Below are 144,179 nucleotides of genomic sequence, written 5' to 3'. Positions count from 1 at the left end.
AAGTCATGATCGTGCGCTTGAAGGCAAGCAATGCTATAAAAACAAAGAATGCAAGGCCCTGCTTAAGGACAGTCTTCAGGCTGCTTCTCGATCAACAGCTCATTTGGTTGTTCCACAACCTCATCTCCGCTTGCTTAGAAGTTGTGAAGGTCGGAAGCACACTCCGTCTTTTTCATCCCCTCTGTGTATCTTTTCCCTGACAGCAACTTCTGTCTTGGCTCTTCACATCCAGCCAGAGCAGTTGCTTTGCCTCCGCAACCTGCAGGCTGTCCTCTCGTGTGTACCTGTGCTGGACTGAGGGCAATGCTTGTAACGCACACAGATGCTGTATTCACTAGCACTTTGAGAAAAGAGAGCAAGAAGCTAACCTGCGCAGCAGTTTCTTAGGTTTCTGTCTATCTATCTATCTATCTATCTCTCTGCGCATATATTTCATTACTTATTTACTTATTTAAAGATCCTTTACATATAATATAGTAGATCCTTTAGGAAAGCTTACTTGTCCTTCTCCTTTACTTGTTTTTAACGTTTACTTTTCTAACCAATCCTTAATGTTACAACATTGGATTTATTTAGTTCTCAGTCCTTAGAAGTTCTCAAAGCACATCAGTGATTTCTCTATTTCTCAATCTTTCCATCTGCATTGAGACCTCTTATCTGAATTTAGGTATTAGGTGAAGAAGAACACTGAAACCAGCTGAAGCCGGATCAGCAGAGATGCTTCTGTGCTAGGAAGTAATTCAGAGTGCTTCCACGGTGTACTTTAGACAGATTTCCTCTGGTCCTCTGGACTCAGCATCCCCAAGGGATATTTCAAAGCTCTCGGAAGGACCCGTCATTATCTCTGACACTGCAGTCTCCATTAGGAAGGGGTAAATATTCCTTGCCCTTGTGCAAAGGAACTACTCAGTTAGCTGTTTCTAACCCAAATCTCTTTGTTGTCTTCTATTGACAGACACCACCCGGCTAGCCAAGCTAAACCTGTGAAAATGGAAGGAGTGGGACATCTTCAAAAGCCTGCTGCTGCTTCTAAGCAGAACTGCGATGTAGGTGGGGACACAGCAAGAGGACACGTCCAGGCCACGGTGGAAATGAAAGGCACCTGTCTAAGCCACACAACGAAGTCAGCGATTCCCAGTTGGAGACTGTTGCTCGCCTAGTGACACAGCAGCTGGAGCGCTTCTGGTTGCTGCTGATGGGTTCCCGTGAACCAGCCAGGGATAGCAGCTATGAGGACAACTGAAGCAATCTGAAGTTACCTGAAAGAAAGAAAAGAGGAGGGAAGAAGACAAGAGGGGAGGGAAGGGGAGGGAATAAAAGGAAGGGAGGGGAGGGAAGGGGAGGGAAGGGGAGGGGAGGAAAGGGCGGGAAGGGGAGGAAAGGGGAAGGGAGGGAAGGGGAGGGCAGGGGAGGGTAGGATAGGGTAGTGTAGCATAGCATAGCGTAGGGTAGCGTAGCGTAGCGTAGTGTAGTGTGGTAGAGGGGAGGGGAGCGTAGGAGAGTATAGGGTAGTGTAGGGGAGCGGAGTTTAGGGGAGTGTAGGGTAGGATAGGGGAGGGGAGCGTAGGGGAGCATAGGGGAGGGGAGCATAGGGTAATGTAGGGTAGTGTAGCGAAGGGGATTGTAGGGTAGTATAGGGGAGGGGAGTGTAGGGGTGTGTAGGGTAGGATAGGGGAGGGGAGTGTAGCAGAGTGTAGGGACAGGGAGCATAGGGGAGGGGAGGGCAGGGGAGGGGAGGGCAAGAGAGGGTAAGATAGTGTAGGGGAGGTTAGGGGAGGGTAGGATAGGGTAGTGTAGAATAGCATAGCGTAGGGTAGCATAGCATAGCGTAGCGTAGTGTAGCGTGGTAGAGGGGAGGGGAGCGTAGGAGAGTATAGGGTAGTGTAGGGGAGCGGAGTTCAGGGGAGTGTAGGGTAGGATAGCGGAGGGGAGTGTAGGGGTGTGTAGCGTAGTATAGGGGAGGGGAGTGTAGCAGAGTGTAGGGACAGGGAGCATAGGGGAGGGGAGGGCAGGGGAGGGGAGGGCAAGAGAGGGTAAGATAGTGTAGGGGAGGTTAGGGGAGGGTAGGATAGGGTAGTGTAGCATAGCATAGCGTAGGGTAGCATAGCGTAGCGTAGTGTAGCGTGGTAGAGGGGAGGGAAGTGTGGGAGAGTATAGGGTAGTGTAGGGGAGCGGAGTTTAGGGGAGTGTAGGGTAGGATAGCAGAGGGGACTGTAGGGGTGTGTAGGGTAGTATAGGGGAGGGGAGTGTAGCAGAGTGTAGGGACAGGGAGCATAGGGGAGGGAAGGGCAGGGGAGCATAGGGAAGGGGAGGGGAGGGGAGTATAGGGGAGAACACGGAAGGGGAGGGGAGGGGAGGGCAAGGGAGGGGAGGGGAGGGGAGTGCTACCATAAATAAAATTGCCAAATACATGACATTTTGGATCTGGAGCCAAATATTTGTGTTGCTGAAGGGATGCGAGACACAGACTCCTGATGGCTCTTGAACAGGAGGCCTTTATTGCCCTTTTTCACTACTACATGTCCTCTCCCCGTAGCCCCACGTGCTGTCCACGCGCCCGAATCTATCATACAGTTGGTCAGAGACCCTCAGACACGCGCCTGGAGCCAGCCAGCAATTGCCCACTGCCCAAAGGTCCTCTTTAACACTGTAGCCAATTCTTGATATCAGCCTGGCTCAAGGTTTTGTTCCTACCGCTTGTTTCCTCATTACCTCTAATTCGGGGACCTGCGAAACAGCGCGAAGCCACCTGAAAAGTCCCTCCCCACACGTTGCCATTCATTCCACAACCTGATTTATCGCTGCCATCCGCGCATTGCACAGTGCCATGAAAGGTTTGGCGTGCACAGAGGTGGCTGAGGATTTTCAGAAACAACTTGCCTTAAGAACTGCATCAAGACTTTTGCTGGAAGGCAAAAGATCGGGTGATTGATGAACATAGGGATGGCAGCTGAGCAAGGGAAGCATCTTCCAAACTTCCAAATATTTCCTGGATACAGAACTACAACTCCTCTGCTCTCCGGTTAGGAGTTTCTGTCACCTGCTTAGGAAGCAGAAGCAGTAACATGGGATTTAGAGGATCCCGCTGAAGCGTCAGTGCCAGTTAGAGGAAACCATCAATGTACGGGGTTTGAAGAGAGTTGGACCAGTGTTCCAAGGAACATGTACTAGTGCTGCCTATATATGCATATAAATATCTCTACAGCTGGCTTGTATCAGACCTAGAGTGGCCATCAGGACTAGGGAAGCGGTTGTCCCTCTGTGCGCGGCTCTGGTGAGGCCGCACCTCGAGCACTGTGTTCAGCGAAGACCTCGAGGTGCTGGAGCGTGTGCGGAGAAGGGCTCTGAAGCTTGTGAAGGGTTTAGAGAACAAGTCTGGTGAGGAGCGGCTGAGGGAGCTGGGGTTGTTCAGCCTGGAGAAAAGGAGGCTCAGGGGAGACCTTCCTGTGCTCTACAGGAAGCTGAAAGGAGGCTCCAGAGAGGTGGGGATCGTTCTCTTCTCCCAAGCCCCAAGTGACAAGACAAGAACAAAACCCCTTAGGTTGTACCAGGGGAGGTTTTGGTTGGTTATTGCGAAAAATTTCTTCACCAAAAGACTTGCTCTGGTGGGTTTACGTGGCAAGGTTTTGGTAGCAGGGGGCCATAGGGGTGGCTTCTGTGAGAAGAATCTAGAAGCTGCCCCACGTTAGGTAATGGCTCCACTGCTGGCCAGAGCCAAGCCAAGAAACGATGTCGCTTGTTCCTCTGTGAGAGCATATTGAAGAAAGGAGATCAAAAATAACAAAAAAAAAGCTGCTGCACAGGGAGAAAGAGAGGAGAAGCAGCCCTGCAGCCCCCCAGGTGAGTGCAGCAGGAGGGCAGGAGGTGCTGCAGGCAGGCAGCAGCAGTTCCCCTGCGGGCTGTGCAGGGAGAGGCCCCCGGTGGAGCAGGCTGTCCCCCTGCAGCCCATGGGTCCCCCATGGAGCAGATCTCCACGCTGCAGCCCCCCCGTGGGTGGAGGAGCCCCCGGTGGAGCAGGTGGATGTGGCCTGGAGGAGGCTGCGGCCCACGGAGAGCCCCCGCAGGAGCAAGGCCCAGACCAAGGAGCAAGAAGTGGCAGAGGGGGGCTGTTACAGACTGGCCCCAACCCCGTGACCCATCACCCTGCCCCAGTTTGGGAGGAGAGGATGTAGAGCAGCCAGATTTGAAGAAGATGAGCCTGGGAAAGGGGGTAGGAAATGGCCTGTTTTAAGGTTTTTCTTTTTATTTTCCATTACTAGACAGTTGGCCAGAATTTAAGCTAATTTTCCCCCAAGTTAAGTCTGTTTTGCTTGCAAAGATAACTGGCAAGTGACCTATCTGTCCTGATATCCACTCATGAGCTTTCCATTCCCATTTTTCGTATTTTCACCGCAGCTCCACTATGTGGGGAGGGAGGGAGGAAGCATCTGGGTGGGAGTTTGGCTGCTAGCCAAGGCTTACCCACCACATGCTCCTTTACAGGAGCCTTTAAGAAACCAAGGCTTTCCCTTGAAGAGAAAGAATAATGTCAAGAAAGTAATTGAAATGATAAGGAGTATTAGACAGTTGTAGAACATCCAGAAATCATCATTACTCTTTGGACTTGTCAAACGGTGATAAATCTGGAAGGGATTTCCCATACCTTGAAATGAATCTGATATGATCATCTCTGTCTCATATGAATTTATACTAAATCTGTTTGTGGTTAGATTAAATAGGAACTAGCTTTAAGAGAGAAGTCAATATCATGAAATTGATTCGCAGATTTTCTTCACAGCTTTGAGCTATAAAATCCTGATTTAATATAAATGAAGACACTTTTTGCTATGTTCTTACAAATATGTAGAAAATAATTTAAAGAGTAACTCTTCATGCAGCTTTTTTTTTTCTTTTTTCAAAACTCTTCTGACTCCAAATTTTTCCATTTTTCCTTAGAAATAGTAAACCAAATGGGGGAGGGGGGAGGAGATGTTGTATTGCCTGTAAGTAAAACCTTATGGAAATCAAGGAGTGCTTTGCACTGCTGTGAAGTGAGCCATAACTCAACGACTACATCCCTGATGAGTTTTTCTGGTTTACCAATAGATTCATGCAATGAAGAAGATATTCTCTCTTTTTTTTATTCAGATATATGATAATCTGAAACTAGGGCTTGTGCTTAAAAGGATTTCTTGTTCACATGTGAAATAAAAGATTTTATATATCTATGTAAGAGAAACAAATAATATCTCCTATTCTTAGGTGTCCTCTCAAGAACAAAAAGGAATATGTAGTTTGTGTAGAAGCTTTTGCTTTCTCCAGCAAAAATTCCAACACTGTGAGGGCAATCCAGCTTCCTGGACTAGAAGCATTGAAATCCAGCATACTTCACTGGAAGATGGAGTCTGTCCTAACTGCCTAGTGTTCATATTTAACAAGGTGGTCTCTGCCGCATGTTGTAAGTATAAAGTAGCTTATTGCCTCTTACTGTGATCCATTGCTCATCGGTGTGGAGATCTGGGGAAAGGCTGTATGATTTTATTGAAGGTGAGAGAATAAAGTGATATTTCATTGCAGTTTTATTACAGCTTTTTAGGTTTATGTGAATGCCAGGGAACTCCTGTTAAGCAAAGGAGAAATTCCTGAGTCTCCTTCATATTTAAACCATTATGTTCCTTTCAGCTATAATACTGACAATGTTCCTTCTGCATCACAAAGGAGAATGAAAGGATATTTTAATAAAAAGCTGACCCTCTCAGTAAAAATGTCTATTTTCCCCATGTGCAGCACATAACACCTGCTGTATCCCTATAAAACAAATGATTGATTCTGAATGTCTTCTTATTGGAGAGTTACCTTGGGAACAAAACCATGTACCAGCTGTGTCACAGCTATCACTCAGCAATTAGCTGAACCAGTCCTCAAGCAGAAACAATGTCACTTTATCTCACAGGTCAGAGATTTTAGGTCAAAAGAATACAGTTCTGTTTTTAATTTTGTAATTCTAAGTCAGTCCACAAAATGCTGAAAAGGGATTTATGAAGAGGATATCTTACCCTTTGGCATATGTATTTTATAAAATGAAACTAAGAACAATTAAATGTTGTGCTTGTTCACAGAAAAGTATATTTTACTTTCAATACCAATGAAACAGATCTTCACATACAATGTTAACCAGCTACTAGATGAATCATGTAGTGTAGTAGTCTTATTTTAAAACACAGTAGGATAAAGGCAAGAGGCATGCTTAGCTCTTGAGTATTCTGTATTTTGAAAAATAAATTTCCATTAATTAAAATCCTAATTATAATAAATTGATTTAGGATCTTTTATAAGTGAAACTAGTGTGTTATACCATCTGAGTGGTGATTTTGCAACATAACATCTGTTGTATTGACTTCAAACCTCCAAAAGCACTGTGGTTTTGCTGGTTTGCTCATTAAAAGAGACAGAAAGGTGAGACCCAAGTTCACTAATAAGGACTTCAGTTTTCTGAAGGGCTGCAAGTTTGCAGTAATTCTTTGAGATTATGCCCTCCCATATGAACCTGCTTATAGACCCATTTCACTGGCCTTTCCCACCAAGCAAGCACTGTCAGATAATTCATTCTGCATTTTTTCCTTCTTTAATGTGTTTCATGGAGAGCAGTTGCAAAGTGGGTGCTAAACCCCCTTTTTCTCACAGTAGGGGGTGACACTGCACGGGAGTAGCCACTCCATGGGAAGAGGTAGTGCAGTGATGAAATGGATAGATATATGTCAAGGCCAAAAAAGATAAATACAGATGATGGAGCACAAAGTAGAGAGGGGTATACAAAACACAAGACTGTGGATAAGAAAAGCAGATCAAATAGGTAGCAGGCAAATTTTAATTATTCAACAACACTGATGATAGAAGAGTAGAGCATATGATAACCCCTCCATGGTAGCCATGGCAGGATTTCTTTACCCTCTAGTTTCAGCTTTGCAAGCTCTAGTGGTGGTCTGGTGGTGAGTAATCATTTTGAGAGGCCACTTTTTTCTTTAAAATCAACACTGCTAATTCAGTATAGTGCAGATGAACACACCGTTTGGACAAGATTTCGCATGAAATTGTAGAGTATCTCAAATGAGGAATCTCATATGATTATTTTGGGTTTATGCATCAAAAGAGACTTTTCGACATGGAAAAGTAACAATCATTTGTTGTTCCTTTAGAATACGGGTTTTATGCAGGAGATGATACCTCTTTTTATCAGTGAGCTGCAGAGCAGAATTTGCAGGGATCTTTACCAGATCAAATTGTTAATATTATCCTCAGTCTTTCTAAATGTCTCTAGATTTGGATGTTTGTGATTTATTTTTTTTAAGAAACATGCACACGTAAGATGGTGTTCACAATCTGTTGATTGGTATAAAATACTGCTAAATATTGCATATTATTTATAGCAAAGGAAGCAAATCATCTATTACTAAAGAGAGAATTTATTAGTAAAAAGCTACAACACAGCAAAGGACTAGTCAAGGCTATACAGGCTGGTTTAGGAGAGGCTTATGACTCACGACAGCAAATGTTAGAGTGAAATATTAAGACTATCCTTTTAATGAAGGATTTTTCTGTTTTTCCTGCAAAGAAAAAGACTCCAATTAAGACAATGTGTGTGTTATTCTAACCTGAAAGAGTTAATATGGCTTTAAAAAGCCTGGACATATTGAAATACCTGACAGAGATGAAAGAAGTAACATGTAGAGATAAATTTTTATCTTTGATGACCTGTCATGAAGTGTATTGAGTACCAGCTGCTATGAATTTAATTTCAAAGTTGTTTTTGACAGTGTGTTCCAATTATAACCTTATTGAAAGGCTAGGTTTTTGGTAGATTGACAAGTTTCCTTTTTATTTTTACCTTCTAATGAGCAAAACAATCTGTTACAGTATATTGATCCAGCCTATTTATTTCTGGATATTTAAAATATCGTCTGTTGTCCTTGTCTTGAGATACTTTTGCCACCATGTTTTGCCGTACAGCAATACATTTGCATTTGTAAAAAAAAAAAACGGAGGGGGGGAGAAAAGTTGCTTTTGAGGGATTATCACTTTTTCTGTGAAAGTATTTTCAATAAGAGCTATATACTTGTCTTAGTAAGGAGGGGGACTACTGTGTTACAATATGTTTTGACTGGACACTTTACCTAGCTCCTCCCCAAGGGCCATCAGCATCCTCAGGAAACAACACACCATGTAGTCTATTTAAATGCCATGGACTATGACTAACACTTAGCTACCATCAACAGCTGTTGGCCTAGTTCTGAGCAGTGCATGAGGACCTGATTCAGAATATTACTGCAGAAGAGTCATCCTGCAACAGTGATCATACATGTGTAGAGTGTGGGAGCAACAAGGGAATGCAGTGCATCCATTCAGTGTTAAGAGGCATGTCATCGTGAGAACTCCTCAGTGCTGCAAAAGGACAGGTGACAACAGCTGCAAGGAGTAGCAGGAAAAATTTTGATTAGTTATAAGAAAAGAAATATTTGCTAAAAAAGTTTAAGCAAAGCCCAGAGACATTATGGGATCACCATCCTTGGAGATTTTTGAAACTGTCTTGCACAAAGGCTTGGCCAACCTGACCTAAGTTTGTAGCTAGCTCTGCTTGAAGCAAGTGACTGTACTGTATGAACTTCCAACATAAATCACTCTTTGAAACTGTGTTGTGTTTTTTTTTAAAGGCTATCAATTAAATTAACCATCATTGCAGACAGTATGGTGAGCATCCTGAACATCACACTGGAAGTTCAGAATCCATGCACGCTGGAAGGAACTTCAGAAAGGCCAGGAAGAAGCTAGCATGGCTGAACAGTACTGTAGAGGAGACAAGCAAGAGCAAGGAGCAACTATGATCTTTTACAAATGAGGAAAATAGGAAGGACAATCAATGCTAGCAGATTAAATGCAAAAGCATCCTAAGACTGTCCAAACGGTGTATGAGTATTAATTTTTAAAAGACATCAAAACTAGCAATAACTCCTTTTTGAATGCTTCAGGAGATGGAAGTCAGACAAAGAATCAGCAGACATAGTAAGGGATCAGGATACAGAAAAGACATAGAAAAAAAAATGACTCAACAGTAGAAAAATTACATATTACCATTTATTACTTCTGTATTGTGTTCAACTTGCCATAAGGAATATCAAAAAAATTGTACCATGAACCCAACTGTTCATGTAAAATGTAAATGTAAAACTGCTCTAAAATTTAAGATAGGAACACTGCAAATAAGCTAGCAGGAAAAAAAATGCAGAATAAAAAATCACAAGATTAAAAGAACATAGTTCTGAGATAACAAAATAAAAATATGTCAGACTGTGATTAATGGTTATAATCAATGGAGTACAGCTGATCTGGATAATTCAGCAATGGGAACTGGTTCTCAACTCTGCTGATGTTAATTACATTATGTTTTCATTTAGCTTGCTTTTTGTGTTAATTTAATAGTGGCACAGGATATTAATGCTATTACAGCTAAAGCAATATCCTAATCAGCTGAATTAGATTATGGCCATAATATGAATTTCCACCCATATCAGCGTTTGAATTTCCATTCCGTAAATTTGTTGCTCTCTTAAGCAGACTTCTAATGTATACCTGCGGCAATTCGTATCACACGTGAATATGTGCACATGCACTTGGAACATCATTAATACCACAAGGCTGCATTACTTAACATTCTTGTCAGGACATATTTCTGAAGTAATTGTGTCCTTGCTTGTTTTTATTGTAGTCTGTATGTCAAAAAGGGAATTGCTCAACTTTTTTTTTATTTAAAGCTTGTTAGTATTTAATTTGCATTTTCAAAGAGCAAAAGATGGACAGAATAATGCAATCACTCTGTTAAGGCAGCAGAGACACTTGGGGAGTCAGAAAAAAAAAAAAAAAAAAAAACATTTGAAATAAATAAGAAGCAAATTCTGTATGCATGGTAAAAGCACAGTTTTGTTTATTCCCACAGGATAACAGCAAGTCAAGATAGCATGCACTCTGACTTTAGCAATATATAGCATAGGTTAGAATTGTAGATAATTCTTAAAAGCATTCAGTATTTTCCATCTGCTTATATAATGAGGCAGACCATCAAAAAATGTAAGAATTTACCATATGCTTGGATACTGAGAAATGCTGAATGCATATTAAAGTTTAGGTTAGCTGGTCAGAGGTTAAAAACTTTGGTCTATGGATGAGGAGATAAAAACTTACAAGTTGATGAAAGAATAAAAATAGTATAACTTCATCTAATACAGCATCACCCCGAATGTTAAAAATAAACAAATTATTACCCACACGCCTTGAAAAAAAAAATGATTTGTGTTACTAAGTTCAGGAAGTTTTACTTCCAAAAAAGTAATTATGTTATTTTTGAAGAAACAGAGTATGCACAGAATCCTGTAAATAAATAAATAAATAAATAATAGAAATAAAAAGATGGGATATTGAGTATTATGCAGTCCACTGCTTGAATGGACTACACTAAAAATTAATTTGGTTAATTGAACCTAGTGCTGGAAAGGAGTTAAATCACTCCATACTCCTTCCAACAAAACAAAACAAAACAAAACAAAACAAAACAAAATATCTCTATTTGTATAGTTATTCAAATTCTGTAAGACTTACAGCTAAATATGTTAGCCCATGGGATTCATATTCTCCCTCTCACTACATCTCACTATTAGAAATGGTTTTGGCATTGCAATCTGAATTTCACTTCTTTTATTTTATTTACATCTTCCTCATCCTTGTTATTGCTTCTCTTTATGTCATGCTAATGTGTTTTAACTGCTTGTAGAATAAAGCCATGGCACTTAAATGAGACGTATGGGCTGTTATTTTTTGATTTTGCTATATATCTTTTCAGAAGTTATATAATTTTAACTTCTCCACCTTCAAATCTCTCCAGCATGTCAATACCCAGTAACAAGAATAGCCAGGCTAAATAGCACGTAGAGTATTGTGCTGCATAAGAATCATTTAAAGAGGGACTGTTCTTTTTTTTTTTTTTCTTTTTTTTTTTTGGTATGCAATGTAGTACCTCTTCATGCACCAAATAAAATTCAGCACATCACATTGCACACTTTCCCATTTATTATTCTTCCCTAGTCTCTTTCAGACTTTGCACTGCTGAAAGGAGAAGATAACTGCACAGTCAATTTAACACTCTCTCCTTGCTATTGTATGAAGTTGTGTTGCACAGGGGTTCACAAAGCATTGGATTGGAAGGGATCTCCAAGCAGGGCTGACTTCAAAGCTACATTGGATTGTTCAGCTTGTGCCAGTGAGACTGGAAAATGTCCAGGGATGAAGACAGCAATACCTCTCTGGACAATCTCATCCCAGGCTTGGCTGGACTTCCTGTGAAGAATTTCTTCCCTATGTCCAGCAAAACCTCCTCTGTTGCAATTTGTGATTGATTACCTTTCTGACTGCACTCTGAGAAGAGTCTACCTCCATACTCTGCTCTACACCATCCCCATAGGCAGGGGAAGACTGCACAAAGGCTCCTTCTTTTGGCTCTTCAGGCAAAGAAATTTGCCATCATGAAGGTAATTTTTACTTTTCAGACTCTTAGAAAAGCACCCTGGTAAATGCCAACGCAAGCAAGCGGTAAGAAACAAAATGTAGCAGTATAAAATGTAATTAAATGTATTTTTAAAATTAATTGCTTTTATTTATTTTGAAAATAAAGCATATAAACAGTTGTCATTTGTATTTCTTTAGAATATATTCGCCGTTCGATTCAGCATGTGTATTTTAGGAATCAAGAGACTACTACTTAAGCAGCTTTACTTGTGGTATTGCCTTCCACTGCAAACCACTCTTGCTGCACAGCTATGACAGATTCCTAACCCACTCATTAGTTCTCACCATTTTTTCACTCTCCCAAGCCCTTTCATATCTCATGGAGATTGGGATATATGCCTTAAAGTTTGGTTGGGCTTTATCCCATGAATAAAGTAATAGCCAGTGAAATGCTTTGTGAAAAGACTGTATTTTTTCCACACAAAACTGACATCCGCTCCAGCCCAAAATGCTGTGACCCCAAGAGAGGTACTGGAGTTGGCAATATTTCTGCTTTTCCTTTTGAACTTCACAGCACTCTGTTTACTGAGCTTCTTGAAGCAGGCTTTGTTTATAGCTTGCCAGCATGACCAAGCAAAGATCCTGCTAAAGATCTCATGCAGTACAGGATGTTGTTTGCAGTCCTGACAGTCCACAGCAAATGTTGATGTTGTTATACATCAATATAGAAATGAAAGGTTAGATGGCCAGACTTATTGCTGTGAGAGCATTGTGTGCTGATAAAATTATCCTAAGAATACATCTAAATGTACATAATATACAAAAGTCCAAAAATTACATATAGTGGTAAGACTGATAAGAGCAATTTATAATATACAGTGATTCATGGGGGTGCATTACAGCTGACAGTGTAGCAGATGAGAGGCAGAATACCTAAAGCAATCCCATTTTCTTTTGTATATTTTATGTATTTCACTGAACAGGTGCTTACCTGCTCAGCACCACTTCTGATGGAGCTCATGGAAAAAAAATCTGCAGTGGAAACTTTTTTTTTTTTTTTTTTTTTGTGCCACTCAGCTGGTTAGGTAGCATTCTTTAAAAGATTTTTTTAGTATGAAATTAATTTGTTGCCAGGCTATAACACTATTCTTCAAGCATCTGCTATGTGCCACTGTCCTTACCCTTACTGTCTTCTTCCCTTATTTATAACACCAAGTACCATCCTCCCCCAGCCTCCCAAAAGGGAAAAAGTGCAAAAGAAAAAATAAAATTAAAAAAAGCCTGAAGGGAGAAAGAAGAAATGAAAAAAAAATAATAATAATAAAATAAAATAACAGACTAGCATTAGGAACAGGAGATGAAAGCAGAAGGAGAATAAAGTCAAAAAAAATAAAGCTGGAGAAGGGAGAGAGGAGCAGAAAACATTATTGTCCTGAAAGTCATGCATTCTCTTGAGTTTGCAATATTTTAATATTATTTATTGAGGTTGTAATGGGTATTGATGAGTTCTTCTGCCAATTCATGGGCAACATTACTAAAGATGCTTCTTCCTTGTCCCCACTAAATTGTAACACTAATGGTTCAAAGAGAAATTTTTCACAGATAGAAAGCACATTTGCAGAACATCTGTGTGAATCACATATGTGTTAAACCTAGCAGCCACTAAACAAGGAGCGCTAGTATTTTGCTAGGTAAAGTGAGGAGGGGCAGGGTGCATTGCTCAATAGAAGAGTTGTGCCTGTCCACAGCTCTCCTGGTGGCACCCTGCATGAATGCTCAGTGTGCTCTCTCAGGGCCAACCTCCATTCCTTCTTTTCTTTTCAGTGGTCCTGGTGTCTTGCCCACGGGGCTGTTCATCTAGCTCTCTCAATATCTTTCCAAATTACCCCGTTCTCTTCGATTTTGATTTGTGATGACAACTTCGGGGACTGATGGTGTATTCATCGGTGGAGAGCAGGGAGATTGACCGTTCTGATTCACTGAGCTGCCACAGCAGGAGATAAGTATTTACCCTGTTCTGCTGTGCTACAGATAATAAAACGTTTCGGACAAATTATTTCAGTAATTAAATTGAACTTCTTATCTCTCTGAAAACAATACCCCAAGGGTTTCCCTATGAAAAACCTAATAATGGTTTTACTACTTTCCTTCTGGCAGCAGCTCACTAAGTGTCAGTAATTCCACTCTGACACGATGTATTTTATGCCAGAGGAATTAAACGAACCCATTGGAATAATGCACAGTGGTGTCCCATAGTCATGAAGAGTGGGTCGGTTCTGGGCAGTGCTATTGACAACCACCGGCTGTTCAGCTGAGCACAGACACAGTGACTTTGGGACAACCTGGTACAGAATACATCTGTGGACCTGTCTTATGGAAGAGTTTAATTATTATTTATTTATTTCCTAATCTACCACCAACTAATCTAGCCAACGCCACCTATAATAGACTAAGGTATTCCCCTCCTTGATACTACTAATACTGAATTAATTAAGCTGTATTTAGTGTTCAGTTCTTACCAAAATTTTTACATGACTGTTGATCTGATTGTTTCCTCTAAAGCTTCTATGACAGACAATTGATTTTTTGTCAAGACAAAAATTATTGATGGAAAATACTCAGTAGACAATGTTAACCCTTGTTTGTTTTTTTTTTGTTTGTTTGTTTTGTTTGTTTGTTTTTTGTTTTTTGGGGGGGGGCGAGTTGTTTTATCTTGCAATGAACCATTGAATTTGTAATAGGAATGTCCAAGAAATATTAAAGAGAGAGCTTCATTCATCAATGCAAAGCACTTTATTCATAAAGTTGGGGCTTTTTTGAAATTCACAATTTTTCTGCTTCCCATCTATATCTGTTTTATCCTGGATTTCTAAACTGCTTCAGAGTTCAAAGGAAGGGGATACAAAATAAAGGCCAATTTCAATGGTAATAAAAATAATATCTAATATAGAACAACATATTACAAGTCAAGACATCTGTTCACATTATTATGAGAGTCTCAGTCCAATTACATTCGTTATAAATTATGGAAGAACAATCACAATAAAAATGTGCACATTATTGTTTCTGAGCTTGAGGCTAAATCGAAGATTAGGTTTCTGTGTGTTATGAAATCCAAAAGAGAATTTTCTGAGCTATCACAATCCAGACTTACTGCAATAACTTACAATAAAAAATATATTCAAAAGCAGGTTAAACACAATTTTGCCTATATATTTAAAACTTAGTTGGCCAAAAATAACTGCAAATACATCCAGGGCTTAAACACCATCTTTAAACAGGGAAGTATGCCACATCACACTGTCTTAGAGTGTTACCTCTCCAGAATAATATTTATCCACTTATAATATCTGTACATGATCTACATAGAATTCAGGAGCATTCAATGTGATTTCATTCTTTTATATAGCCATATCGCTGAAGAGTTTAACCTACCACTTAAAAAAAAATGGTTTCTAAAAAGTCTGCCTTCATGTAAGGTGAGGAAGGATTGTATTTTTTTCTGCAGGCATCAGTTAGCAATCTGATCAGTTGGTAGAATTGTATATATTGGAAAGGGGTCCATGAGGATCACCTGGACCAAACTCCTCCTCAAAGCAGGGTCAATTTAGATCACATCATTCAGGGCCTTGACTAGCTGAGTTTCTGTGTTTTGAAATTCAGTGAATTAATTGTAGGGTTTTTGTTTGTTTGTTTGTTTTCTTACAATTAATTAGAATTTCACGTGTTGCAACTTCTGTTCATCAGCTATCATCCTGTCACCTTATACCTCTAGAAGCATCTGGCTCCATTGTTTCTAAACATTACTTCAGTAGTTGAAAAAAGCTACAAGATATTTGTTATACTTCCCCTCTAAAGACTGCACAAAGTAGTTTGCTCAGCTGCTCCTTACATGGCCATCCTGGTCAACCTCTGCTGAAATGGCTCCAGTATACCAAGGTGTTTTCCATAGCAGAATCACAAAACTGAACACTTCTCTAGACGCAATTTCAGCAGAGTTGAATACAGAGGGGAAACCACTTGTCTCCACCTGCTGGCTACACTCTTACTTACTCAGCTTCAATATTCTTTGGTCTTCACCATCGGGGAGCACTGCTGACTAAACATATTGCCCATGAGTCTCCCCAGGCTCATTCTGGCAGCAAATGATATCAGCAAATGTGACCCAGTCAATGCTGGCATTATCCCAAGGACAAGGTTTAATAAACAAGGAGTTTGAGATGGGTCCACTGTTAAACATATTCAAGCAGCTCGGTTTCAGCTTATCAAAACACAGTGCTGTTGATTTATTTGAGTCTTATCACTGCAATAACCTGAATGTGTCACAAGCTATTAATCTCTCAGAGCTTCATTTTACCTCCATAATAAATCTTTTCTGGAAATTAACCATCATTTTCTTCACAATTTTGAAACAGATTGTTCAAATGTTAGAACCTGAAAATTAGGCTGTATGTAAATTCCAAATGAAAGCTATATTTCTTGTCTACCTTCAGAGACTTCCTTCAGCTGACCACTGGAAGCTACTGGGCTGCTTCTGTACCTCAGAAACTACTGTACTTCAGATTGTGAGCAGCCTTCACCTTCCTTTTCATCCATTTATAGATTACTTGCCTGTGTGCTGAAATTAAGCACAGGAAGTCCACAATCAAGAATCTTGCAATCTGCTTTTCGGAACTTCTGGTAGGATTCCATATCTCACATGCTCTTTCTTGACTGACAACAGGAAGCCACAAGCTGGAAAGGAAAGACAAGTGTTTTTCATCCTGATTTGTGTTTGGGTAGTAATGACTGAAGCAAACCTGGAAGACAGTTGAATTCTCAAAGAAACCAACAACAAAACAGGAACAGCAGTGGTTGGACAGCAAGGTCCATCTACATACATGAGAAACAACAGTTGACATTTTGATTAACCCTAAGCCTCCATACAGACAGTACCTGCATTTCAGTGGATTGTAAGGACATTCTTTCTTGTTTCAGCAAACTAAGCCTGAACCTCTTGGCTTCCAAGAACACTGCAAAGATCTCAGATTTTCTGCAAAGAGTGAAAAAGAGTCAGGGATTCTGGACTTCGGTGTATCCGAGCAGGTTAGCTAGTATTGTGATTTTTATTTATTTACTTTTATCTCCAACATTTTATCAGTTTAGAATGATAATTTCTTAATTCAGTGTTGCAGATACAGTTGAAGTTTTCCTTTGTGTACAATAAATGACAACTGAACTGAGAAAACATATCCACCTAGCTGTCGTGATGCTGAACACAATAGTGGTTTGAAATTCTGAGATATAAACATCTGTGGGAAAAAAAAAAAAAAAGAGAGAGAGAGAGAGACATCACTAAAGTCATATTATTCTTCAAATTTAGTATCAGAATCAACTTGGGTACAGCCTTCCAAACAAGTTTTAAATTTTTTCTCCCTCATATCACTTTGTTGGTGAAGAGCTCACACTCAGACAGCAAAATAGGAAGCCGGGACCACTACAATTATCTGGAAATATTTTATAAACTTATCAATGGAATACCATTTACGATCTTCAACTATGGTGTTCCTCTGAACTTTTGTTCTTACATTTTTATCTTGTTACATTTTTCCACTTCATCCTCTTCAAAAATGGAAAAACAATTTTACTCTACCATACTATTGCTTACACATGTTGCTGTAATAAATGTTTGTCTTTCACAGTGTTTTACAGTTTGTTGTATTTTTTTTTTTGGCCTTCCATATTTTGGCTGGCCCTCTCTATGTGTCATTCTCTCCAAAATGTGCTGATACTCTGCCTCTCAGAGAGCACTAGCCTTCTCCTTGGCTGCAAGTCTGGTGTTCTTTACGTGTCCTGGCCTCTAAACTCTTGTTATTTATATATATTTGTCCTGATGATGGGCCATCAACATTGGTTAGAACCTTGGGCTAGATCTCTATGCTTCTTTCCTAAAATAAACCTACCAAAAATATCTAAAGGCCTTCCTATCTTTAAAGCTGGACCTTATAGAACACGAACTGGCATAAAATAATTTTGCTGACAGTGAAAATTCAGCTCTTAAGGTGAGATTATACAGAACCACTGTAATCAGCTTTTGTACAGAACATTCATTCCCCCTGCTGATTGTCCTAGCAAAGTTATGGCAGAAGATACAGCTTGTGCAAACACTTCACTATGACTCCACATCCCTACAAAAACCTGATCTGCAAGACAGTTCCTGTGACCCCGTGGCTCTACACACCGTGGTCTTAGCCCCAGAATATTTTCTACCTCAGTTAAAGGGAGGCGCTAGCAGCCCTTTTCCCAACAGGGCTCCACCTGAAATGGAGCTGTGGCAAGGCAGATAGCCTGTCAGCCCACCTTCCTGCTACCAACCTTCAGCCTTCCCAAGACAACAGAAGTACCCACAAAGCAGGTAGTCAGCCAGAAAGAAGCCATGCTGCCTGCCACGGTCTGCTTTCCCTGACATTAAACACTCCCAAGGGCAAGGGTTGTACTTTTGTGTACACTTGATGAAGGGCCTGCTAGGCATTGTTCAGAGGAGAGGTTTTTACACTCAAATGGGTGCCCTGGGGGAGAGGGCTGGCCTGCTGCTCCAAGGCTGCAGCCTCAGGGGAGAAGTGAAGTGTGGCTGCTAGGTCATGCCAGGGACTGTGATCATGGTTTAGAGGCACGGACGACCACAGGCCAGTGCTTAATTGCACACATGGGCGCTGTTTAATTTGCAGATGTAGACATAGCAATTGCCCTTGCTGGCAATATATAATGGTCTCCTTCATCTGTGGCTCAGCCTGTGCCAGAAAATCAAAAAACAGCAGGGCACAGGCCCAAGTGCTGGTCCCCAGTCACTCATGTTCCTCAACTGGTAGCATGTTGTTTCCCACTGTTGTTTTCCACTGTTTCCCAGCACTTGGTCATGGCTGGGAGGTTGACCTGTCCCATGGGCCCCAGGCTGCACAAACAGCTTGAGTGTGTACATTATTCCCATCCCTGGAGATGCTCAAGGCCAGGCTGGATGGGGCTCTGGGCAACCTGGTCTGGTGGAAGGTGTCCCTGCCCATGGCAGGGGGCTGGAACTGGGTGATATTTAAGGTCCCTTCCAACCCAAACCATTCTGTGGTTCTGTGATTCTGGTCAGTAGGTTAAAAGGCTGCAGCTGCATGGGTGCAAGTCACTGTCTGCCTGCTGATCTCTGAGCCAGCAAACTGATCCTGGCCCATTGATCCAGGAGCAGGACAAACCCCTTACACCAATCCAAGGAGGCATGAGGAATTCCCTTCTGCAGATGTCTTCCAGGATGCCTAGAGCATTATCAGTTCATGTGTGAACATGCTTCTCTGGTTTCACCAACAGTTGCTTCACCAGATAGTTTGGTGAAACCTATTAGTTTGGTTTCACCAAATAGTTTTGGGATAGGGTTTGGGGATATAATGGCAAAAAGTTCTTAAAAATATTTTTGTCACTGAGTTTACTTTCTGTTCTTTACTCATTCATTGTCTTGAAAGGAACTGCAGACATCTCATGAAGATCTCCACTCACCCAAAAAAGATGCTATTTCTTTTTCTGCATGACCATTATCAGTCTCAGGCAAATTTAAGAATCAGTTTTTGATGTTTTTAATAAATTTGAGGAACCCCATGCTTGCCTTTTATGCAAGGCATTGTTTGAGACTTTTTTTCACTTTTGTTGTAAACAGAGCCTGACTTCTCACATGCATTTAAGCATTTACTCTGCTACTCCTCTCTATATGTCAGCCATTGCAAGACCATTTCTAGATATTCTGGAAATGACAATTTTACTGGGATAAATATCATTCCCCTTCAACCATCTCTCTCAGCCTTTTCTCATAGAAGAGATGCTCTAGACCATTTTCATGACCATTTGCTGGACTCTCTCCAGTATGTCCATGTCTCTCTTGTTCTGGGAAGCTCAGACCTGGACTCCGCACTCCAGGTGTGGCCTCACCAGTGCTAAGAAGAGGTGAAGGATCACCTCCCTCCACCTGCTGGTGACATTCCTCCTGATGCAACACAGGTTGTAGTTGACCTCAGCTCCTATACATGGCAACAAATTTGAACTCTCCAAACTGCATGTATTCATCAAGATTTCAAGTTGTTTAATATGCTGAAGACAGAGATTTATCCATTCATAGCAGCAAACTCCTTCTGCAACCTACTTTAATCATTGTAAATTCCTTACATGTTCCAGTTACTAAGATGAACAGTATTTTTCCTAAAAGGGCTGTAAATAGAACATGATAGGAACATTTGCACAGCAAGATGACCCATCTCCCAAGACATATCTATTTACTTCACATTTTAAGCTCTTAACAATGGGAGTTGTAAATCTGCATATTATTAATTGTTCTGGCATACAAAGAAGTCAATATATCAGTTCACCAAAGGCAGTCCCTTATACTTCACTGGTTGTTACTAAGGAAGTCCCTAGCTCATGAACAGTTGTTTTTTGTTGTTTTTTTTTTGTTTGTTTGTTTGTTTTTTTATGATGGTAAGACTAATTTGGACAGCACTCAGTTTTACTGCTGCATTTCTCCTGAGTATTCTTAATGATATAATCAGCTGTGTGCAATTCAGCCACTGAATTTTCTTATATGAAATTTCTTACAATGAGGAGTAACAAATGATGAATTTTTAGATAAATTGTGCTACTGTGCTCAATAAAATAATAATAGAACAAGTGCAAGAAAAAATGGTTTATACAGGGGAATCTTGATCTGAAAAACTTTCTACCCACATTCTATTCTTGATTTACAGAAGCAAACTTAAAAGTGCATTAGCCCACAAGAAACAAAAATGAAATTACTTGAGAATTGTGGAGAATCAAAAGATACCAGGAAATAAAAGACTATTTCCTTTTTTATTCTGCATAGGTGTTGTTTCCTTTTAAGCTACTTAGAGCTTCCTGCACAAATCTGGAAAACAACACACTTAAAAGCAGACTCAAATAGCTTTGTCCTTTTAGGTATGTCTGCAGTACTGCCAAGAAATGCTGATATGGCCACGTTAGCTGCAAACTAATTCAGCTATGAAGTAAAGCCTGATAGCTGGATAAATTGGTACTCTAGAAAAATCTAGAAACTATAGGAGGCACCTTCTGCTGACACTTGATTCAGCAGGTTTACATTTACATTTGGTCTGCGTGCAGATAAGAGCTGGGAGAAGGGGAGTTGTGTTTATACTAGTTTATAAATGTAGCAAGGGCTTGGACAGATTACCAATGGTTCTGCCTCAAAAAGTCGTATTTCTTACTCTTGTCCCAGAATCAAAAATCTGCATTGTGCTCTGTTCAGAGTGCTTGAAATCAGCACCATAATGCAGTCTTCTGGACAGGCAAAACCCCGTGTTTCATGCCTTGCCATGGGGTCCTCTTTTCCTATTTTCATACACTATAGGCCATATCTTCTTTTAAAGCTTTCATGTTCATCCTTTTATTTTTTCAGTTTGTCATAAGTGGTCCATTAAGTTCTTTTTGCCTAGCTAAGGGACAGAATTGCTTTGCTACTTGCTAGTGTTGATATGGTTTTCAGGTTTCATTTTTGCTTAATTTTGCTAATGAGCAAAGACTAAATTAAGTCATCTGATCAGCAACTTTTTTGAAGTAAAAATGGCATTGGTTGCTTATTTGTTAGGGTTTTTAATATAAAGAATCAGAGACTAAGGGATAGTCTGATCTGACCAAAAGGTTGGTCCATGAGAATGGCTGTGGTAGACTGGAACCCTTGCTGCTCTCAAGTTCAATGAAATTTGTTCATACAGAAAGTATCTTTGCAGTTGCTGATATTAGGAAAAAAAAAAAAAAAAAAAAAGTCTCTCTATTTTTGATGTGCTGCACTCCTCTATAAATATGCCTGGGTCCCTTCTGTGAAAATAAACCAAGAAAAAAAAATCCTGGAAATCTATACAGAGACTTCATACAGTCTCAGCTCTAGGTGAATTATTCCAGATATGCTTAAATCCCTGAAATCATTTGGATTATAATGAAGATATTGGCTTATTCCCAGCAATATGGACAGTAGTGCAATACTGTGTCCTTTTCTAATTTTGATCTAGTACACTTATGTACTTTATTTCATGAAGATTGATCTAAATCAGTATCTAGCACACAGAGATTCTTCATTTCACTTTATTGCTCCAGAATACCTCTCTTTAACTGCATCATTATGCAAGATAATACATGGGAAAGAAATAAATGGATTGTGATCTGAATATGGCTTTGAGTGCTAAAACCCATGTCATTCTCTTTGTCTGAAAAAACTCACTGTATATTGGGTTGTTACCTTTTTCTTTCTGCTTTAGTTGGCTGCTTAATTAAGATCCTGTTTTAAAATTCTGAATAATGCATATTGATTAATAGCTTTCACAAAAACTGCAAGAGTAAGATTGGCATCTGGCGGACTTGACAGATGCACGAGCCATTCACAACGCTTTTATGTCAGGCAATTCAGTCCCCAGAAAAGGAGACTGCATGACTAATGAGTTTTGCACCTCCTCTTCATGTGCTCATCTGCTTTCCCATTGATGTAATTTATTAGGCACTTATGTGAGTCATGGTCTGCACACTGAAGTGGGAGTGGTTGGTGGCAGCCATTATAATAACCATAAAGCAAATAAAACAGAAATCAGTAAAGTGGGAAATGATGTCTAAGAAGCAGGGAACACCTGTTTTCCGTTTATGCTTGCACTAAATGTTTGCAAGGAATTAAATAAAGAGACAGTTACAATCAGAGTTTGATAATGTATTTACACTCACAAGTATTTTTGCAAACAAGCATTTTTGTACCATTGCTGGACTTTTGAAAGGGAAGGTTGGCAAATCTCTAATAAAGGAAAACTTTCATAATTGTTCACTATGATGAACTGTGTAGTTAATGTGGCATCTTAACTTCAGTAAAGCTTTTGACACTGACTTGACAATCCGATGAACAAAACAGGACATATTTCTAGGTTGTCATAGGGTGGGTATATAGTTTTTGGAAGAATGACAGTGGTTAACTGTCAAAGTAAGATATTTCAAGGGGACGGGGGGTGTTACAGAAAATTTTCTGAGGCTGTTTCATTCAGCATTGAACTTAACGGTGGTTGGAAAAAGCATAAACTACTGAGTTCTATACATTGCCCATTTATTTTGTGTTATTGGATAAAGAGGCTACACAGACTTCACCTGTTGATGTGGAGTTTGGCCAGAATGATCCTGGCACCTGTTCACTTCTGTGGCTAACACATCTAACCTAATAGCAGATGGGGCTCAAGGTAACTTTAATGTGCTTAAAATATAGTTGAGTCATGAAGAGACACTTCTAACCAAGGACGGAAAGTCTTTGTAGTGATCAGAAAACTGCTGCCGTCTGCAAGGGTCAATAAGGATGCTGTTTAGTTGGTTCTTTGGAAGTGTATCCATACAGGTGCTGTACATCACAATTTTTTCTGTTCAGTCCATTGGTATTTGAGATGAACAGGGACACTGTGTATCACATGAATAAAATCATCTATGGAAAAGTCAGATCTGAGAAGAACACAGATTTGAGCTAGCTCAAGGCAAACTGTAATGATGCAATTGTACATCGGATCTATTCTGACAGAATTTGGAAGTAAGGTTGTCTTGTTTATTTAGGTCCAAGCCAACACGAGTCATGAATTTCTATTAGCATCTCAAATAATTTATTGATAGAGGTCCAGAAAGCTGAAGAATGCTTGTACACATGCCATAAAGAGGGTGTAATAAAGTGAATATGTTCAGCAAGCTGTTAGAAAACTTTTTAAATGAAGATTTTTGCCGACTGTGACAAGTGTGTAGTACTTCAAAACTGACTATTAGGGAGAATAGAGACATTAAGTTCAACAAGGAGAAATGCAAAATACTGAATTGGGATTGGAATGCACCAGTGCAGACTAGAAACTGACTGCATGAACAGCAGTCCTGCTGAAGTGGACCTGGAGATAACAGGGGATGGCAGTTTGAATATGTCAGCTGTGTGTTCTCATTGAGAATAAGGCAAATTACGTGCTGAGCCACATTAGTATCACACCCAGCTCTCTGAGGGAAGTTATAGAATCATAGAATCATAGAATTATAGAATCACTCAGGTTGGAAAAGACCTCCAAGATCATCTATTCCAACTTTTAGCCTTGGCTTCCTGTACTTGATATTACTGATGAATCCCCACCTGTGTGCAGATATTGACCTCTAAGTTCAAGAGGGACATGAAGGAAACAGAGAGGGTCCAGCAGAGATCAACTAAGATGCATAGAGCATGTGTCAGGGGAAGCTGTATTGGCTGGACTTTGGTAGTGTCATGAAGAAGAATTGGAGAGAATCTAATATCAGCCTACAGCTAGCTAAATGATGGTAACAAAGCTGATGAGCCACACTCTTCTTTGCAGCAGCTGACGATAAAACAAGAGTTGATGGATTTGATTTGTAGTGTTGGAAACTCAACTTGGACATTAGGAAAAGAAACGTTCACCATAAGGGTAATGCAGAAAAGAAGCAGGTAATCCAGACAAGAGCTGGAATCTCTTCCTTTGAAAACTTCAAAACTTCATTACACAAAAGCATGGATGACCTAATGTGGCACAGCAATAGTCCTGTTTCAAACAGGAGATTGGAGTAGCGACCTCAAAACGTCCTTTCAAACAACCTTTGTATGGTTTTAGGACAGTTTTCCCATCCAGGCTCCACCATGTGATCTAGTTTTAAGTGTTCTGAAAGCAAATGGGAAGACTCAAGTCATAGCAGGAACACACAGGTTAAAAGGCTGTCCTAGAACTGAAATCCAGGATTTGCAGAGATTGCCTGCAAAAGCATCAAAAGACAGCGTAGAAAATAATTAAAAATAAGACAAGGCAATACATTACCGACAGAGCACCAGCTGAAAAGAAGCATTTGAAAGTAAAAAGATCCTGGACCGCCTTTAGACAAAACAGACCCTGTTGTTTCTCTTACAAGCCATGACTAACTATTTCCACTTGTTGAAGGGAATAAATAGAAGTAGAGAAATGGCATAGAATGTAAAAATTTGCTAAAGGTTAAATTGGTGTTTCAAAGTCAATCGATTCAAAAGCAGTATTGTCTGAAAATGCCTACGTTATGTATGCAGAAACTAATAATTTCTGGAAAGTTAGTGCTTCAATCCTGTACCTAGTGTGACTTAAGGAGTGGAAGAAAGTGAGCCAATCATTGTTGACAGCAGCACAGGCATTTACTTGTATAAGTCAAGCAAGGCACTATGTATAGGGACTGAAGGAAATCTATCTGCAGTTATCCAAGAGAAGACTGGCACGATGCAATTTCTTTGGTTTATTGGTTAAGTCATTTTTTTTGCTGCATTTTATGGTGTTTGATAAACTTATCTTCTGATTACATGTGTTTTAATTTAGACCTGAATACATTGTGCTTACTAATGCATTGCAATTTTAGTAAAATCACAGTAAATTAGCTCAGTGTATGGTCAGTTAAGTAAATAAATACAGACAAGTTGCAATGACTGAGATCTTAAGTAGCCATAGACAAGAAATCTGCAAGTCAGTTGTTTCTTTGCAAGGTCATTTCCTCTCAGCAGCAGTTCAAAAAGAATTAATTCACTGCAGAGCTGGTTCTTTCCAGAAATGCAAATCTTCTCCACTAGAGCTGCATTATTGAACAGAATAAGCAGTTTTATTGGTCACACAGTTGGGGCTGACTTCTTGGAATTTTTTAAGTGTGGAAGTTATAGTAACTTGCAACCACAGCACAGAAAGAGATGCAGGAAAACAAGAACCTGAACCGAATAGGAAGAAGACAGTTTTATACTTTATGATTTCTATCATATGATTTTAGGCGTAATCTTCCCAGCTGCTGCCTCTGTTCCACTTCTGTTATGACAAATTTGAAGTTGTTAATATTCCTTGCATTTACATTTTCTGCTTCCTTCTCCTTACTGAATCATGACATTATCTTGAAGCACAAAGATGAAGATACTGAGTCTCTTAGCTCAGTCTCCTGTCCTGTTGCAGACAATCATACAGCACAATCTTTTGAAAACTTAGTTAACGTCCTTAAAATAATAATAAAAATATTTTTCCTGCCTTGCAATGTAGAAACTCATAAATTCTCAAGACAATGACTTTGCTGAAGAAGAAGGCAACAGTTAGGTATATACCACAAAACAACACAAAGCTGGTTTCAACAAAGAGATTTATAGATTAGTTTTGTTTATCTATTTCAAGACTAGATAGCAGATTTAGTTTATGACTGAATTATATTCTGGTTGGGGAATAGATAGGGGAAGGAGGAGAAGGAGGAGAAATCATTACAGTATCATGATGCAATCTTCTTCAAATTGTTAAACAAGACTTACTCTTATTTTACAAGCTAGAGAGTGATTCCCTGATTTTCTGGTATGCTATTCATTACATTCCTGTAATATATGAGTTCCTCACAGCCTTGAATATTTTCATCCATACCATCTTCCCAAGCAGTGTACAAGTAATCTCAGTCCTCTTTCAGACAGCAAAGGCACAGGTAAATTCTCCAAGGTAGTTGTGCAAGTCTAACACAACTACATGTATTTTGCCTCCAGTTTGGAGCCCAGGAGCATGCTCTGGGCTGTCTGGGCTTCATACAGAAAACATTTGAAAAGTTAAGATACCTCTAAATGGGATTCCAGACAGCCAGCCCAGATAAACGACCTGTTGTGGACATTTGCTGCAAACTAATGTGAATTAATTTCTTGGCTGGTTAGGAATGGAGCCTGAAGTGGTTAGCTCAGATGTAAATATATAAACTGTAAACATCCTCATTTGGTCAAACAGACACAATTTTGGAAGCATGTCGCTGGTTTGAGTGGGGTTGTGGCCTACTTGGAAGACAGCTGGAACAGGGCACGCTGACACACACGTTCACTTGCTTGGATTGCACCATGGATGTGCAGGCCCCTATGACCAACCAAGTCATACTGCCCGTGATGTGTGCAGACCCCGTACGGACACGTGCAAACAACAGGTATCCCCTCACCCAGGAAAAGAGATATGTATGGAGTTTAATGAGAAACCAGGACAGACTGCAGTGGACACAGGGCAAGGCCAGGCATGTATACTGACCGGTGGCCTATTTACACACACACAGCCCCATTGATCCTCCACAAATCATTCTGAGGCTTCTCTTTCCTCAAAACCCTTGGTTTCTCCTCTACGCATCCCATAACAAGTCATATGCAATTTCCAAATGCTCATCTCCTGCATGCTGTAGCATGTCCCATGTCTCTATAGGCAGTGACCCCTCTCAGCCCATAAGGCGATGGTGACAGCCCCTCTTGTTCACTTGTGTGTGGAAGAAAGAAATAGAAAGAAAGAAAGAATCATTACGGAATTAGATATAATAGACTCACCTAACCTGACTTCTGGAACAATAAGGACAGCTCCTTCACCTGCAGGTCTAGAGTTGCAAAATAGGTTCAGTGCCCTGCTACCAGGCCATAGGCAGAATGCCATATCTGGGAAAGCATCAGAGTTGGCCAAGCATGAACCACATATTAGCAAGAGGAGGAAGTGGTATGGGCTAGTAGTGGTACATTTCCATTTGTAGAGGACAGAAGTTCCCATCTGCCCATTTGGCTTGCTATCTCAAAAGATCTATTGCTCATCAGAGGCTTAGATCCAAGATGTTGCAGAGAAACAGCCAAGGCTCTCAGGCTATTACCCCCTGATGCTTATCCACATGGACACCAATGATACTGCCAGGGGAGACCTTAAGTGTATCAAAAGTGACTATAAGGATCTGAGAGAGAGAATCAGGAAGTACAGACTAGTCAGACTGACTTTGACCTCTCCAAAAGTCAAAAAGCAAAGCCCCCTAGAGCAGATTCTTGAGTACATGCAGGAGAAGGATGTGATCAGGAAGAGTCAGCTTGGGTTTACTGAGGGTAAATTTGATTGCCTTCTGTGATAAAATGATTGAATTTGTGGACATGTGGAGAGCAATGGATGACTTTGACTTTGACTTTATCACTTGCCAGTCCCTTTCAAAACATAGGGAGCCCTCACTGCAGCCTTCGAGTACCTAAAGGGGGCTTATAAAAAAGATGGGGAGCAACTTTTCACACAGTCAGATAATGACGGGGGGGGAATTGTTTCAAACTAAGAGAAGGGAGATATACATTAGAAGTTAGGAGGAAATCCTTCACTCAGAAGGTGGTGAGGCATGGGCACAGGTTGCCAGAGAACCTGTGGATGCCCCTTCCCTGGAGGTGCTCAAGGCCAGGCTGGATGGGGCTCTGGACAACCTGGTCTGGTGGGAGGTGTCCCTGCCCATGGCAGGGGGATGGAACTGGGTGGTCTCTAAGGTCCCTTCCAACCCAAACCATTCTGTGATTCTATGATTTGTCACTGATTTCTCTTCTTGTGGACATAACTAACAAATCAGTAGAAAACTCTAAGCTGCTCAGATGTGTTCCAATGTGGAGAAGTACCGACTTCATATTCACACACGGAAGCCAGTATTTTTTTATTTCATTAGAAAGAGGAAATTAAAAGTAATTTCCTTCTGTATTCTGAATTACAGGGTTAGTAGTACTATATTTGTGTTAAATATTAATATATCACCTTTGTCTCTCTTCTTGTTGTATTTTATAAGTGGAATAGGGTCTTTGAATAGCTAGATAACCATCTGAGAAAGTCAAAGCGCAGGGAGAAGTGGCATTGATAATTTATTAATGTGGCAAGATTTACAAGAGTTGTGCTTTTAAATGTCTAACTATCCCTCCTAGTGCCCAGACTGAAATTTTAGATTCTCAGAAATCCTGTTGGCTTGATGCCTAAGCCCCCCCAAAAAAAAATGTGGCTAAAAGTGCCAAAATGTATATGTCAATACATTACAATCTGTAAACACCTATAAAAAATGGTCTCACCTAATATGTAGACAGGGGCTGAAGGAGGAGAACACAGTGAGTAGAGAAGACACTGCCATAATTTCTCTTATATAAGAACCCATAGGATGACATTAGGGATGCTGCTGCAGTGATGATGTTTCTCTACCTGTATCTAAAGCTCTTTTTGAACATTACCAGCATAAAATCACATGGCAGCTTCTCAAGTGGCAGTTAATCTGGACTGCAAGCAACCAGCAAGTATCCTGCTGGTGGCAGCAGACAACTTTCTCTGCACCAAACACTTCAAAGGACATAAGATGGTTTTAGACTTTTTGCAGCATGTTTAGGAGAAATAGAACTGGAGTATCACCCCTCTCTTCCTACTTCATCAGTCCAACACTTTCCACGTGCATATGTCCCCTCCTTTAGTTTGCCAGATCGTACCCTATAAATTGGTGGAAGTCTTGATACAAGGCATTCAGGGTTGGAAAACCCTCAGCATCACAACCTGCTATATTTTGAATGGAATAATGATTGGTTATTAAGTGAGAGAATTAAAGGAACTATAGCTTAATTTTTAGAGCACTTGCCTAGAAGCTGTTGAATACTTAATATGACTGTGATACATTCACAAAATTGGAACCATATCAAATTAAGGCAATGAAAATCAACACAGGCACTATATAGGTAGGGAAGGTGATATTTATTTTAAACAAAAATGGTTCTCCACTCTTACAATCCTTCTTTCCTAGGTTTCACTCATGTAAATTGTGTGTATTAATGTTTGGAGATTGATCACCTGTGTGTAACAGAGAAGATGGAAGATGCCAGTTACTGAGTGCTCCTCACATCCTCTGAATTTCTTTGCTGGTAACAATCAACTGCTTTGGAGCAGTTACATCATTCCCTTCAGGAGCCTGGGATGAAGACAGGCGTAACCCATGTCCGGTAACCATGCTGCCACCCTCCTGCTTTCAGAATGCAAGTCTTCTGCTGAAGAGTCAATTGTGTTGTTGTTTTGGTGCAAACACAACCTTCCTTATTTGCTGCCAGTTTTATTCCTGTCACATATGTCATTGTCTATCGATGTAAGTCATCCTTCCAGCCTGGTCTTTCTTCAGGAACACAGGGCATGGAAGAAACAAGGGCTCTATGGTTTTGTGAAGTCATTCTACCTTGCTATACTTCTGCATGCTATACTTCTCCAAAAGTATATTCTCATTAACCTTTCCAGAGGGGTTAATACAACCGAGAACAGCAGCCTGCACATCCACATATACTCCTCCCAGCTGTGAAACCAGACCAGAGATGCCAGGTGTAAATATGCTCCTTCTGGAAAAGTTCCCTATGGAAAGAAGAAGAAACCAATATCAAATAAAGTATTATTACTTTTTACACTACCTCCCCCTTTTGCTTCCCTGCTTAAGCACTACTGCAGAGGAACAAAATAAAACACAGGAAAAAAAAAAAAAAAAAAAGCATAAAGTAAATAAATTATGATAGCAGCACAAAGGCAAGATTCCTGTTTTCCAAGCTTCATTTCAAAAGCTCAGATATGGAGACACAGCCCCTGGTCTTTTGCTTTTTAAGTTTTGTTTTTTCATTTTTCTTTTCTTTTCTTTTTTTTTTTTTTTTTCTCTCTTGAAAGGCAATACTGTTCACTGATCTGAGGTTCAGAATTCCAAAATTCAATCACTAAGATATTTTATTTTTAAAGCTTTATAATCGTACACAGTGCTGTCGAATGACATGTGCGGGAATAACATTAGTTCCTCTTGGTATCTGTGCTATGCTTATCTCCATGGTAGCTAAGCAATTTAGAAAAGAATAAGCAAACAACTTATTGCTTCATACTTCTCTCCCCCAGCCCTCTTTCTACTTTTCTGTTGCTTGTTGTTAGTGTAGACTGATGTCAGGATCAGAAAATGCCAAGGTTAAGAGTCATGTAATCTAACAGTGCAGAACACTTTGTCTCCAGCCCTTGGAAGTCCTGATCCTGCTAAAGCTAGTTATTCAGTCTGATCCTGTCAAACCTGGAATGAAGATGGACTGAGGAGTGAGTACTGTAACTACCAGGTATCACTAACCCAGCTCCTCCCAGCAGCAGGTTGTCAAGCCTTCCACTTCACACTTGCAGACCATACCCCCAAGCCCTCATCCTGTTTCCCCCACCATGGAGCTAGTAATTCATATTTCTCCTGCAGGACTGGGCTTCCCTCCAAAACCTGGGCCTTCCACATGTGGGATGCAGCCAACCAACACACTGAAGAGATACTGGGGAGATGGGCTCCATCAGAGATGGAAGGTGTGTGTCTCACTTGAACAACTGCCCTGAACACCAGGCTCACTTTCACCTTCACTTGCAGGTATGATACTATTATATGACCCAGAATAGATAGAATCACAGAATGGCTTGGGTTGGAAGAGACCTTAAAGATCACCCGGTTCCAGCCCCCTGCCATGGGCAGGGACACCTCCCACCAGACCAGGTTGCTCAAAGCCCCATCCAGCCTGGCCTTGAGCACCTCCAGGGAAGGGGTATCCACAGCTTCTTTGAGTGACCTGTGCCTGTGCCTCACCACCTTCTGAGTGAAGGATTTCCTTCTAACATCTAATGTAAATCTCCCCTCTTTTAGTTTAAAGCCATGCCTTCTTGTCCTGTCATTGTCTGCTCAAGCAAAAAGTTGCTCTCTCTTTTTCATAAGCCCCCTTTAGGTACTGAAAGGCTGCAATGAGGGCTCCCTGGAGCCTTCTGTTCTCCAGGGTGAACATCCCCAGCTCTCTCAGCCTGTCTTCACAGAAGAGGTGCTCCAGAGCCCTCCGATAAACTTCGTGGCCCTCCTGTGAACCCGCTCTAACAGCTCCACATCTTTTTGGTCCTGGACCCCAGACCTAGACACAGCACTCCAGGAGGAGCCTCACAAGGGCAGAGGACAAGGGGACAATCACCTCACTTGTCCTGCTGGCCACTCCTCTGTTGATTCAGCCCAGGACGCTGTGGCCTTCTGGGCTGCAAGCACACACTGCTGGCTCATGTCGAGCTTTTTGTCCACCAGAATCCCCGAGCCCTTCTCTGCAGGGCTGCTCTCAATGAGACCTTCTCCCAGTCTGTCCTCATGTCAGGGATTGCCCCAACCCAGGTGCAGCATCTTGCACGTGGACTTGTTGAACCTCATTCAGTTCTCATGTGCCCAGTTTTCAAGGGGGACTGCTGGGGGAGGGCCTTCTCAGATAGGGTCTGCTGAGGGAGCTGTGCAATCCCCTCTGCGACCCAGGAGATTCCTCTCCCCAGCCTGCCAAAATCCATCAAGTTTCTCCCATCCCCATCTAATGGATGTGGCAGCTGTTTTTCTCTTTGCAGGTGTGACCAGTAGTGAGACTGACCATGTACTTCAGAGACACAGATACACCACTATGTGCATGGTACTAACATGGCCAGGCACATGGACCGACACACGGACCAAACACTGCCTTAGCTGGCACCTGTATTAATGCAAGAGCACTCACATAAATGTAAATACAAGTAGCTAGGTCATGTTCCTTCTCTCAGTTTATCAGGTTTAGAGTTCACTAATGCGAACACACACACGCCTTCACTCTGCAGACTCACAAGCACAGCACATTCACAAATCCTTTTGATATTACCAGAGGCTCTAAGCCATGCTTATACCCACACTTGCCCATGGGCCTTTACCCATGCATTGGCTCAAACCTTCAGTCTGTCCAGACACAGGTCTTCTACTTGCCAGGTAGTCCATCTTGAAGTGAATTACACACACACGGAAGACTGAAATTAGCTTGGGAAATGTCGGCATACCAGACTCTAGTAGACACTATGGGCCCTCATGAGCTGGGGCCCCTACTGCAGTTACTGACACTTAGGCTTAGGCCACTCCACAATCACACAGGATATAGAGTGAGATTACAATAAAAAAATAGTTAAGAGTAGGGTTTTATAAGAAGACAAGACAGACCATAGTGGGTGCAGGGCTCTGTCAGACTTGTATCAACTAGTAGCTTTCTTTTTCATAATTGTGCTCTTTTATCCCCATATCCCTCCACTTTCCCATGCTTGCAATTCTCTCCACCCATCTTGATCCCAATCTTTTTCCACCTTTGTCTTTTCCCAAATAAACAACCCACTCCAATTACTTTTTCCCTACTGGTCCCAGTTTTAGTAAACAGCATTTGGTACTTCTGATACTGTTACCTATGTCATCAAGGCCTTATATGGTATTATCAACAATGGTAACTTGGGTACTGTTTTCCATTTAGGATTACACTCTCAGAGAAGTCCCTGATATTCCCCTCCAAGTACCTGTAGAGCTTGGCCTTCTTTCATGTAGCTCCCCATAAGAATTTGTGAAATCCAGCCATTTCTCATGATGTTATTTTGCAAAGTTTGTCAGCAGCTCACTCTGCTATTTGCTATGTTCAGCATTTTCTCCTGTCATGTCTGGTATTTTCTCATGGTCTGTACTGTTGCCGAAGCCCACACACAGGGCCTAGTCATGTCCCTGCATACTTTAGTAGGGAATGTAATCCATAATGTGCCCCAGTGCAAGAATGTTTCCCTTGCGTGGCATCAGAAAAAAACTGGTTGGAAAGGATTTCTGGAGGTCATCCAGGTGAGTCTTGAGAATTGCCAAGGAGATAAATTCATCATCTCTTTGAGCAATATCTGTTTCAGTGCTTAGCTATGTCAGGGAGGAGAACTGCTTCCTTACGTGTAAGTGGAATTTCTCTTGTTGCAACTTCTTGCTGGAAAAGTTTACCATTCATATCAACAATATGTCTGACACAGGACAAAGACCAGGTAAATCTTCAATCAAAATTAACCAAATTAATTCATGAAAACAGAATTCAACTGCATTTCCCCCCAGACTGTTGCAAGAGACTATAGGGACATGGAGATATGTCAAATACATTACAGCTTTCAGTTCTATGGAATCGCTTTCCTGGCAGCAAGGCTGTCTCTTGTGCAGAGGAATGGAAGGGGACAGACTTGAGTTTAAAGCATAAAAGGCAGAGAAACTGTTACAGAGATTTAAGCAAATGAAAAGATACTGCCAGAAATTCAGAAAAGGAATGATACAACCTGGCCAAGGATGTTGGCATTGTCTGAGTTGCTAAGCAACTACATGATAGTTATTCATTTCAAGATTAAGTAAATTTTGCAATTTAAGGAATGAATTACAGTCTACTCTGTATTATTTAGAGGAAACCAAAATATACTTTGTAGTGATATAGTACTTCTCCTTCCTTTTTGCTGTACAGCAGTCTGCCACTAACATTTTAACACAATACTTAAGCAATATGAATTCCTTAAATCAAATTTGGATACCCAGACAGAAGCAGCCTTCTTTACTCAGTTTTTTTCCCTTTTCTTGAGATGTCTTAATGTCACCAGTACTGAAACTATGTCTATGACTCCAGTCCTCCTTTCTTTTTTGTTTCTGTATCTCTGTATTTGTCGGTGTATGACAGGAAGATGTATTATAGTAATCAGTGTTCTACTGAAGGCACAGTATCATGTTTGATGCTTATGAGATTTATGAGCTAAAATAAGCCGTGGGTCAGCACAGATGTTAACTAGCTCCAAAAATGCTGTTGGAACCATCCCAGAATACTATTTTTTTTTTAGAAAAATTGTTTACAATTCCCAGTTTGCAGCACTGGAATACATGACAAAGTGTGTTCAGACATTCTGAAGATTTATCTACAACCTCAAGATAAATTAAAGAATTTAGTGACATTAAGAAAGATGCCATGGAGAAAGACATGCAGGATAAGAAAGGAAGGTATTTAAGAGTAGATCTACAGCTGATTACACTTTTAGGTATAAGTACCTATGCCCTTTTGTGATTTTTGTCACAAAATAAAACTGAACCATATACTTTGTAGTAATCAATAGATCATTATATAGAGCTAGATAGTTGATACAATTCTGCTTTTGATTGTACTATCCATACAATGGGCCTAATGATAATTGTCAGCCAGTGAAAGCTGGAGGGGTCATACAGATCTCAATAGGTAGACATACACTGGCCAAGCACCTGATTCATTTCTCTTTGTACGTCAGTCTCCTCATGTGGCACTTCCCAACTGCTCTTTGGGGAAGGAAGGTGATTTAACATTTGCTGTCTACCTGGGGATTTGTTTATTTATTAATAAGGGGAAGTTTATTCTGGGTGTTATTTGAGGGTGAACAATAGCAACAGAACTTACTCAAAGAGCAGTTCTTCAGCACCCAGTTGCAACATGAATATTTATCCAGCTTCACGCACAAGCTCTGAGCATCTTGGCTATGCTTTTCTCCTTCTGCAATATAACCTCCATTGTTGGGAGACTGCTGCCATAGCAACAAAGGGCAGCAGAAGGCGAGAGGGCTGACAGTCATGTATATAAAGCAGGTTGGATTTTCAGGCTAATTAAAAGGTTTTGTGTTCGGGGTCACCTTGTAAATGAGATATGATGCTCAGAAAGCTGCGGCCAACGCTGCTCAGCAGAAAGTGGAACGAATGCACAAAGGCTCTTTTGGTGTTTACCCTTTCTTGAACACAACCTGTAATTTTCATGGTAAGCAATTGCTGTGGCTCTACAAAATTGGTTGCTGGGTCATCTTGCTAAATAGACAGAAGTTGTTTTTTGTGAGCCAGACTGTAAAAACATTCATTCCCGCTCTGGTGAGTGATTTTTATCAGTGGACTTCTACCCTCAGAATCTTTTCAACACACTTGGTAAAGGGCTTTACAATTAATTTTGACAAAGTCAGAATGAAATGGATATGAGCAGCTCCTCAAGCTAATGCTGCTCCCAGATATTTCATCATCTTGATCAGTTCAGAGCTCTTTCAGTTTAAGGCTGGCATATTTGTCAAATATTCATGTGTATAGGTATCCATGTGTGTATGTAGAGCATCTCTAGCCTACCTGAGGAACAGGTATGGAGGCACATGGAGCCTTGTTCTTATTTTTGTTCCACATCTGGCCTATGTTGATGTTCTAATTCACTTGATAAATCTGCAACTATAACCACACTTGCCACAGGGATATTGTGAAAAATAGTGTTTGTCTAAGCACTGGATTTTTTTTTTCATTTTTGTTTTGTTTTGTTTTGTTTTTGTACATCGAAGGTGGAGAGAAGAAAATGTAGGAGTTATTTTCTTTGTTACATGTCACAGTGTGAAATAGATGACTAAATCAAACAAAGCTCTAATGGCATTTGATATGTAAGAATTCTGTAATTTGAACATGTAAGTAGGAAACATTTATTTTAGGGGCAAAACTAAATGCCAGCAAGCTACAAGGGCCAACTGCTCCCTAAGGGGCAGGGAGCTCATAGATGGTGAGACCTCCCAGCAGGGCATGGGGACCCATCCCACAAGGTGAGCAAGGCAGGCCCAGCGATCACGGCCAGCTTCAAACTGGTGTCCAAATCCTCAGGAAAGGTCATGGAGATGAGGCAGGTCCAGCACTATTTGTGTTCCATAGGTAATAATAAAGGTAACAGTAACAGCAAGATTTATATGGTTAGCTTTGTAACTCATCAGTTTGTAAAATTTGGAGTCCAAATATATGGGAGAGAAAAAAAAAAGCATTTTTATTAATTGCTCTCTTTCTTTTGCTTTCACCATAATTTCAGTGAGATGAAGCATGTTATAATAATAGTTTGTTCCTCCTCACTTGATCAAAAAAGAGTGGAAAATTAGATTTTTCTTGTAATCTTGATCTGCAACCATGACTATCAACCTCTAGATGTGACAGAGCTTACAAGTATGCTGAGCAGACTCAGGAAGTTCATTTATATAAGAGCTGAATTTCTGTCCAAGGAAAATGTACATCTATGAAGTTATGCATCTTCTGCAATATGCTGTGTGAGAGAAGAAATTCCCAGGATGAGTAAAAAACTGCCACATAATTGATGTCTACTATACTCTGAAAAAAATTTCACAATTTTAGATACTTTTTTCACATTTCTTGAGAGAAGAGCTCTGAAAGAAGAAATTTGGTTGATTTTTTAACATGCATCTCTTAAATTAGATTTGTTGTATCACTGAATTTTTATTTTTATTTTTTTACAACCAGGTATATAATCAAAGATTCCTTTAAATGTTGTAACTTCATATGTGATGACCAGAAATGATATGAAATAGTCTTCAATCAAGACTTACTTAGTCTTAAGTGATATTAAATAGTCTTAGACCAAGTAACATCTCATATTTGATAAGAGATCTATTCAAAGCCATTTATGTCTGCTGAAACTTCTTGCCTGTTAGGCTTTAACCATATCAGAGAAACTCTTGAGAATGTATTGGTCAAATGTAATAAAATAATAGAGAATAGTCTAACATTTAAAAGGTAATAGTACTTTGAAAGTAATAATAATCCTGAAGAAGGAAATTCTTTTATATTTAAATGGTAATGTCTTACTTTAGCAGTGTGTTTCTAAGGTGCCTATGGGTAAAAACATTTATATCGTTTCCCCTATAAAAATGGCACCTACCAGTGATTTCAGTGACAGACTGTTACGAGCTTCTCTTTTTGTTTACTGATGAGGACTGGAAATTCCCATGATGGTGCAGAAGTGGCTTGGTATGTGTCATTACAGCTATAACATCACAGGAATTTTTAATCATTAGCATCATACGAAGTAAACATTTATGAATCTCAACAATTACCATTAAAAGTAAATGCTATTTTTGCAGCAGAAGTGATAATAAATATGGCCCAGATTCCCACAAAGTAACTTGTTAAATAATGATGTATGACAATAATTTTAAATTGCCTTTTCCCAGATTGTACATAAAGGTAGCTGCTTCTTCCTTTGAGGAATACTTGGAGAAGTTTGATTATAATGACCAAAGGACAAATACCAAGTAAATTAGAATCAAGTTATATCTATAGGAGTGGGAATATAACATGCTTTTTCTTAGTACATAATGGGACTTTTCTTTTAGGAGAGAAGAAGGAATTGTTTTGAAAATTTTTATACTCTACGGAAAGGTATTTCTTTTTTATTGTCTGCATTACATCATGTTGAGACTAAATACATCTAGTTCTGAGAATGAAATATGCCACAATGCAGAAAACAAAGATTCCTGATTTGAATCAACAGAATTGTTACAGAAGTAGCTTGAAATGTGTGCCCTTCAATTATTTTAATTAAGAAAATGAAGAGTTTTAAGCATAAAGAAGTAGTCAAAGTACATGCAGTAAGCACAGTGTTCCCAGAGCAGGGCAGACACTTGTGTCACCTTGACTCTGTGTTATGCAGAGCTGGAAGGACACGTTTACCAGTTGCATCACGTAGCTCCTGTGACAGGTGTATTATTTATTACCTGCTAGAATTCACAGCTTTAGGTTAGGCATCCTATACATGAAGAACTAAACAAAGCAGGGTTTCAAAGATGGGAGAAGGTTGGGGTCCCAAATGCACCTGCAGACAGATGAGGGGGCTGCTAGAAGACACAGGACCTGATGACCAGGTGTAGTGGGTTTACATGGCAAGGTTTTGGTAGCAGGGGGCCATAGGGGTGGTTTCTGTGAGAAGGATCTAGAAGCTGCTCCATGTTTGGTAAGCACCCCACTGCTGACCAGAGCCGAGCCAATAAGCGATGTTGTTTTGCACCTCTGTGAGAGCATATTTAAGACAGGGAAAAAAACGCTGCGCCACACAGAGTTGGGAGAGTGAGAGGAGTGAGGAACAGCCTTGCAGGCGCCAAGGTCGGTGCAGAAGGAGGGGGAGAGGTGCTCCAGGCGCCGGAGCAGAAGTCCCCTGCAGCCTGTGGTGAGGACCATGGTGAAGCAGGATGTCCCCCTGCAGCCCATGGAGTACCACGGTGGAGCAGGGTTCCACGCTGCAGCCCGTGGAGGAGACCACGGTGGAGCAGGTGGCCCTGCACCAATGGAGGCTGCTGCCTGTGGAAGACCCCTGCCGGAGCAGATTCCGGGCCGGACCCATGGAGAGGAGCCCACGCAGGAGCAGGTGACCTGGCAGGAGCTGCTGCCCGTGGGGGAGCCAGGTTGGAGCAGTTTTCTCCTGAGGGATGGACCCCATGGTACAGACCCATATCTGGAGCAGTTCTGGAAGAGCTGCTGCCTGTGGGAAGCCCACGCTGGATCAGTTCGTCAAGGACTGCATCCCGTGGGTGGGACCCCACAGCACAGGGGATGAGAGACCGAGAAGGAGCAGCAGAGAAGCGCTGTAGGCTGACCACAACCCCCATTCCCCCTTTCCCCTGCGCCGCTCAGGGGGAGGAGGTGGAAGAGGGTGGATGGGGGAGAAGGTGCTTTTGGTTTCTTTCCTTTGTTTCTCACTTCTCTAGCTTGTTAGTAATGAGCAATAAATCTTACTATCTCCCTATGTCGAGTCTGGTTTGCCCATTACAATAATTACTGCGTGATCCTCTTGTCCTTATCTCAACCTTTGAGCCCTTTTCATTGTATTTTCTCCCTGTTCCTCTTTGAGGAGGGGGAGTGAGAGAGCAGCTGGGTGGAGCTCAGCTGCCCACTCAAGCGGAACCACCACACCAGGACCTGCTGATGGCCACAGTGCAGGCAGGTGTGGCTGACTGCATCTAGGCCTGCAGCTCCAGTGCTGGCAACTGAAGGTCTCTGCAAGGAGCACAGGGCCTCCTAAAGACTCACCCCACTCCAGACCAGCCCTGGCAATTTGTGGAAATGGATTTCAAAGCAAACCTGCACCCCTCGCATGGGAACACATCTGTCCATGTAATCATGACCTGCCCAGGGTGTTGCCCACATCCCCACAGGCCACCCAGCTCTTCCTAAGACATTTCCCAGTGCCCTGCAAATGCTTCCAGACAGCATCATCAATTACTAGGGGCTCACTTTGATGCCAAACTTCAGAACAAGCTTGTGGGCTGTTCATTTCCCTGAGAGGTTTCTCCTTTTCACTGTGAACATCACTTCTAGTCTCTGAGTCGGGCATGGTGAGAGGAGGACACCTTGACCAATGCTGTCACCAATGGGGAATATCAGCTTAAAGAGTGAATGCCAAGAAAGGTGTCACTCTCCAGCTTTCACACTTCCATGTCCCAGCCACACTATCATCCCACTAAGAATTCTGGCCTTGAGTATTTCTGCTCTGCTGGAGAAAGAAACATATTTTGGACTATGCTCTTAGTCATATGGTCTGAATTTTTGGGTAGACCTGCTTGGCGCCAGGAGTTGGACTCGGTGATCCTTGTGGGTCCCTTCCAACTCAGGATGTTCTGTGATTCTCTGATTCTATATTAAAAAGCAGCTGAGATGAAAAATCTCATAAGCCATGGAGAAGCAGGAAGGCTAAAAGCTGTCAAGATGCACCAGTCAAAAGGGACAAAAATTGCCAAAGAAGTCCACTCATTCATGATATAATGTGGAAAGAAACTAATCTTTATATTATTTTGGCAAAATATTCTCCATTAATGTCCACTAAATAAGGTAATAATTAATTACAAGATGGAGGATAAAAGCAAGACAGAGGGAAATGTACAACCTGAGGAAATGATTACCCTTTATACCATAAAAATATTGTTAAAAACTGTAAATATTTAACAGCATAGAATAATCTTTGTTATTTGGGATAACAATAGGATAAAATTTAAAATAAAAATTCATATTGCATTTTTCTAAAATGGTTGAGGACTCAAGATGCTGTGATTCAATTCTTGTTTTGGAAGTGTTGTTATTTGTTAGAAGCCTGTGCCACTTCACTTCATGCTGCAGAAATCAACTTATTCAGCTACTTTGATAGTGTTGCAGTAACAGCATTAACAGCGTGTACTGGGTCTGGTAAAACCACCACACAGGGAGAAGAGAGAATGCACAAGGCCTTCCTGTATTATGCAGCTGGCACAATCAAATGTGTAAATTGGTGTCAATGTCAGGAGAAAATGTCTGAAATTGAATGCTGTTCGCAAACAAATCAAATGAACAGATTTAGTCCAAGTCAGTACAGCTTTTCAGTCTATGATTTAATGATTCTGTGATTCTATGATTTTATAGAAGGACAGTGAAGTTGTAATGGCAGCACAGTGAATAGCTTTTTCCACAGGGTAGAGGAGACCGCCTAATCCCAAAATACACTGACATTCCTGTAGAGTGACATGCAGGCAGTAGTTGAGGATGAGGAAAGGATGCTTACTGGACAATTAACCAATTTCAAGAGCTCCCAACTTCAAGAGCTTGCCACACTGAGCCCACCAAAGCACAGAAAATTCACAGATCCTATGAGCAGCATTTCTCTTTCACCATCCCCTGCCAAAAAAAAAAAAAATCTCATCTCCCCCTGCCCTGCTGGTGTTCTTAGAAGTGGAAAGTAGCAGAGACATGAAGAAATGGTTCAGCTCCACAGCTGGAGAAGGCAGCTGTGACGCATTGAAATAACACACACAACTCGTTTCTTTGTGTTAAGAACAGGAAATTTTCAGGACACATTTAATATTCAGAATGCTAACTTCTGAATACTCTTTAATGTGTTGATTGTCAAGTAAAAAATCCTGTTTCCAGTGAATCTATAACCCCTTTCCTCCTCACCTCTTCTTTTCCCATCAGCAGAATGTTTAAATCTATACTGTATAAAACTCTAGTATTCCATTAGTAGTTTCTATAGAATAAATAGCATAGATAGAATATAAATAGATAGGAATATAGATATGGAAAGAGCATGTTACAAAAAATACCTACACCATATTAACCTCATTAGCTCTGAGATGATCAACAGAGTGCCAGTCAGCATATAAACTGATAGAGACGCGTCTAATTTTTCAAGCTTCACACATCTAGAATGTAAATTTGTGATAGGACTCTCACATTAATGGATGAACACTGTGTGATACTATTACAAATCAATACACTAGGCCTAAAATTCAAAGTAATCATGTGTGTAGAAACTAATTTGAAAATGAAGACTACATTTTAAAATATATTTTGTCCACTTGCTTTAGAGCTGGCAATCCACACCTCGAGAATTCCTCAGGCCCTTGCAATCCAGAAAAAGCAGGGGTGAGGGAGGGAAGTTGATGTACTTTTTCTTTATTGCTGTTTTCTGCCAAGTTCACGCAGTAACATTGTGGAGTGAAAAGTGCGACTAGTGGTTGGAGGGAGTATAAGGAAAAGGATATCTGCAAGGCAGAGTAGTATCAGGGACTATTTAGATCTCTTTGGACTATCAATAACTAATTCCGAGGAACAGCCAGTTTTCTCAATTTTTTTCCTTTTGTTGTGCCAGTCTGGTCAGGAATAAGTATGCTTGACATTACAGATACTCCAAAGGCTTTACTTCATCAAAGTAGCTAATAATCGTAATAGACATTATGCTACTTCTTTTGTGATAACAAGTTTCTTGAATTACTTGATCTGTGAAACTATGTGAAATTGAATGTTAAGTATCTATGAAACATGAAACACATTTCAGTAGTAAAGGGGAAGAAAATGAAAACTGTCTTCCCCTTCAGCAAGGTCAAGTTTTTATATGCAAATTTGGTTTCTTTCACTGTAAAAGCAGTCTTCCGCACTATTCCCCTGGGTAGCAATCCCATCAAGCTGTTTTCTTTCAGGACTGTCTTGCATATAAACAGTAAGAGATCTCACAAATGAGTTTGAATCTAACCAGGAACACTTCGTGTGAAAATCACTGATCCCCAAAATCTCCTGCTTCAATTAAAGCTTTCCCCACAAAAAGCAAAATGCCAAGATGTAAAAATACCTGTAAATATAACTTGCAACGCCCAAGTTTTGATACCTACTTCATTTCCTTCACTGACACTGATAAATATGTTAATTTACACAGCTTTCCGTTCATTCTCTAAAGAGTAACACACAAGAGAAAGTTTAATTTTTTTCAAATTTTTATTCTCAACTTGCCTAAAGAAAATGAACAAAGGCCTACATTAAATACTACACAAAATATTAACATTGTTGAGGAGCTTATCCCTGAATATGCTCCATTTCTACATCAGTCATCTGCAGTGCAGCTTACAGAACAAAACACGTATCTGAAGGTTTTCTTGGCTGTGATTCACTATGACACATGCAAACTGCAGCCTGACAGGCTCCTGTTCAGCAGAATTTTCCAAGGTGAACACAGTCAACTGTTTGTACAGTGATAAAAAACAGACTACAAATAAAAAATCAGTATAATAAATATATTTCTCAAAAACAAATGAACCCACAACCCTGGAGCATATTTTTCAGAAGACAAAAAAACCATGATTTTCTGCTCCGGAAATGCACTTCGTAATAAATGCTATATAATCACCTGCAGGTTATCCAAACATTTCCAAAACCTTTCAGGAAAGAACCAAGTACCACAAGAAGTTTCAACAGCAATCTTTGAGTGAAAGTCTTCATAAAAATGCAGTAGCTTCAGACCAGAACTATGAGCGATCATCAAGCTGCTTTGTGTCCTTATCAAAGCCATCTGTAGTATAGTTTTTTAACGAAGTCTCGGATACCCCACCTCTTCAGTCAATGTTTTTATAAAGAGTGGTAAGCGTCAATTTATAGAATTGACAATTTTAAGAGTTAAAGGCCAACTTAAGGAGGAGGATCTTCTCCTCGAATAGCTTTGTACTTTGCCATGTCTTCTGGGAACACCTTCGTAAGTTCTTGAATTAACAAACTTTTAAATTTCTGGAAAGAAAAAGAACATTATGTAGAGAGAGACAGAGATAATAAATACACACACTCCCACCTGCACTATTTAGATTTCATCTAGCAGTGTTATCCAATAAATAGAAATGTTTGTACAATGTTTCAGTGACCTAAAACACGAGTATCAAAAAAGACCCCACCTATCCAAAGTAATGTTTACAAGAGTCAAAGAAAACAACAGCATGAAATCTGCTAGAGAAGGATCAAACTAAAATGCTTTTAATTAGCCATAAATCAACTAGCAACTTCACTTAAGAATCATAAAGCAGTGGTATCTCTCCGGTATACTCCGGTGCATCAATAGCTGTCTAGAGTCTGGTCTCCCTGTCTCTAAGCAGTTTCTTCCATGCATTATAACTTAAGGAATAAAAAATTGCATAAAAAATATGCTGGACTCAGAACCTTAACCTTCAAATATTTTTTTTCTCCTTACTTTTACCACCACATTCCTTTCAGATGCTTTCCATTAATTTCTTAGGACAATTTTGAAGCAAGAATCCCTCCCTGCTGCAACTACCTTCTCATCTCCTGGGATGGAAAAGAAAGTACTGGAGTAATCCTATGCATTTTATTTCCCTTTCTAGAAGAAGATGATGATGGAAGGATATGGTAAGTGAGTGGCATTACTGAAATTCAAGGAAAGCATGTAGTCTTTTTCCCCCCGTTACCCATCCAAGATCACCCAAAACTAACAGGAAGTCAGATCAGAATGAAGGCCATTCAACTTGTTTTAAATACAGTCTCCAGAAAGTAACCATAAACACTTCCAAGTTTAAGACATTCTGTTCCAGTCATACACCCTTCACTGTGAAGGTGACTTGTTTAGATGATGTTGTTGATGCAAAACTGATAAAGGACATGCCCACTTGATTTGCTATGTAATCCCCTCCACCTCTAAGATGGAACTCACACATGCTTCAGAAATGCGCAACTGTTCCTACAACTTTTACAAGCAAGGTCCATTCTATCAAAAGGAAAAAATGCTGAAAATATACAAATATGTCTGCATTCTGCAGCATCCTCCACACTAATTTTAAAATCAAGCCTAAGAACATTATGAAACACAAACACCCATTTAAGTCTCACTGAACCTCCTTTTCTAATTTTGCCATTCAGCAGTAGTTAAAACCGTATACCAGAATGCTTAAGTTCTTTCTGGATAAAAGTGCAAGTTCAAAAAACCCTAAACACTGGCATACATTTAAAGTCATTCAATAAAGACTAACTTGTGCTCATATAGACTATTAAAAATGGCAAACATGCTAAGACCCATTCAAGACTGTAAAAATACCCCTTCTGTTTTGCTTATTTCTAAATTTACACACGTCACACTGTTACAGATATATAACAGTGTGAGGTACCCATTAGTATTCAGAACACAAATAACAAAAGATCTGCAACACTATATACTTTTAGTCAAAATGAATTCATAGCAACATCTGCATCTCCAGCTGTGAATTGCAAGCTTCCTGTACTGGCCTCCCTGTTAAGACAGAAGGATTCAGAGCAGTCCCTAATGCAAATCACATTAGGGGATTTAATAACTGCACAAGTGAAATCCCTCCCCCCATATATATCTGGGGAAAGGACTAAACCAAACCCATTAGAAACTTCATTATTTCTGGCTTACCTTCATTGTGTCGATTTTTCCTTTTACTTGCTCATTTTTAGCCAAAGCTCGCTCCAGGCACTCTTTGGTGTAAAGCTGAGGGTTGCGACCTTGATCTATGTATCTGAAAATAGAACAGATACTGCCTAAGGGACTGCATTGGTACTAGAAAGTTCTCCAAGGAACAGAAGTATTCGCTCTGATTTTTTTTATTACTGTTTTCTGACATGTGAATTTTGAAGAACACAGTTTAGATTAGTCACTTTCAAAATATAACTCAAGGAAGAGAGCAAGCAGCTCTCCTGACATGCTGTTTTAAATCTTTGTTTCCAGAGAGCCTGGATCTTCAAAATATCAAAACTATAATACCCAGCTCCTCTCATACAATAGCTACATATGAAAGTAGAAAGGTGAACCCTTCCATGGTAACTGCAAGGGTAATAACTATAAAATAGTTTAGTCAGCACATGGTAAGCAATTAACGCATAAGACACCAAGCAACTCGAGGAACAAGTATATGTACAATATTAAAGAGTAAAAATTGTATCAGCACCTGAACAAGCAAACATAATATAGCAAAATAAAAATATGATTAAGTATTAGACAAAGGGAAACTCCATCTCTGAATGAAGAAAAAGGAATATTTAGGAGTACTATCATAGATAAATAATGAATGAAAGGCCTATGAGAAAGCCCCATACAGATAACAACACACCAGAACATAGCAAACCAATGATATTTTTGTTTTTACAAGATGCTGACAATTTACTAGTCTTCTGCATAAAAGCTGCCTTGTAAAGCTCTTGTTCTACAATCAGAATTTTACTTTTAACAGTTAAATCTCCGACAGGAGGAGGATTGCCACTAGTGAAATTAAAACACCTATGTACTGGCCTAATTTATTTTTGTTTGCAACTCTACTACCCCAATTCTAACCTAGTGTAGAAGTGCATTTCCAAAAGGAAGGATTACTTACTGTATTGCTAGATGGAACAGAAGCTATATTACTGCCTACAACTATAGTGCCATACAACATAAATTAAAAAATATATATGAAAGAGGTGAAATCGGGTGCATAGTTTATCATTTTCTGGTACTCCCTGGGATGTGGTTTTGTGGTTTTGAAGGAGGCAGCCCCCAGAATCCCCCAGCACCCGCCCCAGGAAGGAGGACACTCACTCAAACACCTCTAAGGGCACGCTGATGTCATGAAGCTGCTGCCGGCACTTATCAATATCCTGCAGGCCCGTCACCATGAAATTCCTACGAGGAGAAAATGGGGTGGGTCGTGAGGAAAAATGGGCATCAGGACAGGATTTGGGTCATGTTTGGGGTGGGTTTGGGGTCGCTCTGGGGCTGTTCTGGGTTGGGACCAGGATGTTTTGTTTGGGCTTAGGGGTGTTTTGGGGTGTGTTTAAGGTGTTTTGGATTGGGTTTGGGGTGTTTTGGTGTGTTTCAGGTGGGTTTGTTTTTTTGGGGGGGCTGGGGTGTTTTGGAGATGTTTTGGGCGGGTTTGGGGTGTTTTGGGTCGGGTTTGGGCTGTTTGGGTCAGTTTGAGGTGTTTTTAGGGTGTTTGGGGTGGGCTTGGGCTGTTTTTGGGGTGTTTTTGGTGGGCTTGGGCTGTTTTGGGGGTGTTCTGGGGGTGTTTTGGGTTGGTTTGGGCTGTTTTGGGGGTGTTCTGGGGGTGCTTTGGGTGGGCTTGGGCTGTTTTGGGGGTGTTTTGGGCTGTTTTGGGTGGGTTTGGGGTGTTCTGGGGCTATTTTGGGTCAGGTTTGAGCTATTTGGGTCGGTTTGGAGATGTTTTGGGGGTGTTTTAGGTCGGGTTTGGGCTGTTTTGGGCGGGCTTCGGGTCGGGTTTGGGCTGCTTTGGGGCCCGTTCAGGGGAATGGCGCGGCGCGGGGGAGGCCTCACAGCTTCTGGTTGAGGCCGGCCTGGCTGCTGGGCTGGAAGTCGCTGACGATGATGCCGAGCTGCCGGATGTTCTCCACGAACTTCTCCAGGTGCTCCTCCAGCGAGTCGAACTTCTCCGACATGGCCATGGCCGCCCCGGCCGCCGCCGCCGCCCCTCCGCCCCGCCGCCCCTTCCGGCGCACCGCGCATGCGCGGGAGCAGGGCGGGAAGGAGGGAGGGGGTGCAGGGGGAGGGGAGGAGGCGGCGCCCAAGATGGCGGGTGCCTGTCAGGCTCCGCCGGGCTCCCACTCCGTTTAATTAAACACCTAATTAAGCAAAGCGCCGGCTGTCTGTACCGTACAATCGGGCGGTGTTTCGCATCGCGTCCTGGAAGTCAGCACTGCGCTGGCTCCCTGCGGAACCCCCCAGCACAATGGCCATTTGTCATTTACTGTGGCGTTTTCATTGCGCTTCCCTCTCACAGCTTCCACAGCTGGCGGAAAATGAGCGCTAGGCAAAAATAAGATCCACAAAACGTAATTTACGCGAGTCGGTGTTTGCTTTGGGCACTCCCGATTTATCAAATCCACGACTGCTAATAATGAGAAACACTTTTTTTTACCCCGAAGGCAAATCGATACTAAATTATATTTAGCATCTCTTATAAATGTCAGATAATTGGAGTTTGACAGTGTGGATCATTCAGTAGCCCTCGGCACTGCTTTCCTTGATTTTGATACCACGTATCACCTCTAGGAATTTTTCAGTAGCCCCCAGTGGAGTGGGATGCACGCGGTGTGATTAATCGTATCTGTGACAAAATTGCCAGCACCTCTAAAAATGGCAAAAATTACAAACTCACTTCTAACTCACCAGTTTCTGTAGCCTTCCAGACATGGCCTGCCGCATCTAGATCTCAAAGTGTCTTTCTGCCTGACTTCTCTAAGACAGTCTTTCCTTCCTGTCCACTTCTATAAAACTGTTATAATCCCCTCTCCTCGTGGTTTTTCAATTATCTTTTTCTCAGTCCTCAACATATACCAGCATACGGCCAGTAGTTTTAGATCAACATTTAGCGCTAGAACCTCTCTGCTTCTGAGTGGTTTCCTGTTGTGCGTTGCCTTGACATAAAACCAAAGCTCCTGTGTCCAGCTCCCGCTTGTCCCCACCCTATACAAGAGGCTGAACTCCAGTCCTGACCCCCTCACCGTGCAGAGCCCACTCCTTTCTTGAAAGATTTACAGAAAGGCAGCTTCATGCTTTGTCCATTACTGCCCTTTACCGTATCCTAGGACTTGACTGCATCCTGTCAAATTCCTCCTTATATTGCCGTGGTACCCACACTGCGCGCTGCTGCCTGCTGGTGCAGGGGTCACCTCTGTGAAGTCCTTGCACAAAGGGACCTGACTTGCAGGTGAAGGTCACAGCTGCAGCTGGGATACGGGTAACTGCATAGATCTAAAATGCAGATATTTTCCTGCTAGCCTTGCTGGCGGTATCTGATCAGCAGATATGCTCAGACAGTGACCGACCACACACAAAAGGAGCCCTCAGACTTCCCTTGTATCTGGTAATGAAAATGCACACCCGGAGTGCAGGATACCTAGATTTAAATCTCTCTCATATCCACAGGAGTCAGAACCTACAGAAAGCTATGGCCTCAGAGGGTAGTATGCATTTGGCATTGGGGTCCTGTAGCTATTCTGTGCATGGAAATTAAGTATTCCTTGAGCAGCAGAGAGAAAAGGTTTGGTGTAAGACACAAAAAGAAATGAAGGAACCATTGACTGATTATCTGATAAGGGCTTGTTGTCTTCCCCATCTGTCTTAGATCTCCTAATTATGTGTGCCTCTCTGTGTAAGAAATAGAAGAAACAACAGGCAGACAATTTTGCTTGATAATAAAAAACACAATGGGATTAACTGTAGAATGACAAAATCTCAGTCTATATTAAATAATCTAGTTAACATTTTCCTTGTGGGAAGATTATCTGACATATTTCAATTCCCCTGGCACATCACAATAACTGTATGTTTTATAAATAGCTTATTTCCAGTATGCCTGTTTTCATCTGAATCTGAGAAATAATGTCAATTGGAATTTAAAAGTCAGCCCTTCAGGTCTGCCAAACTACCTCTGATGTAAATGGAGTTTGCTATCAGCTTACAGCAGATAAGAATCTAATGCTTTGATTCACAGTGAGATATTTGAATGAATATCTGAAATAAGAACTAAACTAATATAGATATGATGTTCAATCAACAAATTCAATGTATTTTATAAATTCATAGGTAAAACTTGCAACCCTTTCTGTTCAAGAGTGAGAACCATCACAATCAGCAATATTTAATTTTAAAAAAAATAAGCGAGTGACTGTAAACAGTACTAAGTATTAAGGAATACATAGTACTCTGCAAATGTAAAATTGTAAGAACAAACCAAGGCTGCAAAAAGCAATTAGTCAGTTCCAGGCCTTGTCAATTATTGTCACCATATGATAAAATAAATCATTGATTAGCAATTGCTGACTGTTCTGTTTTAATAGAATGTTCTCTGGAGAGCAGAAGTCCCAGAATTACGACAAGTAAAAATGAATACTTTTCACTGATTGCATGAGAGATCTTCATTTTAGGAACTGAATATTTTTTTCTAATATTTGGAAGGGAAGATTAAAGAATATGTTGGCTTTACAAGATTAAATCTGAATATGAGGAAAAAGGATGAAGGATTTTGAAGGAACAATCTAAATACATTCAGTTGTGTCAGATGTCACTCTGCAGACACAAGAACCTGGAATGAAACAGAAGAATTGCTTTATGTCCATCTTTGCTTATGGGAAAAGATCTGTTAAGCACACACAGTGGAAGCATGGAACAGACTACCTTGCTTTAAATCCAGGAACAAAAATGGGCTTTGAGATCCTGTTAAAGCCTCCTCTCTTTCCTCTTTGTGGAAAAGACCTTGGCTGTTGGAACTGAGCAAACATGACTTCTTGCTTTCTTGGGATGAGTGAAATCTGATACACATCCATTACCCAACATAACTTGGGTAAAGTATCTGACAGAAAAAAATAATGGAAGTCAAAAAACGAATGTAGGGATATCCAGTTCATATTAAGTCTATACTAAGTCAGTTATGTTAGATTACTGAATTTTGTTAGATAACGGTGCTTTTGTTAGATAACAGTGCTTTTAAGATTAAATATGGCTATAAATACTATATATATATATATAAATAAATATATATATTTATATATATATATAAATATATTTATATATTTATATATATATATATAAATATATATATAAATATATTTATATATATATATATAAATATATACTACTAGCTATTAAGTTGTTTTCATTATCACCAAATTGGGGAGTGTTTTCCTATTTGTGGGGAAAAAGGCAATACAGAGAAGCTAGTGGTGTTCCAATGAAAGATAGAAGATAAGTAGAAGACAGATGGAAAGATAGAGAGAGAGAGAGAGAGAAAGAGAGAGAGAGAGAGTCTGACAGATAACTTAATCAGTCAGTATAGACAGGAAGATTTAGAAATAAATTTTCATGGTCCACAATTTAAGTAACCATACTGAAAACCTACTTCTATTTCCACGGAGACAGCAGGAGACAGCATTACTGGCTTGTAGGCCAGACATTTGTACTGGGCAGTTAATTAAAGTTTGTAATAAAGGTTATAATGAAAGGCCTTGTGGATCAACATGACCCATTTGGGAAGAGCAGCCCAGGTTATGTAAAAGAAAATTCTGCTTTGTAAACTTCTAATGATTTTTTCAAGGGGTCAGCACGCATGTGGATAAGAGTGGTCTATTTGATAAAATCTACTTGAATTTCCCATTGGCTTTTGGGAAATTCCTTAACAAAAATCTTTTAAGGAGCTACAGCAACCGCATTAGAGCAGAAATCCTTGAGTAAATGAAGAACTGATTGCCAAATAGGAAACACAAAGTAGGAGGAAATATTAAATTCTTGCAGGGGAGAGTGGTTCCCAGATGAATTCTACAGGGAACTGTGCTGACATTTCTGCCATTCTCTGTGTTCATAGATGACCCAGAAAAAGAGATCAGTGTGATGAGAAAACAGCATTATGAGAATGTCAGTGGGGACAGGAAAGATGAGTACAGGTTGTAGGAAACCATAGGACCTGAAAAGTCTTGGTGACTTAGCAACGAAATATCAGAAGAAATGCAGATAAATAACATAAAATGACATACATAGCAAACAACAACAAAAAACTAATTTCACATGAAGATTCATGACCTCTGGGCTGATGGCCTCTTGCTCCACACAGGAGCAACACTCAAGGATGGCAGTAGAAAGTCCCATGAAAACATTGCCTCGGTGCTCAGCAGTGATCAGAAACCATACAGAGAGTTAGGAATCATCAGGAATTTGAGTACAAAGTAGAAAATGTCATTATGCCAATGCATAATTTCATATTTCACCCCAACCTTGAATACTATGTGCAGTTCTGGTTCCCTGGAGTAGACCTGGGACAGAGCCAGAGAGGGGCTGCCAAGATGACTGTAGTTAAGGAAAGGCTACCATGCTAGGAAAACCTGAATATGTAGGGACACTTCAGCTTGAGAAGCCCAGAACATTGTTCAGGAGTGGTCTCATACACGTTTGTCATGTCCTCACACTTTAGTATTTGTTTCTGGTTATTGTTGAGCACAGGAGATCTTATCTGAATCTGTGTGGTCCCACCTGTTCGACTTGTCCAAGAATGACATGTGCTGTGTAGGATGTAGACAGATTGCATAGTGGTTTCTTACCAAGCAGAGCATAAAAAGGTTGATTTGAGACTGTTTTATCAGGTCTGAAAAAAAAAAATTCAATTCACCATTTTCATATTTGATTATACACTTCAGATAAATGACCTTTCCAGTGTAACAAGGCACAATGCAGTGTTTAAAATTAATTACTGAAAATGCTGGCGTTATCACCATGTCTTCTTAGAAATATAAAAAGGCACAATTTACTCATATGCTTCTCCATCTCTAAAACTGTGATTCTCCTCCCAGCTCCTGTTCTCTGCCACTGGTGAATAAAATAGAATTGAATAAAGAAAATAAAACCCATTGACTTCCAGTGATATATCTTTTCTCTCCTTTGGTGTTTCTCATTTTCTCTCTCTCTTTTTTTTTTTTTTTTCCTGTTTTCTTCTGCATTATTGTATCTAATCCATGGATCTCTTTCTCATTCTATGTCTGCAGACCCAGAAATGTAGGCTGAAATTTGACGTCATTAAATGGGGGACATCGCCTACATTAGAATTCCTCTGTTATAAGCCATCTACCCTTCTTTAATTACAAGTGATAAGCAAAAGAGAAGCAGGGAAGACAGATGTGAGCAGCACAGAGAATACCATTTACCTGTTCTTGCTATATATCAGGTTGATAGGTTTTATGTTTAGGACGGTTTTAGAGTAACTCCAAAGCATGCTGTATTTTCACATTTTACTGTATAAAAATAAGGTGGTACAATAAAATAAACGAGTTTCTCAGGGGGAAAAAAAATTATATATATATATATATATATATATATATATATATTGTTCATCTGAATAAGAGGTGCAATGATAGTTTCCATACAGATGGGATATTTGGCAACTTGCTAATTAATGACTTGAAATAATACACTTAGCACAAACTAAGTGCATTTATGTGTCATGTATGGTGCATTTATGTATCATGACTGGATCTCATTCTTACTGAAATCATCCAATTTTATTTATTTATTTATTTATTTTTATTCGAGAACCAGCAGATCAAGATTTTGTTCATACAGTATTTTGCTCTTCTTAGGACAGTAGATCTGGAGATGTTTTAGTGGGACCTGAACCAAAGATCACTGAGACCTTTGGAACTCTCTCTGTTGACAGCAGTGGACTTTGGGTGAGAGAATCCCTTCTCACAACACAGCACAGGACTTAAATATGTTTTTCAGTATAAGAACCTTATTTCCATAGGGTAATGACAATGATCTGCAATGTTGAAAACTTTTAATTCCTAATACCCTTGATATTACATAAAGAATTAATTGTTCATTTTGCTTTTAAAAATACGCTGAGAAAATCAATACAATTATCTGATTTTTTTCCCCTGGAATATTAATCTTATTGATTAGACTGGGCTTATATTGCCTCCGTATTGTCACCAGTTGTCATTTAAAGCAAAATTAAGATCCATTCTTCTGAAATGCAGAGTCATTTTCATTATTTATCAAGTACTTTCACATGGTATTTTTCCAGAGATGTGAGAAATATATATACACTGTATTCTTGGGAAGAAAAAAAAAATAGTTCTTTTCCTTATATAATAGCAATAAGCAAAAAAGTTCTTTTCCTTATATAATAGCAATAAGCAGAGCTGGTGCTGCTTTTTCTTTTTTTTCTTTTTTTTCCCCCTCCAACTCACTAACTAGTGCACTGTATTTAAAACTGACACTTTCATTACCAGAGAGGCAAGAAAGAAGGCACAGGAATATCCCGGGCAGTAGGATATACCGAGATTACAGACCACGTGTGTGCTTGCAAATGAGATGGACCTGGGACCACTCTCCAGCATTGAGTCCAACTGGTATTGGAGTATCTACATTCTGATATGTGCCTGAAAGCACTTCTGGAAGAGTGCTGGTTGGCATGGGCCAACAAGCTAACTGGGGACCTTTGTAAGACTTAAACAGTGGATGCCATTCTGTGGTACTTTTAGTTTTTCTAAGGTAGAGCTATAATTCATGGTGTATGAGTAAAAGGAGAAAATGAAGTGATGCTCATATGGATTCAAAATGAATCAAATCAGAAAATCAGAAAAATTACTTAGCATTCACTATTACTTCCTGTGGTGGAAAGCGTTTAAACCATATGTCCACAACATTGCATGGAGCCGCTATTACATCCAGTATGTAACTACTGGTGCCATTGCCTTGACACTGGAAGCAGGCCTGGAGCTGGCATAGATTTCATGCAGAAGAGGCTGGAATGAGCAAGCACTACAGGATTCACCAGGATCAAAATGAAGGGTCTTTATGATCACCAGAACAGCTCAGAAGCTGCCTGCAGTTCAAACTGGGACTGTCTCTGAACTGCTCATCTTCAAAACCATCACAGTATATGAGTTAGGAGCAGACAGGCAGCAGTAGGCTTTGGGGGACTTCAAAACACAACGGGGCAAAAGGCTTGTACATGTAGCTCCTTCACCCCACCTTGTGTGGACACTCTAGACACAGCTATAGCCACCCAGCTTTCTGGTATACCTTGTCATGTTTTGCTCCCTACACCTACCTGAAAGGAAAGTGTGGGGAGCTGGAGGTCGGCCTCTTCTCACAGATAACCAATGATAGGACTAGAGGGAATGGCCTCAAGTTGTGCCAGGTGAGGTTTAGGCTGGAAATTAGGAGACATTTCTTCTCAGAAGAAGCAGTCAGGCATTGGAACAGGTTGCCCAGGGAGGTGGTGGCGTCACTTCTCCCTGGGGGTGTTCAAGGAAAGGTTGGACCTGGTGCTTAGGGACATGGTTTAGTGGGTGACATTGGTGGTAGAGTGATGGTTGGACCAGATGGTCTTGGAGGTGTTTTCCAACCTTAATGATTCTGTGATTCTACTAGCAAGGTCATGCAGCAGATACAAAGGTCCTTCCTAAAAGACACTGTGATACAGGTAGGCATTGAACTAAAGACTCTCTTTCTACTATTCTTTTTTGGAGAACTCAAGTAACTCTTCAACTTTAAAGTCATTCTTCACACTCTTGTGCATTTATATTCCACCCTCTTTGCAATCTGCCTGCATTTCTGGGAAAGTTATTTTCTTTACTGTTCATATTCAGTGTCCAATCTTTAAATAGGTTTTAATCACAAAAGTTGCCTGAGTAAGAGTCTAATTTATAGGTTTCTATTCTCTTCACATCTCTGCCTACCTGATGAAGAAATGCTTTATTATCCAGTTAGTTTTGTTCTGAGATATCTATTCTATGCTTTAATCAAATAATTGAATCATCTCTCAGTCCTCTGTATGATAAATTAAACAAACCAAACTCTTTACACCATTTTCTTGAATCGCTTTCAGCTTTCTCTGCAGTATTTCCAATTTTTTCAATATTGTCAGAAAAAGAAAGATGACCTGCACATTGAAATCTGATATTGGTCTTTGCAGAGCTGTGAGTCCCTGTGTTCTCCCATCCTGCATGCTGCTCACTCCTTTCTTGTTAGTACACTGTGGGATGGCAAAACTCCTCTTTGCCGCAAAGTTCTGCTGGAAGTTTGGGCTGATCCAGTTAAATGAACTTGCACGATTTGCTCTGAGGAAGGTGACTTTGCAATTTGTTTGTACTAAAATGCATTAATTTCACAAACCCAACTATTCAGCGAAGGCTGCCTCCACACTATCTGTCACTACACGGGCCTTTCTGTGCACTTCTTTTATTTACAATTTTATATTTTCCTCCAGATCAACCATAGTATTTGTATGACAGCTATAGAAGTTAATCAACCATAATAAGTTGTATGACAAAATGCCTGTTGTTGCTAAACCTAATAAAGCAAAGCCTTCATCTTTTGGCTTCCTAATGACAAACCAGTAGCCAGTCTACAGCGATGTATACAGCTTCTGATAATCCAAGATCTCTGCGTGCATCTTCATGCACACAGAGTGGGCAGGAAAAGAACCACTGATTTGCACTAAACCCATTAGTGGGGCAAAAGCCCTTTTCTTACAACATCTGTGACTGCAACCACAGACTGGCCACAGAACACTCATCAGGCCACTAAAACAATTTTCTTTTTATTTTTTATTTTTTGCATGCTGTTTAACATAATGCTCACTAGACTCCTTCTTACATTGGACCTGCAGATGAAGCAGGAAAGCATGCAAGGAACTGCCATTTCTACTTCCTGAGTACAAAGGAGATGCCATCCCAAAATACATTTCTGGAACTTAAGTGATAAAGCACACTAGTGTCATCCAGTCATAAAAAGGACCAGTGTTGCATGTCCGATCTTCTGAATTTAGTATATTTGTTGTTCCAGCTGTGACCATGGATAACTGCTTACTGTGAATGCTGTGGTAAGATTGCCCTGTTAACAACACAGGCCTTGCCTTTTGTCAAATGCCAGAAGGGATTTTGGGCCGAAGCAACATTTCTTTAGCTTCCCCTAGATGTTAGCTACTTTGTGGCCTACGTGCCTTCCTGGGACCTCTCCAGCCAAGAACCAGTGATCTACCAGCTGGTGGCAGCAGCAGCTTCTCCAAGACCAAGGTGTGAAGTTCTTGGGAACAATGTATGACAGTCTATGTAAATACACACACTCCTCACATTTGAGGAACTAAGCCATTGCCAGTAATCTTTCAATTAATCTATCTCTTAAAGTATTTAGCTTTTCTACTCCACTTGAGAGTTATAATTGCCATTTGAGAAACATGCAGCTAAAGCATGCCTCTTGTCATTGTTCTGACAATGCTAAGATCTTAGGGAAGAGGAGAAAGAGTTTATTACCCATAAATGCTTTGCAATTGACCTTTCTTATGGCTGTGTGCTGTACAGAGGAAGATGAGAGAATGTGCTTGCATTTAAAAGAACACAAAGGATTGACAGGAGTCAAAGAAAGAAGTGTTCAGCAGGCATCAAATATGAGCCTGTGTTGTTCTGGGATTCAGATTGGAACTTCTGAACATCTTATGCAATGGTACTAATGCTTCCCCATCTTTTTCTAAAAGTAACTCACTGTCTACCATCAGTCACATTTGCCTTTCTTTTTTTCAAGTTGCATCACTCTGTCAGCACATCCTTTTTATCCTGTCTACCACTACACTCTTCTCTCTCTCTATCTTCTTTGTCTGCTCCTCGAGATTTACATAAAAATTCCTTATCATTAGCCCCTCAGCACACGACTTGTTACTATTGAACTTGGTCCTGCTTCTGTCACTTCAGGTGAGCAAACGGTCTGGTATGCAGCTTTAAAACTTCAGGAGCCAAAAATGATTCATTGGCACTGTGAAGTATTTGAAACTAAATTACTGAAACTCCAGCGTTTTGCCTTTAAAGTCAGATTCAATGGGTTTGGCTGTCTCCACATGTTAGCTTGGTGTGGTTCAGACTGACACTCGTGTTACTTAGCTGACTTCAGGTCTTTGTGCCTGTGTCTAGCTGGGGGTTAACCCGGCGCACTGAGCTGGTAACAAGCATGGTCTGTGGGTCCCTTTGGTGACTCACACCTGGCATGGTGGAGTACCTGGAGCACTGCTTTCAGGTGCAGCCACTGTGTGCTTGCTAGCAAAACAGCTCTAGCAGCAGCCATCAACTTCACGTGGAGCAGACGGCAGCTTCCAGGTTCTCTGGTTACATGAAGCAGGCCAGGAAAGTTCACGATCTCAGATCTTTGGAAATTCTAGCCAGAAAGTCTAGAAAGTCTCTGTCTGCAATGACAAACAGGAATTTTTGTATCCAGAGCAGAATGCCCATCATGTTTTTGCCATTCCTCCATGCACTGCATAAAATACAGCTTCCTCACTGAGCAGCTGAGGAAGGACTGTAAGGGTGACATTGTAGCATGAAAATGTGCCCAGAAGACGTCAAGACTAAAGGTGGAACAAGGTAGAGAATGCACTGTACTTTTATTCTGGGAGAAATTTATGAGTGCTTTCTGTACTTCACAGTAAAGCTTTTCTCAGGATTACTAACTGTGTCTTTTTTTTTTTATTATTTTTTTGGTGTGTGTGTGAGTGGAAGAATTCAAACATACTTGTGTGTATATGTGATGGTCATCTTACGCAAAGCAAAGGATGCTCCATGATTCAGAATTCCTGGACGTGAATCTCTTTCAGTCAGTAAGCAGCAACACATGAAGGTGAATGCTATGAAAGTTAAAAGTCTGAAAATTTCCAGCACTGCACAGACTTAAAGAGCAGACAGGCAATTATATTCTCCAGAAATATTGTTTACCTCCTCATCCTTAAAAGCTGTTGCTGTGATAGAGCAGCTATTCATTTACCCAATTTATTTAACCATGTATCATTTGCATTTATCTAGGCTTATCATGTCTGCAGAGTGGATGTTACCTCATGCATTTTGTTTCTCTAACTCGGTGAAAGGGATTGGAAATGTGGGATGGACTTGTGACACTGAGAGGAAGGTAACTTTGGAGCATGTGTCAGCAGCAATATAGGGACCACACATGCACCTCTACTGGCTTTTATGTTCCAGGAGTGAAAATAGCTCTGTGTTTTTCTTCTTTCTTGATGTTTGCTAGCATTGCCTTTCCTCTGAATATCCCCTTAAAAATAAGCGGTGTTGTCTGACTGACCAGTAACCACCTACACAACGATGATGTGCCCATGAAGCTCAGGGATTAATGGGGGCTGTGACTGGCCACAGCTGTTGCAAAGAAGCTGAGTTTATCCCAACACAAAAGGGGACTGGAGAGTGGCCTTTGTTTTAGATAAACAGCCATCGACAGTCAAATGGATGGACTGGTGGTATAAATGTTTCTCCCCTCATTAACAGAGTGTGAATGTCTCCAGTTGTGTCAGACCCGCATGAGGGGGAGTGAATGCATGTCTCAGCCCAACATGGAGTATAAAAACCAAACAACTAGCAGAAGAATTTTGAAGAGATCAACAGGCTCAAGCTGGCTTCAGACCTGCACATTTCTTCCTGGTGACTCTGGATGCCCAGCGTTGTGATGGTTTGTATATAGAGACCAATAATGGCAATCACATTTGTGCTGTGATCTGAGGGTATAGTGCAATTGCTATATTGTGGTTGCACAGTGATTTCAGTATGCTGCTATATCACTTTTCTAAATGAAAATCCTCTGTAAGATTAATTATCTTCCAATCAGTAAATTTGATATTAAGCATTGCATCCTCCACGTGTGGAATATCTTAAAAAAATGGATCAGCAAATATCAGATATGTTACTTTGGAGGATGAAAAGAGACAGAAAAATAATCAAAGGTGCCCACACACATACTAGTAAGTATTGGGATAACCCAGTCATGCAAAGAAGGAAGAGAAGAGTAAATAGTTTGCTTGTTAGGAAAAAAAAAAAAAAAAAGTCTGTAGATTTTCAAATAATTTGTTAAATGAAACCTCAGTTGGTTCTAGGAAGGAGACTGTGTCCCATGCTGTAAAGGAAATCAATGGTGCCTACCAAGCTGATCTGGGTAAACAACTCTAAAAGACATCCAGTTCTAGAGGCTGGCCTAATCCTGAGGATGTGAGCAGGACACTAAAACCTTAAGGTTTTAATGCCACCTATAATAATCTACCTGCAGTGGACCTACAGTCCTACAGACCTACAGTGGAAGTCAAAAAGACCAGTAGAGGACAAATTATGCATCAAGAGGAATGAAAAATATTTTCCAGCTCCAGTGGAAGCCCTGAGGCATGGAATTATTATAAGTGTAATGCAAATCAACAGTGATCTAATTTCTTTTCTCACACAACTGGGGATACCGACATATCAGATGCCAAGGGACTCATAACATAAGCCTAATTTTCTATCCTCTCCTATTCTATTCTGTTGTACAATTATGTCCATAAGCTTCTCAGGCTCCATCCTACGAGACGGGGCTACTGCTTCCAGAGCTTGGAAGAGCATTCAAGCCCCTCATTCGTCAGATAGCTGAAAGCCTTTAGATTTCCAGTCCAAATGCATTCAGGATTACTCACTGTACAGCCATTTGATCATGTGATGAAGTCAATATCCCTCTCTGACATTTACTTCTCAAATATATTTATATAGTGTCACCACACCCCCATTCAGTCCTTGCTGGGCTATTCGAAACAAGACCAGATCTTCTAATTCTCCTACGAAGATGTGCATTTTGTTCACCCAGTCACCCTGGGAATGTTTCTTTGCTCTTGTTACAATTAAAGTAACATCTTCTAACTTGTTCATCTGAGCCTTAAAAATGTCCTGCATATATGTTGGTGCAAACAGTACACATCCAAACTTTTAACTGAGTCTCAGGAAACTCCTTTTCTGCAAACTCAATAAAAATGAGAAAATCACAGGCCAGACTTAGGCAGCTAAAACAAAATGAAACAAACAAACAAACAAACAAAAAACAACCAACCAAAACAAACAAACAAACAAACAAACAAAAAAACCACCACTGCCATACAGACCTTCTTGGTAGCCCCAAGAAACACCAAATTGCAATAGCAGTTCAGAGCTCTACATCTCCAGCTAAGGACAGATGCCTCCCTACCCATCTGCAAAAAGCATCTGAGATGCCCTTCACCAGCTGCAGTCTGCTCCATGTGAAGTCAAGGGCTGCTGCTAGACCTGAACTACGAGCACTATCTGGTTTCAGTAATCGATACACAATGGCTGTGCCTGAAAGCAGCTCTCTGTTTGAAGATACAGGAGACATACCTGTCAGATGTCAGCCTATTTTTCACGCCGGGATGCCCTCTACCTCCTTGGTTCTCAAGTAGTTGCATCACTCTAGGATGTCTTTATGTACCACAAGTGGAGCAATTAGTTTTGCTCCAAAAAAAGAACAGGAGGACAGTGTCTGGGAGATTGCAGAACAGTTCAGTTTGACTTCTGCACCTAGCAAACTGGTGAGAAAATATAATTATGAATAGAGTTAATAGACAGGCTTCTTCTGTGCAAGGTACTATGGAAGAAGAATTGATGAGAATTCCTTAAAGGGTGATCATGGAACAAAATTTGATATTTTTCAATGAACATTTGGGTAAGGACAGTTTGACTGATGCAGGAGGAACCTCCACTGTCAAGCTGATTCATTTTGTTTTCCTTCAAGGCCCTAGACTTGCAGCAGTCTACAGCCTGTCCTGGACTAACAACTAATTCCCTTGCTGAGGAAGCTCGGCTATGAAAAAGAAGAGTCCGCTACATCACTACAGCTGTTTTATCCTACAGACAGTACGGACACGGGTTGTACCAGCACAATGAGAGCAGCTGCCTGTCGCAGCACAGACCCATTTGTCAGGGCACACCTATTACACCCTCCGCCCCATCAAACCAGCTTTCTCATCACTCCCATCATTAATCTTGTAGTGTTTTACGAAACAATGACACCGCTTGGCTCCTGTCTGCCTTTGCAGGGACCTTGCTCTTTTTTGTGGCTTCCCCACTGGGTAGATACCTCAGCGGTTATATGAGGAAGGTAAATAACTTTCGTCACGTTAAATTTACGACTGTGGCTCCTCCTGCCAACTAGCACAGGGGCACCATGCAGTGACCTTTCAGTCTGAAGCACTAATGGAGCCAACACAAAGGCTCCAGTTGCTAATTGGCATTCTGGGTCAGTCCAACATATGCGCCTGCCTGTCCTGGCTGGCACTGGACACTCAGCCAGGAACAACCACCAAATGCCATGTCCTGCGTGACCGCCCACTCGGACTGCAGCTGCAGGTGGTGCTTCTCTGACCACCAGCTTTTGCACCCCAGCAGGAGAAGCCTCCAGACCCTTCCTATCTTATTTCTCTCTGCCCTGCTCCAGCTGCAAACAGGAGGAACAGTGATATCCTTCTGTGCTTCTCCCCCTGCGAGTCCTGCTGGAGTCCTCTGCTCATCAAAGCACAGGTTATGGGTCACTCAGGAGCATCACCCATGTGCACGCAGTTTGTCTGTGCTCCAGAGATTTCCAGCTCCATGGATGGGCCACTGTTAGCTCAGTAGGAGTCTGGGACTCCAGAAGTTTCATGCGGGAAGGCTTGGACACACTTTGGCATTGCCTAATCCAGAAGTTCCTCGGTCACGCAGGCAGGGTGTGCTGTAGAGAAAAGTATGGTAGGAGAGCAACATGAGGTGGACAGGACATTACCAGCCAAGTCAGCCTACCCACCTCCAGCTTCTCTGGGACCTGGCCTCCCAGGAAACAACCCGTATTTCACATGCACATCTACCCAGATGGGGAAATTTATCAAACATCATCTGCAACAGACCCCAGGTACCTCCACAGGCAAGGACCAAAGCAATAAGCAATCCCAAGGGTTGCCATACTAACAGGCTTTGGGACTGAGCAGGTCAACAGCACAAAGGGCAGGAGAAAAAAAAAAAAAGAAAAAAAAAAAAAAAGAGAGAGAGCAGCTGGTTTCCAGTGCTGGAAACTACACATGCTTCCTGGGGCATCGTTTCCAGCTTGCAGCTCTTCATCTTCTTTCCATTCAAAGCAGACTAATTAATGAGAGGTGCAGCAGGTAGCACATGCAGGCCAGCTCCACCATGTCTCCTAACCCTCCTCTACAGGGTTTTCTGGGAGCGATAGGCGGGTCTCCACCTCCAGCTTCCCCATCCCCTGCCCTCCCAAAGGAGCTGCAGAGCAGTGCCACCACCCTGCAAGCCCCATGGTGTCACAGTGCAGCCAACCCTGCCAGGGCCATGGAGTCATGCTGTGCATCCTCCCCATCCTTCTTGATGGCACGTGGCCCATAATTTAGATTACATTTGCTGTGATCTCTTCAAATACCTATTTTATACAGCAAGCCTTCCTGCTACATTATTAGGTAAACTTTAAAATGAATAAATACTTATTCCTACACTCTGTGCAGATCGCACAAACTGAGAAAATAAATGAAATCGTGAACAGCCTCATAGAAAAAAAAAAAAGGTTTTTAATAAGATTTTGAGCCCTTAATAATGCCATATTTGAAAAACAAATATAATTCTAGGATCTTGATTTTTAAAACTGCAGGATTTATTTTTATTATTATTTTTTTAAGCTACGGTATATCAGGCAAATCTATCATTTGGGTCCATCTGTAGAGCCTGGTGGGGAGACTGGATGTTTTTTATCTTATTTGCTGTAACAGTGGCTGGTGAGCGGTCACCTGGTGAACGTGGACCCTCTGGTAAAAGCAAGGGGTCTGAGTAACAGCAAGAAGGAAGAGAAAACAAGCTGAAAAATGAACAGACCCCGGCAATTTTTGGAAGCAAGTTTTTTGGAAGCTAGTTTTTGATGAAAATGTAGTGTGTCCTGCAGTATCTTTCAAGAAGCCCAAGTGGTTTCTCCTGGACTTCTTTACAGAAGTGCAGCAGCCCTTTTCCAGCGCAGGCAACTCTTCAAAACCATTGAGGATGGATGGGGTTTGAGACCACTCCTAGAAGGGAATGTGTTTGCTTGGAAAAAATACCGTAGAATAAAGTGCTGCTCCATGCACACACTGCCCATTGCTTTACATACTCTGCACGATTGATACAGCTGTACTTTGGGCCTTGCCTACTCCCTAATCCGAAGCATTCAGTGCATTTTTAATGTATTTTCCAGTCTCTGAGGGCTGTGGGGACACACTTGGGGAATCGTCTTTTCTCCCCCATGCTGCAGGCAGCCCTGGGTGGATGGGCAGAGGTAGCAGAGGGATGGGGGCTGTGCACCACCAGCACACGAGACACACGCACAGCAACGCACGTGTGCGTGGGCACTACCCCCACGGCCACACACTGGGCGGTACAGGGGACACGCGTGGGCACACTCCCGCAGCCCTTGCACACCCACGCTGGCCGTGCCCCGGGCACACGCAGCCCCCACGCGTGTACCGGGGGCTGCGGCACCGCCAAGCGGGGGGTGCCCGGGGGGGGGCACGGAACAAAGGGGCGGGGGGCGCGGAGCCCCCGCCCTCCCCGGCCCGGGGGGAGGCGCCGGGGGTGGGGGCGCGGCGGGGACCGGCCCCCGGGGGGGGGGAGGAAAGGGGGGAGCCGGGAGGTGGCGGGGGAGCCATCTGCGGCAGCGGGAGAGCCCGCCCTGCGCCGGGGGGCTGTGCGTGGCGCTTCTCTGCTTCATACATCTCTGTATTTATTTAATCTTTTTTTTTTTTTTTTGATTTTTTTTCCGCCCGTTTTGCCGTGGTGATGCCCCCGGCGTAGCGAGGGGAGGGCGGCGTTGGAGCGGCGGCCGCACGCCCCCCCCCCCCCCCAACCCCCCCTTGAAGCGGCAGCGCCGGCGCCTCGCTGCCCGCCGCCCCTGCAGCACCGGGGGCTCGCCGTGCTCCCCCCCCTTCCCTCCTCCTCCTCTTCATCCTCCTCCTCCTCCTCCTCCCCGCGGCCACCGGCAGCCCGGCGGGGGCTCCTGGAGGATAAAGAGCCTCCTCCCTCGGCGAAAGGGGAAAAAAAAAAAAAAAAAAGAGAAGAGAGAAAATTAAAATATTAAGAGGGAGGAGGGAGAAGGGAGCCGCGCACAACATGGCCACTCTGCTGCGGAAAATCGGTCTGATCCGGCTGCACAGCCGCGACACGGAGGACCCCAAGCACCACCACCACCACCACCACCACCACCGCGGCAGCAGCGGGCAGCAGGGCTCCTCGCTGCGGGGCCGGGGCGGACAGAAGAACAGCAGCAACAAGCCCCAGCCGCAGGGCCCCCCCATCCCCGCCGGCGGCAGCAGCAGCAGCAGCAGCGAGAGCAGCCCCGGGGGCCGCAAGGACAAGAAGGCGGGCGGCAGGGAGAAGCCCCGCGAGGCGCCCAAGGAGCCCCCGGCCGGCAAGGAGGCGGCCCAGCAGCAGCAGCAGCAGCATGGGGGCGGCCGGCACGGCTCCGGCTCCGGCTCCGGCTCGGGCTCCGGCTCCTCCGGCTCCGGGGCCGGCTCCGGGCCGGTGGCGCCGCCGTCGGTGCCCGGCCCTTTGGCCCCCGCGGGCCGGCAGCAGCACTGCACGCAGGTGCGGAGCCGGCGGCTGATGAAGGAGCTGCAGGACATCGCCCGGCTGAGCGACCGCTTCATCTCGGTGGAGCTGGTGGACGAGAGCCTCTTCGACTGGAACGTGAAGCTGCACCAGGTGGACAAGGACTCGGTGCTGTGGCAGGACATGAAGGAGACCAACACGGAGTACATCCTGCTCAACCTCACCTTCCCCGACAACTTCCCCTTCTCGCCGCCCTTCATGAGGGTGCTGAGCCCGCGCCTGGAGAACGGCTACGTCCTGGACGGCGGAGCCATCTGCATGGAGCTGCTCACCCCCCGCGGCTGGTCCAGCGCCTACACGGTGGAGGCCGTCATGAGGCAGTTCGCGGCCAGCCTGGTCAAGGGGCAGGTAGGGGGGACGGGGGTCCCACCGCGTGTGGGGCGCGGGCGGCTGTGCAGCCCTAAGGGTGGTGACCCCAAAGGGTGGTGGGACAGCCTTGGCTGGGACCAGGCGAGAGGTTCCCCTCGAGGCACTGGTGTTGCTGGTGGGCAGGAAGGGGAGCATCTTTCGCTCCCAGGGCACTTCTCAGCGTAGCAGAGGTGCGGGGCAGCACGGAGGGGCGAGGAGCAGAGGCAGGCATCATGCCCTCCTGTGTGTCTCCTGCCCCTCTGCTTGGCCCGCTGGCATGTGGCACCGAGACAAGGCACAGGGTCCCAAAGCAAGACGGGCTCAGGGCTGGAGTCCTCCACCTCCTGCCCTTCTCCGGCTGGTTGGCCATGCTTGCTGGCCTCCATACTTGCTGGCCTTCATGCTTCATGGCCTCTCCACGCTTGCTGGCCTCCTCGGTGAAGTCCAGCCGCTGGTGCAAGGCGTGATGCCAGAGCTGCTGCCCCCAGCTCTTTGTCCACTGCTGTCCTCTGCAGTGGCCCCGGAGGTCACACCTGGTGCTGCTGTGGTGGAGTTGTGTCAGCCTAAAATGCCCCTGCCCAGAAGGACCACCGAATTCGGGGTGTCTCTGCAGCGACAGCAGCTGGACAGATCTGGCCAGCTCTCCTCTCCCCTCTGGAGGAGGTTCCTGGTTCCCCCAGCAGAGGATCTCGCCTCCTTCCCAGCTGAATCAACATGTTTTATTTGTATTTTCTTTCTCTCCTGCAGAATATCCTTAGAAGTATTTCATAAAGACATTTTTAATAAGTAGGTAAATATTGCTGGCAAAACTCATAACCCGTCCTTCTTCGTGGTCCTTGTAGTGGACAGTGTACACATGGCTGTGGCGGGGTGGGTTTTTTGCTGCTCGCTTCATGAATGCCCTTGAGCCCAGTGGGCATGCACAGCTCCTCGTCTGCCACTGACTGATGCTGAGTAACTTCTAAAATTCCTATCTCAGTGAGGATGGGGGAAGGAGTAAATAATAACATGTTATTCATTTGTTTGAAAAGGTTACTCCTGTTTGCTTCTGTGGAACTGCTTGCATGAGCAGGAGTAAAGACTCAGTTTACCTTAACACAGAAAATTTGGTTATGTAATGGACTCATTTGTAAGTGTGTTTTCCTTTTCCCTTGTTTCATTCGGGCCTACCACTTTTTTTTTTAATCAGGTAGTATTTTTCTCTGCGTTTCATTTGAAGAGGAATAGGTCAAGTTCCCTAGGTCACCTTGGGATATAAAAATCACCTACCAGAAAAAAAAAATATCTTAATTTCCATTAAGGCAGAGGTATACTGAAGTTCTGTAGCTACTCTTAACACGTCATGCAATGTGGTAACCCATCTTATTATAGTGATTATATTTGTCATTATTTTAAACAAGGATTTAGAAGGACAATACTAAATTCTGTCTGTTTCTTTTAACAGTTCAGCACATTTCTGCAGTATTCAGTGTTGAAGGCTTAGGTTAAGGTTTACTGAGATCATAAAATGACTCAGTAAAGAAAACCACTAAATTATTAGATAAGTAAATAATATTTAGCTTTTTAACCTGTATTTTTTGCCTAATCCACTTAAGAGTTTTTCCACAAAGTAATAGTAGTTACTGATAACACAGGATGTTTATGGGTGCACCATTAGTAGGCACATGTAATATACAAGAGTTTCAATAACATTCCTCCTGAAGTTTAAGATGTTAATTATAAAAAAAGAGAATGCTTGTGGGATAAAATAAAAGTCTAAAACAAATTGCTGCTAGTAACTTAGTAGCTAAGTAGCTATAATGTGCGCTTCAAAGCCTGCGTGCTTGCATTCTAAACTGAAATGTTAATAGGTAATATTAACAATAAATTTAATTTCTCGTTACAGATGTGTAATCTGTGATGGGCTGCCACTCTGTAATCGTAGCCAGGCTCTGTGTAATGGGAGCCACATTTCTGTAATCACACTCTGGTTATGTAATCTTGATTCAATTGCATAATACGGCTCAAAATACAGCATGCACTCCCGGATCCCCATTTCATTTTGTGTTTTAAAGGTAATATGCTTTGGACTGTAATATTTTTTTTAAATGAAAATACAGCTGCAAAAGTGTCAGAAGTAGGGGTACCGCATTTCCCTTGAGCTGCAGAGCTGGTTTTGGATAACTTCTGTCATGCTGTGGGTAGCCTCACTGGCTGCAGTGACTTTTCCTGAACAAATGGCAGTGGCTTACATCAGGGTAATTGTTTAATTTCTGAATTAAAATTAATGGTAACTGATGGAGGGTGCAGCCCAGCTCACGCTGCAGTCCAGGAGAACTGTCCTCAGAGGCGGCTCTGCAGCGTGGGTCCCACCAGGAGCATGGAGGAATGGGGACCTTCAAGAGAAATGTCACCCAGTCATAGGGCGGTGATTTAGCATGAAATCATCGTAAATACTTGAGCCTGTGACACATCCAAAAGTGCGTGTCTGTAATACAAACGCAGATGTGAGTAGGCAGGACTGAACTTTCCAGCAGCTTACATTTATCCTTCTGACAGTTTGAATGATAAAACTAAGGTGGTTGATTTCATTCACTGTTTCTTACCAGTGCTGTTTTCCATTGCTAACTACTGAGTTGCTGAGCTGTGCTGGGTTTTAGTTCCTTGGAGAAAACTGCAGCACTTCTTGGGATATTATTTTGTTGACCTGTGAATATATATAGCCTTTTTTCTATTTTTTTGACAAAGAGATCAAAAACCTAATGAGGCTAACACTGAAAGTACACTTTGGGGCAATCAAGACTCCTGGCAAATTCAGGTTTTTCAATGGATTTCGTGGACCTTTTAGCAGAGCAACAGAAAAATTGAGATAATTCATTTTGATACTTCTCAAGTGAAACATCTGATTCAGGATTGTAGGAAGACTTAAGTGCGCAACAAAGAAGTTAATAGGTGGCACTTCCCCACTACTTTCCAGCATTGTACTTGAAGCATCAGGTCCCGATTCCTAGACCCGGGCAGGAATTTTGACTCGGGCATGTCTCCCAGGATTTTAAAGTAGGATAGGTTTTTCTCCAAATTCCCCAGGCAGGAACCAATACACCTCAGGTGGCCTTGGTTGAGAATTGTCTTACATCATGGGATACAGAGGTACTCCCATTGGCTCAGTAAATATTCTGTGTTTCTATTCATGCCCTTATTTCCTATCAGAAACTTTGTATTGCATTTTTAGATGGCTTTTGTCTGGAAAAAAATAGTTTAGATGAAAGAGAGACAATTTCTGTTTGAATGAAACAATTCAGCAACCCCAAACTACGCTTTTCCTTCTTTTTTTTTTTTTCAGTTTTCAAGGGAGAAAAAAATGTTAATTAACAAACAAGTTGGGGTTTGTTTGGTTGGTTGCTTCAGCTATTCAGCTGAAAAAGTCAATTATTCACACAGCCCTAGTCAGTATCTTGAGGGGAATTCTCAGTACATCAAAGGCCTAAGACTGTTTATCTGTCTGGAATCCAGAATCATATTTTACAAACTCGGTGTTGCCCTTATCTCAACTTCAGCCTTGGCTTCGAGGGGGTGACGTGCTGCTCACTGGCTTCCACCATCATGGCCAGACACTCGGCCCATTTCCACCCGTGGCGAGGTGGCCATCGGCCACTGCTGAGCTGGGATTTCACCCGAGGAAATGCTCACCTGGGGCGATGCTGAGGAAATAATTTGAATGTCAGCTGCTTGTTGTTCTGGAGGCAGCTGTTCAGCACCACCGTGTCTACCTGCTCACATGGGCTGTGGGATCTGCCTGCTCTGCGCAATGCCCCCCGAAGCAGCGTGCTTTAAAGCTGCTTATTACCAGTTTGGTATTTAAGAGGGGGGCTTAAAAAAGCATCAGTTTCCTGATAACAATACCAGTGCCATGATCACACTGACAACATCAGTGGCTGGGTGAAGGCAGTGGGAGCAGCGCCCGTCATATGAGAGTGGTGAAGAAGTGGGAGGTGGGTTGTGATGCATGTGGCTGAGGCCCGCATCAGGCTCTGAGGGAACAGCCCCACATTCGGGGACACGGCAGATGATATGGTCCCAAATGAAAAACAGACTTTGCTCCGAAGTGGAAGAGGATTTTCAGTCCCTTAATACACTAAACCAAACACTCGCACTTTATATTTGGAAGAAAAAGATACCGCAGCATGGGTGGTGTTAGCAGGCAGTTGGAAAAACAAGATAAATCCATGTTGTTTCTCTCTAGAGAGGGACAATTGGACATTGGTTTAGTAGAAGCTTAAAAGAGCATACATCTAAGTGTGCTGTTGAAATAGTATTTCATGAATTGCTCACTTTTTTTTTTGAGAACAACAAACACAGATATATATGATGCCTTGAGGACTTTGGGCCTAGGCTAGCAACTGATCAGTAGCTGCCTTGTCCTCCTTTTTATGAGTTCCTCATTCTCTCAGTGGAGGCTGAGGACAGGACTACCAGCCAGCGGTAGCTGTCAGGTGACTGGCGACTCTGCGGATTATTTTATGGAAAAAGTTCTTTGTGTTGAGGAAAATATGCCCTCATCCTTCCTGTGAATAGAAAAAACATACATGTATTTGTCAGGAAGTACTAAAGTAGGAATGGGGAACCCCTAGTCATGAGTACCCTTGCTGGTGTGGGATTCTATATATATAATGATTTAAATCAAAGTCAAAACATATTTTGTGATTAAGATTTAATGCCTATAGCAAAATTTCGTGAAATCAAATAAATGTTATTTATTTGTGCATAGTACTTTCATCACTTGCATTGTAACGTTGAAAATACCTCGTGTAAGCCTCTGTTTGCTTCAAGAGAGAAGTGCTTTGTACAAACACTAGGCTGATCTGCATTTCCATTTTAAAAATACTAGTATCACATCTGGCTTCTAGCAGATTGAAACAGGAGAAATGGGCTTATTTTATGAAAAAGAAATACAGATCATAGCTGTTAAGCATAGACTAAATTAGTCCCTCTTCATCCTTTCAAACAAAAGTATGAGTGAGCAGATAGCAGATGGGTCCTTGCATGGTGTCCAGGAGGTCAGCAGGCTGCAGGTCTTTCGTATATATATAGCAGAAATTAACTGCAAATCCATGAGCTTTCCTACTCCAGATACGCAGTTTGAGGACTGTAGCCATGAATAAATCAGCTAATCTCAAATGCTGCAGAAAGGTATAGAGAACTCAATGGCCTCTAAATTGTTTATGTCCATAAGGCCCTCATGTTAGGGCCTTAAAAAATAAATCTGGCTTGCTTTTAGCTTTCGATTTATTGCCTGAGCAAATGATGCTAGTTATTATCAAGGGAAGAAATGTTGCTTTAGGTCCATGACTAAAAACACATTGACTCATGTACAAAGATTACAGAGGAGACAAAGAACGTTTTGTGGGGCTTGTTCCCCATGAAAAGGTATAAATGTTGGGCTTAAGAGCTAACAAAGAATATTGTTTAGTACAGAGAAAAATCAAATATATTGGCCTTCTAAGATTTCTCTTTAATTGCAATTGAGAAATCTAGATTTTCAAGCTGAAGTCTAAGCGGGAACATACATATTTGCCATGTTGAGGTGCTGGGAATGATGAATGGGCTGGAAAAAACATTGTTCATGTGTTCTCTGATATATTGCAGTTCTGACTATAGACTCTATTATTATGCAAATATATTCTACTGAGAGGAATGAAGACACAGGGATTCCGACTCGTTGAAGTAGGAGGTTGCTTTAATTCTTTTAGAAAGCAGAAGGAACATAATCTCCATTTTACCCCTTGAAAGCGTAGAAAGGAAAAATTTTAGAGCTTTTAAAATACATGCAGCTATCATCCTTAATGTTAACATAGTCAACAAATAAGTAAAATTGCTGAATTGAAACAAACTACTTATCTTAAAACGTGCTTTTATGGCAAGTGGGACTAATTCTTCCTTGCAATACTTGGCTGATCTCCTAAATCAGAACTTAAAAGAATTGCCTCTTTGGATCATAACAAAATTGAATTTGCTCAAAAGAGTAAAATTCTTCCTTGAGCCGTAGAAGGCCTCATTTTCTTCAGTGAAAGTGTTCAAATAGAGTGAACTGTAACATTTGTGCATTTTGTCAAATCTTTGTGTAAGAATCATGTTTTTTCAAATGCAGAAAGCCCAGTCCCCGAGGGGTGACATGGTGTTCTCATAGAGGATTAACTAAAGCAACCTACTTTCTGTTGTGAGGAAGATTTACTCTTCATTATACAGGCTAGGCTTGAAAATATGCAGATTTCCCAGCATCTACAGAGTGCCCAGTGATTTCCATGCATGACCGGAGACTTCCAGATCAAAGATCTATAACTCCGCAACAGTTCTGGTCCTCATACAGTGGGAGTCGTATTGTCAGGCGAGATCCAAGGCACGTCCCCTGGGTGGGCATCTGTTGCCACGAAGTGGGATGTTGGTTAAATGGCTTAATAGTAGCAGCATTTCTTTTTTCCTGTCTCAGCTGCTTTGGGCTGATGAGAGACTGCATATCTCTTTCCTTGACATATTCAGTCCTTCACATTCAGTTTCCAGTTTACAAATTATCTTCTGCAATTGTCAAGAAAGGTAACGCTGACATTAGGCACCGGGGGGGATGTGAGGATGGAAGGATTGCCAGGTGCAATTACTCCACAGTTAAACAGGGAGAACTTCAGAGGCTGTAGTGATTATGCTGTCTGAATGGCTCAAAATACATGTTAAATTTAACGCGTGCGGGCTCCAGTCGTCTGACTTGTAAATTGAATGCCAGGTTTCTGTTGAGTACCGTCGTACTATTGAGAAGTGTGAGGCTCGGGGCTACCCTGACACCTGGTTCAGCCATATGCTGCAGACTTGTTTCTAGAGGGTGCTGAATGCTCCTCACGGCAGTCTTTAACTCTGGCTGAAAATGGTGGTAATTGAATACATGTAGGTTTGGGGAGTTACAGGACAAGCTGCATGGGACAGTGCATAAAAGCGTAAGTTAGGGAGAAAGGTGCATGTTCTGATGAACATAAATTTGTGTTGTTTATTGGTGTGCACAAAGCAGGTAAGCAGGCACCGTACTTAAGATACCCCAGTGGTTCCTGTCCTGAAATAGGATCAAGGTGCCAGTCTACTTTGCCCCATTCCAGTTAAAAACCAAGCTGAGGAGCGGTGCATCAGGCATGCTTGTATTCAGCTGTGTCTGACGGATGCGTGCCACATGCCTTCCTCCTGCACATGCAGAGTCAGCCCTTGGAAAATGCTTTTTTTATCTACTATATGATTTTGTGAGTGTTGTTAAAATTGAGGATCCTCATTGATTTCACTCTCTTCTGCACGGGCTCTTCGGAAGCCTCAGGGCTTCTGCAGTGACTCCTTGGTAGAGTTACAAATCAGTAACAATCCCAAATCTGTATGCAAAGACAAGTGAAAATAAACCTGAGGAAGGAAGAGTAAGCCTGCATTGTGAAATAGCCTGGAGCTCAGATGTTTCTCATAGTTAGGTTTTATGAGCTGTAGAACGACTAGATGTTTCTCCTGTTTTTAGGTTTGTGTTATAAATGGTAACAAGATGACAGTTGCAGTAAGAAATTTAGAGCTCATTTCTTGAATGTGTGCCCATAAAAAAAAAAAAAAAGAAAGCATCACAAAGAAGAGGAAATTGACGTTAATTAATTTTGTCAAATTTTCTATACATTTCTATAAATGTCAAAGTCTCTGTTATTTTGACAAAATTAAGTATTTCTATAAAACATACTCAGGATTGAAGTGTTTTATAGTTATGTGGAGAAAAAAAAAAGCTAGTAATTTCAATTTCTAATTATAGCACTTAAGCGGAGGAGTGGTGATCCAAACCTAGCATCCAGATTTTGCCGCTGACTTTGGGTGCAGCCATGGGCAAGTCATATATCTTCTCTGTAGTCTTCTTTTCCACTTGTGAAGTACAGATAATCTTTTTTTTTCAAAGGTGATATGAGGATACATGCTTAAAGCAAGTGCTTTAAGAAAGGGAGCTCTATGACTAAGATGTCCATGTGCATCAGTACGAAACATATCACAGTCAAGAGATGGACACGTTTGCATAAATAGCAGAAGAAAAAGCACACCAGCTTGTAGCACTGAGCTTGCCAAGCTTTGTCTTATATCAGTTAAATTTTCCCACAGGTAGCCAGATTTTTAGTTTTTAAATTTTAAATGTATTTTAATTTTATTTTAATTTTATTTTTTGGTGTGGTGAAACTTTGGGAAATGTGGAGATAGACATTGCTGTCTGGGTTGTGTTTCCCTTGTCTGTAGCACCTGTCATAAAGGATGCTTTGCTTTGCTTTGCCTTGCTCTGTTTCAAGTTGCTTTGCTTTGCAGCCGTGGCAGCGTTCAACTTGGGTAACTTACGTTTCATGTTGTGGGCTAATCCAAAGAGGGGCTGTCACGGTTCCAGCTTTGTCGCTTGGACCAGACACTCAGTCAGTCACTGTGCTTGTACCTGATAGCACAGAGAGCTCAGCAGAAAACTGACATAGAAAATGACCCTCCTCCATCTAGTCTAGCAGGTACCGTGTGATGGCAGGGCTTTCTCTTAATGGAAGCCCACCATTATTAGCCTGATTCTGCTCACGTTGTGACTTTGTGGCTGGAGGCATGTTCCACAAATGTGGTTGGATGTCAAGGTTTTCTTGTTCTTTTGCTAAAGGAGTTTGTCCCATCCCTAAGAGGCACAAACAAAGTTTTTTAACCCTCAGCAGTACTGAAACCATGCTGCTGACTGTGCTGGCTTCAGGGAAAGACAGGGAGGAGCGGCACAGTGCTCTGTAGCAGTCCAACAGGGATTAGGGCTGTAGGTGTTCTCACATTGATTAAAAACTACTTGCACCAGACAAGTGAGTGTTAATAATTACTCAGCTGGAACACACATTTCTTTTTCCTTGTCAAAGAACAGTCACATTCCCAAAAGGAGCAGTTTACAGAATGCTTTAAAGCTGGAACTTGCTGAGTTTCCACTTCTTTGTATGGATTATTCATAAAAAGGAGATTAAAAAAGACAAGGAGATACTGCTTCAGAAATTACACATTTGAAGGAAAATGGTACATTTTTAATTCACTTATACTGTGACAGTAACAATATTTATCTGCATCATTTTCAGTACTGCTTTTTTTTTAGCTATAGGTAATACTTATCCACCGTGCAGTATAAATGGTATGCAGTTTCTGAGACACAATTAACTGTGCCTCATCAGTATATACAGAAAAAAAAAATAAACCTCATATACACATATATATAAACCCATATAAGTGTGTATATTACACTCTTAACAATGATGTTATGGCACACTGTATTCATGGCTCTGAGAATGTGACAGTAGCTCACTTTAGCATTTTTTTGCTTTCGAATGCTTCTCTAAAGCCAGTGGAAATGTTTTTCTCTGAGAACTTGCTTAAAAAGAACTTGCTTAGGGATATGGTTTAGTGGGGACTGTTAGTGTTAGGTCAGAGGTTGGACTCGATGATCTTGAGGTCTCTTCCAACCTAGAAATTCTGTGTGATTCTGTGATTCTGTGAAATTCTGTGATTCTGTGAAATATTCTAGCATAGGACTGATTCAGACCTGAGCGTTGTATTCGTCTGTTACTTATCTGGAAAGACTTGACTGTGTTTGCACAATATGTGGCTTTGCACAGTTGAGGCCCAAGGCCATTAGTCACAGGCACATCAGTGGAACACGTTACCTGCCAGAGCCTCACGCTGTGCTTCAGCTCTCTGAAAAACTTGTGTTTTTGCATTGTCTGTGAACAACAGTGAGACAACAGACCTGGGATGTGGGCACATCGTTCCTGTCCTTGGAGGGATCACCACAGATGCACTGTGAGGCACAGGAACTTCCTACAGCCTTTTGAGTACTTGTCTAAACCTTTGCTTGTTTTCTGTCTCTCAACATTTACCTAGAAGTAGGTCACTACACCCTGCTTCTTTCTGGGCATGGAAAAGCTGTGGCATGGCACAGCCCTTCAGGAGGTGAAGGGAGAAAATGAAATTTTGGCCAGGCACCCTTGTGCTAACTTGAACACACAGACCACGTTTAGCCCCATGTGCAGAAGGCAGGTATGGTTTCACCAGTCATGAGTTATTTGCCGTATCCAGGATTAATGAAGGGCTGAGCAGGGCTGAGGTGTTTGTGATAAGACTGGTGCTAACAATATGAAGGCCTGTCTGCTTCTGAGTCTATTAAGGTGTGTGCTGTTTGTGATGAATAAACTTCTTGTTAACCAGGCCTGAAAAAAAAAGTCTGGATGTGCCTGAAGTATTTGCTGTGGCACCTCAGGGACGTGTAGCACAGGGGTTTAGGGCGTTTTCAGAATAACCTCATTTATATAAGGGCTGAGGGCTGCATATGAAGAATCTCTGAAAATCTGGGGCCCAGTAACACCAGGACCTGCATCAGGGCAGGATGGAGTGAAACCTCCATCCTTGAAGGATTCAGGAGCTGGCTGCGCAGTGCCACAGCTTCACTGATCTGTGTTGGCCATCCAGCTCCAAGTAACTGGAGAGGGACCTGGAGACCTCCAGAGGTCCCTTCCAGCCACCAGCTCTGTCATAGTATGATCCTGGGAGGGGCCGGTCACCAGCCTGTAATCCTGTCCTTTCAGATAGCACCGAAACTGATATGAGGTGGAAGAACACCTGGCTCTGTGCACTGTGCCAAACGTGGAGGCTACCACAGCATCACTGAGAAGTGGAAAAACTCCAAGATTTGCCCATGGTGGTCTCTAAATCTGGTTGCCAAGCCATATGTGAGGCCTACCTCAGGTCTTTTGCTGAATATGGATGGAGGGAGCAGTCCCTCAGTGCGGCCAGGGTCCTGAGAAGGTGGCCTGCAGCACCTGGCAGTTACCAGCTTATAGACTGGAACCTTACCAGCTGTTTAGTCACAAAATTCATGAGTTTGGGCAAAGTGTAGATGGGTGACATTCAAAACTAGGCACTGTAGGAGCAGAAGTTATAAAGAGGCTCAGTGCAGCACATGTCCTCCCGCATTTCAGCATGGCTGTGTAAACCAGTTGGATGCTGTGTCATTACTTCCACCTTTCATATGTTTCTAGCTTGTTAAAATTATATCTTGGTAAGCACATGAAGTTACAGCAGATGGCAAAATCTGAAATGTTCTCTTCAATTCTTTATTTTAATTAGGTTTTCAGTTATCCCTTTATGAAAAGCTCCCTATGCATGTCTGAAAGTATTGCAAGCATTTAAATAAGCTCCTGGTGCGACTACTCAGAGCTAAAGTCAAAATTAATATCTTTATGAAAGGATTTCTTGGGTTTTCTCTGTTGTTTTAAATCTTTTGTGGAATGCGCTCGTCTTGTTCAGATACCGGTTTGATGTCTTTTCTTGATTTGGTGCTGGACACATCAAAACATTGGTGTGCAAATGTTCTGTGTGTCTTGCCACAACAGTAGTGACATGAATGGTTTGGAAATTAGTCAATATGCAGTTGTGTGCAATTAACCTATGGCCAGTACTGTATTTGCATACTGTATTTGCCATATTTTTCATATTTACAATACACAGCAGCTCGTGGTCTCCTGACCAGAGTTAAAATGACTATATGTATCAGTAGCAGTCTGAAAACAAACTCTAGTCATGGCTGGTAACAGCACCCATTAAAATGGTTGTTTGACACTATTTTATAACTGCACAGAATGCCATTTTAGGTTAAACTCGGGAATAGTTTTGTGAGAATGGCAAAAAGCTATAATTTGTTAGCACAGTTGATGTCACTATACTGTTGACTTGAAATCATCTGAATTGTATTGACTGAAATTTCATCCTTCCTTCTTTTTATCTTGATTAATTTGAGGCATCAGAAATGGAGACTTTCAATCCACAAGGTTAAAGTTTATCCAAATTATAAACACCTGGCAGGGTATTAGTTAATAAGAGACAGTGCTAGCAATGCCACTTACAGTTTCTGTATAAATATGTAGAAATAAGTAGACTGCATCTAGTAGAATTAAGTGGTCTTTGATGGCACAGTTTATATACAATCTGCATATGGTACCTGTTACATTGCTAATAAGTATGAGAACAAATTCTTGGAGCAATGCTCATTTCATCTGTTGTAACTCCAGTAACGTTTTGGGTGGTATGATATTCACTGTGTTATTCTAACACCAAAGAATTATTTCTTTCCTTATTTCAAAGCAGCAAGTAGTTGACACTGAATGTGGTAGCTGTTCTGAATGCAAGGATCCTACATCTAGGTACAGAGAAGTATGAATATTTTGATAAAACTGAGGAAGACATAGATCATCCTGTGCTAGGTGTTATGCAGACAATTCAGAAAGGTATAAAAGCCAAAAAATCTTGTATGGAAGACAAGAGACGGCAAATGGACCTAGTCCATAAGCTAAGTAGTAGAGCAGGTTTATATTTATATTTACATTCAAAAGTATTCCATTGGTGAAATTTGAGGATGTAATTTCCTGTGCTGATTTCATCTTCTGTTGCGCTTTATCTTTTCCTATATTTCTCTAAGTATGCTTCCAACAGAAGCATGGACTAGGAAGAAAATAGAAAACATGCTTTGTAATAACAGGAATACTATTGCAGGATATAGAATTTAATTATTCAATGGGGATGCAGTTTGTGTGCAGCACCCAACAGGAACAGCAATTTTCCAGGAACAAGCGACATTAGAAGTAGCACTCATTGGAGATTTTGAATATGTTACCAAGTTTTATTTAATTATTCATTTCGTCAAAAATTAAAAGGATCACTTTCTAAGAAAACTTCTTTTCAGGGTTAAATGAGTACCCTTCAGACCATCCTTATTTGTGAAATACTAATCACCAGATTAGTATGGGGATAGCGAAGTTGTCTTACTGTTCAGTCTAGTACAAGAATATTTAAAGAGAAATTATGCTGAAAATATGCTCACAGTTTATAAGTGGGGAATAGGAAGAAAAGGGAGAAAAAGCGTCACAAGATAAAACAGCTATTTTTGAGAAAACCAAGGGCGGCTCGAATAAATGGAGCGTGGAATTAAAGGCCACTCTTAATCTTAAATTCTCTGAAAGAGAAGTCAAACCACACAGAAAAGGGACTTTTTAAAATAGGAATAAAAAACAGCTTTTTTATGTCCCATGTCTAGTTTTGTTACAATAATAGTGGTGCTGAACACAAAAGCGTATCTGTGCAATATTGTGACAGCTTTCTACAATGAGATGATTTGTCCACACTGCAGGGGAATCTTACTCATTTTACTGTGTAAAAATAACTTTGTTACTCTGAGGACAGAGTTTGTTGTTTTTCCCTTTTTTATTTTTTTCTCTGCATAGCAAATTATTTTCTCAGGATTAAATGTTGCATGTAATTAAGAATGACAATTTTCATTTTGAATTCCAAATTGGCATCAAAATATAGGAAGCAAAAAATATGACCTGATGCATCCTTTTGAGTGCGAAAAATCAGAAGGTGCTAACTTGGTTCTTAATAATTGTAACATGGTACTGTGGTGTCTGCTCATGAAATACCATTTACTACAACAAAGTGCAGTCTGTCAAAAAGTTACAAAAGTTATTGCACTCGTAATTTTATTAAACGTCTGTTTTATGGCAAACCTAATAGGCAGAAATACTGTAAGGAGTATTAGTGCTGCAGAATGGAATAAGCCTGCATCTGTATTTCTTCCTTGTGTCTTCTGTTACATGGTAATTGACATGGACCAATGTGCAAACTAAGGTGGGCTATTAATAACTCACTGAATGTCTATGTTGCCAAGTGAGGATTTGAAATTATATACTGATGTTCGTTTGGAGGTAATATTTAATGGCAAAGTAATAGAGGTGCAATATATTTAGGTGCGTATATGTTCATGTATTGTCAAGCCAGCTTGTCACAAGGGGGTAGTAAACAAGCTAGATTTTTCTTATGCAGGTTGGAAGCAAGCATGTTTTGAGGTGCTTTTAGGATGTGCCAGGGCTATTCATTTCTGACAGTTCAGAGGAGAGGAAGAAAAATGAGGCGTGCTTGGTGGGAAGGATGTAATTTGTAGTGCCGTTCTCCTTTAGCACCAGGCGAACCTTTTCCTCTCCTGTGACTGGGAAGGGCCACGGGGCCCCGCATTGCAAAGGGTCCCTGCCTACTTAGGGCTGCCCCTCTGACCTCATGAGGTAGTGTGTGTGAGGGTTTGCATGCCAAGCACTGCAAGGCAGACATCCCTGCATTGGTTTGAGCAGGTGTGAGAAGAGCAGCGAGCCCAGGGGCAGCAGCAGGGTGCTGCTGCATGCGGGGCAGCCTGCCAGCACAGGGGTTCACAGCGGAGAAGCAGCCCATGTCTGTCTGTCCAGATGTCTGTCTGTGTTTTTTTTTTTTTCCCCTTACTCCATTACCATTTTTAATCATCTCTGATAGCATCTTTGTCCGCCTCAGTTTGGGAACGGTGCTTTCTGGTATCTGCAAGGGAATACCCGGTGGCTGGAGGTGTTGAAAACTTAAGCTGCGGTTTCCAGCTGCATATATTCACATGCTTAATGAAGGTTTTCTTTTTTTGTTTGGTGCAGGGCCGTATCTGCAGAAAAGCTGGCAAATCAAAAAAGTCGTTCAGTCGAAAGGAAGCTGAAGCAACATTTAAGAGTTTGGTGAAGACCCATGAAAAGTATGGGTGGGTCACTCCGCCCGTCTCTGATGGCTGATGTTAGCAACCTGCACTTGACAAAAATGCTGAACAAAAGTACTGTGACATCTCCTCAGTGCTGTACACCGCCCATCCTTTTCTACTTCAGCTTCAGTTACATACCATGAATGTCAAGGAGACATCTAAGTTATTTATGAACAGATGTGTTTACAGAGGGAGAGGAAAAAAAAGATGCTGTTTAGGATTATATTTCAAGACTGGAGAATGGTCGTCATTGAAGTCACTTGAGCGGATGTTGAGATTGCATCATTTGCCCCCATACAGCCCACATTGTCTTCAGCTTCTTTCCATGACAGCAGCACCAAACAGCAGTACTGGAAAGTCTATCCATTACTGCTCAGTTCATTTAAATGTAAATGAAACAGTTAATATTTAATAGGGAAGCAGTGCATTGCAGGTACATGTTTGCTGTGCTGTTTATCTTTGTCTCCTAGCAGGTCAACATAACTTGAAGATTTGTCTTTATGTGGAACTGTGGTCTGCTGTGACTAAATTTAGACCTCATTTGTGCTCTATATATGACCTTTAATTCATAAATGAAACCGGAATTAAAATGATGAAAGGTCCTAGTGTTGACAAATTATTAAGTGGAATCACCCAACCGGTTACAATGTGCTATCTATGCTGATATTGTGATGTGCTGTTCAGAAATAAACCAGTGCAGTTAGCTGAAGGTTAGGTGGTTTTTTTAAACACATCCATGCCAGGGCTTGAAGTGGTTGGTGGTAGCAGAAGCATTATTACCCTGCCAGTACCTTCTGCAGTCGCATGTGGCCCCTCAGTTCTTCAAAACGGCAAAACAAACAAGTGGAAACGGACAAAGCAACCTTAAAAAATTATCTGCTTAATTTTGAAATGATATGCCAGTAACAGAGTAAAAAAATTTTCAAAGCAAATGAAACATGGTTTGTAAGATGATTTGCATGACTGGATTTTTCTTTTCTCTTTTTACTCAATAGACATTGTATGTACTTAGAGCCCAGTATCTGAGAAAACCCACTGATGTATATAAATGTCCTATTATTTAATCATTAAGATTTAAGTTTTCTGGTAAACAAATGGAAAAACTTTCTAAGAGACTCCATAAAAGCTGAAGGTAATGTTTAAATGGTATAAGGAAAGCATTAAAAAAATGTGGATTCCAAATGGAAAATGGTATTGGACACATGCTGAATAAAATCACCAGTATCGTTTTCGTTGCCTCAAGGATTCCATCATTTTGGCCAACTTTTGTATTCAAAGACATAGGTTTCCTACTGTGAAATCCTATACATGTATCTGTTGTAGCAGTATGTTAATTGCAAGCAGGACAGTGCCATTTGTAAGAATCTTATTTGGTGGGGGAAAAAGCATGTGCCTGAAAACACTTCCCATTATCTCTCTAAGTCAAGACTACGTCAAAGTGGCTGACCAGTTTCTAGATGTTTGGAGACCGTGCAGACAGGTCAGGGGTTTAGAGTTTGATTTACAACACACAACAGAGAAGACCAAAGAGTAATGAAGAACGAAGGAACCAGAGCACAAATGAAGAAGTAGCGGAGCAGATTTTCACACAGCAGTGGTGCAAACACTGCTCGGTTTATCTGCTTTGCCCATCTAGCTGTTTGTCAGCTAGATGAAGAGCAAAATGTTCAGCTTGCAGCGAAACAGCTATTCGGGTCAGAGCCACTCAGTCTCGTGAACATAGCTGGTTTCTCACGCTTTTCCCTCATCTCCTTCATCTGTCTCTTCTTTTGCCTGAGACCGTTTCTGATACCTTCCTGGTGTGCCTTATCTCGGTTATGACTGGAAATGCTTTTTACCATAAACGCACAGATCTTGCTGTGATTTATCCTACCCTGTTGTATGCTCTGAGACAATGCTGCAATTCAGTGTGTATATACTTTCCCTCTCAGGCTGTCACTTTAGTGCATCCAGCAGCAGAATGTATCCTTTGAGAGAGGGACAGCATTTCAAATCACGTAGTTACTCCTTTTTATGAACACTTTTTGCTATCTGTTAGGAAAGAGAAAACTGGTATGTTTAGTTTGGCATCGAATAATTTGCAATCCCTAGTGGGAGTTCCTGAAAACATGTAGAGGGACATATAGCGCTGGAAAGCATGGGGTTTGTTATTTCCCTTCTGAAAAGCTCTGCCCTCATCAGCACAGTAAAATGCTGTTAAAAGCAATGTGAAGGTGTGGTAAATCCTGGGGTGAGGGGAGAGGGAATATTTCTTTCTCTGCTGTTTTTCAACCTGTCTCTTTTTTTTTCTGTCAGTGGGTTATTTTAAATCTTCCTGAGAACCATATCTTTAATATTTAATTAAAGGGTTAGCTAAAAGGAAGGTAGTGGGTGGATTGCTACCACTTTCCTCAAACCTACTTATTATGTATCTTCTTAAGTGTGCTTTAAATAGTTATAGCAAACATCATTGCTAAAAATCACAGTTGCTTTCTGGCTGTAGGAGGTTCTCTGTATCACTCAGAGTCTTGGAGCCGTAGGAGAGGCAAATCAAAAAAATCTGGAGTGCTTTGAAGCTGGAGCAGAAGGGGAGCAGAGCACATGTGATAAGCTACAGCAACAAATAGTGCAAGGAAAAAAAAGAAGCAAAAGTACACTGCATGAACTAGGTCGGGATGAAGTTCCTGCCACACCAAAAATAAAAATGCTCTTATTGAAGAGACAGCTTATAGCGGGAGCAGCCTGTGCTGGGGGGAAGTGCAGGAAAAAAGGGGACAGTGGGAAGCCTTAGAAGCATTATGCTTCTGACCAGGGAGGAAGGGAGATTGGTGAGAACGTAGTTAATGAAGAGATTTAGAAAGAGGGTTGATCTATTTTAAGAGAAATTAGTACATTGTTATTGTCTAGCTCTATCAGTAGCTTATGCCTCAGTGCTATTGCTGAAGAATAAGTTTTGCTTCTCCACCAGTCGGGCCTAAAAAAAGTCAGTGAGAACATCAGGAGGGGAAAGGTACATGAGAGAAAGGAAGGGAGCAAGACCTAAGAGGCCAAAATAGTTTGGCCAGTCTTTCTCAAAGGTCCAAAACATCAGAGCAGGGGTGTGAGGGGGAGAAGGGAAAGGGGGGCATTTCTTCTGCTTGCAGTAAATGTCAATGTTGCATCTTTATTCGGTCCAAAAACTTCACAGGGCTTCTTGTAGACGCAGCAGTCAACATGGGTCCTCCAGTTCTCATTAGAGCCATGGAATGAGGAATATTATTTTCCATCTGCTGCCCCCAGAACAGATGATTAATTTGAAAGTAGGATCTGTGGAGGTGTTAAGTTGTATTAGGAAGTTGCTTCCTGGCTTTTAGAATATGCCCTTTTGGAGAAGCTTCTATAAGTCTGGAAAAACTACTCAACATTGACACTGAATAAAGAAAGCTTATGGGAAGGGAAGGAAGCTGTCTCTGAATATCTAAACACTGCAGGTTCTCCACAGAGAACAGAGCTGATGATTTATGAGGGAACATGTTGCTGTGACACTACAAATTGGTCCTAAAAACTTTTAAAAGCAAAAAAATCAGCACTCAAAGACCTCGTGAACTTGCCTTATTTTCTCTCCCAAAGGCAAAGCATCTCCTTCATTCCAACCTGCACTTCAGTCCCAAGACCAAAGAAAGCTAATAAGCGTGGCCTGTTTATTTTGAGCTGTAACACCATGTCATATAAAAAAGGGTTTGATTCATTCTCCTTCTCCAAAGCAGTAAGTAAGATCCTAAAACAGAGCTTCTTGTATAAAAGGCAGGGTTGGGACAAAGCCTTTCTAGCATAACATATCCACGTGATATGACTGTGTAATATATATGGTTTTAGAAAACTCATTTAGAAAGACATTTGAAGTCACAGTTGCCAAGCAGTGATCGCTCTCACAGCCAGTACCGCGATGCATGTGGACTTTGCATTCCACCAGAACTTGTAATACAGAAGAAATGAGTCTTGATGTGCTGGCTATGCAGAGAAAATACTGTAGAACTAACTGGCATTTGGGATTTAAATCTCTGTTTTTTCTCTGTCACATTTTACTCATCTTTCAAGATCATTGACCACAGCCACAGTGTCTTGGTTTGACACTCGCATTAAAGCCAGCGTGGTTATTTACATGACTCCAATGAGACAGTTGGTTATGAGCACACTTTTCTTGTCCAGCAGGGTTTTGGAGGGTAGCTGCCTTCCAGCTGAATGCCAGGGTATGGAGCTTTGCTGGAGTACTGAGGATTTACTTTGTAGTGATACATGGGCAGACACGATGCACGCTTAAGGGGCTGAAAGCTTCTCTGTCTTACATGGGGAAACACTTGCATAGTCAGGGTGAAAGGCTTGTCTCCTTCATGCAGTGAGTGAATGCTGGTGAAGAAGATTATCCTGAAGTGCATAATGAATTACACCAACAGAATTAAGTAGACCGACCTGCCACTACAGTGTAATTTTCCAGTTATCTATCCCCCCATCCCTGACAAGCACAAACCTATATTAAATGGTTTCTACTGCCCACACCACAGTTCAGAAGATGACAGCCAGTAGAGGCCCTGAAGAAAAGCTCCTGGAAATATACCTTCTCCAGCCTTTTCAGCTAGGGGAACAAGCCTCTGAGCTTGTCTAGTCAATGTGCATCCTGCCTTGTATCCATATACCAATCTTGCAAACACTTTGCAGTCATACATATAGTAGTTGGACCGAGTCAAAGTGCTCAGCGCATCTCTGACCTGGGTTCAGATTTGCAGAGCAGATGGGTTACTAAATATGCACCAAAGGGTTTTGTGCAAGTTAGTGACACATTTAAAGTTTTGCTTGGCTCTCTATGAAGAGTAAAGCGGCTGTCAAACTAGGTCTGAGGACAAATAGGTTGAAAGTGAGTCAGCTGCTATTATCAGCACAACTGCACCGGAGAGGTGCTTTCATTTGGCACATGAAAGGCTAGAGGTGAGGTACTGCCACAAGAGCAGCCAGGAGGACATTGCGAGAAGGTATAAAGACTTTTTCCCTCACCGTGTTACTGACTCTTTAATTGCAGCCACTTAAACTTATGTTACTCTACTTTGTAAGTTTTACCCTCCTCTTTAAATCGCTTCCAAGTTTCACTAATATGCTAAGGGAACCTTAAAACAAGTCATGTAAATTGACATTTAAAACCTGCCTTTCATTCTAGAAGCATGCAAATGCCATGCTGACACCTGTCAAATTTCACCGACAGCTTCCTCACACTAGCAAGTCTTGGACAAATCAGTGATGACGGTAGTTAACACAAAAATAGAAACTGTAATTTGGATGTTTGAATTGGTCTTTTCCCTGATTGCTTTGTCTTTCAGTTTGATTGACTTCAGAACAGAATGTCAAGATAACAGCAGTGAAACTGCCATAGTGTTATTTGTTTATTTATAACAGTTCCTTTTGTTCATACTGCTAAATAAGGTGGCGATAAATATTCATTGCAGTTGTGTTTCACCAAATGGGAATTCAGAGATAACTCCTCACACTCTGAAAACTTTGCATTTTATACATAGTGTTTGCCACCACACTTAGCATGCATTATCTTGTGTTGTCAAATATTCTTGTGTTTTCTTTCTCGCTGACCTCGTGTGTTTTAAATTACCTTGGTTTACTAACAGAAATATTTGAAGTGTGTCTCAGGTTCTCTCCACAAAATCAATGAAATGTAACTGAACCAAATCTAATTGTCTGTGTGATTTAGAGGAGTTCTTCGCTTGCCATTTGCATTAAAAAGATTTGTAGACTTTTGCCAAAGGTTCCCCTTCTGAAGTTTCTCAACACTACCAAGACTTTGAATTCAGCACAAAAATCCATACTTTCAGGAATTAGCATGCATCTTGGGAATGAAAGCAGACCAGCCTCAAAAAAAAAACTTAAACAATTTATTCATTTATATCAGCATCGTTTAGTTCTGAGAATGTGTAATAACAGTACAAACTCAGGTAATTCCTCACATTGGGGGCACAATTTTTGTTATTTAATTTTTATAATTTTGTAATATATTAACAGAATTTATGAGAATCCCATGAGATTGGGAGGAATGATCGATACTGCAGAAGGCAAGGCTCAGTTCAGAGGGACCTGAACAAGCTGAAGGAGTAGGCCAACAGGAACTTTGTGAAATTTGACAACAGGAGCTAAGTCTTGTACTTTGAATGGAGCCATCCAATTGATTGGTGCAGGTTGAAGACTCTGGCTAGATCACAGTTCTGTAGAAAAAGATGCGGACAGTAGATTTACAAGGGATCACAAGGGATAACACAAAGGATAGTGTGCCCTTGTGTTAATGAAGGTTAGTCACACACTGGGCTGCAATGGCAAGAGCATAGCCAAATGGTAAAGGGAAGGGATTCTCTTCCTCTAATCATCACTTGTGAGGTGAAATCTGGAGTATTGTGTCCAGTTTTGCCCTCTACTCCCAAAACAAGACAATATTTGACAAATTGGAAGGAATCCTGTAGAGGGGCACCAGGTCTGAAGCATATCATGTGTGGGAAGAGGCTGAGAGCAAGTTCTGCTCAGCCTGGAAAGAGAAGGCCAAGGGGAGTCTGACTGCAACCCTCCACTGCCTAGAAGGGGATTGCAGAGAAGATGGAGCCGTCTTCTCTGAGATGAAGAACAGAAGAGCAAGCAGCGGCAGACACAAGTTGCATTAAGCAAGGTTATAGCTGGATGGAGGGAAGAGCCTCTTCACCACATGAGCAGTTAAGCACCAGAGTAAGTTGCCCAGAAGTAATGGGATCTCCACTGTGGAAGATTTCTGGGAGTCCACTCAATAATACCGAGTAACCTGACGCAGCTTTAAATATAGCCCTGCTTAAAGCATGAGCTTGGATAAGGGATCTCCAAAGGTTCCTTCCAAACTAAATGTTTCTGTGATTCTGTAATACTACTAATATTATTAAGTTTGCTATTCAGAGGTACTGAATAGCAAATAAATGGTAATAGCAATATTAAATAAATTGTATAATTATATAAATTAAATAATATTAAATTAAATAAAATTAAATTAAATAGTATTCAATAAATAGCAACATTAAATAGCAAATAAACAAATTTCATGGCCAAAAATATGCCTGTCCCAATATGTGAAGCTCCACCTGATCCATAAAGCTGCTAACTATGCAACTTCAGTCACTTCCAGGAGGCTGCCTTCATTATTTACAACTCACTGAGTTAAATGATTATAATAATGAGAAGTAGCATTTTCCATCCTGTTATGTTTGAGAAATAATTTGTGTCAACCATAATCAAAACCACAGCTGAGTATAAATGAAAGGAACCTGAAAACTTGCATACAAGCAAATTCAGAAATTAATTACACTGGCACGAATGAAAGGAAAACACCTGGTGATTCGTGAATTACCACATTAGCACATGCTTTCTCCTCAAGCTGCAGAAGTACTTCATGCTACGTGGCCCTTTTGATGGGTAGAAGTTTGGAAGGACGGTAAACGGGCAGAAGGTGGCATATGCATAAAACGAGATGGGCCAGCTACTTCTGCTCCCCATGCTCTCTCAGTTATCCAGAAGAAAATCAAAGCAGCAGAACTCTTCTACCTTCTTCACAGGGGATACAAACCTCCAGCAAGGGCCAGCTGTTCATGGCTCAGTACCAACCAATTTTTAGTGCAAACCACCCCCTCCCGAGTAACCCATGCTCTAACATAATTGTGTAGGTGCAGTTGTATAAGCTCATGCAAACACCTCTTGAAGGTGTCCCTGGATTAAGCCTAATTAACAGAGCCACATTGAATTTTCTCCATACATACAACAGCTACCAGTCCACTGTTACAAATATTTTCCACATAAATATGTATTTTGAGAGAACTCTCAGTTCTTTTTTTCCCCGGAGCACTTTAAGCCTAACAGGTTTTTCATGCTGTCTCTTTGCCTACAATGCAAGATTGAAAAATATCTCCCTCAGCAGAGATAATACAAACGAAAGCATGTAAAGCAAACCTGGAGCTTACAGATGGCATCTCCTGTGGGAAAATTCTCTAAATTCTGAAAAGCAATTTACCATACTTGAGGTTGCCTCACATTGCAAGGATTTCATGATTGCTAAGGTGAGCCATTCTTGAATTACTAGGGCCAAAACCCTTGTTATCAATCTTGTCCTGGCTTTACCTGCATCCTGTTAATTTTTTGCAGATTGATGCCTAAAGCAAAAAATAAAAAAAAGGTTTTGCTGGCATTTTTGATAGGGACCTCAACCTGGCATGTGTTATAATACAAGATATCTGCTTGTTCTTTACGTCCTAATTCTGCTGCACAACAGATCCCAATCTGCTCAATACACATGGCTCCCCTGTCCAAAGAAGGCCAGTGTGAGGACCTGCATTTGTCTTTCCTTTCCTGCTCCCTGGTGTTCTTTGCATCACTGTTCCTAGACAGGAAAGCCTTCTGTGAAGGCACTTATTTTAACACCAATTCTGAGATAAAGTTGTGTTGTCAAGTACCCCTCCCTCACAAGCACTGTCAGAGCACTTGGAAAAAAACAAAGGGATTGAACAAAGAACTAATGTATTCAAAGTGACTGGCCCTAGAGCACAGCTGTTGACATTGCAACAGTGAGTAGTGTTGTGATTCATCTCGTTTATTCTCTACAGGGTGCAAAACGGAGTAACACTGGAGTGCAGTTGGTTTTGACGCTAATCCTTATCGCAGGAGCAGTTCTGCTGCTGTCGGTGAGCACAACTGGTGCCCAGCCTTTATAGGGTCTCTTGAAATGAGGTGTGTTGAGTGGCCAGCCACCTCTCCAGCACCAAAAAGACAAAATCTGACTCTTGGTCTGACCTTTTGGCCAGCTTCTCTACAGGTACTCAGTTTTGATTCCCAATGTATCACAGAACCACCGAATGGTTTGTGTTGGAAGGGACCTTAAAAACCACCCAGTTCCAACCCCCTGCCATGGGTAGGGACACCTCCCACTAGGCCAGGTAGTCCAGAGCCTTGTCCAGCCTGGCCTTATATGTCTTATATATAAACAAGGGGAAAGCTGGACCCAACTTTCCACTGTAACACTCATAAGGCTTCCAAACCTGAAGCATAACTACATAAAAAACCTCTGCAGCACTTGAGCTACGGATGACAGCTTTGTCTCAAAGCCATTTCTGCTCTTCTTTCTGTGCTGGCAATACAAATTTCAAAGATTCCTGCCCATTGGAAGTGATCTGAAGAGAGAACATATTTCTTGACGTGAATTTCACTGACGGGTGACGTGATCATGTTCCTGTCTAGTCAATAATTCATTCACTAGCTCTCAGAAAGAGACAGTTGGACACTTTCCATAATCATAGAACCATAAAACACTGTGGGTTGGAAGGGACCTTAAAGATCACCCAGTTCCACACCCCTGCCATGGGCAGGGACACCTCCCACCAGACCAGGTTGCCCAAAGCCCCATCCAGCCTGGTCTTGAACACCTCCAGGGATGGGGCATCCACAGCTTCTCTGGGCAGCCTGTGCCAGGGCCTCACCACCCTCTGAGTAAAGAATTTCCTCCTAACATCTAATGTAAATCTCCCCTCTTAGTTTAAAGCCATTCCCCCTTGTCCTATCACTATCTGCCCATGTAAAAAGTTGCATAATACCCACGATAAATCCTAATGTAATTAGTGGAATGTGGTATGTATGGTGAGGGTCCACCACAGTGAAGGTGGCAAAGGAGCTGAAAACCATGTCCAGAGCAGTACACATGGTAATCATAAATTATTGTAGGTAATCGTGTTCCTGGTAGAACTTATGATTTCTTTGGAATGAAAAGAAAACAAAAGTTATTGCAGCCTCCTGAAGGAGAAGCTTCAGTTTATGCTGTTGATTTCTTTTAAAAGCTACTGACAGGGAAGAACATAAAATTCCTGGCAGTAAAGCAAGCCAGACAGGGAAGGATGAGAAGTCAGAGGGGACCTAGAAATTTAGAAGGCTACCAGGAAATTCTTCTTCTCCTAAATCTCTTTCTCCTAAATCACTTCACATTTCGGAAGCAGCCATTCAGTTAATATACTTTTCCACCTTCCCAGTTTTTTCCCCAAGAGATTTTGGGGTACATTTGGATAACACCCAAGGGACCGTGTCACTGACACCATCATGGGCCAGAGTGGACTCCTTTTAAATGCAAAATGTCAAGTTTGGGTAGGACAGAAAGTGCTCACAAATAAATGTATATTCCCTTCCTTCCTCAGCTAGCAGGCATCTGTAAACTTGTATGACTCATTTCTGCTTCGCGTAGCTCTACCTGATTTCATATGTTTTGAGGTAAGTTTGTGTAACATATCAGCTGGAAAGAAAGTGGGAAGCTGCTAATATAACAAGTAATTGAAGTGTGTGCTTATCTAATGAGCACAAATAAACATTGCTGTTGCCTTTGCGTGGTTTAAAGCGACAGCTATCTCTTCGTGAGAGCTGACGCATGAAGCAAAGAGTAGACAGCCCTGACTTATACCATGGTTGTGCCCTCTCTGTCATTGAAATTAATTTCAGGAAATAAATTACCTCTTCAGGACAATTTTTCAAGTCATCTGAGATTTTGTCATGTGGCAAGTAACAATAGCGCTCATGTAATAGAGTAATTGAAACAGCATTTTATTTACCAACACTTGCATCCCTTCATCCTCTAATAATGGTGCTGTAGAACAAAGGATGAAGCTGTAAGTACACTCATTAACTTGTGAAGTTAAACAGCTAGCATGTTCAGTCAGCTTCAACTGAACAGCACAAGGCACCAAAATAGTTTTTCATTTTTAATGATTGGCCAGATTTTTCTCTATGCAATAAAAAACTAGTAGCAAGGTAGCATCTCCCTGCTTCCAGTTGAAGAAAGGCTCCTGAAGAGTGTCCTTAACTTCTTAGAGGCTAGGTTTCTGCTAAAGGAGAACAGTCATTTTTAAGCAGCCTGCTGCCACATTGCTTCTAGCTCCCTGGTTCCCTGACAGACTCAGCCAAACCAAGAAATCCATTGCTCAATGGATGACAACACTGGCAAAGCTGAGTCAACACCAGTAACATAAGAGGTTGACTCGAGCAGCTAGTCAAAATGTAATCCCTTGTAGGCATTATTTCAATTAAATTAAATTCTTTCAATCTGGAAGAAAAATACCGAAGTATCTCAATATCTCTTTCTTACAAGTGAGGAATGCAGCCACTTGTGAGAAAATACAAGGTCTTACCTTCTTGACCTCAGCAATTGGAAACTGTTTTTTTATTTCACTGCTCTCTGACCAGAGAACCTCTTTGCCTAAGGGCTACATGTTGAAAAGATTGATTTATTCTTCCCAAATCAATCCTCTGCTGCTGCCTAATGGATTAACCTACCCGATTCCTTGTGGTGAGGTGGTGCAGTGAGTGGAAGTGGAGGGAGGAGGAGAGGACAGGGCAAGGGGAGAAAAAAGGAAAGCAAAGTTAACACTGGGCAGCCAGCAAAGGTGTGTTCTAGACTGATCTAGCCAAAGGGAGTAAAATCAGGAGAGTAGGTGGCAAGGAAATGCATTTAGCTGAGACAGACAAGCACTTTCACGTCCCTCCTTCTGTACTCTCATTGTTTTCCACTTTCTATCAGTAAGGCAAAAATCCAACAAAGTGACTCATCTCAGCTTGTAGGAGAAACCCCACCCTCCCTTCCTACCTCTGTCTCGTCCTTCCTAAGCAACATAATGCTTTGAATAGGAACAGAGAAATTACTCCAGAGAAGGCTTCACCTTGTCTTCCATTTTCAAGGTCAAAAGTAATTAAAAAATAAACAAATCCATTTTATCAGCACCAAGAAAAAGCATGTTTTTTACTTAAATAAAAATAACCTTTTACTTAGTGTTGAGGGATCCAGATACTTCAGAAAGTGGAAAACAGCAGGAGTTAACTACGGATTGCCACAGGACCCGTGTATTGTTGGTAGGATACAGCGGCTTCCCCGAATTGCTCCGAGCACAGCTGGTGCTCCGTGAGGGCTGGCAGAAAGCTCTTGCAGTGCCTCGGAGCTGTGCACACCCTCAGAAGGCAGGGACGACTGGAAAGGGTGAGATAACACATTTTGCAGTGAGCTCTGATTTTGTTGTGCTTACTGCACCTGATCCCAATGGAAATTTTATACTGCTTAAAGCTGATCCCAAAGGAATCTTAGCGTTCATGCTATGCTACGTGTGAGGCATCTTTAGCTAGTCGGTAACTTTATTGCGAGGATATTCAGACTCTGAACATGCTGTACAGACTGGAAGATACAATGCTTTTCCGAAAAAATGCCTGACAGCATTCACATACCGTATCTCATAATCTTTCAATATTACTCGCAAATTCCACCCTGCGTTCATGATGTGCAATAAAAACAACTGCTTTATTTTATGCTAGGCAAGATGTGAAACAGGCATCTGTTTCGTATTTTGATATAACAGAAATGTTGAGATCAGTACAAATGAATTGTGCGGCTGGATGAGGCAGTCATCTGAGTCTGTATCCTAATGGCTTAGAGGAGGGCGTAAGACTTGTCCTGGGGGTCAGAAAGATTCAGGCTGGAGCAAGTTTATCTCCTTCAACCCCTTAGTCCAAGAAAGGCCAGCTTTGAGATTAGATCAGGTTGCTCAGAGCATTGTCCAGGTGAGTCACAAATATCTCACAAGGTGGACATTCCCCCACCTCTCTGGAAAGCCTCTTCCAGCTTGGTCACCCTGCAGGAGATCAGCCTTTTCTTCCTGTCCGATCAGTGCAGACTGTGGCTGCTGGCTCTCGTCGTCCATCACCGAGCACTTGAAGAGGAGCCTGCACTTGGGAGAAGTGAGTAAAAATTGTTGTAAAAGAGAAAATAATTGTTACAGTTTGCCAAGTTGTGTATCGATGCCTTGGTATTTCATTCGACTTGAATTATCCACCAAAAAGAGGTCTACCATGATCTGTGTATGGCAGTACAGCAGTGACCATACTCCATTACCAAAACACTGTTATCCACTTAACATTCTGAGGTGTTTGAAGAGTTTTCTAGTTTCCCTCCAGTGCTCTTTCCTTTGTATTGAATATGAAGGGCCATTCAAGGCAGTATCATCCATTTCCTTGCCTTTCATTACATCCTTCTTCATTAGACTTCCTTGTAATATTCTCAAGTTTTAACTAAAACAAATACCTCTGCAGATTTTGCTTCAAAATTCACTGTTCACAAACTTTCCTTCCCAAATTTCCAAGTATTTAATGTTATACAGGTCAACTGTTGAAGCTTAATGTTTTTAAATATTATGACATTTCTCATATTTTACTATCCTGAAAATTGATTTCTCAGTCCTTGTCTATTTCCTGTCTCATGGTCAGATATGTAGCTATAACAAGATTCCGCATTTTTATAGCTGCTAAGAAAGGATTTCCTCAAAGGTTTTTGAGTGATTAACTACGTTATATTCTCTTTTATCCCCTTTTTTTTTTTTTTCATGTCAAATGACCAATTAAAACTCTGTCAGTTACATGCACAAACCTTGCTGGCTCCTGAATCTCTGGATCACTCAGAAAGATTTTTTTTTTTTAATCTGAAAACAAAACAAAAACACATCTTGATTACCTTTAACCCCTGGCACATAACTACATTTCAGTAAGAAACTAAAATATCTATTTTTATAGGTAATATGTATTACTTTATACATTGTGTAATACATGCAGAATGCAATGTATATAAATGTGTATAGATAAATGGTTTAAGTTATACAATATATGTAATATAAATACAGTAAATGAGTGTAGTATATTATATAACCTATGAATACTTAACATATGTATATGTAATATGTTATGAGCTATATCACAATACGAATATAAAATAGATACAATTTATTAAAAAATACTAATATATCAAAGTAAAATTCTAAAGTATTAAAGCACAAATGAATCAGTCATTTAACACATAGTTAATCAATAGCATGAAATGCTTGTATACTCATAAAATACATTACATAGTATGCATTTATGCTATTTTTTGGATACACTTATGACATGTTATATACTACATCATGGTTTAATTTGCAGCTTACAGGCTTTTGAACACTCACCAATGGGACCTTTATGGAAGAGGCTACTCTTTTGTGTGTCGTTTTAGTTTTTGTACCTGCTGTTTTGTTCATCACATTGCTCTGCTGCTTCCTGTCCTTGTAAGACACCCTCATTACTCACAAGCCCAGAACAGGCTTGTCTTCAACATTGTCTGCAGACAAAGTTGCCATTAAGAAATCATGTAGCTTGCTAGCAATACCCTTAATTGCTCCTTTAAGCGCTCAAGGGATCAGCTCTTCTGTGGACACATTTCCCTCAGGAGCTGGAATATAACCAGTAAGTGCATCAGTGCTTAAATGTATTGTGCACTCCTTGAAAGCCATTGTTTTAGCATTATGCAGGCACATGGTGCCTCAGGTGCCTCTTTTCCTTTTAGCATTGCGTATTTGATCTTCAAAACCCTCTAACACTCCGCTCATCCAAAGCCAGCTGCCATTTCTGCATTTGCTTATTATTCCTTCATGTTGCGGGATTTCTGTTCCCCTCCGAAAGCTTCCCCAGCTTTCCAGGTTCCTCCCACCCTGCGTGTACGCTCACAGCTATTTCATGCTCACAGCTACTTCATTTCCTCTCTAGGAAGCAGCAAGCAGTTTTTGAATGGACGCATCCACATGAGAATGAGCGGCTGGCATTTACGAGGATATTCATGGTCAGACCTCTAGGCTAAGAAAGCCCTGCAGGGGTACCTGCTGAAGGCAGCAGTTTTCATTTGATGTACGCAGTGGTTCTGAGAAAGCATTTCGTGTGCTCCAGTCAGTCCCAAACCCTGCTTCTCCAAGCTCCTGGGCCCATCCTACGTCCTTAAGTGGTGCTGGGAGCCAGTGTGTTTGAAGTTTGTTGAACAAGGTCACCTCCTCTGAAGAACGTTTATGTAACAAGAACTTGCAGCGCTGTCGTCACGGGCTGCGTATGCTTTGGTTTCTTTTGACAGGTTGTTTCTGGGCCATCTCTTACATGTTCTGTATGTAAGGTCAATTTGTCGCTGCTGGCATTCGTCTTCCACACATAAGGAATTGAGCAGCTCTAGAGCTAGAGCCAATCTTTCTATCTTTTGACTTTCAAGCTCTGGAGGCAAATATAATGGCTTTCCAGTAATCACGATGCATTTATTAAAATCCTGTCTGCAGCCCTTGCATAGAAACTATAGTCGACAGCTTTGCTTGGTGCTACCAGTCATAAATGTAAGTGTCCTTACCAGCTCTATGATCAGCATCTGCTATTCATTTTTGCACAGTAAGGCCCTTCCACTGGGTATTTTAGCAGTTAGCCTAACAGAAAGGTATCATTCACATACGTCTCTGCACATTCTCTCTGTAAATCAATGGTAATTTGTTGGCAATCACTCATTTCAAACTGAGATCTCCCTGTTCTCTCATGTACCTTTTTTTTTTTCTTTTTCCTTATCTTAAACAAGCATAGTGTAGTTCAGGAAAATGCAGTATTTCAGTGCAGCTGTATAAATGGCGAGCTGACTTTTGTTTAGCTGAACATCTTCCCCACAGGAGTGGGCAAGCAGTTGCCAGAGAGGTGGTGGAGTCTCCATCCAGAGGCATTCCCAATACCGACCTGCGCCTTCAGCAATCTGCTTGAGCCTCAAAGCTGGCCCTCCTTGGTGCAGGGGCTGCACTCCATGACCTCCAGCAGTGCCTGACAAGCCAACTTGTTCTGTTACTTCCATGTTTCTGTGTTCTCTGTTTGGTGGACAGAGTTGATTTGAAATATAGCTTAGTTTACCTCAGAATATAGCCTGGAAATCAGCCTAGAGAGACAGAAAATTAAGTCAGTTTTTCATAGACAGTTGACAAAAAGAATATTGGCAGATACCCTGGTTCATGACATTTACCTTCTCAGACCAAATCTGACTTGCCACGCTTTTCTATGAACTTCGGGGAAGGATTATACTGAGTTCTGCTCTCCTTTTAGTATGGTACACAGAGGTCAGTGGAGTTACTCTGTTATCACCATGCTGTACCAAGACACACCATAATACAAAATCTTAATGTTCTATCCTGTGCTCAAATTTCTCAGAAAGCCCCCCAAATTATTTCCCACCATTAATCTTACATTATCCCTATTATTTCTTCTCAGAAAGAACAGCACAGTCTCTGTAATTGCATGATCGGAGATTTCAGATTTTTTAATGGTGCAAAGCTTTTATGTAACATCAATTCTTAATAAAGCATGTCACTTCCATGACCTGTTGCAATTTGTCACGGGAAGTATTAAAGAGCTAGTTAATAACTGAGGGTTTTGAGTGGGTTATTTTCTGAGTTTTCCTGAACATCGGATGTGGATTCAAATTCATAAGAAACAGATAAATTCTGTGTCAATGGTGATAACACTTTTTGTTATTTGACATGCTTTTCTAGACTTTTCTGTAGCATTTTTTTTTTTTAGTACAAGGCATAGCTGTACTGCTTGTAAACGTTTTGCTCAAAACAAAACAACACAACATTTTTTAGAAAGAAAACCCAGATTAGCTAATTTGCTCCTGATATTATCCAGCTGCTGAAGTCCCACCCACAGGAAAGTAAAGTTCAGTTGCCTTAATATTGTGTCTGACTGCCTGCAAGATGCTCCAGGGCATCAGAAACATCTCCGCAGTGCTGGGTGACATCACGTGGGACCTACCGGAGACTCAGCAGCACACGTGTTATTTTTCTCCACAATTTGTTTTTGAGATGGTCTCACAAGCCACATAGAACAAAGAAAGCATGCTTGCTACCAACACCTTCCAACAGTACTCTGTTCCTAGAGGGAGATTTCCCAGCCTCCTTGAATCATACTGTAGTCCAGCCCGGATTAGTGCCTCGTGGCCTGGCATTCCCTTAGTGCCTAGACTTCCTTTCCAAAATGAAATAACTGAGAAACTGCATCTTCTGATTTTACCACACATCAGTCCTCAGTGTCTTAAATCCCCTCTGGTCAAAGCTCAGGCCCAGCACTGATGTGGTGTGTGGCTGGGTGGATGACCATCTCTTGGCCAAAGTCAAAGAGAGATGGGCTTTCCTGTATGGTCTAGTAACCAGATAATTCTGCCCCGATTTCAGGTTTTTGCAGGAAATGAAAATGTCCTACAATTGCTCAGATCTACTCTTACTATCTGAGACTCATAGTCATTACATGCAGCTCATATTCTGCCTCTAGAGACAACATAACATTTACGGCTGAGCATATGACTTAATAAAACCAGGAACAATTCAGATCTGTAGATACCTCATATTGTTTATGTACTGCAGCCCCTTCAGCTAGGAATGCAGCACTGTGAAACGCAGGACACAATTCCTCAGCCCTGTGCCTTTTGTAGTGCTATTGTAATAACAGTATGGCAAGGCGATACAGAAAGACAGGGAACAGGCTCACTCTTGCGAAGAGGCACAGCAATCTAACACTAACAATTACACCTACCTTCAACTCAGTCATCTTTTATACTGTGATTTATAAAATAAACAATAAAACTATTCCTTCTGCAGTTTTGCGGATTCCACTGAATTAACTTGGATGGCAGTAAATGAAAAGGATTAGCAATACCAAACTATTGTACATAGTCAGTAGGGGACCTGATGACTCTGTTGTTAAACCGCTGCCCTCAGGATTGTCTCAAGTTCACATTTCCCTAATCTCAAAATGCAAAATTTATAATTCTGAATTGCCAGAGGGTATTTAAAGGTAGTACTGAGCAGAAGAGACCCATATATTTGTGGTTCTGTGCATTACTAAAGACATCCACCCCAGGAGCAATTGTAGAACCAGAAAGAGACCAAGGTTTGAATCACCTCTTGCAGGTTAGCTGGTGCAAGCCCGTGCTCAAAGTAGAGCTAGCTGCCAGGCTACAGCAGCTTGCCCAGGACTTCATCCATACAAATTTTGAATATCCCTACGAAGAAGATCCACCACCTCCCTGGGCCACCTGCCTCTGTGCTCAAATCCTCCTGTGGGGAAGATTAATTTCCCTCTGTCCAGCTGGAGTCTCCCTTGCTGCATCTTGTGTCCTTTGCAGTGGGTCCTGTCACTTTGCACTGAGAAGTGGCTTTTTCTTTCCTGTAACAGTTATTTACTGGAAGACAACAACTAGATCTTACTTACCATTTCTTCTTCAGGTTGAACAAACACATTTCTCCTAGCCTCTCCTCACAGGGCATGGGCTCCAGCTTCCTAACCATTTTGGTAGTTCTCTCCACCAGTGGACTTCTAAGCAGGAAAAGGAATCATAAAGACTGTGGAAACTTTTTCTGTTTACTGACGTGAATGTAAAAGAATGCATGCACATAAAGAAGAAATATGTGCAAAATGAGATTCAAATTAGCAAGAGAATTACAGGATAACAGGAAATAATTTCATGCACAGTTTGTTCTTACCTTGTTGAATGCCTAAAGAAAACACTGATAAATATATTCAAGGGAAAGGTTTCAGCAGATGATTTCAAGCTGGACTATGGCTTCTTTTGAATCAGTCCTCTCTAAAGAGTATCAGTAATTAATGTATCTAAAATGGTGAACTAGCCCTGTAGAAAGATTGCTCATGCACGTAACATTGATGAAAAGGTGTCAAGGGCCAGGGAAAGAGCAGGATAAAGAATAATATAAGAAGTTAGACCTAATGACATAAATTCAAAGTCTTCAGATTAGACAAGCCTGATAAGTATCACCTAAGGATACCTAGAGAAGTAGCTCCCACTGCCTCAGAGCTCTTAACGGTCTGAGAAACCGAGCTCACAGGAGATTAGAAAAGAGCAGATGTTTTTGAGACTGAAAGAGAAGAGCCAGGAAATAATGGAACAATCAGCTTAACTTCAAGGCTGTCATTCTGGCACCTTCCACAATCTCTAAATTACTTTTACTATAACAACAAAAAAAATAAATCCAAATAACCTACGCTGATTCTGAAGCAATTTCACACACACACCAAGAAAATTTATTACTAAGTTGTAAAAAGAACATGTTTTTAATGTGTTTATAATGGCCTCTTCAACTCACAGCTGAGTGCACTTATACCTCTACACTTAAAAAAAAACAACACAAAAACAACAACAAACCAAAGCAACCTCAGACTGAAAGCTAGGAAATTGTAGGATGTAGAAATACATAATAAAATAAGTTTACTATAAACTCAATAAGGTCTGTGCCTACGCAAATGACAGATGTAAAATCAGGAAACAGATCGACTGTGACTGCGAAACTTGAGGTGATGTGAAGATGTCTGTGGCACAAGAGAAGTAGCAACATTCAACCCATTTGGAAAGCGAGGGGTGTCTTTCACTTACTTGTAAATTGTCATTAAAGAAGGTGTCAGCTCATTGTTCCTGTGGATTCGTGCTTAATACCCTATAAGCACTAAGAAGAGATGATACAGAAAATGGAGGGAGCTTTCCTCAGAAAAGATACATATCTGACTACAGGCCTGTAACACCCAGCTCCACCCATTATCTGTGGGAGAAGGTAAAAGCTCTGAAGAAGTATGATTCCCTCTTTCTCTGCAGTTTGGAGAGCATTTTCACCAACACAGCAGTTAACATTGCAAACAGCGAGACCTGATCGTGTGGTAAAGGCCTTGCACCAAGTAGTACACGTCCTCTGCTACCCTGGCTATCTAGAGGCCTCTCAGCAGCGGACCAAGCCTAAGGAAACACATCATCTTCCACCCATCCTGCTATCATAATTATCCTTTTTGTTAATTGTTTTCTAGGCGGATGAAGAAGTTGACTGGGTTTTACTCCTCTGATGAAACACCAGCATTTAATACCCTGACTTGGACGTCAAGCTAAGGCAGACACACACACACACACAAATCCAGGGCGGACCTCAGGCAAGGGGATGAGAAGCAGTGTGCATCGCTGTTTCGTTAGTGCTTGAGACTGTCCCCAACAGCAGATCCATTATACATCGACCCAGACAGTAAGACTCAAGGCTCTCAAACACCCCTTGCTCGTAGGACATATGTGTGTGGGAAGTGGACGAAGCTGGGAGCTTCTGCCTGTTCCTTTTTTTAAAATGGTGCAGTCATGACCTTTAGCTCCATTCTGCACTGCAGGCAGAAGCTGAGGAACATGTTTTCTGCCTCCACAGCCTATATTTCTAGGAAATTTTACTGATCCACTGAGAGATCATGAGGCATTCCCACAAGTTTTTCTGCATTAAGAGGTACATATTTTAAATTGGGAAAAAAAGCTATGTAACTTTGCATTAAAAATGATCCCTGCAATTAATATGATAATTTTAAAAATTGTCCTTCTAAATAACTGACATTATTTATCATCATGAATATGCCACCACATAAAAAGCTCTTAACCTATGATTACTGAAAAAATCTTTTTTTTTTTTTTTTCCATATTTCAGAGAACTTTGCACAAAGCTAGTTATATTTTCTTCTTGTTTACTAAATTGGAACATTTCACACATCTACAAGGATTTTTTTTCTGTCATCAAGAGAAAAGCAATTTGAAAAATCAGAATATGAAAATGAAGTTATAAGGCATGGAAAACCACCAAGAAAATTCTGGAATAAATGCAGCAGCATAAATGTCATGAAAATTCGGAGTCATGAAGTAGCCAGGGGGTTGAGGGTAGTGATTTTTTCCCTCTGCTGATAGCTTGTGAGGCTGTACCTGCAGTACAGCCCATTACAATGCAGCCCAATAGATCCCCATTAGAAGAATTGTCAACATACTGGAGAAGCCAACTAGTCAAGACCCACCAAGAGAGTTAGGAAGCTAGTCTGTGATGAATGAGATGAAGAGAGAGCTGGGTTCGTGTAAGCCTAGAGAAAAAGCTCCCCCCTTAACCAAGGGGGTTTTGAGTACTTTTGAGTACTTTGTATTTCTTCAGGAAGTGCCAGTGCCTCAATTCTACACCCCGAAAACTAGATGTGTTAGCAACCCCATGTTGGAACTGGGATAATCAATTTCTCTGTAGTAAACTGAACACTTAAAAATCACTAAAAACGCTTACCCAGTTCATCTCTCTGCTTGTTTTTAAGTGCTTGACTTCAATCTTCCACAAGGTCTTTAACAGTTCCATCTGCTGACTTTATTTTAGCATTTTCTTGCAGTTACAGAGGATGCTGGTTGGAAGGGACCTCTGGAGGTTTCTAGCCCAACCCCGTGTTCCGAACAGGACTGTAATAAACACTCAATCACGTCAGCTGTGACTTTGGCTGACTCTTGAAAACCTCTGAGGATGGAGATTCCATTTAAATGTCATTATATCAAGAAACAATACATTGTAGAGTTGTCTAAACTATTTTTTTTGTCAAATATGTTGACTTCTGTACATTTATTGTAGCCCTGGAAGCCAAAAAGAAATCTGATGTTTGAGTAATGACTGCAGATGAGGCATTATGAATGCTAGATACATGCTGAGTTTTGCGCTGCTGCTCTGTTTGGATGGAAGCCAAACAGCAGATGATAGAATAAATATAAAATGAAAGTGCATCTTTTTCCGTAAGCGACAACAAATTGCTCTGGGTTACTCATTTAAAGAAAAAAAAAAGCAACATTAAAGGCAAACCTGTATGTAGCTAACAGCCCGCTTAAATGTAACTGTATAGAAATACCAGGTGCAGAAGTAAGAAAACTTAATTTGCATTCAAAACAAGGAGCCATCCTGTGAGTAGTAGACAAGACTACAGTTGAAGAACAATCCTCAGGCTTGCTGCCGTGGCTGTCCCATCTATCTTCCAGAACAGGGGTTGTGTTTTCACTCTCTCGTGATGCCTGAACACTTTCCCAGCCACTCTCACTACCTGTCAGCATTCAGGTTACAATGCTTGCTTCAGAAGAAGGGGCGAAAAAAAAACACGTGCAGTGCTTTGAGCGCATCAAGCCGACTTTATCAGGATGCTGAGTGGCAGTAACAAAATAGCCGTGCTGCCTGCGCTGTTCTGCTGGAGCTTGTTTACAAGGCTCGTCCTGCAGAGACACCACAGCACAACCACGTGCTGACCCCAGCTCTGCCAGCAATGCGGCGTGAGCACACAACTGCTTGTTTTCTCCAGGCCAGAGTTTTCCCACTGGGAGAAAGCAGCACGCTGATTGCCCTTTGCTGCGGCCCAGGATAAGGGTTGTCACGGGAGCTGAATCAGTTTCTTTTACTGCTAACGCTTTACTTTGCAAAATCCCACTGACTTCTAAATAGGCTTCAGATATTTAAGGAAAAAAAAATCATCTTGGTGCCAATTATGGTACATTAATTCAGAGGGAAACCAAACTGTCAGAATTCTAGCAAACTTCCAGAGAAACTAACATTAGGTAAACGCTGAAGACGAGGCTACAAAACAGTATCCACTTAGTGTTTCCCCTCCTTTTCTTTCTATTTTTCTCATACAATGGATGATTTTCTGGCAGCACCATCAACTTCTCCTGAGGGCATCTCTGAGCAGAACCTAATCAGAGTATTCTTTCAGATGCAAGAAACTTTTTATTTCCCCTCTATCACATTTAAAATGCTCTGCCACCAGTGCAAGCATCTACGGTCCCTGTGTTTCTAAAAAAATGCCGAACTGGAGAAAACTCTCAAGACATTTAATAGGGACCGTTTACAAGGATGGACTCAATTAGTGAACTGCAAACCTAGTAATTTTGAATTTACGTTCTCAGACCTGATAAGATGACTACATCACCTCTCTTCCTTTTAGACTGTTCAATTATCTGCAGCTCAAAATGCAGATGCTCAAATGCTCAAAACCACCCAAGCAGACGTTCATCCATCTGATCATTAGAATCACAGAAGCACATACCTCGCAGAGAAGGACAAACACACAGCTTTTCATTGGATTTCCAGTCTAGGAAGCCAGGACAGTGTTTTCAGCCACTGCCTAGAGTCTTGGGCTTCTCTCTGGCAGTCAAGGCAAAAATAACTAACTAGGACAGAGCAACCGCAATAAGCAAACTAGCAGTATTTCAACAAACAAAAAAACAACATCAGTGTAGTGTTGTTGTTTTTTGGAGGGGGTGGTGTTGTTTCTGAAATACAGAGTAAAACTGCCGATCAGTGCAAGAAAAGTAGACTCCCAGTTTCTTGGCTCAAATCTCCCGTTAGCGCTTGACAGGAAGAAAACAAACAAACAAACAAAAATAAAACTAAAAATAGCAAAATTTGTAGATATTGCAGGAAAAGGGGACAACTCAAAGAATTTAAAATGGTCCAGATGTGGGCTCTTCATCTATTAAGTTACACCTGATTTAAATAAGTTAATAATCTAAGACTGCATTTTCCTTTAGCTCCCAGACATAAGCTTTCTATTCGCATTTTAGTCTGAGAGTGGCAAGCTGTCAAAAAATAAAAAGCCATCAAGACTGTTCTTTTATACAGATAGCTTTTTGCCAATTGCTGCAATCAGCTGTATCAACAAGTATTTTCATCAGCTGAACCTGCCCTAGAATTGAAACCTTTGCAGAGTCACAGACTGAAACAAAGCTTAAATTACTGCTCAAAGGCACCAACAGATGCAGTACATGAAGCCATCAGTTCTGATTTCTTTACATAATTTTTGACCTTCTGATAATTTGTGGACATCATTAGACCATAAAAATAATGGCTGTGTTATAATTAGTCTTTAGGGCTAAGTACTGCAGACTGTATGACATTGATCATGCAACTCTTCCTCCATTTCAAATACCCAATATGTAAAAATAAATACAAACATATGAAAACCAATGCTTATTTCATGCTTTAAGTTGGATGCTGCTACATCAGCAGGATTTCTTTTCTTATGTATCTTGTTAGAATTAAAAATTATACTTTATATATACTTTCTTTTGAAAGAAAATTCTGCTATGCAGGACCTGTCAAAAAGCTACCCATCCATCTGCAGCTGTCAGTTCAAAGAGTGAACTCAAACCTTGGTTGTGGATATGTACCATAGAGCATTTAGCTCTAACAAGCAAAATACAAGGGTAAGAACATTTTTATTAACCTATTTTATGAACTCTCAGGAGGAAAATGAGTCCTGTCAATGCTTTTTCACTGCATAAGACTTAGCATCTTACCAGAGGACATGTCACTATTTCAGTTTTACACCTCTCCCTCGAGAATACACCCTGTGATGAAGTAGTTCAAGGGCAGGCATCAGAAAGTCCGGTGTAGCAAGGTACAGCAAACGGATCCAAGCCATGTTAGGACTTCATCAGGAAAAACAAACATTGTAAATTTAGTTTGACAAGCAGCACAAATATTTGCATCACATGGTTCTACTGCAGGACAATTACTTGTACCACCAGTCACCTTCCTTTCAGGTCAACTTGATAAAAGTAGAAAGAAACTAAGCCACAAAGGGTGGAATGTAAATTATAAGCTTTGAGGACAGCTGAGTAAATTTTTTTAGTCGGCTTATGTAAATCACCCTTTTGGCCCCAAATAACCTCTTTTAAACATCTACTCTATGACAATATACATACTGCTTTTTTTAAAAAAAAGTATTTTTCAACTATAAACAAGTATCTTGCAGAAATTAGAGACAACTCCCATTTGATGGAATGACCGAGAAACAGAGGACTACTGTAGCCATGAGGGACAGTCACAGACTCTTTCAGGCACATTCCAAGACATGAGTCCGAAGCACGTTCAGCGCACCTGAAGATCTAGTTAAGGACATTCCACCTCCCTTACAAAGAATTTGCCACTCTGCTACGCAATATTTTATCTTGAATAAATTAAATGGGCTTTTAGTTAAGTATCCTATATGTTTATGTATTTGTATGCATACTTGCAATGATTCCCTGACCCAGTAAAAAAAAAAAAAAAAAAAAAAATGTAAGTAGTACTCAGGTTGGGTGGTTGGTGGTTGGTTTTCTTAAAGGAAAAAATGTTATTTCTAGAACTTTTATGCTTTGAATGAAACACTGTGTTTTTTTTTGTTGTTGTTTGTTGGTTTGGTTTTTGGTTGTTTCCTTGTTTTATTCTGAAGGAAATCTTCATAAAATGCAGAACAGTTCCACAGGCAGTTTATTTGTACATACCATTATTCCATTTTAAAGACAGGCTTTAGATTTTACTGGTGCATGGTCCATTGCCAGCAACAGACACTCAAACCCACCAGTGAAACCGAGCGTAAAAATGGTACAAATAAGACATGGTTGAGGAGAAATCTCTTTATAGTTTTTGATTTAAAAAATAAAATAGGTGAAACTTTAAAAAAGGAACATCACATTCCAACTGAAACTTTAAAATATTCTTCTATGCTAGAAGCAAGACTGGATGAGTTCTCAGGGAAGCAGCCAAGTAACAGAGAAAGAAATTTAATCTTTCACATCATTTGTATCACTGTCTTTACTTTCCTGGCTTACATGATTGTTGCTATTTTTACTAAATTGACCCAAATCCTCAATTTTATTTTCTACTTCCATAGCACTGCTTTCCACAGGACTGTGGGAAGATTCTTCACCTATTTCTGCTTCCATTTTTGTGACTAAATCATGTTCTTTATCTTCCACATCCATTCCTTCCTCCGTTTGTGCTGCTCCACATTGACCTTCTTCCTCTGTTTTACCTTCTGATTCCTCCTCTTTCCTCTTTGCTTTAAACACTTCAACTCCCATCATCCTCAGGTAATGAAGTCTCTCATTCTTGGGCACAAAGGCACGGAGTGATGTCTTTCCTTGCCAACCACACAGCACTATAGGACACTGAAGCTCATCAGGTTTTCTACAAACAAGCAGTTATATTTGGTCAACTAGGAAAAGGTGAATCTTGAAAACTTAATTTTATAGGCATATCCTGATAAATAAACACACAATCTTTAACAGTAAGTGCAATTTATAACTATCTGTAGAAGATGCAAGTACTTTGTTCGTAACTTCAATATCTAAACATGTACCTGCTTGCCTACCAGCAAGAAATGAAAAAGAAAAAAAAAAAGCTCTAATGTCTGCAACATGTAAAATGATTTTCTGGCTCTGATGGCTTCTAAAACTAATTTAAGCAACAGTGCAATGTAAGCTTACATTTAAAAAGATATCTCAAAAGCTTCTGAAACTGCTTAGGCAACAAAAATGAACAATGGAAATGTTTAATTTTTTCCCTTAGCAGGGAACAAAAACATCACATGCAATCATCCTGTGCATCTCTGGCAGAACTAGGGGCTCTCCTTTATAGAGCAACTGTTTTGAAAGCACAAAGGCAAGATAGCTTCTTTCCCTTCCAATTCTTTGCATTCTGTCTAACTTCATTGTTGATATCAATGCACCTCCACTTTTGTTTTTCTCATAGTGAAAATAAATTCTTGTCCAAATTTTAAAAGCAAGTAAATTGAAAGCAACACATCTACTTACTCTGGGTCTGGGTCATACTTCAGAACTATACTTCCCATCGCTAGGGCATGGTGAGGGGGGAGAAAAACAACAGATGTGTCACTTGGTGCAATGTTAACGTTGAATGATTGTAATTAGAAAAATATTGAAAAAAAACCAACAATTTTTTAGACAGCCTCACAGCATGACTTTGACAGCTGATTAGCAGTTACCTACATCAACACCATAAATTATAGACAATAATAGTGCTTATTTATTTATTTAGCCAGACCAAAAATATTTAGTTACGTCAGCAATTGCCTAAAAAAGTCCCCAAAGCAAACAATTAAGCTATAAAACCACATAGTGGATTAATTCACTCAGAAGATCCAGCAAGGACCTTTTACCTAAGTAAAATGGACATTGTTTAGTGGCTGATATTGGTGGTAGGGGGATGGTTGGACTGGCTATCTTTGAAGTCTTTTATAACTGTAATGATTCTATGATAAGAGTATGCCAGCCCAAATTTTATTTCTGAAGTTTTTCCCATTTTGTCTCATCCCATATCAAAGTGACCTGTGATGACTTGGAAATAAAATGATATAAATAAACAGAAAAAGAGTCTTAATTTCTTCAAGCATCCAGCACGGAGGAAAAAATAAATCATCATGAGTCCATATTGCTCCCCATATTTAAGACAATAAAATCTGAGTACCTAAATTTGATACACAGAATCATGAGAAACAATTTCAGATGACAAAGAGTTTCAACCGGCACACTACGAGGAGCAAAGATCAACAGTCGACCTAAAATTTTTCTTCTTCAGGTATTTTAAACGCCTCACTACTGCTGCATGAATTCACATGGTTTGCAACTTCTCTCTTCTCTGGAATTCATAAACCTCAAGGGCTGTGACCAGAAAGGACTACAAATCCTAGTAACACACCGGGCTTCAGTAATGCTTCACTACCTAATTAACAGGTTTAACGTAACTTCAGTCATTTTTTTAAGCAAATACAGTTTATGTGAGTGGATTTTTCTCTAGTTTTCTGTTTTAAATATCATAATGATTGTTTTGTCATATCACGAACTAGAAGACTTACCCATGTCTTTGACTTTCTTCTGTGTTTCACTGCTAAATTTACTTAAGAATGGATTTTCTTGGGTTAGCAGAATTTTAACATCTTCTATGCAGACATTTATAATCCTTGCATGAATGAATGGGTATAGAGTGTATATCCCCTGTATAATAGATAAATATAATTATTTTGAAATGTGCCCTCTACTTTCTGAAGGAGAAATGTTAAAAACAGTACATGCTTTAGCCGATACCAGAAGACAATTTTCAAATGTTAAAACATTCTAAAAATGCAAATTGCTCTTAATCTGACAAATTTAGTGCCAACTGTGCTCTAAGCTCAAGAGGACACCACAGTTATCTTCTCTGAAAATAAAATACTATATAATTACCTCTTGTGCTAATCTGAAGGCACATCCGAACTGCTCACCATCACTATTGCGAGACCAGACTTTTATCCCTGTGTTAATAACCTGCAAATGGCAAAGCAAATAAGCATCATTAAAGAGTACAAATTCTAAATTACCACTTTGCTTTTCTACAACTGCTCTACTAAAACTAGGAAAAAAGGCTAACTCTGACACATCTGCTCATTTGTACTAGGCACTTATTTAAGTTCATGTGAACATTAACTCAAGGAAAAAAGGAATATCCAGTATCAAAATATAGTTCTCTCTGAAGTCTTTTACTCCTTTCCATGTTGAAAACTGAACAATGCGAAAAAGAGGTAGTCTTAAAATGAGGGCACCCAACTATCAAGGTCTAATTTTAATCTTGGTCAGAAATCTCTGTGTGATTTTGGGAAATTCAATCAAGGACAGGATTTTAAAAACAGATGCTTAATATTAGGACACATATCCTTTGTGGTACCCAAAGTCTTACTGTCTAGTGAAACACACCAGTTTCTTGAAATTGTCTGTTTTGTAGCCATTTTCTGCATGTGGGATAAAATAATAAGTATTTATCTGTCTTTAAGACCTGTAATATGTACTGGACAAACTCAGAAATTTTCAGTTTTCAACTAAACAAGACCCTAAACCACACCTGATCTAGCTTTGAAGTCAGCCCAGTTTATTCAATGACTTTTAAGGCAAATCTTTAGCATGTGGACTATTTATTTATTTATTTAATGTGACTTCTGTTTAGCATGGGAGTCATAAACACTAAGATGCATTTGAAAATTTCCAATGCAAACCATCCTCCATGGCCTGCCGAATCCATTTAGCATGGGAGTCTTATTAAATAAAATAAATAAATGTTTTTCCTCCTTGATCTGTAATTCACAAAACATATTTTGTATGTCAACATCATTCGGCTTAAGCATTTTTAAAAACATTCAGTTGTTGAAATTACTTTAAACAATGTCCCCATATAGCACACACAACTAATAATTCAACTGAAGTTATCTGTTGTTTTTGGTAGGCTTTCAGGATCTTAATATGTCCTATAATTATAAGGGGCTCATATCTACAACAGCATCAGCGTAAACTTGTGATTACTTGTGAAAGTAATTGAAGATCACAGAAGAATTCATGTACACACACAGAGCAGCAGTTATAGTCCCTTCCTCTATTCTTAAGATCCCTTCTGCCTGCCAAAAATAACAGTGCTTTTAATCTTGGAGACTGATATTTACCCCTCTGAGATAGTACTTCATCTCTTTAACAGAGGATGGAAACAGAGGAAAACATTCAGAGTAAGAAGAGGCCTATTAGAGGGCTACTTCTCCATACGAATGGTCAACTCTGCAAAAAAGTTAAAGGAGGCATCCACTGATGCTTATGATCTTTGTTGTGAAGATGAACCATACCTTCATCTTCTCACTGTTGTTCAAAAGCACGTTCCTTAGCTCCTTAGAAACCATGTACAGCTGTCTCTTCTTTCCTTCTTGAGTTCGAGTTAGTAAATTCATCTTGGGAAATGAAGGGTCCAATGCATAAAACTTCCTGAGACCATATAATAATTGTTTTGGTTACATGAACAATGAAATCACACACTCAAAATGTACAAATTAGCATATTTGCTTGAGCTATCTCTAGAAACACCTTCAGCCACTTGACACTGGCTTCAGTACACAACAACTAACATTTCTGAGATTTCTAAGTACAAAAAAACTAACATTTCTAAGCATAAGAAAAGCTTCTTGGTCATAAATACTAAGATTCATTTGAAATTTTCCAATGCAAACTGTCCTCTGTGGCCTGCCAAATCCAGATGTTTTAGACTTTCATTTTAAGAGCTCAAATGTGGAGGAAAGGGGCATCTTGTAAAATGTTAGGGAAAAAGCTTATGTATGATCAAGTAGATCCATCTTGTGTGATTAACTAAATTATTAATATTCCTATACTATTTGTAATCCTACTGCAAAAACAGAAACATTTTTTCTTACTGGATAGGTTCGAACAATGGATCATCTTCAGGGAGAAACACAAAAGGATCTTCTTTAAAACCAAACATCTTCATTTTTTTAGATGGTGGTGGTCTAAAAAGCAAATACCATTCTCAATTTTAGCAAAAAGTGATCAGTTTAGAATCAGTATATTCAGTTCATTTAGTCAACACTTGCCTTATGATAACAGTAGCATGCCAAACTTGATACTGACATTCTCCTGTACTTCAGTAAGACAACACTACCTATAATTTAGCTTCTTAAAATAAGGAAGTGAAAGCAGTGCTTGAAAGCAGAAAGCACACAAAGAAGTATGCAGAGATTTGTGAGAGAGAAACTCTAGAGGCAGTTAAAGATCTTCCAAAGGTTAACTTCTTTTCCTTGACAGAGAAGAAAGAGCTAACAGACTTTGCAAATACTAATAGGCAAGGCAGTCATTTTCCTAATTTGCTTAAACACAAGACAGGCACAGTAATGTAGACAACTGAGCAAATTCAGTAATTCTTATTGACCCATTTCTAAAAGAGTCCAATAACAGAAGAGCTACACAATACTCAGCAATAACGAGGCTGTCACAAGACAAATACTTAGTCTCTTACCCACATACTCCTCCTTTTTTGCTTTGCTCCGTGTCTGAATTCTGAGATTCCTGCATTTTCTTAGACTCTTCATTTTCAGCAAGTGTTGGTTCCTCAGCAGTATCTTCAGAACCATCATCTGCATTCGTTGTTGTTACTTCAGCATCTTCTGTTCTCTGTGACAATTTCTGATGAACCTATTTCAAACAAAGTATTTTCAACAAAGACAAAGCAGTACCTAATTGGTAACAAAAGGTACCCATGCCCTCTCTTTGCACATGCTTAGTTCTTATCAATTTGTATGGAAGTGCTTCGACAGATCCATTTAGTTAGCTAATCTAACTACTGAGGTAGTTAGAGGTTGCATTTACTGCTAAGCATAGCTCTAGACAATGTCTTACCAAATTTACAAGAAAGGTATTCTCGTACCATTTATAAAATCATGTTCAAGCATTCAGAGATCACGTTAAGCCAGGACCTGCTTCTTTCCTCCTAGCAGTCAAAATGACACACACAGCCTGCTACACCAGCATTAAACTGCACTGAGTGCTACAGCATTAAACTTTGAACAGTATAAACTATTTGGATGAGGCCTGTCTCCGAACAAACAGTTTCTCCTTACTGCCGCAGAAGTTTTACTCACAAGGGCTTCTAATGAAGCATATCAAATAAACTGAAACAGCTAAAAGGGATTCACACAGGAAGTTTCTCTCCAAGATACAGTCTAAGAGATCAAACAAGTCACATCAACTTAAAATACTAATAATTAAAAAACACACAACTGACAACAATGGATCAAAGTCAGATGGCTGAAGCTGCTGCTGCTCCTTACTGTTTTACATCCATTCCCCTGTTGATGATCTGATGGACTCAATCTGCTAGCAAATCACTTCTGAGCAACCCATCATGTAGTAAGATAAACTGAAATCAGAATTAGCTTACAACACAGTAGAAAAAAAACTTTCAGCAAACAGATCACACAGCCGAAGGCAGTGACAGCTTCAGCTACCCTGTCCAATGCGGTTCTGTAGTTCTTTCAGTCTTAATTTTCTGTTCAACTTTTACCTTGCTATTTCACAATGATTTCAGAATTCCCTTTTTCTCCTATATTAAAAGGAGATGGTAAATTCCAGAAATGTTATTGAAAGGTAGCATTTTGCTCTTTTAAAAGAAGTTACCTTAGGCTGGCGTTTGTTCCATGGCATTGGAGATTTTTTTATTAAAACAGCCACAAAAAAGCCTCCTGTGTTCTGGTGATGTGGCAATATCCTAAGACTACAGGGAAAAAAAAATTGCAGCAGATTCATCATCAGCATTCAGACTCTTGCAAAGTACTAGAAGCATCACATTTACTTTCAGCATAAAGTACCCCTATCAGGATTGCGCAGATTTAATTCAAGGTAGGAACAGGATCTAAAATAGAGCGTTCTGACAAAATTACTTGCATCAGTGCAACGCATTCATTTCACCATTCACATCTGAGCTTTAATGACTCATATCTAAACGCTATTTTTAGAATAACTATGCAAAGTCCTTCATAGAAAATAAGTCACGGTGTTGAATTGATAATGCTTAGCATACTTTTCCAGTAATTTTGCTCATGTATCCTTATTGGTTGCAAAGAAGCTGACCTGTTGTATTAATACCTATTCCTTGTAAGCAATGTTCACTGAAATCTAAATATTGTGTACTGACATTACCTATGAAGCAACCAAACTGTATTCAGACCTGTACAAGCATAGCATAGACATAATGCAAGTACAGGCATACTGCTACACATTCCCATCTGAACTCCTAGTTATAATTTGTCCATCACCATAGGAGGTAACCATCAAAACCTCGTAAAATCTACTTAGGAAAAACTCTTACCAACGCTCCAGATTCATTGCCTTTAGCTTCTCTTCATCCTTTACTGGAAACATAGTGGGACGTATTTGTGTTTGTCTATTTAAAGGCACATCTTTCCACTCTTCAAACCACTGTCCATCTTTCAGCATGACCTTCAAAGAGGAAATATAAATAACAAAGAATACAGGTCACCATTTTTAATTAAAATACTTTCAAACCAAGGTTCAGATGCCTAGAAGTTATTTTCTGTTACAGTAAATTAAATTCTTTATAGCTCATTGTTCCTATAACGTGCATTGTACGTGTGCACCTAAGAGCAGGAGATTCTTGCCAGCCGTGCCTCTTTCCTCCACTTTGTATGCTTCAAAAAGCAAGCAGTCCAGTAGACACTGCTGCAGAATCAACTGCATTATCCCTGTTAACCTTCCAGAACATACAGAACACCAAAATTCAAAGAATGAAGGACAAAAGCGGAATGTATAAGATTAGTAAACCACTATACAGAGTACGTCACTTCTTTTTCTCCATGAGACTGGCTGTGAAACATCCTGCTACAGGCACCTTCCAAGCAGTATACAAAGAATAATGCTGATCATTCTTCTTTGCATTCCAGGAGAGACAAGAAATGAGGAATCCCAATTTTATTTTTTAGGAGATATAAGCACAGAGCCCCATGACAAATACAAAGGTCATAGATAGCGATTTTTTTTTTAAGGAAAGATACTTAACAACCATGTGTAAAACATCATCTTATTCCATTGAAGGCTCAAAGCTTTTAAGGACTCTTAGGATATAAGCAGAAGTTCAGACACTGAACCAATTACACCTAAAATACTACCCTTTTGCAGGTATTTCAAGTCCAAACATGCTGCATGCCATATTGCTAGATGGAGACAAGATAGACTGTGATTCTGAACTGTTTTCCTTTGTAAGTCATGAGTTCAGCTGGGGAGAAAAACCACGAGACTGATAAACAACTGGATGTGTAAACAAGTCTGGAATTATAGTGGATATTAGAATAATTGCCCAACAGCCCTGCTCTGTTCAGTTTCGGTTTGCCTGTCAAACCTCCCAGTGTAACTGCTGGAATGACAAATTATCGAAAAGAAGGCACTGAACTCCTTTCTACCACACATTTTGCTAGCTTCTTGTTAAGGTAGAACAAGGACTAAAAGCAATGCAGAAGCAGATTACCATTACCCAAAGTTAAAATATTCTTTCCTTCAAAATTATGAAATAAGTCATTGGAGTTCGCTCATTATCTGACTTAAGGACAGAGTCCTGAATGCTGTTTCCAAGCATCTAAACATCACGTGAACAAAACCTTGTTTTCCTTTTGTTGTTTCCAGAGATTTGATGTGAACTCATGCTCAGGAATATTTAATATAATCGCTAAGTCACAGAACTCCCATTGAACAGATGTTTCACCAGGAAACAAAAGACTATACTGAGCAAAAACAGTGCCAAAGCAAGCTAATACATTCAGTGACAAGCTAGCTAGAAAGGCTTGAAAAGAATGTAGTAGCAGCAAATAAAGGCTGAAATATGTCTTGCAAACTTCCAACAAATTTTATTATTACTATTTTTTTTTTTTAAAGATACCCATAAGGGGGATTTGTATTTCAATTGCAATCACAGAAATAAATGTTCCTGGGAGCACAATATAATCTTTGCAATCTTTATGTATATATTTGTAGCCTTACACAGCACAGACAAAATAAAACAATGATTACAGAGCCACAGTTATGAATTTTACATATACCTTTCAGTTACAAGAACACAATTGAAACTTATGGAACTATAACAGCAAAGAAATCAGCCAGCTTTTAGTCTGGATTTCTAACAGCAGAACATAAGCAAACCTTTACTCTGTGCATCTTGTTCATCAGCCTACACACAGGCACAAACCTGCAGACTGTACCACTGCAAGAGACTATGAAATGGGGTTTTGAAAGACATAATAAGCAATGGTGTTGCAAAGGCACATACTTATAAGTAAAGTTTAATCAGAGCTCCTTTCCCTACTGCCAGGATGGCTGCCTACTTCTCTTGATTATACTCTTAACAGGAAGTTGAAAAAGCTCTGGTTTGGGGTTTTTGGTGTCCCCCCCTTTTTTTTTTTGCCCCTCCCTACTAGTCTGTTTCCAGAACTGGAATCAGATAAGGTCTGGAACAAAATACTGAATTTCTACTAATATTCTAGGATTACTCACATCACTGCAGTTTTTACAGTTTATTTCCATAATGGATTTAACAGCATTTACTTCCAAATGATTCAAATGGACCAGCTAAACAACTGTAATATCTAACAGCTATAAACTGTAAAGAGGGAGGAAGAGGGCTAAATTAAAATGTGCCTGAAATTATGTTGCCATCTACAGGCCATCAGCTGTGCATGGTAGGAAAGCAAATCATTAAGAAAGCAGAGGTGATAGAGCCAAGAAAACCCAAAGTAGAAAAGGAGAGCAGATGAGGAGACAAGAACTTACCATGAGAAAGATTTTACCTCTCTTCTCTACAATAGTCTAAAACTCTAAACAGCAAGTTGCTAACATTATTTCAGCTCAATCTAATGTTTTGAAATTTCCATAATTTAACACACAACTATAGACCAAGAACATCACAGAAATAACAGGTTAAAGTACCTTCCATTTTGTAATTCCTGGCATCCTCTTCAGACCTGGCAACTCAGAAGAGACATCAGCAAGTTCTAAGGCACCTGGAATGTCAGAGATACAAAACATTTTTGAAAACACAATTTGAGAGTTGTTCTCCTAATTAACTTTTATAAAAGTAGTTTTCCTTAATGTTTTAAGACCACTTTAATGCCTTTGCTTTTTTCAGACTTCCAAGGAACAAAATACAATTACTACAGTGCAAATCAACAAGAAAGATGCTAAGAGCTGCTCACACCAACTACAGATGTTTGCAACCTATAAATCAACCAAAGAACAACGTATGGTTGGTTAGACACTTTTCCCAACTGCTACATAGTGTAATTCACCACAACCTATATAATTAAACATCAGTGTTCCAGGCAGCGCAGTCATAGAACAACTTCTGTTTTCATTTACTTAGCATTTGGATTCACAAAACTGCTTAAGTATTTTTCACAGAAGTACTCTTCTGGGATGAAGAGTAACCTCATCATTTTTTTTTTTTTGTGATTCTGAATAGTTATTTAAAAATAAGGCAGACTTCTCCTCATGTTTTTCACAATTTATCAACCTCTTCTACATGACTAAACATTTACTCTTACAGCGGCTAGCTGTATGTGACAGCTGGAAGTACGTCTTTTAAATAAACGAAAAAGTGATACAGGTATACATATTCTAAAACGTCAAGTTGAATGAGATTCAAAATGTCATTTGTGTCTTTACTTTGAATATTCTTGACTACTTCCAGCATGATTTCAGCTGATGCCTCAAGACTACATCAGACCAATCGGGCATTAGACCAGTAGCAGAAGCACTACAATTCCCAGCAGAGAAACGTGGTACAAAATTGCCATTTCCTTACTCCTTCTGCCCTGAGGGGAAAGGAAACACTGATGTGCTCCACAAGAAGCAGTACTACAAAGTGCTACGTACTAAGGACTGACCTAAGCAATTCCTCAAGGTGCAATGCCCCTCACAGACTACTGCACTACTACTTCGCCCTTCTTTAGCCACATCTATACTCAAAGCCCTGTGAGGATAAGGTTTGCTCACTGGGATACCCAAATGAGCTATCCATACGCCATGGCCCAATACTGCAGTAAAGATGCTTACTTCCAAGTATTACATTTGCCCCAAATGCTGCAGTTGCTGACCTCTATCTATTTCCATTCTCGGTTTGTGATCCTAATAATAAACTCTGTGGAAAAATTCATGCAAAATCCAGTTAGGTGACTCCCAACTTCAAGATCCTGACTCAGAAAAAAATGTCCCTCAGCTAAAGTTCAGAAATTTTGGTTACCGAACCCTACTAACCCAAATTAATGCACTGCACCTTCCCAGCTCAATTTTTTCACCTCTTGTTATTTCAGGTGGTTGAGAGTTAACAGCAGCATATGCAAGCCAAAAACGTACAAAAACACAAGCCCAAACAAATTTACAAGCATGTTAAAATGTGACTCAAAGGACGCTGATGGTATCAGTGACTCACACTTACTGGCACGCAAGAACATTCCTCAAACCGCTTAAGGACACTCTGATTTTTACTCCTATGGCACACATCAGTAAGGTCCTACACTGTGTTTTCCAAAGGGAATGTGAGTATCAGTCATGGAGCCCAACCAGTGGAATCAGAAGACAGGTAACACAGACTGACTTCTATTGATTCTACTGTATTTTTTGCATATCATTAATAGAGCTTGGAAAAGGACCAATAAACTCGCAACCAACCCCTAACTTGTGTGGGATGTGCTGCTCCAGCTAGAGGCATAGAAGCCCATGGGACCTGACGGGATTCATCCCAGGGTACTCAGAGAGCTGGCTGATATCAATGCCAGACCTCTCTGTTATTTTTCAGTGTTTCTGGGAATCTGGAGAGGTCCCGGTCAAATGGAAGCTGGCAATTGCTGACCCAGTTTTCAAGAAGGGCAAGAAAGAAGACCCTGGTAATTACAGGCCTGTCAGTCTCACTTCAGTGCCTGGTAAAATTATAGAGAAAATTGTTCTCTGTGTTATTGAAAAACACCTGAAGGACAACACGGTCACTGGTTGGAGCCACTGTGTGTTCAAGATGGGAAGGTCCTGCTTAATGAACTTAATTTCTTTTATGACAATGTCACCCATCTTGTTGACCAAGGGAAATCAGCTGATGTAATCTTTTTTAGTTTCAGTAAAGCTTTTGATACTGTTTTTCGAAGTATCCTTACGGACAAAATGTCCAGCACACAGCTAGATAAATACATAATATGATAGGTGAACAATTGACTGATGGGTTGGACTCAAGTGTTATAGGCTGGCAGCCAGTGGGGTTCCCTGGGGCTCCATTTTAGTTTTCCTTCATGTTTTCATAAATGACTTGGATGCAGGACTTGAAGGAATATTGAGTTTGTGGAGCTGCTGACTCCCTTGAGGGCAGAAATCTCTTTGCCTTCCAGAGAGATTTTGACAAATTAGAGAGCTGGGCAATCACCAACTACATGAAGCTTAACAAGAGAAAGCACCAGATTCTGCACCAGGGAAGCAGCAACCCTGGCTATACGTACAGACTGGGGGATGAGAAGCTGCAGAGCAGTCCCACATAATATGATCCGAGGGTTTTAGTCAATAACAAGTTGAATGAGTCAACAGTGTGCCCTGGCAGCCAAAAGCACTAACTGTACCCTGGGGACCATCAGGAACGGCATTCGCTAGCCAGCTGAGGGAAGTGGTTGTCCCACTCAGCTCTGCACTGCTGCAGCCTCACCTAGAGCACTGTGTGCAGTTCAGGGTGCCACGATATGTAAAGGACGTAAAACTATTAGAAAGTGTTTAAAGGAGGGCTACAAAGATGGTGAAGGGTCTGGAGGGCAAGATGCATGAAAAGCACTTGAGGTCCCTTGGTTTGTTCAGTCCCGAGCAGAACAGGCTGAGGGGAGGCCTGATGGCGGCCTGCAGCTCCCTCAGGAGGGGAGCGGAGGGGCAGGCGCTGAGCTCTGCTCTCTGGGGACAGTGACAGGACACGAGGGAACAGCATGGAGCTGGGACAGGGGAGGGTCAGGATGGGGGTTAAGGAAAGGGTCTGCACCCAGAGGGTGGTCGGGCACTGGGACAGGGAGAGAGGAGGACTGAAAAAATAACATTTCCCCTACTATCCAAGATTGCATTCTCACCTTGGCTCTTTTCCAGCAGAGCTGCGATTACAGCTTCATTTTCGATAGGATTCAATGAACATGTAGAGTATACCATTCTCCCACCTTCTGCCAGCTGTTCAACACCACGGGTCGCAATTCTTAACTGCAATCTAAAAGAACATTTTGGGTCTAACCAGGCATCATTCAGGAAACAGAAACATTTCCCCCTTTTTTTTTCAGGGGAAGCTATGCTACCTATACCTCAGACAAACAGCTCTCCATGGGCTAACTCAGCATATTCTGAGTTCAACAGTTGTCACCAACACACAAATTAAATTCAGTTGTAAACTGTCAGCTATCTCTGTGCTGCACACACACTCACAATTACACCTGTTAAAACAGCAATTAGGTCAAACATTAATGGGACTGCATGGCAAGTTTTAACGCAGCGTTCTGTATTTTCTTCTATCTAGTGCCCTGTCAAATTTATAATGAAGCATGCAAAACTAGAAAAATAACCCCCTAAGCCCTACTTTTCTCAGAAATCTAGAATTAAAATGAAGTGTAATATGACTGTTGTCACAGACAAAAACGCTTAGCTAATGCTGGACTTCAGTGAAGAGTATCTCTGAGCTGGATGACCAGCTTATACTATAGCTGCATACTTACAACTGCAATAAACCCTACAATTACAAATGAGTTGCCAAGCAGTAACAACATGTCATCACAGGTCAGCTGAGTCACACTAACTGAGCGCATTCTCAACTTGCAACAAATGCAAATAAAATGTTCTAAGTTTTTCATCTATGCTTAAATTATGGCTTTTTTACCTAGTACCTTGTACGAGGCTAAATACTCATTTTACCATAAATTAACTTCAGTGTCAGGTAGCTGAAACCATTTATGTATGGGCTCCAATATTCTAGAATACACTAAAACACCACTATTAAGTTTTACAAGTTTCTGTGATTGTATAAGTTATTTTCCATCAGTATTTCACCTGCATAAACATTAGGAATCCTATCCAAGTGATCTAAAATATTAACCCTTTCTGGGAATAACATATAAGCTCTTGATTTCAGAGAAAAGGAACACTGCTTTGTCATATATTAATACACAAATGCAAGCGAGTGCTAAAAAGGTAGGAAAAGGAGGAGGAGAAACGAAAAGACGGATGTACAACAAGCATTTGTTACCCATGGAGCTGCAAACTGTTTTGTGTTGTCCACTTCTTCCATACATCAATGTTTTTCCTCATGGTTCCATCTCCACTGTAACAGAAGTCGAACATATTTGTATTATTTGTGGGTAAAATTAATTCCATATCCAAGTCATTTACAACTGCAAAAAAATAACAGTCCTTCTCCCATGTTATGCTTGCTGTACTGTTTATGTCTATGCTATATTTGTATTTTAATATTCTGAGCATAAAATGAAAATTTGTAACCCTTCAGCCAATCAATTTTAAGTACCACTTGGAATAATAAAAGGCCACCTTGATTTGGTATCCCCTTACCTACGACAGTTTAAGAGATTCACCTTTTTTGGATGTAACCAAAAGTTACACAGTAAGCAACACGGAAAACATCATTTGGTAACACAAAAATGCAAGTACTGGTATACATGCAAGATACCTGCAGGGGACGTCACATAAAATCCTGTCGTAGAAGAGGACCTCTTTTTTTCCATCAACGTCTATTTGTAGATTAGGAATACTGGAGGCATCGTGATTTACCACCATGATGCATGGACTGTTTAATCTTTTAGCCTGATGAACCAGCAAATAGCACCGCTTGTTGTCAACATCGTTAGCAATTACAAAACCCTCTGTGAACATAAAACAGTGGGAAGAAGCATTACTATTTAACAGCTAAATAATTTACAGAGTGGCTTGCTTTATCTTCAAATTTGTGCAGATCTTTTACTAGAGATTCTTATTTAGAGGACCATTTATAAACAGAGGACCCCTAACTGAACGTAAGTTAAGAATGGTAAGGTCTAACTAATGTGACAAATACAGTTTTAAGATTTCTAGCTTCCATGCAGCTGAGTTTCCAAGGTACAACCAAGGGCCCTTCCCTTCTTGTTCTCAAAGTAAAACCTTCGGAGATAAAACCTCCTCTACCACCACAGATTTCTGTATGACACTGAAAATCTGCTGGTGTACAGAAAGAACACACCCCTCAAAATTCACAATTTATGGAGACAGTATTTTCTGTGAGCACCTCAGTGAAGGTAGAGATTTGAGAGTGGTGAGGCACCGGAACAGGCTGCCCAGAGAAGCTGTGGATGCCCCATCCCTGCAGGTGCTCAAGGCCAGGCTGGATGGGGCTTTCAGCAACCTGGTGTAGTGGGAGGTGTCCCTGCCAATGGCAGGGGGGTTGGAAATGAGTGACTTTTAAGGTCCTTTCCAGCCCAAACTACTCTAGGAGCTTAAAGAAAGACACTTCTGATAACCTTCATTTAAGGCTGAAGCACCTTAATCCAAGTGCAGGATACAAGCAGAACATAAAGGCGTGCAAACCACCACATAGAAACTGATCTGTGATTGCATCTATTGCACGCTCAGCTGTGAAGATAAATAATCCATCTCTCTTCTTCAAGCCAAGGAAGCCCACAACATTTCAAGGAAAAGGCAGAGGTATTTTCCATCTCATATAATTCAACCAATGATGGAATTCAGTACATAGTTAAATGCAGTTGCCATCGGTGATATTAATCTATTACATAAAAAGGGGGAAATTTAAAGTCACAATTTTTTTTTGCTCGTTTTTCCAAACTTACTGGGAAAAGGATCATTCATGTCTGCATGCAACATTTCAATGAGCTGTGCAGTCTTAGATCCAGGTGCAGCACACATATCCAAAATCTAAAAAGACAAAAAGGTTAAAAAGAACAAGCCCTGCCTTCTACATACTTGAAAAACGTGCTATGTATTCTTGGTTAAATATATGTTTTTGCATATAAACACAAGATGATTATGATTACTCAGAACACTGATCTACAAGAAACTACAAAGTACAGTTCCGTTCATAAAAACATCAACGAAAACAGTTTTATCTCTAAGGGTCTACAACATGAGAAGAACTTTGGCTTGTAGGGAACATCTAAACCACCTGAAAAAATACAAATACAAAATACAAAAGCATGTGCGAAAATATTCAATTTGTGTTTTACATGAAGTCAAACACATTTACTACCTGTTCAACCCCATGCGAAACTCAAAATGTACCTGTGACTCATAAGGACAATCCCTATCACTAAATCCTTTCAGTGAAGGAAGAGGGAGATTTACAAATTTTAAATAAAGAAGTGCACAACATGGCTGCTTAAGATCACAGGGCACTTTTAACTAGTTCTCTGACACAGATTAAAAGAGTAAGGCCACCTGACTGACATTCATTCCGGCCTGAAGTACAGTGCGTGCAAACACAGACAAGTTTAGAACAGGAAGTCTGCTACCAGATACCTCCATCCCTACAATCTGCCATTGGAAAGTGTCTTGTGTGTTCCTTAGCCACCTCAAATTTAAGTCAGCAACCTGTAATTTTCAGCCACCATCAACAGCAGGTTTCAGCTCACCGAAGTTACTTTGCCTAACAGATATATGGATCAGAAGTTTGCAACTTTTTCAAAAGGTACAAAGGCTTCTTCAAAATGTATAAAGGACTGAAAATCAGCTGGTAGAGAACATGACAACTGGGATCTGGAAAAGCATGTCTGTTCACAGCATGACAGATAACAGGAAGTTTAAACATTTAGTTACCTTACTTTAAAAGGGGGTTGTAACACAAATAGGATACCTAACCTGGATACAGCTAGTTACATTTACACACCAAAATTAAGATCACGCAACTACATTAAAGCAAAGTCTTTTTTCCTTAGTATTGCTCATAGCTGAAAAAGCAGCTGTCTCTCTATTTATGAACTGAACACTAGTTGACTGGTGTGGTCTACATGCAGAAAGCATAAAACACGCCAACATAGAATATCAGCACTGATACCATCATTGTAGGCTTAGTTTAAGCAATCTGTCTTATATGAAAAAACCCTAGCGTGCATTGTATTTTAGAGTTACCTTATGATGAGGATTAACATTAAGCAGCAGAGGTGGGATCATACTAACAGCCTCTTGACGACTGATATTTCCCTTAAAGAAAGGAAAACATTTGACAAGACAAAACGTTTATTTTACAATAAACTAAAAAGAACAAAACATCTTCCTTAAATTAAAATAACAAAGCAGTCAAAAACACAGCTTCAAATTTAGGATTAAATTATGTTACCATATAAGAATCAGTATTTTCTAAGCCGAATTTTGGATATAGTCCATTTCTATTAATTCTACAGTTGTGATTTCTGTTCAAAAGAAAATAGAAGCTGGCGTCAAACAAGTGAAAGTGTGAAACATCCGCTATTAAAGGTACGCCTTGGTGCGTTTACACATGGATTTTACCCTGCTCAAGCATCTGTTTTTTAACAGCAAGTAATTAGTCCGGAAGCACTTGTTTTCACGTTCTCAAAAAATTGTGATGATGTTAGTAAAAATATTTAAAAGCGTAGTTATGTGCTGGAGTTATGGGATGAATCAACGTGATGTGGAGCGATATAATTATTTGCTGGAGTTAGCAGATGAATCAATGGAACATAAAATCCAGATTTTTTCTGAGTCAGGCTATTTCTGGGAGGAAAGGCGCTGCCTCAACCTGTCCCGCCGCCCTGAAACACAGCTCCACGTGGGGCTGGGGAGCAGCAGCAGGTCCTGACGGGGCACTTACACACTCGGTCTCGCTGACCAGGAACTGGTGGAACTTCTCCAGCTGCGGCGACTTGCGCAGGATCTTCCTGCTCAGGTTGGTGTGCCAGGCCAGCTCCTCCGGGTACCTGTGGCGCAGCGGGGAGAGGTGAGAGAGGGGAAGGCGAGGGGGTGGGGGCAGGATTTGAGGATAGGGGCTGAGAGGAGGAGGGGGGCGGGCTCACCAGCTCAGCGGCTGCGGCATCTCCACCTCCTGCCCGTCGACGCGGAGGCCGCGCAGCTCGGCGAAGAAGCGCTCCTTGAGGCAGTGCCGGATCTCCCTGGCGTGGCTGCGGGGCGAGAGGCGAGGCTGAGCCCCGCGGTGTCCCCGCGGTGTCCCCGCGCCCCGTGTCCCCCCGTCCCCTCACCTCTTGTAGCCGGTGATGCGCAGCGTGGCGGGCAGCGGCTCGCGCAGCGCCGCCATGAAGGCGTCCCACTCGGCGGCGGGCACCACGGCCTGCCCGCGGTAGTAGCGCTCGAACAGCGCGTTCTCCTTCACGATCTCGGGGTAGCCGCCGGACCAGCCCTGCTCCCCCCCTCCCCCGCCGCCCTGCTCCCCGCCCCGCTGCTGCTGCTGAGGCCGCCGCCGCTCGCGGGCCCTGCGGCCCATGGCTGCCAGGAGCCTGCCCAGCACCGTGATGGCGGAGCGGGCGCCGGCACGCTCTGCGCATGCGCACCTCCACACGCTGCCACCACCGCCCCGCCCCTCGGCGCTCATTGGTGCGTGGGGATGAATGGGGCCGCGCGGCTCCCTCCCTCCCTCCGCACTTCGGCTCCCTTCGGCTCCCTTCGGCCGCGCTCGGCTCCCCCCGGCATGGCAGCGGCGGCGTTGGCGGGCAGCGAGGGCCCGTGCGCGTTCTGGCGGCGGGTGTCGGGCGGCGAGGAGCGGCGGCTGCTGGAGCTGCTGGCCTACGGGCTGGTGGCGCTGGGTGCCGGCTCCGCGCTGCTGCTGCGCTTCGTGCCCATGCCCTACGGCCGCTACTCGTCGCCGCGCTTCGGCTGCCCGCTGCCCGCCCGGCCCGCGTGGGCGCTGCAGGAGCTGCCCTCGCTGCTCGTCCCCCTCGCCCTGGCCGCCTGCGGGGCCGCCGCCGGCCGCTGGCCCAACCGCCTGCTGCTGGGCGGCTTCGTGCTGCACTACCTGCACAGGTACGGGGTGCAGCGGGCAGAGCCGGGCGGGGCTCAGCCCCGCTTGGCTTTAACACCCCGGTCAAATAATTGCCCTGGGTGCAGCAGTGCCTCTCTCCCGGGTCGTTACAGGGCGCTCGTGTTTCCCTTCCTGATCCGGCAAGGAAAGCCAACGCCGTTTTTCACCTTCCTGCTGGCGCTCCTCTTCTGCGTTTACAATGGGTACCTGCAAGGACGAAGCTTAAGCAACTATGCGGAATACCCCTCAGGCTGGCTAAAAGATCCCTGTTTCATTGCAGGTGAGTTAAGCCGCTGCACGAGAGCATTAGGAGCAGAAATTTTGTCCTCACAGGATGCCACTTTTAACATCAAAAGTCCTTGATGTTTGGCTATTTTTTTTATAACCATACCTATCTCCCCCCACTGCAATGAGTGGGCTTTGGCAAAGAACAAAACTGTGCTACAAGGGTTGTATCAGAAGGTTGATCATTCAGTCCTATCAGGAGGTGAGAGTACACTTAGGTTTGAAGCCAGGCATATAATTAAAAAGATAAGGTGTTTGCTGATTGCGTTCTTTGCCTTACTTCTTGTTTGCTGGGCACCTGCTTTTGCCTAATGTCAAATGTAATACCTTTTTTTTTTTTTATAAGGAAGTATTTACTGATTATCTTCTATGATCTGAAGATAAGGCAGAATATTTTGCCTTGTCAGGGAAAGATGGAACACTGGGTTGTGTGGATTCTTAATCTGACCCAGTACAACTCTTACTGGTTTTCTGGAGTCAAAGCAAGACGGTGTTTCTCACAGATTTCTCAGACCTTGTACAGCAAGAATAAGAGCTTTATTTTCATAATACTGCCTAATATTGCAGTATTATGGCAGATGACAGTAGAGGGCCACTGTGCTGTAACAACTGAGACTGAATAAATTTAGGTCTCAATAGATTATCTTGCAAAGATTAAGAGGAAGTAGTATTTGTGCTCCAAAAATGGAGAAGATGAGGTACAAGGGAATATCTTCACTGGGGAGGCAGGTAGTCGTATGGGCACATGTGAAACTCTTGTGGTACTTTTGAAGTTCTAGTCTCTTGGTTAAACATGGTTCCAAAAAAAAAAAAAAGCATTCAGAAGAACAGTTAATCAAAACTGTTAAAGAGTGATGCAACATAAAATAAATCTTCAGTTTCCGGTGTCCTAGTTTAGTATCTTAATCAAAAGATTATCTCAAAACTGTGCTGTAAACAAAACATGAGTCATGAGGCATAAGTTAATGCCTCCTTACTGAAATGTTAGGGGGGAAAAAGGTAATAGGTCATGTTCAGGTTTCCTGGTTTGTTTGTTTGTTTTTGAATACTCTATTTTAAGGATTTCTGAAAAGTGCAAATGTATAAATGATAATGTTTAGGTTCATCTGCCTTTAGTTATGATTACTTCTGAGTACAAATTTAACTCTTTGTTCTGCAAGTAATACCAATGTGGAATTAATTTTTATATTTCCTGTACTGCTAGTTGTAAGAGGTGTTGGTTTCGTGACTACAAGGACAACTCATTATTTAAGTTACCCTGAAAAGTAAGGAAGTGGAGATTCTTGGTATGCATAGCATCTACTGTAGTACCATCACTCCCTGTTTTTTTTTTTTTTTTTTGAGATTTTTTTTGTAATAAGTGTTGAGATGGGTTGGTAATGGGTCTGAGAGAGCCAAACCTAAGACTTTTTTTCTTTTATTCCTGCTAAAAGGGTATACATACATACGTACGTCTGTAACTTGGAATCTAGTGGCTATTTATAATAGTTATTTGGGACAAACACAAGATAGAACTGTTTGAATATCTGCAGTTCATGCTTGTAGTTTTTGGTCACTCAAATGCAGAAGTGCTTAATTGTATGCCAGATGCTCCCTGAGCAATTGGGCTATGCTCTAATTTTTCAGAAACGTGTGGCAGTGTCTTTAAGGCTGTAGCTAAAATGACAAAAAACTATAAGATTGGAGAACAGCAGGAAAGCACATCTGACATATTATTATGTTAATAAGTTGTTTTAATCTACATGAAGTTACATAAGGAACAAAAATGGGAGTGTCAACAAATGGCAGACAAACAAGGTTCAGCTGAAAGTTGAAGAGAAATTTGCGGCGAAGATAGAGAACGCATTGTTTCTTTGAGACCTCCCACCACTGTGGCTAATTAGCTTCACTTTTCCAGATTCCTATCTGTCGATCCTTAGGATACTGATGGGATGTCTGTTTTCAGATGCTTAGGAGTTAATTCTGGGAAATGAATGCCTTACATCTACACCAGCAATTGATCTGGAGCACTGATACAGCTTTAATGCAGTTCCCTCATGGTTTCTACAGACTGGGCATTGGTTTAGTTCAGGGCAGTGAACTAGTCTTCTTTGAAAGGAAAGCAAAAAGTGCTGCTTCAAATGCAGCACAACGTGTGATAAAACTCAGGTTGCAAAGCAAGCAGACTAATGAAGAACACCCCACAGGCTGCCTATGAGAGCTCTAGTCATGCTTTCTCCAGTTCTCCCTTTCATTGTGCTAGCTTGCAGTGCTTTTAGGGTTTGAGACCTCATGACAGCCTACTCACCTCTAAGTCTTCACAGCTAAGTTAGCTAAGTTCTATTCAGATGGATAAACTCCCAAATGACTTGGGGCTGTTTAAAATAACCTTGTATAGAATAATAGTATTTGCTGTGTACCGCTATCTTCTCCCTTTACTAATATCACCAAACATATTCGAAGGAAGTCAAAGATGAACAGAAAACCAGTGTTCTAGTGAAGTGTCGAGTGTCAACCTTAAGCATGCTTTGTCCACAGTAGACGCTGGATTACAACTAAAGCAACAACTGACTGTGAAATTAGTTACCTCTGCTCTGTGGATCACTGAATATGAATTGCATTCAGGTTCATCCATCAATTCATCTATCTGCCAGGTTGATAGATCTGTAGAACTATCAAACCTGTAAAGAGTATTAAGTCCTTTTATTTCTCTCAGCTTTTTATTTCAACTTCACTAGAATTCATTCTCTGTTACAGGTGTCCTTAAAATACATTTCTCGTTTAGGTCACAGAAAGGAATCTTTCATGACTTTGGACTGAGCTTGAGACAGTACGGCAGGAGTTTTTCCCTAAAGAAAGTCCAAACTCTTTTTCTCTTTGCATCATACTTGTTGAATAATTGCATGCTCAGTATTTACAGTGCTCGACAAGACTAGGTTTAGGAAGACTTTAAACCTAACGTCTAGGAACATGTTATGCTGTCTTTGGTAGTCTAGTGGTTTTTTATTCCTTTTATTACATAGTGTGCTGTGGAAACTCTGGCATACTGTCACTTAAAAGAAAAAAAAAGACTAAGGTGCTAGGAATGAAAATGTCTGATTCCTTCAGTGTTGTTTAAAATGATGTGCTTGATTTTCTTTATGGAAGTTAGGGGTTATACACATCACATGGTGTATATTAGTACGCACATACATTTAAATATATGTGCATACCTTTGGCAACCTGAGAATAAAACTTTATACTTAAAAGTACTATTCCTGTCAAGAGACCTGTTGATCACTGTGAGCTTTACTGGCTGAAGAGCTCGTTGTGGGATTGGGATTGTGCATAATGTCACTAGAATTGTTTATCTTGCTTACATTACTACTGCTTTGAGACAATATGGCTAATGTTTGAAATATGACTTTTTTTTTTTCCTGATAGAGTGCTTTGACTCACTGTATTAAAGATAAGTATTTTAAATATTTCTCTTCAGGTTTTATAGGGTGGCTGGTCGGCATGGCAATCAATATTCATTCTGATCATATTCTTAGAAATCTGAGAAAACCAGGGGAAACTGGTTACAAGATACCAAGAGGTGAGTAAAATGTTACAAAAATCTATTTAGCAAAAGAAGCATGTTTTGTGAGGAGAAGCTGAGAGAGCTGGGATTGATCAGCCTAGAGAAGAGAAGGCTCATGGGGATCCCATAAATGTAAATAAGTACCAGATGGGAGGCAATGAAGATGAGGGAGCCAGGTTCCTAGTGGTCCACAGTGACAGGCCAGAAGGCGATGAACACAAATTAAAACACATGAAATTCCATGTGAACACAACTCTTTTACCATGAGGTTGGCCAAAGACTAGAATAGGTTGCCCAGAGAAGCTGTGGAGTCTCCACCTTTGGAGATGCTGAAAACGTGACTGGATGCTATTTTGGACATCCTTCTCTAGCTGAACCTGCTTTGAACAGAGTGAGGTTGGACTAGATGATCTCAAGACCCTTCCAACCTAAATTATTCTGCAAGTCGGTGTTACAGAGACTTTTCAAAGCTCGATATGTTTTACTGGAGATAGACAAATTGCTATTACAAGCTTCCTGCCATGTCATAAATGACTATCTAAGGAAGTGATTTTGTAGCATTCATATTTTTCACCAAGAACATAACTTTGTATCTTTACATGAGCAGTTGAATTAACATCAGTTAAGATGAATACAGACATAGTGTGAGATGTTCAGAGGGAAGTAAGATTTGTTTTGCTGTATAATCAGGAGGAGTCGGTCTTTTTGATATTACTTACCTAATTCAAGTGCTAGAATTCTGCAATTTTGTCACAAAAGCAGTAATTAAAAACAAGGTCAAAATGTGTCCTTTATTAAGCTTGGCAAATATTTGCTTGTTTGGTCCCACTAGGACATGCACTTATGTTATCAATTTGTACTCTAACTTTGGAATTAAGGTGAAAGTTCTTATTTTTAAAAATAACTCCCAGCAGGTGAGTACTGACTGTTTATGCATAATTAGCTGTAAAATATGTTTAATACAAACTGCCAGTTACTTCTATTGATAAGGGTCAGGATTGAAGTAGTTAAGGTTATCTTTCTCCAGACCTGGCAGGGCACAGGAACAAAAGGGCAATGCATCTTAAGCTAGAGCATAAATTTGCAATTTAAATGTAGAAAAATATTCTTTGATTAATATAATTTGGGATACTTAAACTGGAGAAATGAGGCATTGTATGCTAACTAACCCTAGGTGTATATTATGGGACTATTTTACATGTAAATGGTATTGTTTTCTATTTTTTGCATATTTAAAAAAAAGGTTTTGTACATAGTCATATACAGCTTGAAGTAGTTATTTACAGAGGTATGGAATCACTTCTGGTACCAAATCTTTTTCCATGATTCAAAGAAGAAAAGTGGAACTGGAGAAGGTCTGTTTTAGAAGGATGTTTAAAGTAATCCTTCATGGTACAGCTTGAACTGGAAAACAGTTTCTACTGCCTTTAAAAATATAGAGATATTAGTGATATAGGATGTCTTAGACTTACATTGAATATGTCCTTCATTAAGGTGCTTTTCAAATAAACCTGTCCTGCTTTTAGGAGGAATGTTTGAGTATGTAAGTGGAGCCAACTTTTTTGGAGAGATCCTGGAATGGTTTGGGTTTGCCCTTGCCTGCTGCACCATCGAAAGCCTTGCATTTGCATTGTGTACGCTTTTTATCTTGGGCTCTAGGGCAAAGCAACACCACCAGTAAGTGTTTGTCTTATTTCTATTGTCTGTGCCACACTTCATTTCCAATGTATAAATTATACCTCATCCCATAGGGATGTTGCAGAACAAGTCTAATGAAAAGCTGTTAACTGCAATGAAGAATGAGATAATGCTTCAAGCAGTACTAAACATAAGATTGCAGCAAAATAGTGTTAAGCATAAGGAATATAAGTGCACACAATGTACAGTGAGATAGTCAAAATAATGGCTATTCATTACACGACCAGAATTCATCCTGGACCTCTAAAGATTGGATACATTTGGGAAAATTACCTTTGCTTGATCATACATTGTAGTCTATTTTCCAGCTCAAACTTCTTACTATAGTATTACATTACTTAAAATAACCAAAGGTTTCTGCTACAGGCAGGACCATCAAAATCAAGTTATTAGATATCCATTGAGTTGATAGCTTATTTTTGTATATAAAGGCTCTGCTCTGTAAAACTATCAGACTGATAATGTACTGTATTCACATTTTGACTTTCCTGTTAATAGAAGAATCAGTTTGAGAAAACTTCTTGAAAGAATTCTTTTTCAGGAATAGCACACTTAAAAGAACCTGAACACCCTAATCTTAGTTATTTTTGGCTTCCTGATCTGACTGTTTTTGTGGAACTTGGTGGCATAAGAGGAAATAAATAGGAGGAGGTAGACTGGAAGAATGCCATTGCTGAGTGTCACATCAGCTATGGCTTTGCCTAGCAGAGTCTTGAAAACTTCCAGAAATATCTTTCTGTACCTCGTTGGGTGTTCCAGTTCTGTATTACCATCCCAGTGAACAAGATTTTTCTTACTGTCCAACCTGAACCTTCCAGGTCATCTGTGACTATTTCTCCCTGTTCTACCACCTGCCACTGCTGAGTGAGCCATAATGTACTTTGGGTTGGGAGGGGCAGCTGAAGGTTGTCTAGTCCAGTTACCTAGACCGACCTGCTTCTGCCAGGGCTAACACAAAAGCTATACAACTTTTGCCAAGTCCTTCATCCAGCTGAGTTCAAAATGCCTCCAAGGATGGAGACTGTAGCATCACTGAGGAAAAAAAAATCCTGTTGCAGGATTCTTGTTGGATATTATTTTTTCCTCTACTTCTAAAATATAAATAGGATGCATTACAATACACGTTTTACAAGAGAAGTCCGTTCCTTCCCTGGCTGCTCTGATCGCATCTACTAGCTTGATTTCCCATTGCTAGCACCGATAGTTTTGTTTTGTTGTACTTGGCAATTAGATTTTCTTAGAATGAGTGTGGTAAATAGCAATTTTCTATCCAGAGTAGGTTCTAAAGACACTTTTCTAGTTTGTATCCAAAAAACAAAAAAGGATTAAATTGAAAGCTTTATATAGTTAATGAACTTCCTTGAGAATATTTTAAAGATGCAGTACTCATCGCATTTGTACCTTTGTTTTTCAGGTGGTACCTTGAGAAATTCGAAGACTACCCAAAGGATAGAAAAATTCTGATTCCATTTGTGTACTAACGGATGCTTTGAATACCATCAGGTTCTGGTGGTAACGCTGTTTTTGAAATGGTTACTTTTTGGAACACCTAACACTTCACAAGTGTTAGCCAGTTAACATACTCTGTTCGCTAGTGACAAAGCCTTGTGCTGCTAGTAGTTACTGCTTTTCTTCATAATGAAACCCCCGAATCTGAGGGACATGGTGAACAGGAACAAAGGTGCTTTTGCAACAACGCAGCACCGTTGTGAATACGTAAGGCAAGGTGACTGATTTCACATTGTGGAAACTACTGTACAAGGTTTCTGATGTTTTATTTTCAGCCTGTAGAGTGTTTGGGTATTACCCATCTGATCTAGCCATGTCCTGAGGATTGTGCTATGAGCCCAGTCACCCTTAGTGTATAATTTGGCTGGTGCGTTTGGCCTTTTAGTTGCCTGCATACGCAAATGGGGTTGATTTGTCTTGCCTTCCTAATTTTTTTCCCCTTGCCCCCATTTCCAGGAGAACTGATGCAGAGCAAAGACATTTAATGAATATAATTGCTGTTAGGCAAGAAACGTTCCTTCTCTCTGCATTCTTGCACAGATATGAATGCTATATAGGTAAAATGTAATACTGTTTACACCAATAGCTGTAGTGGTAATTCTCCCAAATAACTGATTTAGTCATCTACCTCTAACTTCATAACTATCTCAAATAATACTCAACATGTGTTTTTTGCATTCAGCACTATTTTTAGAGGATATTTTTTTTTATTAAGGGTACTCACTACAGTCTAGCACTGTTAACAATTCTTTGTAATATTTTCTAAAGGTTTTTACAGAATTTTCTTACTATGCAGTTTTAAAGTCTGTCTTTTCCTGTTGATGGTCTAGTTGATTCTTATATTCAAATTCTGGAATCTTTTAGTGCTGCTTTCTTGTTTCATAAATGTTAGTTCTCGCACTGCTATTTTTTTTTTCCTGAAGGAACCCAGAGGGATTTCAAAGACATGATAGGATCTCAAGTATACAGACTTCTGAGTTTTGGACACATCTATGTCCTTTGAATATTTGTGATATTAAAGAGTTTTTTAGAATTGCGGAGAAGTCAGGTTTTCTGCAGAAACCCTCAAGGAAAAAAACGAACTGCTGCAAATGTATTTTGGAAATCTATGGAAATCAAAAACAAATTGATAATGGAACTTTATTAGATGTTGAGTGTTCCAGTATGGTATTGTGTTAAGCTTTGTCCATCCAGTGTTCAAAATTCTTTCTTTGCTATGACCTACATGGCTGTAGTAATCCATGTAATATGAGGATGGAACTTTTACTTTTCTAATCTTAAATATTTTCTTTTAAAAAGTACATTCAGGAAATGGGCAGTGAAAAAGGACTCTTCCACCCAAGATTTTTCTTAACAGTGGTGTCTTCCTGCTTTCCTTCTTGTAACTGTTATACAGTACTTAGTGCACTGAAGTCTTGCCTAACATCAAGGATTTACTCAGTGATGAAAAATGTAACACGTTTTATCATTACTGACTGAAATAGTCAAAGGATGGAGGGGAGAGAAGCTGTCACTCATACCATGATGATAACTTATCCTACAGCTAAGCCATCGGACTGCCAGTTGCTCCTCACAGCGATGACCAGTTACTGCCTCAGCTGATATCCAGGAAGTCTAGCTCATGGAGAGTCTAGCAATACCCACTCCTTTGAAGTTAGTGTCAGTTGGCACATTGCTTGGTTCTCAAATTGTTTCATCTTTTATTTGATGTTTATGTCTTTTATGTCTTTTCTTGGTGTTTTACAGGAAACTTGAGGCTTTCCTTTTTATTTATTTTTTTGTTATCATGCTTTAATGCAACATTTGATCCTATGTGTTGGGATGAAAGTTGGTCATGAAGCCTCTCAGGGAAAGGATGACTTACCCTCAGTGGAGCTAGAGAATAACAGTTCAATAGGATCACTTAAAGCTGAAGAGAATCACTAAGTCTGAAGATAATTTTAGGAACTGTTTTAATTTCCAGGTGTTTCTAAGCCCTTCATGCAGCATGGTAGTTCTTAAATACTGATATATAAGCCATCCAGTTACCAATATCCGTTTTAGAAGAGCAAAATGTATCAGCATCTCATCTAGGGGTTTAAAGACTTGCATGGTTTACAGTGAACTAATATTTATGTTTTGGGGTTAGTTTAAAAAAAACACAACTAAAGGTACAACCATTTATTATATATTATAGTCTTTATTATTGTTTACAGAAAACTTTTATCGATGTCTCAGTTTTGTTCTGGTTCTATGCTGTTAAGTGTTTATCTCGACAAAAATTTAACTGGCTTAAATTAACTGTTAATTTACGGTTTATGTATAGGGGAATGAAGGTCTGAAACATGGTGCTCTGAGGGTTTATTGGTGTTTTTTTATTTACTTCTTACAGAGAAGGAAGCACTAAGTTGTATGGGATGTAAATGTCAATGTATTTGGAAATTCTAGTTAACTGCAATATTAAAAAAAAATATAGTAGGTTTTGTTTTTCTTGTTTATGTTTTATATTCTAATTATACTGCTGGAACCTGTCACAATTACAGAATTTTATTTAATCACGTTACAGAATTTTATTTAAGGCAGTTCATTCTAATATATCATACATATACCAAGGTGAACAGCATTGGTGGTGAAAACCATATAATCAATTTACTCAATTCTAGAAATGTCTCTTACTTAAACAGTATTCCCTTTCATTTTTAATACTTCACTTGTACTCTCCTCCCTTTTTAGGAGCATTGACAGAATTTATCTGAGACGTCTTTCTTGAAAGTACGTAGTGTTAACATTAATTATGTTCTTCCCTTTCCAGAAGGAGAAGATGTGTACACTCTCTATTGGGTGGTAATAGCTATAGCAATTTCTAACAGATATGTCTATTCAGATCACCTGCATCTTTCACAAGGATCCCCTACTAATAAAATGCAGTTTGTGGTGCTTTGCTTGAATACTTTCTCCTGTTAGCAGTCATTGCTATAACTTGTGGAGATTGGCTAAGGGTTTTTGTACCAGGTCTTTCATTATCCCAAGTGAGGTCTTGAGGACTGTGGTAGTAAGGCTGTATTAAAATATCCTAGGTACATATGTGACCTTGAATAAATGCACTCAAAAAAAATAAAATAGAAGTTACAGGATAGGTTGTCTAGTGATACATTTGTATGTAAAACAAAGTAACTGAGTTGTTCTGTGCTTGCATATACATAGATTAAAGAATAACAGAAGCAGAAGCTACATTTTCAGATTGTTCCTCTGCTAGTTCAGAGTGAACTCTTTGGACCAACAATAGCACTTCTGTGCGCATGCATGAGCAAACAATTATGGAAATTTCTGTTGGAAGATAATGGAAGGGATGAGCCTATAACAAGGTTTGCACCTAACAGTGGCTCAACTTCTACTTGATCTTGTTGAGCTTCTGAAAAAGTCTTGTAGACTTCTTGTTTAATTTAATGTTGGCATTGCAAGCCAACACCTTGTTTTGTTGTGTATAATGACTGATTCAGCATGTGATGATCTAGCTCATCAATTGAGGTAACGTTTGATTACATAAATGCCTACATGTAGGTCATCTTCTACAGATACTCAAAAGTCTCCTTGAAATGTCTCTGGATGTAGATAAACTAGGTAAGGTTTTTCTGCCATAATAGTTAAATTTTCACTAAGTGTTCCTAAAAAGTATTCCTGTAACATTATGGACATCATTTTTAGATCACTGGCTTAAAATGGCAAGGAAGAGAGTGTCATGGAGCATATGGCAGCAGCCCTTCTTAACAGAGGCTGCCTTGTTAAACTGAGCACAACTTTCTTGTTCTGTTATGTTCTCAATAATGCTTCCAAGAAGATGCACTTAAATCTCTCTTGAGGTGTTTCTGGGAAGGGATACCATTGACTTGCCGGGGTAGAAGACCTCCAACACTGCTCTGAGGAGTTGCCTTTGTTCATTTGCAGTGATCAGTATGGGGTGCAGTACCCCAGTAGTTCACCCACATCTCAGAGGGAAATAACCTGCTTGTAAAACTGAGCTTTCTATCTTTAGCCAGGTAATTCCACTAAGATAGTGAGTTAAAATAATCCACATATAAAACTTGTTTTGTAAGTTTACTTTCTTGATATTTTTAACGATCTGTCCATATTCTAATAAAATTTGATTTGAATAGAACCTTACTTTTCCTTTAAACTGATATGTTCTTACAACTCCCACTTCTTTCTTTCTCTCACTCAGATCAGGTCTCCTCATTAGATACCACATTGTTAGTGGAAATTTCCTCCTCCAATTTCTTTCCTTTGTATGTTTATCCCTGTAACTCTTCACTTTGATTTATTGTAGTCTTTAAAATCCCCTTCAGAAGTAGCTTTTTTTCTTTATGCCCTTCAGTCTCTTCAGTTATGCCATAACTTACTCCAATATATAAGCTTTTTATAGAACACTATTCCTATTGCTATCACTTTTTTCTCATAGTTACTTACTCCTGCTGAGACAAGTTTATGCAAATTTTTTTTTAATTGTGAAATAAAATAATTGCATTGCGCTTGTAGGCAGAGGTCTTCTGTCGATTGCTTTAAGTGGTTTTCTTAAACTGAAACTGTTACACAATATTTTGCAAGGTAGACTTTTCAAATTCCAACTGATTTATGTTATTACTACTTTTAAAAGGGTTACTAGCAAAAGTCAAGCAATTATTCTTTGTTTCCTAATTCTTTATGCTAGATGAATTGCCATCACAGTAGCTTTCAATTTCAGTTCAGTGTAGACAATGTATGCGAGTCCTCTGCAAATGTAATCCCATCTGCTACTGGAGCTAAATCTCAGAGATCACCAAGCATGCACATTGTTTGTATTTCTTAAAGCTGACGATACTGCATAGGTAAATGTCAGTCCTCATATCGTAACATCACTCCTGCTAATGTTCTTGAATGCTCTAATTCCTTTTACAGATAAAATGAAAATTTCCAAGTAATGCTGCAGATAACCAACTCTGCTTTATTTTTTAATTAAGTAATGTAGTCTTCTGTTATGTGGTGTGCTAAGCTAACTAGAAACATGAGCTGCGTTATTTAACTTTGAAATCCAAACACTTAAATTCTTATTGTGGCACTACACAGATGTGGGTTTACTGGGTGCCTATAGCACTACAGCTGCCCTTTCCCAGTAAGCAGTTCTTAGAGCAGAAAGTGCAAGTCACAGTAGCAACTACAAGGACAGTCCCCTTCTCTAGTTCAAAGTTACATTTCTCCCACCTGTGGACCACGAACAGACAAGAATGCACCTCAGAACAAGCCTCCAAAAGTCATCAGCAGAGGTCTTTGTCAGTTATTAATTTCTTTATTTCATAATGTGTAGAGCAACAAAGGATGTTAAACTTTGTTCTTAATTTTGCAATGAATATGGTGTCAAGGAAGTTTAATAAAGTGTGTTAACACTTCAGGTCTGTGGAGTCCTTTTCCTTAGGTGGCTTGGAGGAGATACAAGGGAGGGCTGTTAGGTGGAACTGTGTTTTCAGTCCAGATGATGAAAGCCAGAGACAATTGTCTCTGCCACATACAGCATTTCAGCACCATCCTACAGTAGTCATTCTCAGAAAGAGCCGTCAGGCACTGTAACTGATTGCCTAGGGAGGTGGTGAAATCACCATCCCTGGGGATGTTCAAGGAAAGGTTGGACATGGTGCTGAGGGACATGGTTTAGTGGGTGACATTGGTGGTAGGGGGATGGTTGGACCAGATGGTCTTGGAGGTCTTTTCCAACCTTAATGATTCTATGTTTCTAAGCCTTATATCCTCACATATTCCCATTTTCCCCTCAAGGCTCTGCAGGTACCTCTGTTTGAGCCTCTAGATCATTCTGTGGCACAGCCCCACAAGGAAGTGCAAATCAGCTAATGTATGCCTGGAACTGCAAACAGTGAGCTTGGAAAAAAAACTAGTACCTTGATCTCCATTTTGCTGGAGTTGACCAGGAAGCAAAAAAGGCTTTAATGCTGCTCATATAAGCCTCTTGAGCTATCAGCATCAAGTGATGGCAAACTGACTCTTAGGAGGTTGCCACCTTCCCCACCATTCCTGCTTGGAAGCTGACTATTTGCTCGAGCAGTGAGTTCTGTCAGGTGCATGGAAGTGGCTGGTTGGCCAGTCCCAGCGGATTGAGCTGAGTGATCAGCGCAATATCCAGCTGCTGCGTGGTGAGGAGTGTGGCACCTCAGCCTTAAGGCTCATTCCCATGTTGTTCGGTATCTTCAATAGCAACCTGGATGGTGAAATGCAGCGTGCCTCCCAGCAAATTGGTAGGCGACTCAAACTTTGAGGGAGTGGCTGAAAAGACGAATAGCAGTGCCCCAATTCAGAGGGATCTTGAGAAACCTGAGGACCGGGAAGCAGAAACCTCATGCAGTCCAGTAAGGAGAAACACAATTCTGCATGGGGTTGGGACAGAATAACCACAGGCATGAGGACAGACCAGGTGAGCAGAAGGCCTGCTGGAATGGAGCTAGGGTTTACAGCAGGCGCCAGCAGCGTGCTCTTGTTATGAGCAGGCCAAGCTATGCTTCAGGCTGTGGGCCGTGTGTGTATGAAAGTATGACGAAAGTTATCATTTGCCTCTGTTCAGCACATGTAAGGCCAAGTCTGAAATAGTGTGTCCATTTGTCCTCTTCCCCTGTAAACCCTGCAGTCCAAGAGGACACAGAGATGCTGGAGAAGGTCCTGCAGAAGGCAACCATGGTGGTCAGAGGCCAGGAGCACGTGTACCATCAGAAGAACTTGAGGAAGCTGGTCTTATTTAGCCCAGTGCAGAGGAGGCCATGTAGTAGTTGCCAGAAATGACTTAAAGACAGTTGCAAAGGTGACAAGCTAAATTATTCTCAGTAGTGGTAGGGATTCAGTTTCTGCAGAAATATCCATAGATGTAAGACCAGGAATGAGCATAACAGAGTTTGAGGTGTTGGGAGTTGCCAAATGCGTTACCCAACAGAGGCGAGGCTGCCACAGCTCCATGTCCTCAGGGCCAGAAAGTATCAGGGCTGAGCTTGTGTTCCTGATAGGCACACACACAAACACCCATCTACAACACATACATGCATGGCTGGCCACACAAATCAGCATAAAGAGACACACTCAGCTCACCTGCAAACACAAACAGCACCAACAGCCTCATCCTGTTCCCCCACTCACTCCGATCGGGATGCAGGTATGTTAGTGGGAAATACATAAACCTGTATGTGCAAGGTGGGTCTTCCCAGCAGCTGGCCTCAGGCACTCAGCCTGTCCAGCAGCTGCCCCTGGATCCCAGTCTGCCCAGTTGGTGGCACCTGGATATATCAGCCCCTGAGTCTTCAGCCCTGCTCCAGTTGCTGGCACAGCCCTTGCTCACAGCCACACACATGAAGCTACAGAAACACAGTAACTGTACATAGAAAATGGATAGCACCAGGTAACTGGCTCTGTATCTTTGCTCTCCTCAGCAGCTGGTACATGGGCATACAAAACCGAGGGGCCTGGTATTTTTAGTCTATTCTACTCAGATTTTCTCTAAACAGCTTCATTAATATATATATAAATATTTAGCATTTTGCTCATATAAGATTGTTCTGCAGTTTAAGAAATATACAGCCAATTTATGGACTACCTAATGAACTGATCACAGGAAGGATTATTGGATACCAGATACTTGAAAATCGTTAATTGTACTTAGTCATCTTCAATATTCCTTCTGTTTCTTGACTAAAGAAACCTAACTTTTGTAAAATATTTTTGCCCCAAGTTTATTCTGTTTAGTAAAAACATATTTCCCTTCATGAAACTGACATAAACACAAAAACTATTTACAACCTTTTGCACAAACAGAATTATTGTCTGATGTTCACAAAAGGAATTTAACTTCTCTATCTACTTCCCAGAATTGAAGTAATCATATGTAAAAATAACTATGATGCAGACTGGCCTGTGCACGTGCAGGCTGAGCGAAACGGCCTTCCAAGCACCCAGAAATGAAAGTGAGAGTGTGGCCGGCTGGGGAAAGCAAATCTCTGTATATCACCCAAATGCTTTCTCGTTATTAGTCCCTACCTAGAACATAACTAAAGCGAAGTTTTACCTTAAAGAAAAAAAAAAAAAAAAAAAAATTGCTGGTACTTATCAGAAGTAGATGATTTTGGGCTTACATTTATTAGTGATTGGGAACTTTAACATATTCTAAAGTATATGAATGTAGCATAAAATGTAGGGGAAAAATACTAAATATATAGCACAGCTCCCATTGTACATAGAAACTGATTTCCATAGCACTGTGTTTTTCAGCCTAGGAAAGCATGCCTCCATGGTCATTTTGAATGGCAGCCTTTGAATGGGCTTTGATTTTAAATAAACCAGTGTTCTTAAAGACTCTCCAACAAGCATTTGGAAACGATATGAGTGAGGTTTCCAGGTAGTTTTGGTTTGTGGGAACAAGTCTCTAACCTCTGTTAACCTTCATACAGATTCCTCCAGGGAAATGTACATTTTCTACTTTCTGCTCCAACAGCAAGGCCAGCTGTTTGGCAACAAGGCTGGGCACTCAGCCAGAGCTCTACTTTATTCTAGAAGAGGTTTCATCTGTCCTAATGTATACTGTAAATACTCCGTTCTAACAGATCCGATTTGAAACTTTCCTGCGTGACTGATGAGATCTGCCCTGAGACATCACAGATCATTTCTCCTTCCTCGTAGGTAACCAAAGAAGTAATTTCTGTGAGATTAAAACATTTTGCCTATAATTCTTGATGGGTTCCATGTGGCCCAGATGGGAGAGCTCAAAATGAATGAGAAAGTTTGAATTGGGTACAGCAAACTACAACGTCATACGGTACAAACTTCAATAAATTGTTCTTAGCAGCTATGTGGAAAGCTGAGGCAGAGCTGCACAAACATTTTGGCACAAACATGGCCAAAATGCCTGGAAAACCACATCTACTCTGTCCTCTAGTCCTGAGCCAGAGCCACTACTGGTAACGACATATCATCTCCAGGCCAGCACCAGATAATAGAACTCTTATGGCCAGGCTGGGTGTGCATTACACACCATAACCGAGTTCTGAACAATAAATACTTTACACTCAAGACAGGGGAAGGATTTTGCTTGTCACAGAGATGCAGAAAGGAAGAAATACCAGGCAAAATATGAAAGAGGCAGCTTCCAAATCCTTGGGACAGCAGCTCTAGACACAGCTTCTTTGATCATTCTTGCTCTCTCCACTCCTAGAAGATACAATCCAAGGGATGACTCTGAAGGGGTCTGCACTTCACGGCCAAGACTCAGGCATGGATTTCTGCAATGACACTCTTGAAACATCCCAACAGGTAGTATGGGTTATAGATTGGTACTATGTGTTGTTCTCATAGGTGAGTCACAGGATGATCAATGTCAGGTGACAATCCCATTGGAGGTGGAGAGGGACTGACCTAACTTTACAAGCAAGGCGCTAGAGGAAGATGACTATATCATGTAGGAATTGGCTGAGTCCTTGACACAACATCCCATAAGAACACTAATATCAGAAAGGGCGGCCTCTGGACAGCATGACCTAGACCACCAAAAAGGGAAGGAATAAACATAAGTGTTTAAAAAAAGTGGCAAAAAAAATCGTCAGAGAAGCACTTTTCAAGCAGTACGTGATATTTATACATGTGCAGCTGGAAAGGGCAGTAGAATGGCATTATGCTCAGAATCACATCTGTGGAGTTGTCTGCATTGCCAGTCTGATTACATTCATCCTAATTCATGGTAGATGGACTGAGAAAATAAGAGCCAAAGACCACACAAGAGTTGTTCATTTGATGCATTTTGTTCTAGTGTTTTCTCCCACCATGCAAGACTCAGATCTCAACCCTCACCACTGGCAGCCACATGGCTTAACTGAGTTCTAAGAATTTTGCACAATCCTCAGAAGCTCAAGGTTTACACTGTGTTAATGTCTGTCACCTAACTCCATGGCCATGAGAGCACGTCCATCCAGCTGCTGTCTAAAAAAAAAAATATTTATCAGGAACCTTATCTACCGCCATCTCAGGACGAACTACCTGGGATCAACTTCATGGGTATCACCAGGCAGCTCTGAATGAGGAAACAGCTACAGCCTGGTTCTACTAGCCAGCCCTACAGCCATGAATGAGCACACCTGTCTTGTCTCCATATGAACTTGCTGTTTCCAGATGTGAGAAGGAGCTCCATGCACCTTGCCACCACAGCAAAAGGAAAAGACTGCTGAGCAAGTTCTGTTTCTGAGAGCAGAGTGAGTGCCCAATTTACCAGCTCCATGGTTTCAGTCAGTACCACACCATTTTCTGCCAGAAAAGAGTATCCTGTTGGTAGCTTCATGCAGTAGCAGCTATGATAAACAAATAAACAACTTCTACTTAGTGTTGTAGTAGTGGAGGCCAGGCTCTTCGAAGGCAGGCTCATGGCTGCAGGGACCTTTCACTCAGCTGGGGAGAACATCAGGAATGCTCAGGCCTTTCATTCAGCTGGGAACCATCAGTGAACTGGCTGGACACCAGGTCTTACCAGAGAGTACCGCTGGCCTCTGAGGCCTCCTCATGACCTCACAGGAGGAATCTGGGGCTGTTTCCATCCATCTGGATGCTTTGAGCCTATGGTGTTTTTGAAGCATGGAAAATGAATGAAGCTGCCCCTTCATGAAGTTACAGGGTGCTTCACCTTGGCTTGTGGCAGCAGGAATGGCAGCCTCTCCTTGCGTAGGCCCCTGACCTACCTGGAGTGACAAGAACTATTCTCCCAGCTCAACCTAAGCAGTCATCACAAGCAACCACAAATCCTCAGCTGACATTTCAGTCCCCTCTTCCTCATGCCTTTTCTGGTCTTGGCACAGTAAATGACTCCTTGTCCATACAGTGCTCATCAGTCCAGGAGGTTGGAGTCATAGACTTGTTGTGGAACTGGTGCTTGCTGAGATTGGACACTGACTGGTGAACACACTCCTTAATTTAATTCATGTGGCTGTGGAGGGGAGATTGCCATTGAAGATAACTATCCTGTTCATTGCTGATGCCTACAGACATGAGACAGAGGCGCTGCTGACATAAGAGGGCCTTGGGGTGTTCTGGTGTGTCTTGGTTGCCTTCAGCCTTCAGGATCCCTAAGGCATGTTTGTTCCTCTGCATGGGTGTAAGGCACCTAGATGAAATGGTATGGACAAACTGGAGAAGCCCTGGAAAAGTCCTAGCTGATCTCTGGCCACAGTCTGTCCATCCTCTGAAAAGAATGATGGTGAGGCAGTTTACTGTGTCTCAGGGGAAGCAGAGGAAGCTGTAAAGGGGCTACCTGGTTCTGTTATTGAGCAAGGAGGTTTTGGTGCAAGAAAGCTGGAGTACTACTAGAAAGTTTGGGAGGGAGACATCTGAGTGCTGTCCTGTCAAACCCTGGCCTTGACTTTAGCTCCTTCAAAGAGGAAATGGCAAAGGTGTATACTGACAGATGAGTCAGAACTGTGGGGTTTCGTGCCCCTTGGCCAACACCTCTGTCTGACCATTCCATCTCCTTTGTTATCCTCCTTCCTAGTCCACATCTTCCTCCACATCAAAATAAATGTTCTCTTAGTGACTCACACTTCCCTATCCTTGTTCTTATCCTCATTCTAAAGGACCTGCTAAACCATGTTATTCCTTCCCATCAGTCCCCATCTAATCTATCCTACACCTGCTCCAAATTAATGTTATCTAAAAACCGTGGCAAAAAAAAAAATGCTCTCCTTTGATCTTCTGCACTTTTCAGCTCACTTATCCATGGGCCAATGTTAATATGGCTCAGGTCAGCACTTTCATACAGGCATCAAGCTGTTTCTCTTCTAGAGATCTTCCTGAGATGTCATAGTGATTTAGTTGTGGCCCAAGAACAGTTAAAGGTAATAGCTTTGAAGGTGGAGATACAGGGCATAGAAATACTTAGGCAGGAGTTATTTTTGCAATTATTATTGCAATTTTGCAATTATTTTTGCAATTATTATTGCAATAAAGTGCAGAACAAAAATATATAGGTATGTGCATGTGCTGCCTATAGATGAGGACTAGTGGGCAGGATAAACCAAAGAAAGATAATTAGGCAGCTGTCCACACAAGATAAATTAGCTTGCAGAAATCTGTACAAGATCAAATATGGCTTTGATCTAGCTTAGGAGCTAATAAGACTGAGCTTCTTCTTTCACCATGATGGTCTTTGCTGACACCCAATGTAACTTTTTTAACTCTATCCATAGTCATTCTCCTACGCATAAATGATTCTTCCACGTTTAGTGTTAAAGCAGCTGGCGCCCTATTGGGTGCCATGTGAACATGGCAGATGAGGGCTCAAGGACATATCCTCACTAAGCACATTTTATATCAGCTCTCTCATAAATTTTCCAGTATCTCTTTGCAATTTTTTATTCTGTCTTTTTTTTTTTTTTTAATAGTATCTTTCCTCAGCAGAAACATATCAAAATGAACAGATGTGAAAGTAAGCATTTTTTTTTTATTGTAATATTGTTCCTCAGAGGAATGCATTACTTACAGATTCTTTTCCCAGCAGAAGGTCTAGCCAGATCTGCTTTTTCCTTCCATTTCAGAGCATGTGCAGCTACATTCTGAATTGGGATCCCTTGCACTCGCCAGGATTCACACAGCCCTCAGCTGTCTTCTAAACAACAACCTGGAGAATGACAACTTAATAATGATCCTGGGACCTCCTTGACTGCAAACAAGAGTAAGAGAGGAATCCTGACCAGTTCCAGGAATTTGCTGTCATGAACTGCCAATAGAGTCTCCTTAAAGTGTTCTGTCGACCTGTCCTTCAATGGCAAGTTATCCTTCTTACAAAAGCAACTTCTCCATTATCAGGACATGAAGGCAGAGCACCTGATTTCTTAAAACTATTCAGATCCCACTTAGAAAAATACTTCCAAGAGCTTTATAGATATTTAACACAAACTTCCCTCGTTTATGATCTCTCTCATAGATATTTTTTACATCTAGAAATATTCATAGAATGGTCTTCTGTGCTTGTTACCAGAATTTAATTTCCATGTCTAAATAAGGCTTTGAATAAAGGAAGGTGTCCTCTAGACAAGGAAGAGAGATGAAATAGAGCATAAGAACAATTTACAAAGTTGCATAGACCATCCTTAAAGCAGAACAGTTAAATATTTTTGTCATAAAAAAATGTAAAAAAATAACAGTGTTAAGAATATAATTGCTGTGTAATAAACCAAGACAAATCTTCATAATAAAGCAACCTTTTGAAAGTAATCCCCATTAAAGCCCCAAACATATTAAGGGAAATATAATGTGGGTATATCAGTTACACATTTATCTCACTTCTGCTGTAGTACTGCAAATCCATACGATGTACACATGACAAAAGCTCTCCAAGGCAGAGAGCTCCAGCATTGACACACATTCAGCATTAAACACTGGTGGTGGGGCAAGAATCACACCTGGCTGTCCATGCAACCCCTCTCTCTCAAATTGCCACCCTGACTGCAAGTGTAATTGAGTGACTTGTGAACTGCCTCCCACGCTTTCTCCATTCACCACCCAGCTATTTTATATAGGCAGCTAGAAGAGGCTTTCAATGCGTACAAACATGCCTGGCTAGGAGCTGCAGCTGTTCAGCAGTTGATTTATCATCTGTTCAGCTTCTCTGACACAGGGATGGCATCCTTTGTAAGACTGGGGGAAGATGGAGTGGGAAGAAGAGCCGGCTCGTGGCTGACAGCTGTTTCAGCCTCTGCAGTTCAATTCGCTGCTGAATATGCCTCAACACCCCAAACTTGGCGGAAGCTCAGCGTTCATCAGAAACGGACACTGAGCCAAGGGAAGGAGGACTGAGCAAAGTGGAAGATTTAAGGAGGAAAAGATGACACGATTTTAGCCTGTTCAACGTTCCAGACCTTCTCTAATGGGAAACAGAAAAGGACATTTTGAAAAAGGTAAAAGCCTGGGTTTCCAGAGGACAGATTGCAAGAATGCCCCAAGCCATGCCGTGTAAGAACCAGAAACTCCAGTTCTGCCTTTATATTCACCTCCCCAGTTTGATCCTCTCAGCTTGAGAGATGAAAACTGTATTGCCCCTCTCATGTCCAGGAATGTATTTACTGAAAAAATAAAAGTGTCAGGAGTGCAGCTAATG

General features: G+C 41.0%; 4 protein-coding genes and 2 long non-coding RNA genes across 7 annotated transcripts; 3 read left to right on the top strand and 3 right to left on the bottom strand.

The window, feature by feature from the left end:
• Positions 1 to 42,209: 42,209 nt before the first annotated feature.
• Positions 42,210 to 46,738, bottom strand: MED10 (mediator complex subunit 10). The gene is made up of 4 exons (XM_068671039.1): positions 46,553 to 46,738; positions 45,821 to 45,904; positions 44,663 to 44,765; positions 42,210 to 43,011 (listed from the first exon to the last, which is right to left on the bottom strand). The coding sequence occupies exons 1-4, from the start codon at positions 46,678 to 46,680 to the stop codon at positions 42,916 to 42,918; spliced, it is 411 nt and encodes a 136-aa protein (XP_068527140.1). The 5' UTR covers positions 46,681 to 46,738; the 3' UTR covers positions 42,210 to 42,915.
• LOC137850738 (uncharacterized) lies at positions 45,821 to 59,129 on the top strand. 2 transcript variants are annotated; one of them, XR_011092779.1, is made up of 4 exons: positions 45,821 to 45,922; positions 55,697 to 55,842; positions 58,051 to 58,231; positions 58,653 to 59,129. It is a non-coding gene; the product is annotated as an uncharacterized lncRNA (long non-coding RNA). The 2 variants fall into 2 exon arrangements; XR_011092778.1 differs by lacking the exon at positions 55,697 to 55,842 and having other exon boundaries at positions 45,822 to 45,922.
• Positions 59,130 to 63,216: 4,087 nt separating this feature from the next.
• UBE2QL1 (ubiquitin conjugating enzyme E2 QL1) lies at positions 63,217 to 80,400 on the top strand. Its single transcript, XM_068671036.1, has 2 exons — positions 63,217 to 64,548; positions 79,074 to 80,400. Exons 1-2 carry the CDS (start codon positions 63,703 to 63,705, stop codon positions 79,203 to 79,205), a joined length of 978 nt encoding a protein of 325 aa, XP_068527137.1. The 5' UTR covers positions 63,217 to 63,702; the 3' UTR covers positions 79,206 to 80,400.
• Positions 80,401 to 91,484: 11,084 nt separating this feature from the next.
• LOC137850737 (uncharacterized) lies at positions 91,485 to 97,172 on the bottom strand. The gene is made up of 4 exons (XR_011092777.1): positions 95,831 to 97,172; positions 95,043 to 95,165; positions 94,766 to 94,958; positions 91,485 to 91,935 (listed from the first exon to the last, which is right to left on the bottom strand). It is a non-coding gene; the product is annotated as an uncharacterized lncRNA (long non-coding RNA).
• Positions 97,173 to 104,116: 6,944 nt separating this feature from the next.
• NSUN2 (NOP2/Sun RNA methyltransferase 2) lies at positions 104,117 to 122,534 on the bottom strand. The gene is made up of 18 exons (XM_068671031.1): positions 122,243 to 122,534; positions 122,060 to 122,164; positions 121,858 to 121,963; positions 121,158 to 121,229; positions 119,864 to 119,948; positions 118,714 to 118,906; positions 118,276 to 118,350; positions 117,119 to 117,249; positions 113,961 to 114,034; positions 111,337 to 111,467; positions 110,646 to 110,742; positions 109,489 to 109,664; positions 108,890 to 108,982; positions 108,311 to 108,446; positions 106,893 to 106,973; positions 106,526 to 106,664; positions 105,465 to 105,504; positions 104,117 to 104,838 (listed from the first exon to the last, which is right to left on the bottom strand). The coding sequence occupies exons 1-18, from the start codon at positions 122,482 to 122,484 to the stop codon at positions 104,433 to 104,435; spliced, it is 2,382 nt and encodes a 793-aa protein (XP_068527132.1). The 5' UTR covers positions 122,485 to 122,534; the 3' UTR covers positions 104,117 to 104,432.
• An 86-nt stretch (positions 122,535 to 122,620) lies between these two features.
• SRD5A1 (steroid 5 alpha-reductase 1) lies at positions 122,621 to 132,711 on the top strand. Its single transcript, XM_068671038.1, has 5 exons — positions 122,621 to 123,020; positions 123,132 to 123,298; positions 126,758 to 126,859; positions 128,371 to 128,521; positions 129,957 to 132,711. The coding sequence occupies exons 1-5, from the start codon at positions 122,689 to 122,691 to the stop codon at positions 130,021 to 130,023; spliced, it is 819 nt and encodes a 272-aa protein (XP_068527139.1). The 5' UTR covers positions 122,621 to 122,688; the 3' UTR covers positions 130,024 to 132,711.
• Positions 132,712 to 144,179: the final 11,468 nt, after the last annotated feature.

The sequence above is a fragment of the Anas acuta genome, chromosome 2 (assembly GCF_963932015.1).
Source record: "Anas acuta chromosome 2, bAnaAcu1.1, whole genome shotgun sequence".
Lineage (NCBI taxonomy): Eukaryota > Metazoa > Chordata > Aves > Anseriformes > Anatidae > Anas > Anas acuta.
The sequence above is the reverse complement of the archived record's forward strand: the minus strand, read 5'-3'. Positions and strand labels throughout refer to the sequence as shown.

Bases quoted from the DNA above. Each gene is read 5' to 3' on its own strand.
- NSUN2 (XM_068671031.1), bottom strand. From the start codon at position 122,484: ATGGGCCGCAGGGCCCGCGAGCGGCGGCGGCCTCAGCAGCAGCAGCGG. The intron at 108,983-109,488 runs GTAAGAGACTAA...TTTGCTTTTTAG, and splicing joins AAAAAAGGAGGAGTATGTGG to ACCACCACCATCTAAAAAAA. The intron at 106,665-106,892 runs GTAATTATATAG...TCTATTATACAG, and splicing joins CCTTCAGATTAGCACAAGAG to GGGATATACACTCTATACCC.
- SRD5A1 (XM_068671038.1), top strand. From the start codon at position 122,689: ATGGCAGCGGCGGCGTTGGCGGGCAGCGAGGGCCCGTGCGCGTTCTGG. The intron at 123,299-126,757 runs GTGAGTTAAGCC...ATTTCTCTTCAG, and splicing joins AGATCCCTGTTTCATTGCAG to GTTTTATAGGGTGGCTGGTC. The intron at 128,522-129,956 runs GTAAGTGTTTGT...TTTGTTTTTCAG, and splicing joins AGGGCAAAGCAACACCACCA to GTGGTACCTTGAGAAATTCG.
- MED10 (XM_068671039.1), bottom strand. From the start codon at position 46,680: ATGGCCATGTCGGAGAAGTTCGACTCGCTGGAGGAGCACCTGGAGAAG. The intron at 45,905-46,552 runs GTGAGGCCTCCC...TTCTCCTCGTAG, and splicing joins GCCGGCCTCAACCAGAAGCT to GAATTTCATGGTGACGGGCC. The intron at 43,012-44,662 runs GTAAGCCAGAAA...TTTTCTTTCCAG, and splicing joins GAAAAATCGACACAATGAAG to AAATTTAAAAGTTTGTTAAT.
- UBE2QL1 (XM_068671036.1), top strand. From the start codon at position 63,703: ATGGCCACTCTGCTGCGGAAAATCGGTCTGATCCGGCTGCACAGCCGC. The intron at 64,549-79,073 runs GTAGGGGGGACG...TGTTTGGTGCAG, and splicing joins CCAGCCTGGTCAAGGGGCAG to GGCCGTATCTGCAGAAAAGC.